At 52.5% G+C, this 121896-nt stretch overlaps 7 protein-coding genes across 17 annotated transcripts in view; 5 read left to right on the forward strand and 2 right to left on the reverse strand.

The window, feature by feature from the left end:
* The window catches only part of FBRS (fibrosin), an 11676-nt gene extending 8896 nt beyond the window's left edge, over positions 1 to 2780 (forward strand). The window contains exons 17-19 of one of the 2 annotated variants that reach the window (XM_058680246.1): positions 559 to 642; positions 803 to 1010; positions 1099 to 2450. In XM_058680246.1, coding sequence (XP_058536229.1) covers positions 559 to 642; positions 803 to 1010; positions 1099 to 1681 — 875 coding nt within the window. In that variant the 3' untranslated portion in view covers positions 1682 to 2450. Of the gene's footprint in view, positions 1 to 558; positions 643 to 802; positions 1011 to 1098 lie in introns of both variants that reach the window. The other variant, XM_004586888.4, reaches the window with a different exon arrangement.
* A 28566-nt stretch (positions 2781 to 31346) lies between these two features.
* SRCAP (Snf2 related CREBBP activator protein) lies at positions 31347 to 73632 on the forward strand. 4 transcript variants are annotated; one of them, XM_058681006.1, is made up of 34 exons: positions 31347 to 31711; positions 33088 to 33161; positions 33713 to 33975; positions 35999 to 36250; positions 38015 to 38200; positions 38431 to 38571; positions 40579 to 40801; positions 40917 to 41194; positions 43551 to 43644; positions 43789 to 43878; positions 44328 to 44507; positions 44589 to 44932; positions 45028 to 45205; positions 46574 to 46710; positions 46902 to 47071; positions 47209 to 47401; positions 48818 to 48954; positions 49037 to 49223; positions 52038 to 52207; positions 52566 to 52831; positions 53022 to 53309; positions 53773 to 53937; positions 54215 to 54400; positions 54602 to 54868; positions 55218 to 56689; positions 62282 to 62547; positions 62683 to 62885; positions 65942 to 66111; positions 66247 to 66443; positions 66529 to 66643; positions 66836 to 66952; positions 70045 to 70239; positions 70373 to 70456; positions 70560 to 73632. In XM_058681006.1, exons 3-34 carry the CDS (start codon positions 33922 to 33924, stop codon positions 73230 to 73232), a joined length of 9678 nt encoding a protein of 3225 aa, XP_058536989.1. In that variant the 5' UTR covers positions 31347 to 31711; positions 33088 to 33161; positions 33713 to 33921; the 3' UTR covers positions 73233 to 73632. The 4 variants fall into 4 exon arrangements, with proteins under 4 accessions (XP_058536989.1, XP_004586946.2, XP_058536990.1 ...); XM_004586889.2 differs by having other exon boundaries at positions 31348 to 31711; positions 44328 to 44516; XM_058681005.1 differs by lacking the exon at positions 31347 to 31711 and adding an exon at positions 31785 to 32008 and having other exon boundaries at positions 44328 to 44516.
* A 147-nt stretch (positions 73633 to 73779) lies between these two features.
* On the forward strand, positions 73780 to 79114 carry TMEM265 (transmembrane protein 265). The gene is made up of 3 exons (XM_012927570.2): positions 73780 to 74176; positions 75043 to 75213; positions 78635 to 79114. Exons 2-3 carry the CDS (start codon positions 75046 to 75048, stop codon positions 78794 to 78796), a joined length of 330 nt encoding a protein of 109 aa, XP_012783024.1. The 5' UTR covers positions 73780 to 74176; positions 75043 to 75045; the 3' UTR covers positions 78797 to 79114.
* Positions 79115 to 81984: 2870 nt separating this feature from the next.
* On the forward strand, positions 81985 to 94616 carry PHKG2 (phosphorylase kinase catalytic subunit gamma 2). Of its 5 annotated transcripts, none has more exons than XM_058680784.1 (10): positions 81985 to 82003; positions 82573 to 82685; positions 90144 to 90319; positions 90572 to 90626; positions 91559 to 91624; positions 91715 to 91878; positions 93528 to 93618; positions 93707 to 93860; positions 93934 to 94059; positions 94158 to 94615. In XM_058680784.1, the coding sequence occupies exons 2-10, from the start codon at positions 82591 to 82593 to the stop codon at positions 94449 to 94451; spliced, it is 1221 nt and encodes a 406-aa protein (XP_058536767.1). In that variant the 5' UTR covers positions 81985 to 82003; positions 82573 to 82590; the 3' UTR covers positions 94452 to 94615. The 5 variants fall into 5 exon arrangements, with proteins under 5 accessions (XP_058536767.1, XP_004586947.1, XP_058536768.1 ...); XM_004586890.2 differs by lacking the exon at positions 81985 to 82003 and adding an exon at positions 82103 to 82246; XM_058680785.1 differs by lacking the exon at positions 81985 to 82003 and having other exon boundaries at positions 82316 to 82685; positions 91715 to 91863; positions 94158 to 94616.
* A 72-nt stretch (positions 94617 to 94688) lies between these two features.
* CFAP119 (cilia and flagella associated protein 119) lies at positions 94689 to 98034 on the reverse strand. 2 transcript variants are annotated; one of them, XM_058680542.1, is made up of 9 exons: positions 97665 to 98034; positions 97435 to 97466; positions 96943 to 97008; positions 96673 to 96842; positions 96242 to 96312; positions 95936 to 96052; positions 95770 to 95830; positions 95605 to 95688; positions 94689 to 95021 (listed from the first exon to the last, which is right to left on the reverse strand). In XM_058680542.1, exons 1-9 carry the CDS (start codon positions 97740 to 97742, stop codon positions 94843 to 94845), a joined length of 858 nt encoding a protein of 285 aa, XP_058536525.1. In that variant the 5' UTR covers positions 97743 to 98034; the 3' UTR covers positions 94689 to 94842. The 2 variants fall into 2 exon arrangements, with proteins under 2 accessions (XP_058536525.1, XP_004587202.2); XM_004587145.2 differs by having other exon boundaries at positions 95605 to 95694.
* Positions 98035 to 98250: 216 nt separating this feature from the next.
* Positions 98251 to 109433, forward strand: RNF40 (ring finger protein 40). 2 transcript variants are annotated; one of them, XM_058680540.1, is made up of 20 exons: positions 98251 to 98386; positions 98501 to 98707; positions 98985 to 99152; positions 99236 to 99377; positions 99923 to 100129; positions 100865 to 100986; positions 101078 to 101224; positions 101312 to 101386; positions 101885 to 102004; positions 102084 to 102263; positions 102391 to 102526; positions 103336 to 103457; positions 103544 to 103971; positions 104059 to 104176; positions 104294 to 104443; positions 104547 to 104759; positions 104837 to 104962; positions 105735 to 105875; positions 105959 to 106060; positions 108274 to 109433. In XM_058680540.1, the coding sequence occupies exons 2-20, from the start codon at positions 98576 to 98578 to the stop codon at positions 108448 to 108450; spliced, it is 3006 nt and encodes a 1001-aa protein (XP_058536523.1). In that variant the 5' UTR covers positions 98251 to 98386; positions 98501 to 98575; the 3' UTR covers positions 108451 to 109433. The 2 variants fall into 2 exon arrangements, with proteins under 2 accessions (XP_058536523.1, XP_058536524.1); XM_058680541.1 differs by having other exon boundaries at positions 98294 to 98382.
* A 3532-nt stretch (positions 109434 to 112965) lies between these two features.
* On the reverse strand, positions 112966 to 119746 carry ZNF629 (zinc finger protein 629). The gene is made up of 3 exons (XM_058680664.1): positions 119570 to 119746; positions 117444 to 117536; positions 112966 to 117301 (listed from the first exon to the last, which is right to left on the reverse strand). Exons 2-3 carry the CDS (start codon positions 117514 to 117516, stop codon positions 114759 to 114761), a joined length of 2616 nt encoding a protein of 871 aa, XP_058536647.1. The 5' UTR covers positions 117517 to 117536; positions 119570 to 119746; the 3' UTR covers positions 112966 to 114758.
* Between the last annotated feature and the right edge of the window lie 2150 nt (positions 119747 to 121896).

The following is a 121896-nucleotide window of genomic DNA, read 5'->3' on the forward strand; positions in this document are numbered from 1 at the left end:
GGAGAGGGAGATGGAAGGAGGTCAAGTGCACCCAAGGGTGCATAGACAAGGTGGGGATTCAGCTGGTAGTCTAGGAAAAGGTGTATGGCGACATGTGTTGTTCCATCGGCCTATGTGACCTATGCCTGAGGTGAGGGTAGTCAGGCTGGAGAGGGCCTGCATGGGGTGGCAGGCAGCAATAGAGGGGTTCAGGAGAGTGCTTCCTGGGGGCAGGGATCCAGCAAGGTGGGACAGAGGAGGCCCAGGGTGAGTAGTGCTGACAGAGGCCCTGGGTGGAAGGTTCACCCCCAGCTAGCTGACTCTTGGCAAGTCATTTCACCTCTCTGAGCCTGTGTCGTCATTTCCGAGTGGAAATGGTCTTTTCCACCTGGGGGGCTTGTGGTGTGGTTACACAGCTGATGCTTGGTGCCTCGCCTGGCCCTGGGAGTGGCCAGCACAAGTGGTCAGAAGTGGGGGCTCCAGGCATGGCTACCGGGCAGCTGCCCCATGGCAGGCAGTTGGTGCCTGCTCTGGGCTGTGGCCTGGAGCTCTGATTGTCTGCTTTTCCCCCCATCACAGATCCCTTTGGGCGTCCCACAAGCTTCGCCTCCTTGGCTGCCCTCTCCAATGGGGCCTTTGGAGGCCTGGGCAGCCCCACATTCAGTGAGTGCTGAGGGAGGGCCAGCGGGCAGGCTGGCCAGCGGGTGTGGGGCTTGGTGGAGTGGGAGTGTGTGGTGGAAGGGGCTCACCTGCTGTGTGAAGGAGGGGAGGAGTTTTGGGGGGGGTAGCTGTCCCCTGGCACTGTCTTTTGCTCTCTGCCCAGACTCCGGCGCCGTCTTTGCCCAGAAAGAAAGCCCAGGGGCCCCTCCAGCCTTCGCCTCCCCGCCAGACCCATGGGGCCGCCTGCACCGCAGTCCTCTGGCCTTTCCTGCCTGGGTCCGGCCCCCTGAGGCCGCCCGGACACCAGGCTCGGACAAGGAGCGGTCTGTGGAGCGGAGGGAGCCCACACTCACCAAGGAGGAGAAGGACAGGTAGGGCCCTGCACCCCCGCACCCGCCAGTCGCCGCTGCCCTGCCCTATGGTCTCTGAGCACCCAATTCTCTCCCTGCACCTGCCCAGGGACCTCCCCTTCTCCCGGCCGCAGCTCCGTGTCTCTCCTGCCACTCCCAAGACCCGGGCAGGTGAGGAAGGGGCCCGGCCTGCCAAGGAGTCCGTGCGGGTAAAAGAGGAGCGGAAGGAGGAGGCTGCTGCTGCCGCCGCTGCCGCTGCCGCTGCTGCTGCTGCTGCTGCTGCCGCCGCAGCCGCGGCTGCACCCCAAGGCCTACACCTGCTGCTGGAAAGGCCACGGCCGCCGCCCTACCTGGGCCCTAGCCCTTCCGAGCGCTGCCCTGGCTTTCTGGAGCCCACCTGGCTGGCAGGGCCTCCGCGCCTCGCCCGGCCACCCCGCTTCTATGAGGCGGGGGAGGAGCTGACCGGCCCAGGGGCTGTGGCTGCTGCCCGTCTCTATGGCCTGGAGCCAGCCCACCCCCTGCTCTATAGCCGCTTGGCACCACCACCGCCCCCTGCAGCCGCCCCGGGAACCCCTCACCTTCTCAGCAAGACCCCGCCAGGAGCTCTGCTGGGGGCACCACCTCCCCTTGTGCCAGCACCCCGGCCTGGTTCCCCACCCAGGGCACCAGGCCCAACACGGGCTGACAGGTGAGGCAGGGGATAGCCAGGGGCCAAGCCCCATCCCCCCTCCCTTTGGACAAGGTCCTAGGGCTGAGGTTTGAAGCCAGGGCTGGAGAGCAAAGGTCGTGACCTCACCAGCCACCCATGAGGTTAAAGAGCCCCAGGAGAAGAGGCGCCAGGGCCATGGGGGTCCCTGGGTGGGCAGCGGGGGGCAGCCTCACCAGAAAGGGGCATATACATGAGAATGGGGTTCTGACAGAGGCCAGAGGCAGGGCTGTGAGGTGCATCATCACCCAAAGGGCCTCCAGGCCCTTGGCCTGCCTCCCAAGGGCTCATTAAGCCAGAGGCCAAAGTGCCCCTCCCTTCGCCTGGCACCCCAGTCCCCATGCCCGCCCAAGGCCATGGGCAGTAGGGCTAGAGGAAGGGGGTCCCATGTATATATTTATCACCCCTTCTCAGAGCCCCCCAGACCTTTTGTACATTTTTACAGGGGTGCCCCTCCCAACAGCCCCCTTCCTGGTTAATTAAATCCTCAGACTGGTGCTGTGTCCTTAGCCTCTAGCCTCTGTGGGGGAGAGGGACTGCAGGGGCAAGAGCCAGGTGGGGACAGGCAGGAACCCAGGACTTCTCCGTGGGACTGTGGGGTCCAAGCGGAGGTGGACCAATAGGGGAAGGGACCTAGGTTGGGAAACAGGGCAGATACTTCCCGCTGGGCCGACAGCCTGGGTGCCCCCTGACTTGTTCCTGTTAACTGTGTGCCCCCACTCCCACCCCCCAAAAAAGGCTCAACCTCTAAGCCTCAGACTGGCTCATTGCCCCCTTTCCAAGTGCCCCCAGGACTCCTGGGCCCTGCAGAACCCTGTCCACAGAACCCTGCCCCAGGCCATGGTGGGGGCCCCGAGAAGGTCACCACATACCATACACCAAAGAAGGGGGTTGGCCCAGGGCAGTAGGGGGCGAGGCCCACAGCAGCCCAGCCTTCCCAAAGCAGCAGGCACCTCCAGGCCGGGGCCGACCTAACAGGCAGGGCTCCGTTTCACAAAGCTGTCACGTTGACTTTTTTCCCCGGTGGGGCTTTATTCTGTAACATGACTTGCGGATATTTATATAAAAATGAGTGTTACAATGAGGCCCCCTGGCTCCTTCAGTGTGTTCAGTTGCCAAGTGGTGCTGGGTCGAGTTCCAGGGGACAGGAGGGAGAACAACAAGATGGCCCGTGTCCTCTCTGCACCTTGGGATGTGGGCATGGGGCGATGGGCAGGGCCCTCCTGTGATTCCCACGGGTCTTCAGCCGCCCAAGAACAGGTTACTGTGCAAGGGTATACAGTGTCAAGAGACGCTGAGGGAAGCCACTCTTCTCTACCCGCTGAATTCCCCAAACTCCTGGCACCTCCCAGAAGGAACCACTCAGTCATTGGGGAGCTTCTTGAGGTCAGTGGACGAGGCCTCCAGGTTTTACCTAGGTTAGTTTTTGGTAGTCCGTGGTTACCCTGAAACAGAAGTAACAGAGGGAAAGTACTCAGTGGCCCCACCCCAGCCATGGCAGGGGAAGTTCCTGCACTTAGCCTAACTGTATCCTCAGTAGGGGCTAGTAAAATGTGCTGTTGTGTAACTTGCTTTTCATACTTACTACTATTCTTTTAATTTTTATTTTTATTGGAAAGGCAGATATACAGATAGGAGGAGAGACAGAGAGGAAGATCTTCCATCCGATGATTCACTGCCCAAGTGACCGCAATGGCCAGTGCTGCGCTGATCGGGAGCTAGGAGCCTCTTCCAGGCTTCCCACACAGGTACAGGGTCCCAAGACTTTGGGCCATCCTTGACTGCTTTCCCAGGCCACAAGCAGGGAGCTGGATGGGAAGTGGAGCTCTCGGGATTAGAACCGGCGACTATATGGGATCATGGCGCATTCAAGGCAAAGACTTTAACTGCTAAGCTATTGTGCTGGGCCCACTTACTATTCTTCAACAATCTTTTTCAAAATATGTATTTATTCTGCCTGAGAGAATTACAGAGAGAGGAAGAGAGACTGATTTTCCATCCACTGGTTCACTCCCCAAATGGCCACAATGGCCAGAGCTGAGCTAATCCAGAGCTAAAAACCTGGGGCTTCTTCCTTGTCAACGCCTAGAGTTTTCCTGGTTTTTTTCATTTGTTGTTTTTTAGGAATTTTCTTTTCTGTTGCAAAGTCAGATACGTATAGAGAGGAAGATCTGTCTCATGATTCACTCCTCAAGTGACCACAACAACCAGTGCTGTGCTCATCTAAAGCCAGGGGCCAGGAACCTCCTCCAGGTCTCCCAGGCAGGTGCAGGGTCCCAAGGCTTTTGGGCATCCTCAACTGCTTTCCCAGGCCACAAGCAGGGAGCTGGGTGGGAAATGGGACCGGCGGGATTAGAACTGGTGCCCATATGGGATCCTGGTGTGTTCAAAGCAAGGATTTTAGCCACTAGGTCATCACGCTGGGCCCTTTCTGTTTGTTTTGTTAAGCCTCCTAATCTGGACTCCCAGGGCCTGCCCTTGCCTTGGCCTCCAGGCTGACCTGGGCCGATGTCCTACTACCCCAGCTGCTATAGGGAGGAAGCATTCAGTTTGTGCCTCTGAGGTGTCCAGGGAAGATTTAAGCCTCAGCTGCTACAGTGGAAAAAAGAGACAAATACCCAGAGTGGGTACTTGGATGTGGGAGACCCTGTGTGCCGCTGCTCCAACACCAGGAATCCTCAAAGCTGTACCTGTTCTCCCTGGCTGGCCTCGGAGATGGGGCACAAGCTCATCAGATTGCTATGTGTCTGTGTTCTCGTCTTGACGTCGGGGCTGCCTCCCTGGCCTGTGCAGGCATCAGCAGTGCACATTCAGTGGAATCTTTTCTAGATGTGAGGCCAGCCTCTCCTTGGTCTGCCCCTGCCCCCAGGCACCCCCAGGCTCTCCTGACTGGATCCCCTGCATCCAGTGGCTGAATCTGCATCTGAGTCACTGGACCCCTTTGCTCACTTGACGCAGGGTGTGAGCTGCCTTCTATTCTCGGAGGCACTGCTGACTTCATCCATTGTGCCAGGCACTGAGCCGGCAGCCATGGTGCCAAGGCAACCAGGGGAAGCCTTAGACTTCCTGGAGCTCACTGCTGTTGGCAGAGAGAAGCGGGCAGTCATGAATGTTGGGGGATGCCTTCTCAGCACCTGGACCCTTAACCTCTATGCCCCTCACCAACCCCCCCGGGGGGGCCGCTTGCGTGTCTCTTCCTAGCTCAGAGCTGGTTCTCCCTGAGAAAGCCACCACTGGGCAGGGAAGATGACACCATTCACTATTGTAAGTCTGTTCTTAAGAAACACAGTGGATAAGCTCACTGTGGTAGCTGTGGTAGATTCCTAATTTTCTGACCTTCCATTGACTTGAATAGCAGAGACAGATCTGCCACCCACTGGTTCACTCTCCAAATGTCAACAATGGCAAGAGCTGCATGGCCAAAGGTGGGGACCTGGAGCACAACCCAGGTATCCCATGTGGGTGGCAGGGATCCAGTTACTTGAACTATCACTTGTTTTATGGGGGAAGTGACCTTTGGGACCCACAGGTTCTCCCTGGTGGTTACATGACATAACACATGTGAAGAGTGCTTAGCGCAGCACTGAGTGCAAACAAGCATCTGCTAAATGAGACTCCCATTGATGGAGAATTTTCCAGGGTGTTTACCATGGAGGTTGAAGTTGCTACTTAGGACATTTGCAGCCCATAGCTGAGTGCCTGGCTCAAGTCAGAGCTCCTCCGCTTTTTTTTTTTTTTTTAAGATTTATTCATTTTTTTATTACAGCCAGATATATACAGAGGAGGAGAGACAGAGAGGAAGATCTTCCGTCCGATGATTCACTCCCCAAGTGAGCCGCAACGGGCCGATGCGTGTCGATCCGATGGCGGGAACCTGGAACCTCTTCCGGGTCTCCCACGCGGGTGCAGTGTCCCAATGCATTGGGCTGTCCTCAACTGCTTTCCCAGGCAACAAGCAGGGAGCTGAATGGGAAGTGGAACTGCCGGGATTAGAACCGGCGCCCATATGGGATCCCGGGGCTTTCAAGACGAGGACTTTAGCCGCTAGGCCACGCTGCCGGGCCCTCCTCCACTTTTTTTTAAGATTTATTTTAATTTGAAAGATTTACAGAGAAAAGACAGGACCTCAACCACTAGGCTATTGCGCTGGGCCCAGCCGCTCCACTTTTAATCCAGCTTCGTGCTAAGGCACACTTGGGGAGAAAGAATTCCCATGTTAGTGGAAGGAAATTCTTAAGGGTCAGAAAAGTTAATGGGACACACGGTGTCCTGACAAGTGAGATTTGCCTATTCAGAGGGTGTTGAAAAATGAATTTTTATTTCATTTTATTTTTAAAGATTTATTTATTTTTATTGCAAAGTCAGAGATACAGAGAGGAGGAGAGACAGAGAGGAAGATCTCCCATCCAATGATTCACTCCCCAAGTGACCACAACAGCCACAGCTGAGACAATCAGGAGCTAGAAACTTCCTCCAGGTCTCCCACATGGGTGCAGGGTCCCAAGGCTTTGGGCCGTCCTCGACTGCTTTCCCAGGCCACAAGCAGAGAGCTGGATGGGAAGTGGAGCTCTTGGGATTAGTAACGGTGCCCATATGGGATCCCGACGCATTCTAGGTGAGGACTTTAGCCTCTAGGCCACCGTGCCGGGCCCAAATTTTTATTTTAAAGACATACATTAATTTATGTATTTGAAAGGCAGCGTGACAGAGAAAGAACGAGCTTCCATCTGCTAGTTTACTCCCCAGATGGTCACTACAGGCAGGTCTGGGCCAGGACAAAGCTAGGAGCCTGAAACTCCGTCTGTTTCACCCATGTGGGTGGCAGGAGCCCAAGCCCTTAGGCCGTCCTGCCCTGCTTTCCCAGATGCGTTGGCAGGCAGCTGAGTTGCAAATGGAGCAGCAAGGACCCCAGTGGGCAAGCCAATCCTTTATGGGTGCTGGCAATCACTGGTTTAAATGCAGTGTGCCAAAACACCCCTAAATTTTATTTTTCTTAGGAGTGTTTTGTACTTGAGGAAAGTTACAGAGGTAGTACAGAGAGTTCCCCCGGGATCTGGACCCATGGCTATTGCTCACAAAAAAAGTTACAAAGCTAGTACAGGGAGTTCCTGGCAGTTGTTCTCCCAGAGGTAGCAGGTAGGGTAGACCTACAGCAAGCCAGCATGATACAATGTGCTTAGTCCGTGGTCTTCTCATGTCTCGCCCCACACTATCTTACTGTGGATTGCAGAGGTGAGATGTGATGGTCCTCATTTCAAGTCCAGGTTCCATGCATGACCTCCAGCGGGTCTGCCAGTGTGGACAGTGGACATTGACCACCACGGACATTGACACTGAGTCTGTGGAGGTTGACTGAGCCCCTGACGGAAGGTGCCAGGCTGTGCTGGTTAAGACCATTGCAGGGTAGCGCAGCAGCCCCCAATTCTCCTTCTGCACTTGGGGAGGACAATAGCAGGGACTGACCACAGTCCACAGCACAGGGAAGGAGCATGCAGAGTATCTGCAAAGAGTATTTGGGATTTTTCCATAGGAGAGATTTGAGTCTTCTTCCCTCTTTATCTATGCAAAGCTGGTCATACAGATAATTATTTCCTACATAAGTGTATAGCTTGGTAGTCTATCACAATGTTCTGGTTAATTAGTTCTGTGTACTCAACATACAACTCACTGTTATAGGTTTCACTTTTTTTCAATTTTAGCCCTGAAATGTAGTTTTTGGTCTTCCCCCACACCTGTTTTTTTTTTTTTTTTAAGTTATTTGAAAGGCCAAGTGACAGGCAGATCTTCCATCCACTGGTTCACTCCCCAGATGCCTTGCAATAGCAAGGTTGGGCGAAACTACAGCCAGGAGCAAGGCACTGCATCCTCGTCTCACCCATGAGTGGCAGGGATCTGACTATGAAGGTCACCATCTGTGGCCTCCCGAGGTGCACGTGACCAGGAAACTGGATCGGAAGCAGCCAGGCCTGGCACCGAGCTCAGATCTGAACTGTGGGCATCACTGCAGCACCTTAGCCTGTGGAGCCACCGCTGCAGCTCTCCTGTTTGTGTTTCTGTTACTTGGGAATGTTGTCTCACGAGCACATGTCGTCTGCTTTTAACAAGTGAGACACCGCAGCGAGTGTCATCCTCATGAAGACAGTCCAAAACTTCAGTGTCTGAGAACAGGGCTGTCAAAACCCACTCCCTCGCAGCTGAGCGCTGTGCCGGGCTCAGGGCCTGCTGCTTAGACACGATTCAAATTCTTGTTTCTTCATGACAACTGGAAAAGAATTTCTGAAATTCTTTTAGACAAATGAGTTCATAAAGGATAGTGCCGTGAGATGCTTCTGTCTGAAGTCACTGTTTCCTGGGGGTTGTATCTTAGGATGGAGACATCTACCTCCTTCTTAATGCTTTGCCTGATATTCTGGGATGACACACTAGAACCAACATTCACATTGTTTCCAGTTTGCTAGAACACAGAGTTCTAGCATGTATGTCACTTGTTTTGAAACATGAAGCTTAAGAGAAATGTTGTTTGTCTTTCATACACTCTCTGTGAGCCAAGCAGGAACTCACTGTCTCAGACAGAACACAGCTCAGCACTGGGCCCAGGAAAGCAGGGGCCAGTGAGGTGGGTAGAGCCCGGGTCTTCTTCAAAGCTGGAGGCCTGAAGGGGCCACCCCTCTCTTCCATCTCTCTCCCTGCGATCCAGAGAGGAGAGCAGATGGGTTCAAAAGCCTGGGCTGCTTTTTCACACCCCTTCCCCCTTCCCCTGGTTGGAGAGTGGCTAAGGGATGCCGATACTGAGATAAAGGTCCAACCCACTCACCATGCACCTTGCACCCACATTGGAGACCCGGAAGAAGCTCCTGGCTCCTTGCTTTGGATCGGCTCAGCTCCAGCCATTGCAGCCTCTTGGGGAGTGAGCCAGTGGATGGAAGATATTTTTCTGTCTCTCCTTTTCTCTGTAAATCTGACCTTCCAATAAAAATAAATTTAGAGAAAAATAAAAAAGATTGCTTTTTAAAAATTAGTTGAAAGGTAGAGTGACAGAAAGGGAGAGACATAATTTTCGTCACTTTTTTTGTTGCAAGATTTATTTATTTATGGTCCTCACTCAATGGCTCAGTTGGCTAATGCTTCTCCTTAAAGCACTGAGATCCTATATAGGCGCTGATTCGCATCCAGGCTGCTCCTCTTCCCACCCAGCTCCCTGCTTATGGCCTGAGAAAGCAGCAGAGGATGGCTCAAAGCCTTGGGACCCTGTACCCGTGTGGGAGATCTGAAAAGAAACTCCTGGCTCCTGGCTTTGGATTAACTCAGCTCTGGCCATTGCAACCATTTGGGGGAAGTAAAGCAACAGATGGAAGATCTTTCTATCTGTCCTTTGTATAAATTTGCCTTTCCAGGCCTGGCGCGATAGCCTAGCATTTAAAATCCTTGCCTCGCGTGCACATAACAGGATCCCATATAGGCACTGACTCTAATCCCAGCGGCCCCACTTCCCATCCAGCTCTCTGCTTGTGGCCTGGGAGGACGGCCCAAAGTTTTGGGACCCTGCACCCATGTGGGAGACCGAAAAGAGGCTCCTGGCTCCTGGCTTCAGATCAGCTCAGCTGCAGCCGTTACAACTGCATGCGAAGTGAATCAGTGGACAGAAGAGCTTCCTCTCTGTCTCCCCTCCTCTCTGTATATCTGACTGTCCAATGAGAGTAAATCTTTTAAAAAATCAGCCTTTCCAATAAAAATTTGGAAGTCAGAATTAGAAAGAAATCTTCTGTCGGCTGGATCACTCCGAAAATGGCCTCAACAGCCAGGGTTGGGCTAGGGAAAAGCCAGGCACCAGAAACTGCATCCAGGTCTCTAACACGGGGGTCAAGGATTCAAGTACTTAGGTCATTGCCTGCTATTTTCCTTGGTGCATCAGCAGTGGGATTTGAACCTGCATCCTGAAATGGTACACTAGCATTGCAAGCAGCAATTTCACTTGCTGAGCAAACAGACCTATGAAATAAATGCCGAGGGGATTTTCAAAGTTTGGGTTGCTGCTACCCCAGGGTCAGTTGTCGCTCTCCCAGCGGTGCGGAAGGGTTGTTTGGCACGCCCTTGCCAGCACACAGCGGTGATGAGTTTGTCGGTCTTTGCCAATGTGATATGTAGGTGTTTGAACTTGTGTTTGTTGTAAGTGCAATCACGCATTTTGCCATACATCTTAAAACCCTGTGAGTCTTTCTCTTCAGACCCTCTGTCTGGTTCCCTCCTCCATCCCGTCCTCTTGGTGGCATGGGTCCAGCCATTGTTTTGCACCTCAGGATCAGCTGTTTATTCATTTATTCTGACAAGTAGAAGATACTCCAAAAATGGTTACTTCTTTTTCTTTTGTGATTTGAAAGCCACAGTGGCATCTGCTGTTCAAAACTGGAGACTAAAACCAGAAACTATCCAGATCTCCCACAGAAAGGTGTCAGGGGACTCAACCACACAGTGCCTCCCAGGTGCACCTTAGCAGGAAGCTGGAATGAGCAGATCGGAGAGAGAATGCAGGCTTCCCCAGCAGCATTGGAGCAGCTACCACCTCCCCCACCCCCGACCCCACCATGTCACTTTCGAAAGGATCACACAAGGGGCTTGTATTGTGGTGCAACAAGTTAAACCAGGGCTTGCAGCACCAGCATCCCTGATCAGAATGGTGGCTGAGTCCCCAGCTGCTCCATTTCCCATCCAGCTCCCTGCTTGTGGCCTGGAAAAGCAGCAGAACATGATCCAAGTCCTTGAGCATGTGCACCCACGTGGGAAACCTGGAGGAAATTCCTGGCTCCTGGTTTTGGATCAGTTCAGCTCCAGCCCTTGAGGCCATTTGAGAATTGAACCAGCTTTGTGTGTGTCTCTGCCTTTCAAGCAAGCAAACAAATATTTTTAAAGAAAAATAATTAAAAACAGTACAAGACAAGTAAGTGAGACCTTCCTATCTCCCCTCCCTCGACTTTCCTGTTACAAAATCCTCAAGTATTTTTCTGGAAGTATTCTTTTTCAACCAAAGATGTGTTTATTTAAAAGGCAGAATGACAGAGTGTATTTCAAATAAATGTATTTTTTTAAAGATTTATTTATTTTATTACAGTCAGATATACAGAGAGGAGGAGAGACAGAGAGGAAGATCTTCCGTCCGATGATTCACTCCCCAAGTGAGCCGCAACGGGCTGGTGTGCACTGATCCGAAGCCGGGAACCAGGAACCTCTTCCGGGTCTCCCACGTGGGTGCAGGGTCCCAAAGCTTTGGGCCGTCCTCGACTGCTTTCCCAGGCCACAAGCAGGGAGCTGGATGGGAAGTAGAACTGCCGGGATTAGAACCGGCGTCCATATGGGATCCCAGGGCGTTCAAGGCGAGGACTTTAGCCGCTAGGCCACGCTGCTGGGTCCAAATAAATGTATTTTTAAAGATTTATTTTTTTTTATTGGAAAGGCGAATATACAGAAAGGAGGAAAGACAGAGAGGAAGCTCTTTTGTCCGGTGATTCACTCCCCAAGAGGTCGCAACAGCTAGAGCTGAGCCAATATAAAGCGAGGAGCCAGAAACTTCCTCCGGGTCTCCCACATGGATGCAGGGTCCCAAGGTTTTGGGCCATCTTCGACTGCTTTCCCAGTACACAAGCAGGGAGCTGGATGGGAAGCAGGGCCGCCAGGATGAGAACCTGCGCCTGTATGGGATCCTGCCGCGTTCAAGGTGAGGACTTCAACCACTACGCTATCACGCTGGGCCCAAATAAACATTTTTAAAGATTCAAGAAGTGTTAAGAGGTGGACAAAATGAAATTTGTACTTGGCTTTGTTAGCCACTTACTTCATAATTTGGAGCTGGTTACCTCTCTCTGAGCTCTGGATAACCACACACACAAAAAAAGAAAAGGATCGTGAGGCTTGAACATAGCTACCAATGGAAAGGCCCCGCACAGCACCAGGGATGTGGTGGGAGCTCGGGGTAATAGCAGCTAGGCAAGTTGTGAAGGGCATCATTAGATAAATGTTGTGAATATAGTGCCCACTAAGACTGTGGGACCCACTGTGGGATCCACGAGTTGGTGCCCTGTGGGTCTCTAACTCCTTCCCTAAGTCGGACTCCTGTTGGCGCGCGCTCCACAGGCGAAGCAGCAAGGCTCTCAGTAATGCAAATGGCGTTGATGGTTTCATTAACAGCACAAGGGGACAATGCAGCCATTTAGCACTTCGAAAAGGGAGAAAGCAATTAACGAATGTTTGTGGAGGTGTGAACACTTCGCTCCTCTTGTAAGTAAACATTTTCCCCAAACCTGCTGGGATTGGAATTCAGGCCAGGTCCCTCAAGTGGTGAGTGGGCAGGGACAGTAACTTAAGCTCCCAACATTTTAGATTAACACAAGAATTACAAGCAAGGAAGCCTGGCCTGATAATCTCTTTTGAGGCTGTGGTGAAATCTGCATAGAAGGGTTTGGCACTAAGTCGCAACAGCACTGTTCTCCTTTTTCTTTTTCTTTTTTTTTTTTTTTAAGATTTATTTATTTTATTGGAAAGTCAGATATACACAGAGGAGGAGAGACAGAGAGAAAGATCCTCCATCCAATGATTCACTCCCCAAGTGACCACAATAGCCGGTGCTGCGCCGATCTGAAGCCGGGAACCAGGAACCTCTTCTGGGTCTCCCACATGGGTGCAGGGTCCCAAAGCTTTGGGTCGTCCTCAACTGCTTTCCCAGGTCACAAGCAGGGAGCTGGATGGGAAGTGGAGCTGTTGGGATTAGAACCAGCACCCATATGGGATCCCGGCGCGTTCAAGGCAAAGACTTTAGCCGCTAGGCCACGCTGCCGGGCTCTACTTTTTTTTTTTTTTAATTATTTATTTGAAAGAATTACAGAGAGAAAGAGAGAGTAAGCTCTTCTATCCGTTGCTTCACTTTCCAAATGGCTGCACTGACCCTGGCTGGACTGGTCTGAAGCTGAGAGTCAGGAGTTTCTTCCAGGTCTCCCACAGAGGTGCAGGGGCCCAAGCACTTGGGCCATCCTCCACTGTTTTCCCAGGTCATAAGCAGAGAGCCGGATGGCAGAGCATCCAGGACTCCACCCATATGAAATTGCAGCGTTGCAGGCAGTGGCTTGATTGCTGCCCTGCAGCCCCAGCCCCAGTAATGTTTCTTATCTAAGGAATAATTGTATCTCATCCCAAACCTCCCAGCTTGGATTTACTTCAGGTGATGAAGTAGACTTCCCTAGATTCTGAGCCCTAAAATGGAGATGGTGCACCTCCCCCAGTTCCTGGGGGATGTGGGAGGAAAGAGGGGATGTGGATGAGTCCGGAGGGCAGAGAGCCATCCTGCTAGCATAGAACACGCAAAGGAGGACAGCAATACTTGGAGCCAGCACTCACACACACATACCCCTCACAACACTACCTACACTCACACACACCACACTCACACACTGCCACACACACCACACTCATACACACCACCACACACTTACACTGCAACATACACACATACCACACATACTATACACATACACAGGCCTTCATATGAACTGGTGGGTGTTACAGTCCAAGCTGGCCTGGGCTGTGTCCCGTCCTAGGTCTCATATCAACGTGTGCTGTGGACTGACCCTGCCCAACCAGCCCCCCTCTCCACACGCAGACCTGGCTCACATGTATGGCAACCGGAACTGCAGCCCAGCCTGATCTGTCCTGCCTCCAGCCCAGACTCTTGCACTCACCAGCAGGAGCTGTGGCCTAGCAGGGAAGTTCCCCAAGTTCCGTCACCAGGCCTGCTCCCAGCTTTGATCTCACATGTGCTGGCAGGTGCTGTTGCCCAGACGGACATGGCCAGCCCCCAGTCCTGGCATTCACCAGTGAGTACTGTGGCTTAGTCTAACTTTCACCAATGGGTGCTATAACCTTGCCTAGCCTGGCCCACTCCCAGACCAAGTTCTCAGATGAACTATGGCTGTGGTGGCTTAGCCTGGCCTATCCCACATCTATTCTGGCTCTCACAAGCATCAGCAGGTACTGGAGCCTAGCTCAGTTTGGCCTGTCTCCAGACCTAGCACATATGCGTGCTGATGGGTGTTGTGGGCAGGCTTAGCCCGGCTCAGCCTGGTCCACCCCCAGTCTTGCACTCACATTCACCAGTAAGTGCTGCAGCCCAGCAGGGGAGTCCCGAGAGTTCCCCTACCAAGCCTGCTTCCAGCCCTGGATTCCACGCATGCCCTTTGCATGAACCATCGGTTGTTAAGTCTGGCCAGATCTGGCCTCCTCCCAGCCCCAGCTCCTGCAAATTTCAGCTGAGTTGCACACACACTATCTCTCACACATATGTATTCATACACTTACCCTCACCACACACAGACACCCCACAGATCTATGTGCATGAAAGACTCATCACAAGGCTTGGCCATTTAAACAGTGTTCTCTAATGCAAGTGTCCAAGATAGGGGGTTGATTCAGTGAATCCTTCCAAATTTCTGACAATATACTAGAATGGCCTTTTTTTTGATAAATTGGAATTATGAATCTTATTATTTTTATATTAGAGAGTTCATTCATCTGCTGGTTCATTCCCTCAATGGCTGCGACAGCTGGAGTTGAGCCAGGCAGAAACCAGGAGCAAGGTCCCCCAGGTCTCCCATGCCATTGCTTGAGGCGTCATCTGCTGCCTTTTTGGGTGTGCACTGGTATGAAGTTGGATCAGAAGCTGGGACTCAGTCTCAGGCAGTTGTATACAGGATACAGGTATCTCGTGTGGCAGGAGAATGCGCTGAGCATCAACACCTGACTTGGTTGTTTATGTATTTACTTGTTTCAGAGTGACCTTTAAACATGTGAAGTAGGTATCAGTGTGTAGATCTGGGATAATCTTCAATATGTATCATTAGTGAACAAATGGTGATCCCGCACGTTTATAGGCAGGAAGGTTCAGTATTGTAAAGTGAGTTCTCTCACACTGGTCTGTAAGAGCCAGTGCAGGATGTGCTGTTGTGGTGCACTGCAGTCGAGCACCTACATGCCATAAGAGCGCCAGTTCGAGTCTCAACTGCCTACTTTCAATCCAGCTCCCTGATAATATGCCTGGGAAAGCAGCAGAGGATGGCCCAAGTGCTTGGCTCTCTGCACCCACACAGCAGGCTTGGGAGAAGCTCCTGGTCACTGGCTTCGGCTTGACTCAGCCGCAGTGATAGTCATCTGGGGAATGAACCAGTGAACACAAGATCTCTCTCTCTCTCTCTTTTTCCACGATTCTATAATTTCGTCTTTCAACTAACTAAATATATTTACATATAAAAGATTTATTTATTTTTATTAGGCAGATATACAGAGGAGGTAAGACAGAGGAAGATCTTCCATCTGCTGATTCACTGCCCAAGTGGCCACAATGGCCAGAGCTGTGCCAATCCGAAGCCAGGAGTGGTGGGTGCTCCCAAAGCTTTGGGCCGTCCTTGATTGCTTTCCCAGGACACAAGCAGGGAGCTGGGTGGGAAGTGGGGCTGCCGGGATTAGAACTGGCACTCATATGGGATCCCAGCGCATTCAAGGTGAGGACTTTAGCGGCTAAGCTACTGCACTGGGCCCAATAAATATGTTGTTTTTTTTTCTTTAAAGGATCAATGCAGGCCTGGTGAGGTGAGCAGCTAAAATCCTCACCTTGAACGTGCCAGGATCCCGTCTGGGCACTGGCTCTAATCCCGGCAGCTCTACTTCCCATCCAGCTCCCTGCTTGTGGCCTGGGAAAGTAGTTGAGGATGGCCCAAAGCCTTGGGAACCTGCATCCGTGTGGGAGACCCAGGAGCAAGTTGCTGGTTCCTGGCTTTGGATCTGTGCAGCAACCAGTTGTTGCAGTCACTTGGGGAGTGAATCATTGGACGGAAGATCTTCCTCTCTGTCTCTCCTCCTCTCTGTATATCTGACTTTACAATGAAAATAAATAAATCTTTTTAAAAAAAAAAAAGGATCAATGCAACATTAATAAAAAATCCCAGTAGGTTTTTTGTTTTTTTTTTTTTAAGAAATGTTGGCTTTTTTTTTCTTTCTTTTTTTTTTTTTTCATTCAAGGCGAGGACCTTAAGCATTACGCTATCATGCCGGGCCCCCCAGTGGTGTTTTTTTTTCTTTTAAAGATTTATTCATTTTATTACAGCCAGATATACACAGAGGAGGAGAGACAGAGAGGAAGATCCTGCGTCTGATGATTCACTCCCCAAGTGAGCCGCAGCGTGCCGATGCGCGCCGATCCGATGGCGGGAACCTGGAACCTCTTCCGGGTCTCCCACGCGGGTGTAGTGTCCCAATGCATTGGGCCGTCCTCGACTGCTTTCCCAGGCCACAAGCAGGGATCTGGATGGGAAGTGGAGCCGCCGGGACCAGAACCGGCGCCCATATGGGATCCCGGGGCTTTCAAGGCGAGGACTTTAGCCACTAGGCCATGCCGCCGGGCCCCCCCCCCCCAGTGGTGTTTTATATGGAACACTCCAGGCTAGCTAAAGTATACATAAGGAAGGGGCTGGTCACAGCAGCTTAAGCTACTGTTTGCAAAAGCAACATCCTATGTCAGGGTATTGGTTCTTGTCCTGGTTGCTCTGCTTCTGATCTACCTTCCTGCTTGTGCACCGGGTAAGATAGTGGAAGTCAGCCCAAATACCTGGGTCTCTGCCACCCTGTGAGAGACCTAGACTCAATTCCTGGCTCCTGACTTCAGTCTGGCCTGGCCCTGGCTGTCACAACCATTCAGGGAGTGAGCCAGCACATGAAAGAGCTCTCCTCACTCTCTGCCTTTCTAATAAATAAATAATGCACATCTAAAAACTATATTATCAGTGTGGCAAAATATATAAAGCTGCCTCCTACAATAACACCATCAGGTCCAGCTGCTCTACTTCGTAAAGATTGAAGTAGCGAAGAGCCAGAAATTGGGGTGGATGTGGCTGAACACAGCTGCGACATCCATTGGTATATGTGTGGGCTGGGTCGGGGATGTGCCAGACTGGGCTAGGCTCCAGTACCTGCTGGTACTCACAAGAACCAAAGTGGGTGTGGAATGGTTTGGGCTAGGTCACAGTATCTGCTGGTCCACGTGAGAGCCAGGTCTGGGGGTGGGCCAGGCAGGGCTAGGCTGTAGCTAGCCTGGCAGGGCTAGGCTGTAGCTAGAATGTGTGTGGGATGGTTGGGCAAGGCTGCAGTGCCTGCCGGCGAAGGCTGTGACTGGAGGTGGGCCAAGTCAGGCTGAGCTAGACGCCCACCAGTATATGCAAGATCTGCTACTAGGAGCTGGTCTGACAGGAGAGTTTGGAGAATTCCCCTATGAAGATGCAGCCCTGGGTAGGGAGCCAAGAACCAAGGCTGGGGGGATATACCCCAAGAACCAAGGCTGCAGCCCTGGGTAGGGAGCCAAGAACCAAGGCTGGAGAGATATACCCCAAGAACCAAGGCTGTGGGGCAGGTCTGGGGTGGGCATGGCTGGGTCAGTCTGTAACACCTGCTGGCAGGTGTGAGAGTCAAGATGGGTGCAGGACAGATCAGCTAGGACACAACACTCTCCAGTTCATATTAAGGCCGGCACTAGGGGCTGGCTGGACGGAAGCACCCTTAAGCATAAGCTGGGACTGGGGGCAGGCTGGGTGGAGCCAGTCTTCAGCACATGCCAGTGAATGCTGAAGTAAGATGGGCCATGCCAGACTGGGCCACAGCATCCATCAGCATATGCAAGACCCCAAGCCAGGAGTGAACCTGGTTGAGGGGGGTTGCTAAGGGAGTGCCTCTGCTAGGCCACTGCTCCCACTAGTGAACATGAAAGCTGGGACTGGGGACAGACCAGGCTGCAACAGACTCTGGTCAGGGCTGCAGTAACTGTCAGCAACTGTCAGCCTGCTTGTGAGCTGGATTTGGGGGAGGGTCAGGCTAAGCCAGGAGCCAGGAGCTTCTGGGTCTTGCATGCAGATGCAGGGTCCGAAGGCTTTGGCCATCATCTACAGCTTTGTTTTTTTTAAAGATTTATTTATTTTTATTAGAAAGTCAGATTTACAGAGTGAAAGACAGAAGGATCTTCCATCCGCTGGTTCACTCCCCAAGTAGCCACAATGGCTGGAGCTGAGTCAAACTGAAACCAGGAGCCAAACTGAAACCAGGAGCTTCTTCCAAGTCTCCCACATGGGTGCAAGGTCCCAAGGCTTTGGCCCATCCTCCACTGCTTTCCTAGGCCACAGGCAGGGAACTGGAAGGGAAGTGGAGCAGCCAGGACACGAACGGGCGCCCATTTGGGATCCTGGTGCATGCAACGTGAGGACTTTGGGCATTAGGCTACCATACCAGGCCCCCTCTACTGCTTTCCTAGGCCACAAATCGGAAGCTGGATGGGAAGTGGAGCAGTTGAGACACAAACTGGTACTCATAATGGGATGTGGGTGCTTTAAGGAGGATTAGTCTACTGAACTACTGTGCTATGCTCAATTACATATGTCTTTCAAAGTAAACAAACAAATAAATAAATAACTGAAGACAGAAGTTGGAAAGGCCAATGTGTAGAATAGTGGGTTAAGACTCTGCTTGTGACACCAGAGCTCTATGTAGGAGAACTGGTTTGTCCTGGCTTCTTGCTTCTAATTTAACTTCCTTCTAGTGCATCTGGGTAGGGAGCTGAAAATGGCCCAAGTACTGGGGCCCTTGCCACTCTTGTGGGGCACCAGGATGGAGGTCCTGGCTCCTGATTTCATAATGAAACTTCCCTAGCTGTTGCAGACATTTGGGAAGAGAATCAGTGCATGAAAGATCTTTTTCTCTTTGCCTTTCAACTAAATTAAAAGAAGTAAGCTTTAAAAAAATTGAATAATACCAAGTACTGGAGAAGATCACTAGGTTTCCTGTTTATTGCTGGTATGAGAGTACACCTAAGAATCCTTGACCCAGGAGAGTGAACATTCCCAGACACACCTTAAAGCCCAGCAGTTCTCCTATGGGCAAATATCCAGAGGCAAGTGTTGTCCAAATGCTCCAAGGGACATATCCAAAATATTCATGGCTGCACTGAACATGAGTCAAGCAATCCCTTCGGAAGAACCGGAAGTGCCCTTCAACAGGAAGAGGGACGGATATGTTGGGATCCTTTGACAAAACAACATAGTATACATGAGTGGATTGGAATAAGGCTCGGCCATGGTGAACTGTGTGCTTGGTTTTTATGGAGTGTAAAAAAAGAAACACGACCCTGCAGATTGCATGTAGTGTGATGTTCTAGTTCTACATTCCAGACACCACTAGAACCTAAAGTGCATTGCTTAGTCATCCTACAGAGGACAAAAGTACAAAACTGAAGGCAAGGAAATCATAAACACAAAGTTCAAGATAGTGGCTTCCTGGCTCGCTGGGGAGGGAGCCCTGTGGACAGACTAAGGTAGAGTCCATCTGATGTGAATTATCAAAATTACTGTATTATTTTATTATTAATATACATAAACTGAACTCTAAAATATAAAAAGGTATAAGAAAACCACGAATAGGGAATAAGTGTTTTCGTTAAAAATTTATCTACTTAGTACTTTAATCTCTGGTTTTATTCATTATGATTTTTAAATTATTATTTTTAATTTTGATGATTTTTATGTAGTTGATTAGGGTGATAAGGGTCAAGGGCTACAGGAAGGTGGGTAAGATCACCATTTCCACATTCTCTTTTTTTCCTTCCTGTATCTGGGGGGAGAGGGAGGATAAGGACAGAAGTCACACTCAGCCTCCCAAATGCCTCTGCACCCTGGGATGGAGGACAGCCACCCCACGCCACCCCATGTCCCCGACGTTGGGCATCCTCTGAGGGTCCTGCTCATGAGGTTTCAATAATTCAACAATTCCAAATTACTACTGATCTCGCCACTCCAAGCAAGATGAAATCTCTCCAGAACGCACTGGCTGACATAGTCCACCTTAGAGTTTCCATTTGCCCAGTTATTCACTGCCAACACATGGCTGGAGTAGTTGATTGACTATTCAGTCCTCCGTCCTCTGTTATTGTACAAGGTATCCTCGTTAAACTTCAGTGTACTGCTATATTCTCCATGTGCACCTGGATATGTTGTCCACTGCTCCATTTAAGCCACTGAGGAGGCCCAGCTCTGACACATGCACTCCACGGTCAGACCATGAAGCCTGCAATTCTCTCCATTCTGGGGTTCTGAGTCCCAGTGATTCAGTTGGGAGGCTCCCCAAAGAAACTTCATCTGAGGTGATTCCAGACCTGATTCTTGTGTGCACCCACCAATACAGGGTTCGACAAAACCTGTCACCCCAATCAGCTTATGCACATGCTGGTGGTTGCAATTGCTGGGTCAGTTTTGCCTCCAGCCCTGTCTTCTACACAAACCAATAGGTGTTGCAGTCAAGCCTGATTCTGCCCAGCACACACTCAGCCTTCATGTGTACCAGTGAGTGCAGACACCTAGTTGGAGCGACCTGCACTAACCCCCACCAGGCCTGCCTCCTTCACTGGTTCCTGTGCTTGCCAGTGTGTATAGCATACTGATCCAGTCTGTCCCACATCCCATCCAGCTCTCATACATGTCAATGGGCATTGAAGCTTAGTTCAACCCAACCAACTCCACTACCCAGCCTACACACGTGCTAGCGGATGCCACTCTGTCTAGCCATGCCTGCCCTGGTTCTGGTTCTCATGCTCACCAGTTGGAGTGGCAACCCAAGAGGGAGATGCCCACTGTTTCCCTACTGGGCCACTCCCATTCCTGGACCCTGCATTCTCCAGGTGGTTATGCAGTTTACCTTGACAGAATTTGCCCTCCATGTCCTGGCTTTGGATCGGCTCAGCTCTGGCCATTAGCCACTTGGGAACTGATCCAGTGGATGGAAGATCTTTCTCTCTACTTTCTCTTTCTCTCTGTAAATCTGCCTTTTCAATAAATAGATAAATATTTTAAAAATCAAGGAAGAAACCAGAGTTCAATATGGCTGCTTTACAAATTTGAAAGAATTATTTATTTGAGAAGTCAAGTACACGCAGAGAGAAGAATTTTCTATCAGCTGGTTTACCTCTAATATAGCTGCAATGGCTGGGATTGGGCCAGGTTGAACTTTGGAGCCAGCCCCTCACAGCAGGTATTTTGAGAGGTTGCTAATTACTGACTTTGATGAGGGGGAGGCATTAGAGACAGGCACCGGGCCCCTGGAGGCATTCAGTGGTGTCTGAGTCTATCTAAAGCAGAGAGGCTCTGACCGCGCTATTCTCTTTCATATTCAGAACCTACCTTGGAGGTTCAGTTGTACAACTCCAGATATGAATGTACCAGGCTGTTTCTCACAGCATGGTGCAAAGTTAGCCATGCATCATGGTACCTCTTCTCAACTGACAGAGCGACAGTCATTCCGAGTCTAAGATAAATCTCCCAGATGTGTTGACCTCGAGAGACATGATACATATATTTAAGGTAAAAAAGACTCATAGAAACTATGACTGGTGAGATGACTCGTTGGCAAATCCTCTGCCCTGTGGTGCTGGGATTCTATATGAATCCTGGTTTGTTTGTTTTGAAAGATTTATTTTATTTTTATTACAAAGTCAGATATACAGAGAGGAGGAGAGACAGAGAGGAAGATCTTCCGTCTGATGATTCACTCCCCAAGTGACTGCAACGGCCGGTGCTGTGCCAATCCAAAGCCAGGAGCCAGGAACTTCCTCCAGGTCTCCCATGCGGGTGCAGGATCCCAAAGCAGGATCCCATTGGGCCGTCCTCGACTGCTTTCCCAGGCCACAAGCAGGGAACTGGATGGGAAGTGGAGCTGCCGGGATTAGAACCAGCACCCATATGGGATCCCGGCGTGTTCAAGGCGAGGACTTTAGCCACTAGGCCACGCCGCCGGACCCATGAGTCCTGGTTTGAGTCCTGGCTGTTGCTCCATTTCCCACCCAGCTGCCTGCCAATGGGCCTGTGAAAGCAACAGAGGATGGCTAAAGTCTTTGGGACCCTGTACCTATGTGGAAAACCCGGAAGAAGCTCCTGGCTCCTAGCTTTGGATCGACTCAGCCCTAACTGTTGCGGCCACTTGGGAGAGTGAACCAGTGGATGGAAGATCTTTCTCTCCGTCACTCCTTCTCTCAGTAAATCTGCTTTTCCCATATGAATAAATAAATCTTTTATATATAAAAAGGAATATGTCAGGATAAAAGACACAAGTGGAAAATCTCTTGGATGAAATGCAAGTAACTTTTAACAATGGGTATTTCTGAGGAGTGGAATTCAACACTTATTTCTATTTCTTTGAATGTCAGGGCAACACACACACAGATATCTCATCCCCTGGTTAATTCCTCAAAGGCTCTAACACCTGGGACTGGGTCAGACTGAAGCCAGTAGCCTGGAATATGTTGCCCCAGGTCTCTCTCCCATGTGGGTGGCAGAAGCCCTAGTACTTGAACCAACTTCTGCTGTCTTCCCGGGCACATTAGCAGGAAGCTGGAACCAGTGCCCATATGGGATGCCAGCACTGCAGTCAGAGGTCCAACCACTGTGCCACATCAGTCCATGCATCTTTTGTTGTTTGTTTTTACAAAATGGAATCAGATTATACACAGTAGTAATCTTTTCTTACATTTTGCTCCTATATCTACAAAGTCTGTTTGTCTCCTAACCTAGAAACCCATTTTACTTAGTTTTCTGATTATACAAGTCTGATTCACAAAGAAAAAGCGTACTATAACTGTGCTGCTAAGAAAGAAGCACAGGGGACTAGTGATATGAAGCTGGACCGTAGTACCCCCTGGCAAGCTGGGTCAGTCCACAGCACACACTGGCATGAGAAGAGCAAGGATAGGATGCAGCCCAGGCCAGGTTGGACCATAATACCCACCAGTTCACATGAGGGTTAGGGCTGGAACAGGCTGGGACAAACAACAGCACACATCGATAAGAGCTAGGATTGACAGTGAGCTGAGCGGAACCAGGCTATAGCACCTGCTTCCAATACTAAGACCTGGGGCAGGACATTTCAGACTAAGCCACAGCACCCAATGTCATGTACAAGATCAGGACACAGCACCCAATGTCATGTACAAGATCAGGAGCTGGGAGTGTGCTGGAAGGGGAACTTTGGGGACTCCCTTGGTGGTGAGCATGAGAGCTGGGAATGGAGGCAGTTTGGTCTGGTGCTGGACGAGGCTGGACTAGGCTGCTACACCCGCTGACATGGGAGAGAGCCAGAATGAGTGTAAGCTAGCTGGGCTAGGTCACAGCACCCATTGGCAAGTGTTATAACTGCTGGTTGCAAGTCACATTAGACTGAACCACAGCACCCCTCTGGCAGGCAAGATCCAGAGCTGGAGCAGGCCTGGTAGGGGAACTATGGGCAATGCCCTGCTAGGCTGCAGTTTCTGCTGGTGAACATGAGAGCCAGGGCTGGAGGCAGGCCAGGCTGATCAAGGCAACAGCACCTTTTGGCACGTGTGTAGGCTAGCACCAGGAGCCTCTTCTAGGTCTCCCACAGGAGTGCAGGACCCCAAGGCTTTAGGCCATCTCTGCTGTTTTCCTAGCCATAAGCAGGAGCCAAATCAGCTGGAACTTGAACCAGGGATGTTGGAACCTGAAGGTGGGGGAATAGCCTATTGAAACGCGCTGACCTCAGAAATCTTTTTTAAAGGTTTATTGATTTTTTTATTATAAAGTCAGATATACAGAGAGGAGGAGAGAGGAAGATCCTCCGTCCAATGATTCACTCTCTGACCGCAATGGCCAGTGCTGTGCCGATCCGAAGCCGGGAACCAGGACCCTCTTTTGGGTCTCCCACACGGGTGCAGGGTCCCAAGGCTTTGGGCCGTCCACCACTGCTTTCCCAGGCCACAAGCAGGGAGCTGGATGGGAAGTGGAGCTGCTAGGATTAGAACCAGTGCCCATATGGGATCCCAGCTTGTTCAAGGTGAGGACTTTAGCTGCTAGGCCACGCCGCCGGGCCCAAAAATTTTTTAAGATTTATTATTTCGTCTCTCTCTCTCCCTCCTCTTTCAAGAGGCACCCCGCCTCCTGGCTTTGTCTCTGGAGGTGCTTTCCTTTCCCTCTCCCTTCCCTGCTCACTTGGTCCCTTCGCAAACAAACTTTTCTGTCTGCAGCAACAACAAAAAAATGTATTATTCATTTATTGGAAAGTCAGATTTACAGGAAAAAGGAGATACAGAGAGATCTTCCATCTGCTGGCTCACTCCCCAAGTGGATGCTATGGCCGGAGCTGAGCCAATCCAAAGCCAGGAGCCAGGAGCTTCTTCCGGGTCTCCCACATGAGTGCAGGATCCCAAGGCTTTGGGCCCTCCTCGACTGCTTTCCCAAGCCACAAGCAGGGAGCTGGATGGGAAGTGGAGCAGTGGGACACAAACTGGCGACCATATGGGATCCCGGTATGTGCAAGGTGAGGACTTTAGTCACTAGGCTCTTGTGCTGAGCCCTAGATAAATCTTTTTAAATAAATAAGGGTGCAGTCCTTTTTGCTCTGGGCATTTTCAAATTTCCTTCATTGTTCAGCGAGGTAAACAGTTTCATTTCCATGTGTGTTTCCTTATCTCCCAACTAGTCTTCCTATTCCCTACGCAGGTGAGTTTTTGTTGTTTGTTTGTTATCAACTTCCAAATACTTGGATTTTACAAACGGTACTGTGATGAATAGCTTTCCAGAGGAACACTCATCTGATTCATTTCTTGGGATAATTCCCTAAGTTAAATTGGTAGGACAGAGAGTATCCTTAAGATTTTTTCAATTTAGGATTCTCTTTTTACAGCAAGGAGCATTTATTATTTTAAAAATATGAATTTATTTGAAAGGTGCAGTTACAAAGAGAGAGAGAGAGGCAGAATGTTCCTCCATTGGCTGCAAGGGCCCGGGAGCTGGGCCAAACTGAAGCCAGTAACTCCATCCAGGTCTCCCAACTAAATGTCAGGGGTGCGAGTACTCGGACCTTCATTACAATGAGTTGGATTGGAAGTGGAACAGCCATGACTTGAACCAGTGCTGCAATATGGGATGTTGCCAGTCCAGGTGGTGGTTTAACCTACTGTACCACAATGTTGGACCCTAAGATTCAGCATTTTGAGTGAGATTTTTTTAAAAAAAGATTTACTTTTTATTATAAAGCTAGAATCACAGAAAAAGAAGGAAACACAGAGAGAAAGAGAGAGAGAGAGAGAGAAAGTGTGATTCCATCTATTGGTTCTCTCCTCAAACAGTACCAATGGCCAGAGCTGGGCTGATCCAAAGCTGGAAGCTAAGAATTTCCTCCAGGTCAGTCACATGGGCACAAGGACCCAAGCACCTGAACCATCCTCTGCTGCTTTCCCAGGCTCATTAGCAAGAAGTTGGCTGAAAAATGGAGCAGTGGGGGCCCAGTTGTGATAGCATAGTGGTTAAAGTTCTCGCTTTGAATGCACTGGGATTCCATATGGGTGCCAGTTCTAATAAAGACGACTCCACTTCCCATCCAACTCACTGCTTGTGGCCTGGGAAAGCAGTCGAGGACGGCCCAAAGCCTTGGGCCCCTGAACTCATGTGGGAGACCTGGAGGAAGTTCCTGGCTCCTGGCTTTGGATCAGTACAGCACCAGCCGTTGCGGTCACTTGGGGAGTGAATCATCAGACATAAGAGCTTCCTTTCTGTGTGTCATCCTCTCTGTATATCTGACTTTGCAACAAAAATAAAATAAATCTTAAAAAAGAGATTTAGTTTTATTTGAAAGACAGAGTTATAAAATATGAAGGATACAGAGATCTTTCATCTACTAGTTCCCCAAATGGCCACAACAGCAGAGCTGAGCTGATCCAAAGCCAGGAGCCAGGAGCTTCTTCCAGGTCTCCCATGTGGGCACCGGAGCCCAAGCACTCGGACCGTCCTCTCCTGCTTTCCCAGGCCATAAGCAAGGTGCCAGATCAGCAGTGGAGGAGTTGGGGACCACCGCCCATGTGGGGTGCTACATTGCAGGTAGAGGCTCAACCTGGAATGCAATGGCGCCACCCCCTCTGAGTGAAGATAATACAGACGGGTTGGCTGTGACGCGCAGAGGCAGGGAACAGGCACAGGCATGGATGTGAGCAAGATAGATGAACTCAAGGAAATGATTTCTAGTGTAGAAATGTGAAAACAACAAAAGCACAGAATGTTGTAAGACATTAAATGCAGTCTGGCACTGTGTGTATATTCGAGATGGAACCACCACACAAAGCTTGCCATTCTATTGTCCTTTGCGACCAGCTGTTTGAACCTAGAGGACTTTGTGCTGGGTGAAATAAACCATGCACAGAAAGAGAAAGCTACATGACATCACTCATATGTAAATGTGGGGCGGGGGAGTACAGTGGGGTGTCCAGTCCTTGCCCTGAGCATGTTTATGTTGGAGGACAGAGGTTGGATACCTTGCTCCAGCTCCTACTGCAGCTTCCTGCTAATGCACACCCAGGGAGGCAGCAGGTGATTGCTCAAGAACTTGGCTGCCTGCCAGACCTGTGGGAGGCCAGCTGCCTGGGAGGCCAACTGCTTTTCCAGCTTGAGGGTTGGGCCTGGCCAAGCCCCACCCATGGTGGGCATTTGGGGAGTGAAACATTGGATGGGAACTCAGTAAGCCTGTCTCTGTCTCTAAAAAAAACAAAAAAACCAAACAAGCAACAATAACAACAACAAAAACAGAAGCTGAGCCTGAGAGGGTGGGGAATGGAGGGTGTTGGGAGGTTAGTCCAACACTGTTTGCTAGGTAAAAGGACAAGCTCTGGTGTCGTAAGACACTGGAGTAGTACTTCACAGCCACGGTGTGCACAGTTCAGAACAGCACAGGGAGGAGACTGCATCTCCTCACCACAAAGGAATGACAAATGTGTGAGATGGATATGCTAATTACCCTAATTTGATGATTACACAACGTATACCTGTATGGGACCATCACGGTGCAGTCCACAAACACATAGGTGCAATTACGTGTCAATCAAAAAAAAAAAAAACTTAAGTCTGTAGTCTCAGGGCAGGGCAGGCTGCCAGACTCAAACACCAAGACTGAGGGTCCCCGGGTTGCAACCAGGTAGAAGGCGAGAAGCACAAATGAAACTGGGAGTGGCGGAGCAGGTGGAGACGCTGGGAGGAGTTGCCAGGGGTGCAGGGCCCAAGCAGGGCCTCAGGGACCACAGAGAGGTCCCATAGGAGCCAGGAAAGGACTAGAAAGGCCAAGTGACTAGGGGTGATTTGTAGTTAGGAGGGTTGGGCACAGCTACTATGCGCAGACTGCTTTGGCCACAGTGGCCTGTGCCCTGACCCTGGGGTGCTCTTCATCTTCATTGGTCCCTGGCATCAGGCGACTCTGTCCTATGCTAGTTCCTTATCCCTTCCTGGGAGAGAAGACCCTCAGAAGACTTTGGGTGGGGTGGGCAAGATGGGCCCCAGGGAGAACAATCAGGGGACTGGTGTGGACCACCGAGGGTCTAGAACTTTACCTTGCCAGGAAGGCTAGGAGCAACTTTGTGGATGGAGGAACTGCAAGGAGGGCCAGAAGACTCAATTCATCCCGAAACTTCATTTGCATAGCACTCTGCAGAAGGCTGCAAAAACAGCCATCGTCCAGATCACAGGAAGGGGTGCAGAAGCAGGCTACAGCCCCCCTCAGCTGGTTCTGGGGACTCACTGAACACAGGTCATCAAGGGTTACGGCAGCTGGGGGGGGTGGAATGTGGGGAGCCTTTGCTTGTGTTTCTAGCCTGAGCAAGTGGGTGGGGGACAGTAAACCCTGCAGTGCTGCTGACGAGTGCACTTCTGGCTGGATAGACTGGAGGTGCCCAGGCAGAGGGCAGTGGGGCAGCGGGGTCCCTGCAGTTGAGAATCCAGGAAGCGGACTGGCAGGAATCCAAGTTCCACACTAGGGTTACCTCTTGGCCAAAGTGGAAGGCACCACAGAGCTCAGCAACGAAAGCCCTTCCAAGTTTGCTGTAGGCAAATCACCAGACATGCTGACATGCAAATGCTTTCTGCGTAAACTGGCTTTCTCCTCTCACCTAGAATGTTCTAACTTATCCTCTCCCCTTCAGCCATGGAATTTTTTCAGATTACTAAAGGTTTATTTTATTATTTTTGCTGGAAAGGCACATTTACAGAGAAAAGGAGAAACAAAGATATTCCATCTGCTGGTTCACTCCCCAAATGACCGTCAGGAGCCTCTGCCGGGTCTCCCATGTGGTTACAGGGTCCCAAGGCTTTGGGCTCTCCTCCGCTGCTTTCCCAGATCAGAAGTAGGGATCTGGATGAAAAGTAGAGCAGCCAGGACATGAACCAGTGCCCATGTGGCATGTTGGTACTTGAAGGCAGAGGATTAGTCAACTGAGCCATTGCACTGGCCCCTGGCCATGCACTTCTAGTTCACTCCAGGGAGATTCACGGTAGCTGTCTCTGTCTTGAGAAGATGATGGATGAGAAGGCAGCTTGAGGGAAGGAAGGAGCCCAACAATCTATGGTAGGGGAAAGGCAAAAGTGTCATTCAAGGGAGACTCACAGAGGGCATGGCAGGGAGGAGGGAGGGGTCTGGGAAGGCTGGTGTCCCACAAGGTCACACAAATGGCTGTTCAGAGGCTGCTCATTGTTCTGGCTGTCCTCTGCCCAGCTCTAGCGATTTGCCCTGTCCTGGAAACCCCCATTACACGTGGGTGCTTACTCTTGTCTTTCCAGTCTCCAGCCTCACAGTTCTCCTTGTCACCCCAGGGGCCCTGTTAGCTCATCCTCTGCACCCTCATCATGCCCATCCCCTGTCCAACAACTTCCCGTGGCTTCCTGTTATTGCTACAGACCAGGTGGCCACTTGGAATGCTCCCTGCCTAGAGGGGACAAGCTGAGCTTGCCTCCACACAACCAGGGCTCAGCCTTGTGGAGACTGTGACGTCTTCTGGGAGCTCCTATGAGCATCTCCTGATCCACAGCTGGTGCACAGCATCCTGACACACTGGCGTCATTGCAGAGCTGGGCAGGAAGGCCCCCAGGGTGAACTTCTTTGGCCACATCACCCTTTCTTTAAACCGGCGCAAACTCTTGAATGAGGCTTGTGGAACTTCCAGACCTTGTTCTAGGCTCTGGCTGTTGAGATCTATTGCTTGGGTTGGGGGGGTGGGGAGTGTATGTGGCATAAGAGAGCAGAACAAAATCTAGCTAAAGGAGTCACAAACATTGTATGCCATATTTATCTGTTTTCTAACCCCTCTTTGTCATTCCTAACCTTCATGTGAGAAGTTTTTTTGTTAGTTAAAAATTAATTTATTTGAAAGAAAGAATTACTAATGGAGTGGTATAGGAAAAGAGAGAGAGATCTGCCACCTGCTGGTTGACTCTCCAAATGACCACAGGAGCTGAGACTGGGCCAGGGTGAAGCCAGGAGCCTGGAACTCCTCTCTGGCCTCCTACACAGTGGCAGGAGCCCAAGTTTTTGAACTATTTGCTGCTGCCTTCTGAGATGCATCAGCAGGAAGCTGGATGAGAAGTGGAAAAGTGGGTATGTTGCTATCACAAGCAGAGGTTTATCAATTCTGCCTCCTAAATTCTTTAAAGTTTCTTGGAAAAGAGAGATCTCCAACAGCTATTTCACTTTCCAAAAGCCCCAACAGGGCCTGGCGCAGTAGCCTAGTGGCTAGTTCTCACCTTGCAAGCACCGGGATCCCATATGGGTGCTGGTTCTAATCCTGGCAGTCCCGCTTCTCATTCAGCTCTCTGCTTGTGGCCTGGGAAAGCAGTCGAAGACGGCCCAAAGCCTTGGGACTCTGCACCCGTGTGGGAGACCCAGAAGAGGCTCTAGGCTCTTAGCTTTGGATCAGCACAGCTCTGGCCATTGCAACTGTTTGGGGAGTGAATGAATGGACAGATCTTCCTCTCTATCTTTCCTCCTTTCTGTATATCTGACCTTCCAATAAAAATAAATCTTAAAAAAAAAAAAAAAGCCCACAAATGCTGGAGTTAGGTGGGGCTGAAGAGGCTATGAGTCCAGAACTCCATCTGGGTCTCCCACATGGTGACAGGGACCCGAGTACGTTAGTCGTTACCTGTTGCTTCCCAGGGTGTGCAGCACTAGCAACCTGGAATTGGAAGTGGAGTTGAGACTCAAACCAAAGACTCTGCCATGAAATGTGGGCACCCCACCTGGTATCTTAACTGCTGTGCCAAATGCCTGCCTTGAGACTAGATTCCCCAGAGCAGGGAGTGTGCTGTCTCCCCTTCTGTCTCTTCCACTGCATGCAGCTCAGGGCCTGACAAGACCAAGAAGAGGTCATGCTGGGCAGGAGTGTGTGCTTGCTGCTACACATGTGTGTAACAGGACGTCGTATGTTCAAAGTGCTGGACGGTCAAAGTGTTGGAAATGGACAGCTGGGAACGGCAGAGACTGTGGCAAGCTGGAGACCTTTACTTTCCTGCTTTTAAGGACTGATGCTACCCAGAACATGAAGACATTGTGTAAAACATATCCTGAAGCTAAACTTGACTTCAAGATCCTGAGTTTCAGAACCGGAAATACAGGTCCTAAATACACGGTGCATCTAATGGCTCCTGAGAGCTTTCAAAGCAATTTCACAATATTTTCATTATTATTAGGGCAAATGGGGAGGATGGAGAGCTCTCTCCCACCCACTGGTTTACTTCTCAAATACCTGCAATAGCCAGGGCTCAGCCACACTTGAAGTCAGCAGCCAGGAATCCCATCTGGATCTCCCACCTGCATGGCCGGGACCACCCTACCTGAATCAATGCTTGCTGTTTTCTGTGGCGCAGGAAGCTGGACTGGAGAGTGGGAGCTTGATCCCAGGCACAAGAAGGGATGTTCAATATCCCAAGTGGCTGGTCCCAGCTCTATCCTCTACCCCTATCTCTGCGTAACAGGAACCATCAACAGCCCAAGGTCACCTCCCAAGAAACTGTGCGACTCAGCCCCAAGCTACTCAAGCTGGCCTGGCTTCATCTCTTCTGAGAAGAGTTGAGAAAAGGAGCATCTCAAAGAAAGTGGATAAAAATAACCGTTTCTCATTCAACCAAAGCTTCACATGTAAACTGAGACCCACCAAGCCTTCTTCACCTTGAAGTTAACTGGGGTGGGGTTGAGCCGAATGAGAGTTTAAGGAGCCTTCTTAATCTGGTCCCCTGGGGTGGACACCCTGAGGTGACGTTTCTCCAGGGCTTGGCTGTGAATGCTGGCTTTGGACTCACTGTGGTTCAACTGAGCCTTCGTTTTTAAAACGGAGGAGGCAGAGCTAAAAGGAATTAATGCCCAAAGCGACCTCAGTGAAGGTAGCTGTCACTGTTTTTCACTTTGGGGGTAAGGGCAGGGTTTCTCAAGTTGTCTTAACCTAGAAAAGCGCGTGGAAACAAGGCACAGGCGTTTGGAACCTATCGGGACACCGCTGCAAAAACGGACTGTAAGGCCATGACGCGGCCCAGGCTTCAATGGCAACTTATATCAGCTCGCTGGGCCATTTGCTTAAAAAGATTAAAAAAACCAAAACCCAAAGCAAAAACCGGGGTGGCAGGGAGGGGGTTTAAGTTGGCAGCCGCGAGGTTACCGAAGGCGGTTTCAGTGGCGGAGAGTTCAGACGCTCCACCTGAGGGCAAGCGCGGAGACGCCAGAGGACTACATGTCCCGGCGTGCTTCGCGCTGCGCGACAGCGCACTACGCTAGCACGCGAAGCTCCCCCCCACCCCAACCTTCCAGTTACTGTCTCTCGCGAGAAGACGGGCCGCGCCGGCGGTAGCGATAGCGAGCTGGGGTGGTTGTGGTGGTGGTGGTGGCGGCCGAGACGGCGGCGGCCATTTTGGTGAGGCCTCGGAAGCGGCGGCGGCGGTTCGCTGGGAGTAGCGTCTCCCCACCCCTTTGGCTCACTCACCGCCTGCACCGCTAATGCCGTGAGAGGAGGCAGTGCCAGCAAAGCGGTGGCGCTGGCTTCGGTCCCCAGGGGAATTGAAAGGCCGTGAAGGCGGCTGCCAGGAGGGGGCCCTCCCCCCTCCTCGGCGGGAGGGGGGTGGTGCGCACGCCCCCGAGGACGCAGGTAAGGAGCGGGAAACAAGATGGCGGCCGCCCCGGCGCTCCCCCTCCCCTGACGGGTGCCTGCGCGCGCAGCTCGCCCGCCGCCGCCGCCTCCCCTCCCACCTTCCCGGGGTGCTGCGCGCGCACCTTCAGCCGGGGCCCCGGGGCCGGTGCGCGAGGCAGTCGGCGCGCGCCCATAGAGACAGGCTGAGCGGGCCAGGCCGGCCAGCAGTGGGGCCCGGCGCGTCTCCGCTCCCCTCCCGCCCTTCTGCGCACGCGTGCCTGAGCGAGCGAGCGAGCCCTGAGAGGACGGACCCAGGTGCGCTCCTGCCCGCCCACCGAGCCCAGTCACCCTTCAAGGGGCGCGCGGGAAGAGCCGGGGGGGCGTGGGGCGAGCAGTTGGGGCGCGCGCCCCCCGCCCCTTCCTCCGCCCCCGTGTTCAAGTCTTGCGGGTGGGGGGGGCGCCAGGACCTGGTGGCACGAACCCTCCCTTCGCTAAGCCTTTTCGCGGTCTGGTGATGATGGGGGCTTCCTGGTGGGCTCGGGTTGTGGCGGGATCCCCCGGGCCGTGCGCGCAGCCGGTGCTCTCCGCCCGCCGGGCGCGCACGCGCCGGCCCCTCCCCCCGCCGGGCGCGCGGTGGGTGGGGTGGGCGCCGGGGCGGGGCCAGCGCGGGGCGGGCGGCCCCTTGGGCAGAGGTCAGGGGTCACGCCGGGTCACCCGGCTGGGAGGAAGGCGGGGTCAGGAGTTCACGCTCTGGGGGCTTCTGGCGAGCTCGGGTCCCTTGGTGCCGTCGGGGAGGGACGCGGCCCCGCGGTGAAGGAATTTCCTTAAACACTGGGGAACCACTTCCGGGACTTGGGTGGGCGAGCCCTGCTTGTTTCCGGCACATGGTTTTGGGCCGTGTGAGGCCTTCCTCCCTCCTGATTGTGTCCTTTGCCAGAGTTTTCGTGTGTGTCTGGGGAAAGTGATGGCGTGCGATTCCCCAGGTCCTGCCCTGGGTCGCGGGTGACTCCTGCTGTGGCCTGGGGTGTGTGGACTCCGGGAGATTCCGCTCTCCCTCCCTGGACAGATCCTAGGCAGCCAGCACCCCCTCCTGCCTCTGCACAGGACCCCCTCTTGGCTTTGTTGCTGGCACCTGTGTTCTCTGACTGCAGCCTTTTACACTTCAGCTGGCTTTTGCTTCATTCTATCACTCTGCCTAGCTAGAATTGTCTGCAGAATTGTTTTATTTCCTCCGTCTTTTTGTTGTTATGTGAGGTTTTCACGTTACCGTAGCTTTTCTCTTTGCACATCTTGAGCTGGTACTTAGAAATGTCAGACTACTGAAGTGTCATGGCAGTTGCTGGATGCTGGCCATGTGGGTAGCTCCTCAGCCTTCTCCCCTGGGTTCATTTCAGGCGAGCTACTCCTCAGTACGGCGGCACCGTGGAAGTGCAGACTTTCACAGGGGGTGTGGTCTCGGCTCACACAGGTAAGAGTGCCCACGTCTGCTAGTGTACTGATGCTACTGGGAGGGAACGTGTCAGGATGAGAAAAGTTGAGTGCCAGTGCTTGTGGAAGTGTCGTGGTGCTACCATGGGATGGCTCTATGCTGGGTTTGGTGATGCTGGTGACCGTCCCAGGGAGAGCAGTGGTTCTCCATAGCTTGCACATCAGATCACATGTGTGTCACTGTGTGGTGGTGTGTGTGCAGACTGCTTGGTGGTGTTGGATCTCCTTTGCCTAACTGACAAAGCAGAAATCATGCCAGCACAGAAGTCACATAAGTCAGGGATCTGTTCGTCTGCTTTATTCTCTGTGAAGGAACCCTATGGAAACATTTGTTAATGGTAGGAAAAGTACCTGATCCACAAGGTAGGTGTGAGGTTGTAAGCACAGCAAACATGTACTTACTGAGATATCTGACATATCATGTGCTCGAAACATGTAGCCTATGGTTAACTGCTTGCTTTTTAAGATGTTTAGTTTCCAAAAAATACTTTCTTCTCTGAGCCTCATTTCTACCCTCTGACTCTGCCTCAGGTACTCCAGAGGCTGGTGGACCTGAGCGGAGGCTGGGCCGCCCTGGTGGGCCCCGGGCCCTGGACAGTGGGTCCGGGTGGCCAGCGGCCCAGAATGAGGCCAGCTCCCAGCATGCCCTGCAGCCGGACGCCAGCCCCTCGGCCAGCAGCAGTGGTGATAACAACCCAGTCGTTCTTCAGGCATCCAGCACGGAGCCCGGGAGTGGGACCATGCAGAGCAGCCCCTCCCCTGCTCACCCTCAGCTCCCAGTTCTACAGACACAGGTAAGTTGGCGGGGACAGCTGCTGCTTCTGCTGTCGCCTTGTGTGGCGGGTCTCAACCAGCTGAGTCACTGGGTCTGTGGAGTCTGATGCTTAGGCGGATCATGCTGTATCATACCAGGCCTGCTGGATGTTCATGTTCTGTCGGATAGTACTGTAATGTTATCTCCAGCAGTGCGGAAGGATCCATGTTAAAGGTTGCACTGGGCCACATTGGAAGTGGGAGGTGGTCAGAATGCTTGTATGGGGCTCAGTGCAATGGATCAGTGGCTAAATCTGCACATTGCATGTGCCAGGATCCCAAATGGGCACCGGTTCTTGTCCTGGCTGCTCTACTTCCCTATCCAGCTCCCTGCTTGTGGCCTGGGACAGCAGTAGAGGACAGCCCAAGGTCTTGGGACCCTGCACAGGAGACCTGGAACAAGCTTTGGATCATTTCAGCTCTGGCTGTTGTGGCCTCTTGGGGAGTGAACCAGCAGAAGTAAGATTTGTTTCTCTGTCTCTCCTTCTCTGTGTAAATCTGACTTTCCAAGAAAAAAAATTTCTTTTTTAAGATTTATTTATTTTCATTGCTAAGTCAGATATACAGAGAGGAGGAAAGACAGGAAGATCATCCGTCTGATGATTCACTCCCCAAGTGACCGCACGGCCAGTGCTGCGCTGATCCAAAGCCAGGTGCCAGGAACTTCCTCTAGGTCTCCCATGCGGGTGCAGGGTCCCAAGGCTTTGGGCCATCCTTCACTGCTTTCCCAGGCCACAAGCAGTGTGGTGCCCATATGGGATCCCGGCGCTTTCAAGGCAAGGGCTTTAGCTGTTAGGCTACCACGGTGGACCCAGGAAAATAAATCTTAACAACAATTTTGAAGATAGTGCAACATGTTTTAGAACTGGAACAGGCTAAGCCTTAAGGACGGAGTGCAGCATTCCTTTTCTTTTTTTTTTTTTTTTTTTAAAGATTTATTCATTTTATAACACCCAGATATACACAGAGGAGGAGAGACAGAGAGGAAGATCTTCCGTCCGATGATTCACTCCCCAAGTGAGCCGCAACGGGCCGATGCGTGCCGATCCGAAGCCGGGAACCTGGAACCTCTTCCGGGTCTCCCACGCGGGTGCAGTGTCCCAATGCATTGGGCCGTCCTCAGCTGCTTTCCCAGGCCACAAGCAGGGAGCTGGATGGGAAGTGGAGCTGCCGGGGCTAGAACCGGCGCCCATATGGGATCCCGGGGCTTTCAAGGCGAGGACTTTAGCCACTAGGCCACGCCGCCTGGCCCACTCTCAGTCCTTTTAAGATTTTATTTGAAGGGCAAGGTTACAGAGAGAAGGAGAAACAGATGTTCCATCTGCTGGTTCACTCCCCAAATGGCTGGATTGGCCAAAGCTGGGATCCAGGAGCTTCTGAGTCTCTCATGTGGGGGCGGGTTCCCAAGGCTTTGGGCTGTTCTTGGCTGCTTTCTTAGGACATTAGCAGGGCTATCTGGATGGAAAGTGGAACAACCGCGACTTGAACAGTCGCCCATCTGGGGTGCTAGCGCTGCAGGCAGAGCCTTAGCTGACTAGGCCGCAATGTTAGTCTCTCATTCATTTCTCTTATTAAAATGTGTAGATGCCTTGGATTTTGTTTCTTTGGTGTCTGTTAAACTTGGTGTCAGCTGGATTTATTACATAAATATGCTGTGCTTGCTGTAAAGATGTAGGAGAAATGTGAATCTAATAGCTAAAGAATGAAGTTATTGAGGCTCTGAAAGGATCAGTGAAATTTGAAATTGCATATCCTGGTACTGTTACTAAGTCTGGGAGTCCAGTGGATGTCAGGCTGTTACTCTTTAGTGTCATACCTTATAAAGTTGACTATGCTGTTGTGAGCACCTTGTTAAAATGTTTCCTGATGTCTGTGTTCATAAAAATGGGATAGATACTTTATTGCATAGTTTTGTCTTCTGAAGATAGAACAAAATAGCATACTGAAAGCACTTTACACAGTGTTAAATGTTCATTTTTTCCGTTGCTTGACTCTCTATTCTAGATGGTGTCGGACGGCATGACAGGCAGTAATCCTGTGTCCCCTGCCTCATCCAGTTCCCCAGCCTCTAGTGGGGCAGGCGGCATCTCTCCCCAGCACATAGCTCAAGATTCTTCTCTGGACGGACCTCCAGGCCCCCCAGATGGTGCCACGGTGCCCCTGGAGGGGTTCAGCCTGTCCCAGGTTGCTGATCTGGCTAACAAGGGCCCAAAGTGGGAGAAAAGCCATGCTGAGATTGCAGAGCAGGCCAAGCACGTAAGTATGCAGGAGGCCTTCGAGGAGAGTCCCGGGGCCTGCCATGGGTGGTTCACGGTTCCTCCTTGTCTTGGATTTAGGGTTATAATACTCTGCCTTACTTGTGTGATCTTGAGCAGATTGTTGCAACTCAGAACCTCATTTTTCTTTTCCTTTAAAATCAGAATGGCTGTTACAAGCTTTAAATGAAAGGGATAAATAGACCTGTGGGGTTTTTAATGATTGACTGTTTATGTCCGTGGCTGCATCCCTGGTCAGTTGTCCCTGGGGACTTTTCAGAAATTCAAATTCTTGGTGCTCATTTCCCACTTAGTCATTTCAAACTTTGGAGTGTTACTTTTTTTTTTTATTTAAGATTTATTCTTCTTATTAATTTGGAAGCAAAGTTAAGAGGAAGAGAGAGCATGTACAAGTGAGAGCATATAACGTATCTGTATCACTAGTTCAGTCAGCAAGGCTACAGTGGCTGGAGCTGAACTAAGCTAAAGCAGGAAACCAAGAACTTTCTGGGTCTCATGTGGATGGTAAGGGCTCAAATATTTGGGCCATCTTCTGGTGCTTTCTCAGGTGTATCAGCAGAGAGCTGGATTGGAAATGGAGTAGCCGGGACCCAAACCAGTGCACATTGGGTTGTTGACTTTGCATACAGCAGCTTAGCTTGCCCCACAGCACCACCCCTTGATTCATTTTAAAACATCCTCTAGATGATTTTGATGCATGTTCAGAAACCCCTGTTCTGATATGACTTTTTTTTTTAAGCTATTTGAAAGGCAGAATTAAAGGAAGAGAGGTAGAGATCTAGCACTTCTGTTTGCTGTTTCACTCCCCAGATGGCCACAACATCGGGGCTGGGCCAGGCAGAAGCCAATTTATTACAGACGTCCTACGTGGGTGGCAGAGGCCCGTGTGGTTAGACTGTAGTCTTCTGTTTTTCCTGTTAACAGGGAACTTGATGAAAATGGAGTTGTCAGGACATGAGCTGATGCTCATGCGATCACTATGTTGCAAGTGGTGTCTTTACCCACTGTGCCACAATGCCAGCCCTTTTTTTATCTTATATAGTCTCTGTGGAAACAAAAAATGACCACCTTGCTATGTTTTTGTTATGTCTAACAACTGTTAATCTGTTAATGTATACCTGCAGTATTTTTGTAGAATTGTGCAAATGAACAGTGCTGCATGAGCTGAGTGGTAGTCCAAGTAAGTAGAGTTCTAGAGTGATGACGAGTCCTCCGATCTGCAGCAAAGGGCAAAATATGTGCTCCCTGCTTCTCTGGGAAGCTCCCTTTGCAGTCTGCAGACTTGCTTATGTTAATGAGATGTAGAGTTTACATGAAATAATGTAAAGTGCATGGAATCCAGTGTCTGAAGTATTTTCATTCCCAACTCTTAAAACTTTCTGACAAATCGGGCTCGGCGGTGTGGCCTAGTGGCTAAGGTCCTTGCCTTGATCCCATATGGCCGCTGGTTCTAGTCCCGGCAGCTCCACTTCCTCTCTATCTCTCCTCCTCTCAGTATATCTGACTTAGTAATAAAAAAAATAAAAAAATAAATAAATTAAAAAAAAAAACTTTCTGACAAATCACAAAATCGCCTTAATCTCTTCTTCATCTGAAGAGAGCACAGTACCTACTTGTAGGGCTAGTGTGTGGACTAGACACAAGCACCGGGCACGCAGTCTGGTCGGTGCCGAGGAGTCCAGCTTTGGCAGGGAGGCGGTGTGTGTGTCCAGAACTCTTGGATGACTTAGCTGTTCCTCATTAGGAAGCTGAGATTGAAACTCGGATTGCTGAGCTGCGGAAGGAGGGTTTCTGGTCACTGAAGAGGTTGCCTAAGGTTCCAGAGCCCCCCCGCCCCAAAGGCCACTGGGACTATCTGTGTGAAGAGATGCAGTGGCTGTCTGCTGACTTCGCTCAGGAGCGCCGGTGGAAGCGCGGTGTGGCCCGGAAGGTAGGTTCCCCACGTGACCCACCTTCTGTTTGTTTCCAGATGTGCTTTCCATGGAAGGGATTTTAGTTGTCAGGAAACTGAATAGAATAGTGCAGAGTGCTTTTTGTTGCCTGCAGTGTCAGGAGGCAAGCTGCAGTTTCCCACATTTTTTGACCTTGATTGTTAGTTTGGGATGAGTGGGCAGAAGGTTTGGCTCTGAGTGTTTCCTTGCTAGGTCTCTGTTCCAATAGGTGGTGCGCATGGTGATCCGGCACCACGAGGAGCAGCGGCAGAAAGAAGAACGGGCCCGGAGGGAGGAGCAGGCCAAGCTTCGACGAATCGCTTCAGCCATGGCCAAAGATGTCCGGCAGTTCTGGAGCAACGTTGAGAAAGTAAGCTGGGATGGGGGGAAGGGGAAAGGGACTTGGACTGGGTTGGTTGTTGGCATGGTAGCAGGAAGGATCACAACTCTTCAAGAGTGAATTTACAGTTTGAAGCAACTCGAATAATATTTCTGTTGTGCATCTGACCTTTCTAACATTAAATGCTGTGAAGAAGGATTTGTGGTTGGTGGATATGGGCCTTGTCTCGGGATAGGCAGAACTGCCTGACCCCCTTCTAGGCATCTGTCGTTTGTGGGACATTTAGTATACTTTTCCTAAAATGCATTTGTGTCATTTGGTGAAATCCCATCAGTTTCTATTGTCCCTGTTGGTACAGTTGTCTCAGTGTCCACAGTGAACAGGTCCAGGGACCTTCCTTGTGTTCCCCCTTAAAGGGTATCAAAGGGCAAGGAGTCTCAGGTCCGTTAGATAAAGTGGCATCTTATCTACATAAAGCCCACTATTATCTCCTGCTTGTTTTAGATTATGTGTGGTTTATTTGTAATGTAAATGTCACATAAATAGGTATTCTGTATTGTGTAACAAATGACAGAAAACTGTTAAGTACAGATTGGCTTTTTTTTTTCCCAAGTCAGTAAAACTTTTTCCTCTTTAAAGAGCTCTCAATTGCCAGTTGCCCTGCCAGCTGTCTGCAAGAAGCAGGGCTGGACCAGGCTGAAGCCAGGAATTTCCATCTGGGTCGCCCACCAGGTGGTGGGGTCTTAAGTACTTAGGTCATCTGCTGCTTCCTGTTCTTGTACTCTAGCAGGTCGCTGCATCAGAAATGGAGTGTATAGGACTCTCATCAGTGCTCTGATAAGGAAGGGTGCAGGTGTTTCAGACTGTGGCTCAAGGCCAGCCCTCAATTTTCTTCTGCACATCCCTGACATGCTTTTTTTTTTTTGCTTCTGGGATCACTTCTGTCCTGATGGACACTTAGGGAACTCCTACTTATTTTGTCATTCAACTCCAAACGCATTTGCAGACCTTTCCCAGCTGCTTGAGGCTAAGTTGGCTCTTTGCTCTCCATGCTTGCTTCTGCTTTCTATAGAATCATGCTGTTAAACCACAAGCACGTTGAGGTTGTATAACTCTTCTCCATACTCCAGCCCAGGGAGCCTGGCAAAGGAGGCAACTATGCGAAAGCATATATACATACACACATGAATATATACATATACACAGACACGTATATATTAAAGATTCATTTATTTTTATTGCAAAGTCAGATATACAGAGAGGAGAGACAGAAATATCTTCCGTCTGAAGATTCACTCCCCAAGTGACCGCAACGGCTCGTGTTGCGCCAATTCGAAGTCAGGAACCAGGAGCTCTTCCGGGTCTCTCACATGGGTACAGGGTCCCAAGGCTTTGGGCTGTCTTTGACTGCTTTCCCAGGCCACAAGGAGGGAGCTGGATGGGAAGCAGAGCTGCAGGGGTTAGAACTGACATCCATATGGGATCCCAGTGTGTTCAAGGTGAGGACTTTAACTGCTTGGCCACCACGCTGGGCCCACACACATATATATATATATATTGAAAATTTCATTTTATTGGGAAGCTAGATTTACAGAGAGAAGGGGAGAGACAAAGATGTTCCATTCCCTGGTTACCTCTCACGCCCCAGATAGCTGGAGCTGATCTAATCTGGAGCCAGGAGTTTCTGATTCTCCCAAAGCAGATACAGGTTCCCAGTGCTTTGGGCCATTTTCTACTGCTTTCTCAGGCTACAAGCAGCTACAGAGAAATTTTTTTCTTTCACTTGATTATATGTCCCCTGATGGCTGCAGGGCTGGGTCAAGCCAAAGCCTGGAGTGAGTTCCATCTTGGTCTCTCGTGTTGGGGCTTAGGTACTTGGGCCATCTTCCCACTGCTCTGCCAGGCACATTAGCAGAGACCTGGACCAGAAATGTATCTGCTGGGGTCCTACAGGGTGCTGATAGTACAGGGCGGCAGCTTCTGTGCTACAGTGCAGAGAATTGTCTTCATGACCAATCCATTTTAAAACTGTGACAGGTGGTACAGTTCAAGCAACAGTCTCGGCTTGAGGAAAAGCGCAAAAAGGCCTTGGATCTGCACTTGGACTTCATTGTTGGACAAACTGAAAAATACTCCGACCTTCTGTCTCAGAGCCTCAACCAGCCTTTAACCTCCAGCAAAGCTTGTTCTTCCCCTTGCCTCGGCTCTTCCTCAGCGGCCTCCAGTCCTCCACCCCCTGCCTCCCGGATAGATGAGGAAGGTGTGTGCTCTCTTTATTCCTGTTGCTTGTCTCCGTCTACCCTTTCCAGAGCTGAAAAACCCACCCTGTGGCTTGCAGGGCCCGTGGACTTTGTGACCTTGTTCTCCTGCTATAGATGGGGACTTCCAACCCCAAGAGGAGGAGGAAGAGGATGATGAGGAGACGATTGAGGTTGAAGAACAGCAGGAAGGCAATGATGCAGAGACCCAGAGGCGTGAGATTGAGCTGCTTCGGCGTGAGGGAGAACTGCCGCTGGAAGAGCTGCTGCGTTCCCTGCCCCCTCAGCTGCTGGGTGGGCCTTCCAGCCCCTCGCGGAGCCCCTCCTCTCATGACAGTGACCCCCGAGACGGACCTGGGGAAGGTGGTGAGGAAGAGCCTGTTCAGGAGTTAGAGGTACGGGCAGGGCAGTGGGAGCAGAGGACCAGGTGCATGGTTGGATGTCTGGGCTATGAGATGGGTCATGGTCTGCAGGAGTCCTCTGGGTGCAGACAGTAGGGTTCTCATTTGACAAGGGCTAGGAAATAATCTGGGCTTGGAGCAAGGTACAGCCTGAGGTTGGCAGTTTCTGATACGGTGGTGGCAGAGTTTGTTGTACTTTGTCTTTGAGGTTGTTGTGTGGTCCTGAGAAAGCACTTGCTGTGGCCCTTGCCGCTTGTATAAAACAGCCCTAATAACTTCCTCACTGCTTTCTAAGCTTAGGAGTTGGGATGGTAACTGCTAAAGACTTGTTGAGAATTAAGTGTTCTGCTTCTGAATTTTTGAAAGTTTTTATATCTTTATTTGAAAGGTAGAGTGACTGGAAGGATAAAACATTGTTCCAACTGCTAGTTCATTTCCTCTGAATGATCACAATGGCCAAGACTAGGCGTGGTAAAACCAGGAGCCAAGAACTCTAGGTTTCCCATTTGGAGACCCCATTTTGGATCATGCTCTGCTGCTTTCTCAGCAGTCAGGACTGGAATGGACTGCTCTGAAATAAGATCTGGGCATTGCGAGTGATAGCTTAACCCACTGCTTTGATTCCTATTCCTCTTCCTGATGTATGTTTGAATGGGGATTTTGTTTTTCATTTATTTATTTATTTTGTTGTTGGAAAGACAGATTTACAGAGAGAAGGAAAGAGATAGATCTTCCATCCTCTGTTTACTCCCCGTATGACCACAGTGGTTGGAGCTGAGCCAATTTGAAGCCAGGAGCGAAGAGCTGCTTCCTGCTCTCTCACAAGGTCCAGGGTCCCAAGGCTTTGGGCTCTTCTCTGCTGCTTCCCCAGGTCACAGCAGGGAGCTGGATGGGAAATGGAGCAGCCAAAACATGAGCAGCTGGTGCCTCTGGAATGCTGATGCCAACAGGCGGAGGATTAGCCAACTGGACCATCACAATGGCCCCTTCTCTTTTGTTTTTAACTTGTTTATTTATGTACTTGAAAAGTGGAGAGGCTGAGATCTTTGATCCACTGGTTCACTATGTGTAACTTGAGACAGCTGTTTCTGTGCCAGGTTATAGCCAGTAGTTTAGAACTTTGTTTGGGTCTTTTATGTGGCCGGCCCATGGATCTAACCCAAGTATGTGAACCATCAGCTGCTGCCTCCAGGGTGCATTAGCAGGATCAGAAGTAGAGCTGGGACTCTTAACACAAGCTCTGTGATAGAGAGGCAGGCATCCCAAGAAACAGCTTAATTGGTGTTTCACATGCCTGTAGGCTCTTGGAAACCCTGTGGTCATATAGTGGTTAGTATAACAATGTGACCACAGCCGCCTCAGTTCAAATCCAAATGCCTGCTCTTTGATCTTTTCATTATTTTTAAGGATTTTTTTTAAAGAGTTATTTATTGCAAAGTCAGATAAACAGAGAGGAGGAGAGACAGAGAGGAAGGTCTTCCTTCCACTGATTCACTCCCCAAGCGGTTGCAACAACTGGAGTTGAGCCAATCCAAAGCCAGGAACCCGGAGCCTCTTCTGGGTCTTGCACACAGATGCGGGGTCCCAAGGCTTTGTGCCGTCCTGCTTTCCCAGGCCACAAGCAGGGAGCTGGATGAGAGTGGGGCTGTCGGGATTATAACTGGCGCCCATATGGGATCCTGGTGTGTTCAAGGCGAGGACTGTAGCTGCTAGGCTAGCACGTCGGGCCCATGTACAAGCAACAGAAGTGAGCTGGATGGAATTTCTGGAACCCATTGCATCTGTTTTGGGAGAGAACCAGTGGATCGAAGATCTCTTGTCTGCTTCTCTGTCATGCCTTTCATTTCATTAATCTGTTTAGTTGAAATGCAAAGCAGCAGAGTGATGCAGAATGAGAACTCTTCCAACTATTGGTTCATTCCGCAAATGGCCGCAATGAGTGGGGCTAGGTAAGGCTGAATCCGGGAGCCTGGAGCTCTGTTCAGGTCTCTCAGTGGGTGGCAGGAGCCCACTAATTCCCCAGGTGTATTAGCTGCATGCTAGATTAGAAGTGAAGTAGCAGAAACTTGAACTGGTTCTTTGCTATGGAATGCCAGTGTCACAAGCTGTGACTGAACCTGCATGACACACTCGATCTTGGGCCTCTTTCTTGGTTAGCACTTTTACAGGTCCTCCCCAGGCAGTGGGGCTAGGATTAGGTAGCTGGTGCCAAGAGAAAACTGTTGATTATATCTTTGCCCTGGACTGTAGTAGTGGCAGTGGTACTCGACGGTACAGATGTTGTTCTATGTCTTATTCAAAATTATTTGCCCTGTTGTAAGACTCCTTTTTTTCATCATTGGCCGTACAGGTGAAACCTCCACCTTCATCTGTCACACAGCGCAGTAAACAACCTTGGCATCCAGATGAAGATGATGAAGAGTTTACTGCCAATGAGGATGAAGGTCAGCCCTGTTCTCTTTATTCGTTTGCCCCTTACCCCTTGAGTTAATTGGGTTTGATCTTTGAGGGTTTCTCCCCCATATTGGGCTGCGTACCTTATGTTTCTATCGAAGGAGACATTGATTCCATTTTATTCTCATCCTTAGCGGAGGATGAAGAGGACACCATAGCAGCCGAGGAGCAGTTGGAAGGGGACGTAGATCACGCAATGGAGCTGAGGGAGCTGGCTAGAGAAGGTGATGCTCGCCAGACATTGGACTGAACACCTGCTTGGTCTGCTCTGCATAGGGTGTCAGACACAGGGAGATGAATGTAATGCTTTGTTTACTCCCCCAGAGGAACTCCAGCTCTAAGTCAGATTAATAATTTGTTAGTTACCGGTAAGGAGTGATGAATGTTTATGGTGGCAGTTGAACAGTGATGTGGGAACACAGTGGAAGGAAGCGCTATTCAAAGAGGATGTTGGTGACAGTGGCCTGAACCTTGGAATGGGGTGCTCCAGGTTGATAATGCTCTTCCTTGTGGGAGTCTGCACCTCCTTGAGTCGTAGCCCACGTGGCTGGTCTAAGAGCCAATTCTGTGTCTTCTCAGGCCTGGACTTAGCAATGTCTTCAGAGACCATTAACCTTCCCTTTCTCCCCTTCCCTGGAAGAAACCAAACGTTCCTCCTTTGTTTCTCCTTCAGGTGAACTCTCTGTGGAGGAGCTGCTGCAGCAGTATGCAGGGGCCTATGCTTCTGATGCCTCTGCCCCCAGCTCAGAAAGCAGTGAGGAGGAAGAGGAAGATGAGGTTGAGGCCAACACCTCTGACGGTGAACCAGAGGGAGTTGTTGAGACTGAAGAAGCTCCTCAGGATGAGACCAGCAGTCAGTCAGGTGGGGGTGCGGTCAGGAGGCGGGGCTGGGCATGCAGGTCTGAGAGCCCTGACGATGGTCTTGTACTTTCAGACTCTGCAGAGAACCAGAGTGAGGAGGAGGAGGAAGATGAGCAGTCAGAGGAGGAAGAAACAAGTGGGAGTTCAGAATCTGAGGAGTCAGAGTCTACTGAGTCCGAAGATTCCCAGTCACAGAGCCAAGAAGATGAGGACGAAGAGGAGGAGGAGGAGGAGGAAGAAGATTTTGGGGTGGAGTACTTGCTTGCCCGGGATGAAGAACGGAGTGAGGCAGATGGGGGCAGTGGCCCTCCTACCCCAGGACCTGCCACCACTCTAGGCCCTAAGAAAGAAATTACTGACATCGCTGCAGCAGCTGAAAGTCTGCAGCCCAAGGGTTACACTCTGGCCACTACCCAGGTATCTCTGAAGCCTTCATTCTTTTTTTGCCTTTACCATGCCTGCATGACGAGTGTCCAAATTCCAGCATGAGACCTCTTTTTCTTGCTTGTCAGGTGAAGACACCCATCCCCCTGCTCCTTCGGGGCCAGCTCCGTGAGTATCAGCACATTGGGCTGGACTGGCTGGTGACTATGTATGAAAAGAAGCTTAACGGCATTCTTGCTGATGAGATGGGGCTGGGGAAGACCATTCAGACCATCTCCCTGCTTGCCCACTTGGCCTGTGAGAAAGGTAACTGCGCAGGACCCCCCTTGGACTTCTCTTGGTCAGTTTCCTGAGAACTTACTTAGTAGTAACTTCAACTGCAGAAAGGTGAAAAATTTTTATAAGATTTATTTCTTTGAAAGAATAGCAGTATGGCAGGAGGGGGGTGGAAAGAAAGGGGTAAAGGGAATCTTCATCTGCTGGTCTACTCCTAAGTGGCCGCAATGATTAGGGCTGATGCTGATCTCCCATTTGGGTGGCAGGGCCCAAGTATTGGGGCCATATTCCATTGCTTTCCTTGCATCAACAGGGAGCGGAATCTGCGTTGGAGCAATCAGGACTCCAGTTAATGCTCTGATTTGGGGTGTTGTTTAGTTAGTGGCTTAACCTGCTACAATACAGCAGTACATATACATATACCAAAACACATGCCTTTTTTCTCTTAAGATGTGTTTATCTGAATGGCAGAGTGAAAGGGTGGGGTGGGTAGAGATTCTCTGCTGATTTACTCCCAGAACAGGTACGAATGGACAGGGCAGTGTTATACACTGCTTCCCCCTCATTCATTTCAGCTTATTTGTAAAGATTACTTGTTTGATCTAAAAAAGTGACCGAGGGGCCAGTGCAGTGGCTCAACAGGCCTATCTTCCACCTAAAATGCCAGCATCGCACATGGGTGTTTGTTCGTGTACTGGCTGCTCCACTTCTGATCCAGCTCTCTGCTTATTACCTGGAAAAGCAGCTGAGGCTAGCCCAAGTCCTTAAGTCTCTGCACCCACATGGGAAACCTGGAAGAAGTTCTTGGCTTCTGGCTTCAGATCTGTTCAGCTCCACCAGTTGCAGCCATTTGGGAATAAACCAGCAGTTGGAAGAACTCTGTGTCTCTCCTTTTCTCTGGAAATCTGCCTTTAAAAAAATAAGTGAATAAAAATTTTCTTTAAAAAAAAGTGATAGGGAAGAGGGAAAGGCATGTTTTACGTTAACTGACTCAGTTCCCTAATGACTGCAACTACTGCAACAGCCAGGTCTGTGCCAAGGTGAAATCGGGAGTCGGGAACTCTGTTGTGGTCGTCCATGTGGGTGGCAGTGTCTCAGGTCCCTAGGCCATTTTCCTTGACTTTGTAGAAGCAGCAGCTAGGACTCAAAGCAGCACTCTGATAATGAGATGCTGATGTTGCAAGCAGTGATTTCATGTATTACACTACAGCACTGGCCCTAATATTTACTGTGTTGTTGTTTGAGTAGCTGCTTTGACTTTGCCCATCAGTTATATGGAGAAGATAGTATGAGTGCTAGGAATCTATGGCCTGACCATTAGGAGTACAGGCAGTCAGAGTTAGCTCTGAGGAATTAGAGCCGTGTTTCCTTACTGTCTTCTCATTCTTTGCTAAACAGGTAATTGGGGTCCACATTTAATAATTGTTCCCACCAGCGTGATGTTGAACTGGGAGATGGAGTTGAAACGCTGGTGCCCCAGCTTTAAAATCCTCACTTACTATGGAGCCCAGAAAGAGAGAAAGCTCAAACGACAGGTTTGATTTTCCATGTGATCATTTTTCCCTGCATTGATGCCACTTCTGTTTTTTTGACTCTTTTTCTTCTGCCTTCTGTTGCTCCTTTCTGCTGGGACTTTATTATTTCTTCCAACCAGATTTTGTGTTTTTGGGTCCTTGGCATTTATTTTCTTTACCCTCAACTTGCTGCTTTGTTTCTGATTCCTCAGGGCTGGACTAAGCCCAATGCCTTCCACGTGTGTATCACATCTTATAAGCTGGTGCTGCAGGACCACCAGGCCTTCCGCCGCAAGAACTGGCGCTATCTAATTCTGGATGAGGCTCAAAACATCAAGAACTTTAAGTCACAACGATGGCAGTCACTGTTGAACTTCAACAGGTAGAGATGGAGATGGGGGTGCATGGAATAATTGTGTTGACCCGAAGAATTGAGATGCCCTCACGAAGGACTGCATGAAGGGATGCATGAAGATTGGAGCTTGCTGACTGTTCTCCTGGTTTTCTCTGTCTCTGCAGCCAGAGGCGCCTGCTCCTGACAGGAACTCCCTTGCAGAATAGCCTGATGGAACTGTGGTCCTTGATGCACTTTCTGATGCCTCATGTCTTCCAGTCTCATCGCGAGTTCAAGGAATGGTTCTCCAACCCTCTGACGGGCATGATTGAGGGCAGCCAAGAGTACAATGAAGGTCTAGTCAAACGCCTCCACAAGGTAGGGCCTGCAGCAGTTGGTCAGGAATTAGGAGTGGCAGAGAATGAAGGGGATACCTAGGAGACACTTGGGTGGAGGAAAGTCAGGACTTCATCCAAGTATCTCAGGGCTCTAATATCGCACTAGTCCACAGTGAGAACCTCATTTTTATTCTTATTTTCTTGAATGATGGTACTTTTATCTATGTTTTCTGTGAGTGGAATTAAATGCTGATGAATTTATGCTTGCATTTCTGTTTATCTGGGTTTCCTCAATTTTTGGTTCACTTATGGTTCTCGCTTTGCACCTGGGGGTTGGGGTAAGTGGTCCTTTTTGGCTGCTCCTTTGCCTATCTTTCAAGCGACATTTTTTAGCATTCTGATCTGAACCTTTTATTTTTTCATTCTGTTTCACAGGTTTGGACTATTTTCTCTGTGATAATGACTCCACAACTTGTATTTTTAGTTCTTTGTTTTTTCTTTTTTCTTTTTCTTTTTAATTTATATATGTATTTTTTGAAAGATACAGAGAGGTGGGGATGGGGGAGGTATCTTCCGTCTGCTTGTTCATTCCCCAGAAGACTGCCACAGCCAGTGCTGAATCTGGCTGAAACCAGGAGCTTCTTCCAGGTCTCTCCCTTGGGTGGCAGGGCTGAAACACCTGGGCCATTTTTCACTGCTTTGCTAGGACCATTAGCAGGGAGCTGGATTAGAAATGGACCAGCAGGATTTGAGCTGGTGCCCACAAGGGATGCCAGTGGTCTCTTTACCTCCTGTGCCACAGTGCCAGCCCTCAAGTCATTTGATTTTCTAGATGACTTGACATGTGTTTAAATATATGACTTGATTTCTTTAGTTGAAAGTTCCTCTTGGCTGCAGTCTGTTGTATTTCCATCCCATCTTGGTCAGTGACACCATCATTTGGTAAACCAAGTGAAAAGGCAGGAAATGTTCCTTAGTTCTACTCTTCCTTCACTTACCCCATTTCTTTGATTTGTCTGTCTGTGTAGACATTGATAACTGTGTCCCTCGCATTTCATATTCTTAGATTACTCGTTTGTTTTTGGTTGTCTGTCTTGTCAAGACTGTGGTGTTTGTTTTCAGCTCTCTTCTGGGTTTCTTTTTGTAATCTTGAGAATTGACCCACCTCTCCAAAATGCAGTTGGAGTTATCTCCTTTGTGTATTAGTTGAAGGACTGTTTCTGTTGTTTGGAGTACAGTCTTGTGCCTATCTCCTTTAGCAGACAGCTTCTTTGCACGAGGGCTTGCATCAGACTTGTCTGTGGAGTTGGTATCTGGCACACTGCCTGACTCCATGAATGTTTGCTGATGGGCTAACCCAGTATTCCCTTGGTTAGTCATCAGGCCAAGACGCACCTAGAGGGGCAGGCTGGGGCCCAGTGCCTGCTGTTCTCAGCTCTCAGTTACTTGTTTTTAGGTTTTGCGACCTTTTTTGCTGCGCCGAGTCAAAGTGGATGTTGAGAAGCAGATGCCCAAAAAGTATGAGCACGTTATCCGCTGCCGGCTCTCTAAACGCCAGCGCTGTCTCTATGATGACTTCATGGCACAGACAACGTAAGACAGGAATGATGGACCCCTGGGACCCCAGGGAATGTACATGGCTATCAGAGTGGCTCATTTCTTCTTCTTTTCCCAGAACTAAGGAGACGCTAGCCACAGGCCATTTCATGAGTGTCATCAACATTTTAATGCAACTGCGGAAAGTTTGCAATCATCCAAATCTGTTTGATCCTCGACCTGTTACCTCCCCCTTCATCACCCCAGGCATCTGCTTCAGCACCGCCTCTCTAGTGCTAAGGGCTACTGATGTCCACCCTCTTCAGGTGAGTAGTTCCTCACAAGGTTGTCGACTCTTCCGTCAACCTTGTGTCTCTCTTCTTTAGGCTGGGATTTGACGTTTTTCATCCTTATTACTTCACTTGTTTCTTTCTTTTTTTTTTTTTTAAAGACTGACTTACTTTTATAACAAAGATATACAGAGAGGAGGAGAGACAGAGAGGAAGATCTTCTGTCCGATGATTCACTCCTCAAGTGAGCGCAACGGCTGGTGCTGCACTGATCCGAAGCCAGGAACCAGGAACCTCTTCCTGGGTGCAGAGTCCCAAGGCTTTGGGCCGTCCTCGACTGCTTTCCCAGGCCACAGGCAGGGAGCTGGATGGAAAGTGGAGCTGCCAGGATTAGAATCAGCGCCCATATGGGATCCTGGCGCGTCCAAGGCGAGGACTTCAGCCGTTAGGCCACGCCGCCGGGCCCACTTCCCTTGTTTCAGCCACTATTCCTGTTCCTCTAGTTTTATTATTTCCTAGCATTGTGGCTATTGATAAGTTTATTAATTAAGCATAACTCTTGTCTTCGTTGCCTGTCAAAACAGGGTGATAAGGCCTGTTCTGGGAGATCTTTGTGAATTAGATTAGTAGCTTTGGAAATGCTAGGCGTATTTATAGAGACTTTGTAGATAACTGTTTCTGAATATGATCTCTAGTTTTGTTTTTAATACACTTCTCATGTTTAACAATACATGAAGTGATGGAATCAACAAATGGCAAGTAGAATATAAAGAATATCTCTCTCTGTTATTACAAATTTGACATTTTAGCAATTATGAAGTGTCTAGTCCAGTAACATTCTTTACCTGTTACTACCGCCTGTCACCAGAATTTCCTTCATATTCCAAATGAAAGCTCAGTGCCCATTAAAAACTAAATACACAGGCCATTTTCATTTCAGCAGGCAGCTGGCACCCAGCATTCTTCCTATTTCTGAATTTGAAAACTCTCTGTGCTTTATATTCATGGGATTGTGAAGTCTTAACTTATGGAAAGTACATATTGTGGGAATATTACATTTCTTTTTTTTTTAAGATTTATTTATTTTTATTACAAAATTAGATAATATATAGAGAGGAAAGACAGAGAAGAAGATTACCCCTCCAATGATTCACTCCCCAAGTGACTGCAACGACCATCCCAAGCCAGGAGCCAGGAGCTCTTCCGGGTCTCCCACAAGGATGCAGGGTCCCAAGGCTTTGGGCCATCCTCGATTGCTTTCCTAGGCCACAAGCAGGGAGCTAGATGGGAAGCAGGGTTGCCGGGATTAGAACCAGTGCCCATATGGGAACCCAGCACATTTAAGGCGAGGACTTCAGCCGTTAGGCCACAGCATCGGACCCAGAATATTGTATTTGTTTCAAAAAAATTTTTCCCCCAAATGTTTTTGTACCTGCCAATTCATTTCCCAAATGGCTATGACCAGGAGCCAGGACTCCATCCATGTCCCCCATGGGCATGACAGGAGTCCAAGTACCAGGACACCTTCTGTTTCCCTAGGTGCTTTAGCACAGCTAGATGTAAGTTGAACAGTCTGGAGCAATCTGAACTCAAACCATTGCCCCACTTGTGGGCATTGCAGTTTAACCGGTTGTAACACAGCTCTAGTGTGTGTGTGTTTGATGGTTTGTTTTGCTCTGTGTTTTAAATTGAAGAACAAAGAGACACATCTTCCAATTCAGATGTCCACAGTAGTCTGGGTTGGGGAGCGAGCTCAATAATATGGGTCTTCTATGGTGGCAGGAAGCCGAGCCAGATCCCTGAGCTATCAGCTGCTGCCTTTTAGGGTAAATGTTATCAGGAAGCTGGAATTGGAAGCAGCTAGACCTCAACTCAGGCACTCCAGCGTGAGATGTGGAGCATGTCAGTCACACCAAACACCTGCTCCCAACTTCTAATTCCATTTTTCATGCTTCTTGAACTCTTATATATGGAAGGTTTTTTGAACCGTTTATTGTTGATGGACACTTGTTTTTACCTTTTGGATATTGTGAATAATCCTGCTGTGGATCTGTATATATAACTGTGTATATATCCATAGTCACAAAGTGATTATATTGCTAATGTTTTCCATAGTGGCTGTGCACTTTATATCCCCACCGACAGTACACCAAGGTGGGTCCAGGGGTGTTTTTTTGGTAGTTACCATGTCAGTGAGTATGCAGTGGTATTTCATCATGATTTTGATTTGCATTTCTTTGATAGTAATGTTGAGAATTCTTTCCTGTGTTTATTGGCCATTTGTCTATGTTCTTTGGAGATCTATTCAAGGTTTTAATGATTTTTGAAAATCAGGTACTTTCTTTTTTTGTATATAAAGGGAACAAATTTCACAGATTTAGTAGCATACCAGTACTTACACTTGAGCCCCCATTTGCCACTCACCCATCTCTTTATTTGTTTATTTATTTCGGATACTTTGTGTTGTTGGGTTGTAGGAGTTGAACTCTTAACATAGTTTGTAGGGGCTCGGCAGCGTGGCCTAGTGGCTAAGGTCCTCGCCTTGATCCCATATGGTCGCTGGTTCTAATCCCGGCGGCTCCACTTCCTCTCTATCTCTCCTCCTCTCAGTATATCTGACTTTGTAATAAAAATAAAATAAATCTTTAAAAAAAAAAAAAAAAAAAAAAAAAACATAGTTTGTAAATACCTCACCCATCCTGTGGATTGCTTTCTCACTCAGTTGATCATGTCCATCTTTGTGCATAAATTTCAGTTTTAATGTATTCCTGTTGATCTTTTTTCATAGCTGAAAAGTGGTTATTAAATTGGCCTCTGTGACACCTTACTTTGTGTTCCTTCTCATGGCAGCGGATAGACATGGGTCGGTTTGACCTTATTGGCCTGGAGGGTCGTGTCTCTCGATATGAGGCTGACACGTTTCTGCCCCGCTACCGCCTGTCTCGCCGAGTCCTGCTAGAGGTGGCTACTGCTCCTGATCCCCCACCCCGGCCCAAGCCTGTCAAGATGAAGGTCAACAGGTACCATGGTTAAGACATAGGGGTTGGAAAAAAAAAAAAAGAATAGGGGTTGGATTCCCAAGTGGCTCTAGCTGACTGGAGAGGTTGGAGTTGTGGGGTAAAGCGGGAAGCCAGACTAGAGTGTTGATAAGGGATCATTGCAAGGTGCTGTGAGGGCAATGGTAGAACAGTTGGGAGAAGCGCCTGAGTTTGCCATTGAGTGTTCCCATCCTCTTGCCTCCCACCACTCTCCATACTTGGTATTTTCTGATTATCTTTTTTTTGTATATATAATCTGTTTCTGATTTGTCTTTGTTTCTTTTCTTATTGCTATTTTTCTACCCTCTTAGTCTCTTGATTTTTTTTTTTCCCCTCATAGGATGTTGCAGCCTGTCCCCAAGCAAGAAGGCCGCACAGTGGTAGTGGTGAACAGTCCACGGACGCCTGTAGGCCCTGTGCCAGTCCGACCCCCTCCAGGCCCTGAGCTCACAGCTCAACCCATCCCTGGCCCAAGCCCCCCAGTGCTGCCAGCACCACTGATGGTATCAGCCTCATCTGCTGGATCCCCACTTCTTCCTGCGTCACGGCCCCCTGGTCCTGTTCTGTTGCCTCCACTGCAGCCAAACAGTGGTCCTCTCCCTCAGGGTGAGTTGAAAGGAATAATGCCACTCAAGAAAGTTGTTCAACCTGAGAATTGGTAATGAAATTAATAGTTTAAAGAGCTGTGCTGGGGACAGGGGCTTGGTGTGTGATGGACTAGAGGGAGCATGGAGGCTCTGGGACCAGCTTAGGTTAATCAGTGTGTATCTGACAGATGTTTGCTTTGTGTCTGCAGTGTTGCCATCTCCCCTGGGGGTCCTGAGTGGGACCTCACGACCTCCCACGCCAACTCTGTCTCTGAAGCCAGCCCCACCTGCCCCGGTTCGTCTAAGCCCAGCCCCACCCCCAGGCTCCTCTAGCCTGTTGAAGCCCCTGACTGTGCCACCAGGCTATACTTTCCCACCTGCTGCTGCCACCACCACCTCTGCCACTACAGTGACTGCTACCAGCACAGCAGTGCCAGCTCCAACGCCTGCCCCACAGCGCCTCTTTCTTTCTCCTGACATGCAGGCTCGTCTGCCTTGTAAGTTCCCAGGGCTCCATGGTGAGGGACTTGATAGGAAGGGGTATGCCAGGGAGCTAAAGAAGAAAAGCTTAGGAACCTGACAGGATCAAATTTAGGTACCCAACATATATCAAGTGTTTGGCCAGACACAGATAAGTCATGTTTAAAAGCCAAAAGGAAGCCACAGTTTAATTGGGGAGATGAATAAATAGGGGTCAACCTAAACCTCGCAACAGATAAATCAGTTACCTTGGGGTGAAGGAGCAGCATAGAGCAGGAGGTAGTGATTAGTCTGGTAGCAGGCCTTTGGGGGATGTTGTAAAGGTGACTGCGTAAACTGAAATAAGAAGGAGTATCTCTCGTGCATAAGAATCTAGGCGGCTAAGTTTGTGGGGAAGGCCTGGAAGAACTGGTAAGGGCATAGGCTGCAGATTGGGGGAATCTGTGAAGTGTTGTACAACAAAGCCTTCTCTGTTTGTAGCAGGTGAAGTGGTCAGCATCGGGCAGTTGGCCTCACTGGCACAACGTCCAGTGGCTAGTACAGGTGGAAGCAAACCTCTCACCTTCCAAATCCAGGGCAACAAGCTGACTTTGACTGGTGCCCAGGTGCGCCAGCTTGCTGTGGGGCAACCCCGCCCGCTGCAAAGTAGGTAAAACCCACCCCCTGTCCTGCCTTTTTCCTCCTCTCCCCCTGTCCCCTTGTTTTGTGGCTCTTTTTTGTTGTCAGCCTTTGTGTTTCTTCCTCTAGCTTTTGGTGAGTGGGGTGGAGGGGATTGGTTAGAGGGGGTTTCTTGGTGGAGAAGAGGTTATTTCAGAGTTTCAGAGTTAATACCTTCTCTCTTTCCCTGTCCTCTTGCCATTGCCTCTGCCCTCCCCCGGCTCATAGCTGCTTCTCTCTCTCTTTCTCTCTTCCCTTAACCCAGGGAATGTGGTGCATCTCGTGTCAGCAGGGGGGCAGCACCACCTCATCAGCCAGCCTGCCCACGTGGCCCTCATCCAGGCCGTGGCCCCGACCCCTGGCCCCACCCCTGTCTCTGTGCTGCCTTCTTCGACCCCCAGCACCACCCCTGCCCCCACAGGCCTCAGCCTTCCGCTTGCTGCTAACCAGGGTGAGGCACCTGGCCTTCCTACTTACTTACCCCTTGCTGGCCTTGGTCTTTCCAGGTGTGTCCTGGGCTCCTGTCTGTTCAGCCTTCCTTTGGTGTTGTTTTCCCTTGCCAGTATCTGTCTGCTGCCCTCTCCTACCCTTAGATTTCTTCCATTTTTGGGGTCTTTTTCTACCTTCACCTCAATGTAGCTTCCTCTTACAGTGCCACCAACCATGGTGAATAACACGGGTGTGGTGAAGATTGTAGTGAGACAGGCCCCTCGGGATGGATTGAGTCCTGTTCCTCCGTTGGCCCCGGTACCCCGGCCTCCGAGTTCTGGGCTTCCAGCTGTGTTGACTCCACGCCCCACGTTAGCCTCTGGCCGACTTCCCTCGCCTACTCTGGGTACTGCCCGCTCTCCCATTCCTACAACGGCACTGGTGAGGCCTCTTCTCAAGCTGGTTCATGGTTCTTCACCTGAAGTCAATGGTGAGTCTAAGTGTTTGAGGCCAAAGTTTTTTTGCTTGAGGAGGTGGAGACAAGAGGGGGCGGCTTTGAGGGTTTCTTAATGATACTGGATCCTTTAATTATTATCATTAACTGACTTGATTTGCAGTAGGCCCCAGAGTTGGGCTACCTAAGCTCTGACCTAACTCCAAGCATTTGTTGGTACCTTGGAGGAGAAGAAAATGTTGCCACTGTCCTTGGATTTTTTACTTTTATGTTGTGAGGGTTAAGGCTTTCTAGGGAACAGGTTGCCTGGGATTAAGGGTAGGGATGGGAGAGGGTAGTGAAAAAAAAAAAGAATTCTGGACTAACTTGTCCTCTATCTCCACAGCTTCAGCACCCGGAGCCGCTCCCTTGACAATGTCTTCTCCTCTGCATGTGCCATCCTCACTGCCTGGGTCAAACTCTTCTCCCATGCCGATTCCCAACCCCTCCCCCCTCGCTAGCTCTGTGCCCTCAACAGTCCCAGTGTCGTCTTCACTCCCCACCTCTGTCCCTACCACACTTCCTGCCTCAACTCCGCTAACCATCCCCATCTCGGCTCCCTTGCCTGTTTCGGCTTCGGGTCCAGCTCTTTTGACCAGTGTGACTCCGACACTGGCACCTGTTGTCTCAACGGCTCCTGGACCTCCCTCTTTGGCACCTGTTACAGCTTCTCCGTCAGCATCACCCTTGACACTAGGTTTGGCCACAGCTCCATCCCTGTCCCCATCTCAGACACCTAGTCACCCTCTGTTGTTGGCCCCCACCTCTTCACACGTTCCAGGGTTGAACTCAGCTGTGGCCCCAGCTTGCTCACCTGTTCTGGTGCCAGCTTCAGCCCTGGCCAGTCCTTTTCCAGCAGCGCCAAATCCAGCTCCAGCTCAGGCTTCCCTTCTGGCTCCAGCACCTTCTCCATCTCAGGCTTTGGCCACCTCTCTGGCTCCTATGGCGGCTACACAGACAGCAATCCTGGCTCCTCCAGCTGCTCCCCTGGCTCCTCTTCCAGTCGTGGCTCCATCACCAGGCCCTGCTCCTATCCTGGCTCCATCACAGACTCCGGTTCCAGTTGTGGCTCCGTCATCTACTCCAGGAACCCCTTTAGCCTCAGCATCTTCAGTGGTGCAAACCTCAACTCCTGTATTGACTCCATCATCAACACAGACCGTCGTATCAGCCCCAGTTCCATCACCGCTCCCAAGCCCAGCTTCTACACAGACACTGGCCCTAGCCCCAGCTTTAGCATCCACTCTTGGCAGCTCATCTCCATCTCAGACGCTTTCTTTGGGCATGGGAACCCCCCAGGGGCCATATCCAACTCAGACATTGTCATTGACTCCAGCGTCATCCTTGCTGCCAACTCCAGCCCAAGCACTGTCTTTGGCACCAGGACCAGCACTGGGCCCAACGCAAACGCTGTCTTTGGCTCCAGCCTCTCCAATCGGCCCAGCCCCAGGTCACACGCTGACTCTGGCTCCAGCATCGTCATCCACTTCACTCCTGGCCCCACCTTCAGTACAAACACTGACCTTGAGCCCTGCCCCGGTTCCAGTGCCCACCCTGGGCCCTCTTTCTGCTCAGACTCTGGCACTGGCTCCAGCCTCAACACAGGCCCCAGCTTCCCAGGCAGCTTCCCTTGTGTCGGCATCTGGCGCTGCTGCCTTGCCTGGCACCATGGTATCCCGACTGCCTGTTTCTAAGGATGAGCCTGAAACACTGACGTTGCGCTCTGGTCCCCCCAGCCCTCCCTCCACTGCTACCTCGTTCAGTGGCCCCAGGCCTCGACGCCAGCCCCCCCCACCACCTCGTTCCCCTTTCTATCTGGTAAGTTGCATTTCCTGCAAGAAGAGGGCACTGGGGCTTGAGTTACTCTGGAGTATTGGTGGATTGGCTAGAATGGAGTGTACCTGAGCATGTAGCAAAGCAGCAGTGCCATGAACTACGTATTTGAGTGGCCATCAGACAGGTTTTTCTTTAAGCCCGTATTGTCCCGTGTAAATTAGTAATAATTCATGTCCTTCCTGTCTAGTGTTAATTGAGGGCTGAATGTGATTTTAGAAATACTAATCACTAATTGGTGGTGGATTCAGGGCTTTTTTTTTTAGCTAGTAATGTGCTTGATTCTTATTCTTTGGATTGTTGACACCTAATTGCATCCTTACGTATTTTTTAACTTTTATTATTATTACTTATTTAAGGGGCAGAGTTACAGAAAGGGGAGATCTTCCATCCACTGCTCACTCCCAAAATGGCTGAGATGACCAGAGCTTGGTTATTCTGAAGCCAGGAGCCAGAAGCTTCATTCAGGTTTCCCAATTGGGCACAGGGGACCAAGCACTAGAACCATCCTTTTCTGCTTTTCCAGGCTGTTGGTGTGGAGCAGCCAAGACTTGAACTGGTGCACATATGGAATGCCGGGATTGCGGGTGGTGCCTTTACTTGCTGTATCACAGCGCTAGTACTTAATTGCCTCATTTTACAAAAGAGATAACTGGCCCACTGCATGTTCTGTTTTTTAAGATTTATTTTACTTTTTTATTGGAAAGTCAGGTATACAGAGAGGAAGAGAGACAGAAAGGAAGATCTGTCAGATGATTCACTTTCCAAGCAACCACAACTGTCGGAGCTGTGCCGATCTGAAGCCAGGATCCTGGAGCCTCTTCTGGGTCTCCCACATGGGTGCAGAGTCCTAAGGCTTTGGGCTGTCCTCTACTGCTTTCCCAGGCCACAAGCAGAGAGCTAGATGGAAAGCAGGGCCATTGAGATTAGAACCTGCACCCATATGGGATCCCAGTGCGTGCAGGGCAAGGACTTTAGCCACTAGGCTACCACTTCAGGCCCTACATGTTCTGGAAGTTACACAATTTATGAGAACATGTTTGCTCTTGTCCTCCGCAAGAGGTAGTTTTCAGATATGGGAAGACTTTTTCTCAATTGTAAAACCATTACCAGTGAGCTTTCAACAGATTAATGGACCCCATAGATAATACTTTTTTTTAAAGATTTATTTATTTTTTATTGGAAAGGCAGGTGTACAGAGAGAAGGAGATAGAGAAAGATCTTCTGTCCACTGGATCACTCCCCAAGTGGCTGCAGTGGCCAGAGCTGAGCCAATCTGAAGCCAGGAGCTTCTTCTGGGTCTCCCATTTGTGTGCAGGGTTCCAAAGCTTTTACTGTCCTCTACTGCTTTCCCAGGCCACAGGTAGGAATCTGGATGGGAAGTGGAGCAGCTGGGATATAAGTGTTCCCATATGGGATCCCAGCACATGTGAGGCAAGGATCTAGCCATTAGGCTATCACGTTGGGATCAATAATTCTTATTTACAATCCTGAGTTTCTGACAGTCAGCTCTTATTAATTTTTTGTATCCATACTGATAAGTGGGAGGAAAAAAGAACTTTGTTCCTGGTTCTTTCATTAGCTTTCTGATGGCCATTTTCCCTACATTATAAGTAGTTTGATACATGTAGGAATAAACTAATCTCTGTATTTAGGTTAAAATAAGTGGCAGATGAATTACTGAGAAGAAAGATCTATTGAGACCCTCCTGCCCTTCTGTTCTCTTGAGTTACCAAGACCACTGCTTCAGTTGTGAATCAGCCTGATGTCACCACCCTGCAACAGAGCCACTGGCTTTGTTGTTGATTTTTTCCTAACACTGCCAGGGTGGTCCTTGCTTATTAAAAATGGGGAAGAGAAGCCATGGTGGCTAAATTTTTGTTTCCTCTGCATTTTCTTACAGTTACAGAGTGAGGGACATTCAGAGAGGATAGCAGACTGATCTTCCATCTGCTGAGTCGCTAACCAAATGGCCACAATGGCTAGAGGCTGGAACTGCTTCTAGGTCTCACGTGTGTACATGGGCCCAAGCAGCTGTGTCATCTGCTGGTGCTGTCCCAGGCACTTTAGTGGGAAGCTGGATTGGAATTAGAGTAGCCAGGTCACAGGTGACAGCTTTTACCTGCCATGCCACAACGTTGGCCCAGTGTTAAACATCCTTAATCAAAAACTCCAAATGCTCTAAAATCAACTTTTTTAAATGCCACCATGATGCTCCAAAGGTTTCATAGCTTGTAATATTTTAGATTTCAGATTCCTGGATTAAAACTGCTCAGCAGGTAAAGTCTGCAGATATTTTAAATTGAAGAAAAAAAAGCAAATTTCTGATTCCAGGCCTTTTGGATGCATGTAGGATAGTCACCCAGTAGCAGCTATTTAAAGCTTTTTTCTTATATAATGATATGTAAATCACATGCTATACCACTACACTCACCCTGTTAAAAGTGTGCACTTTGAGCAACCTTGGAGTGCACTCATGGGGCGGGCATCCAGCCTGTGACAGATGCAGGTTCAGTTCCTCCCTGCAGCTCCTCATGCCAGCTTCCCAGGAGCTCCAAAGGCTGGACTCCTGGCATGCTTGTAGGAGATCTGGATTAAGTTTCCATTTCCTGGCTTCAGCCAAGCCTACCCTGGCTATAGTGGACCTTTGGATATGAGAACAGGAAATGGAGCTCCAAAAAGAAACCCTGCCACCCCTTTAGCAATCACCCCCCTTCCCTTCATCCCAACCACTGGTCTATTTTGTGTGTCTATAGATTTGCCAGTGGATTATGCAGCAAAATTAATGGAAAATATGTATTATGAGATAACTGTACATGAATTTCCATTTTTCCCTTTTTTGCAGTGAAAAAAGCTTACCATTTAATTCCATTTTCCATGACCGTTTTGAAGTACTCTGTGTTGTGCTTGGGCTGGATTGACTTGGGGTTCACATGTTTTTAAGGTTCATGTGTATTATGTGCATCAAGACTTGTTTTTTTTTATTGAATAATTTTCCATTGTATATTGATAGACTTTGTCCATCAGCTGAACAGTTGATGGAGATATTTGAGTTGTTTCTACTTTCTGTCTGTAATGAATAATGTTAACTGTATACATTGCCCATACAAGTTTGGGTATGAAAGCATTTTCAGATCCTAAACATACTGTGGCAAGTAGAATTGCTGGATAACTCGGTGACTATGTTTACCTGTTTGAAGAACCGCGAAACTCTTTGTTTTAATTTTCTTCAGTTGAAAGGAAAAGTTGTGCCCAGTGTGATAGCGTAGTGATTAAAGTCCTTGCCTTGCACGCATCGGGATCCCATAATGGGCACTGGTTCTAATCCTGGCAGCTCTACTTTTCATCCAGCTCCCTGCTTGTGGCCTGCAAAAGCAGTTAAGAACGGCCCAAAGCCTTGGGATCCTGCACCCGCGTGGGAGACCTGGAGGAAGTTCCTAGCCCCTGGCTTCGGATTGACTCAGCTCCAGTCATTGCAGCCACTTGGGGAGTGATCCAACGGATGGAAGATCTTCTTCTCTGTCTCGCCTCCTCTGTATATTGGACTTTCCAATAAAAATAAATAAATCTTTATTCAAAAAAGAAAAAAGGCAAAGTTATAGAAAGAGGGAGAAACAGAGATCCCATTTGCTAATTGACTTGCCAGATGGCTGTTCTGGAACAGTCTGAAACCAAGAGCCAGGATCTCCCATGTGGATACAGGGTTTCAAGGGTTTGGGCCATCCTTTTGTTGCTTTCCCAGAAGAGAAACAGTTGGGACAAGAACCGGCACCTATGTGGGATGTTGGCACTGCAGGCAGACAATTAGAGTGCAGTGCCACTGTGCCAGCCCCACCCAAACTTTTTTTTTTTAAGATTTATTTATTTTTATTGGAAAGTCAGATATACAGAGAGGAGGAGAGACAGAGAGGAAGTTCTTCTGTCCGATGGTTCATTCCCCAAGCGGCCGCAACGGCTGGAGCTGTGCCAGTCCAAAGCCAGCAGCTCTTCTGGGTCTCCCACGCGGGTGCAGGGTCCCAACACTTTGGGCCACCGTCAGCTGCTTTCCCAGACAAAAGCAGGGAGCTGGATGGGAAGTGGGGCAGCCGGGATTAGAACTGACACCCATGTGAAATCCCGGCGCGTGCAAGGTGAGGACTTTAAGCACTATGCTATCGTGCAGGGCCCACCCAAACTATTTTCTTTTCTTTTTTTTTTTTTTTTAAGATTTATTCATTTTATCACAGCCAGATATACAGAGAGGAGGAGAGACAGAGAGGAACATCTTCCGTCCGATGATTCACTCCCCAAGTGAGCCGCAACGGGCCGGTATGCGCCAATCCGAAGCCGGGAACCAGGAACCTCTTCCATGTCTCCCACACGGGTGCAGTGTCCCAATGCATTGAGCCGTCCTCAACTGCTTTCCCAGGCCACAGGCAGGGAGCTGGATGGGAAGTGGAGCTGCCGGGATTAGAACCGGCGCCCATATGGGATCCCGGGGCCTTCAAGGCGAGGACTTTAGCCACTAGGCCACGCCGCCGGGCCCCCAAACTATTTTCTAAAGTGATTATATTTTGAACATTTGACATCCAGGTGTCAGGCTGCCAATGCAGTAAGTGCCATGGAAGAGACTTTGGTGCTTTTACAGACTGAAACTTTTGAAGCACAAAGCAGGAAGAGTTCGGTCCAGGTCACCCAGGCTTCCTGCTTGCCATATTACCTTTGTTTCTTTAGGATCGAGATTATACTGGAAGGGTGGCAGGTTAATTGTCCTGCCATCCTGTCCCAGGCTGGCCCTGGGTGACACCTGCTGAGAATTTGATTAGCTCTCTGTATGCTGGTCAGCAGTTTGAGGGGAGAGTTCTTATGATATTTGTGGCCCACCACAAAAACATGAATTCAGTGTTGTGGAATTTCAGTGTTGTGGAATTTCAGTGTTGTTTTTTAGGACTGGTCCTGCACTTGCCATTCATTCTATAAACTTATTGGAATGTGGGTCTTATTTTGAATGTCCGGGAATTCTGCTTGGGTAGCACAGAAGATAAATTTATTTTTCGGAGAAAGTTTGATTTAGTATTGTAAGAGCAGTAGTTTTCATGGATAACCTGGGAAACTACATAAAATACAGTATAATTTTGGATATTCTATTTCTGTGTGGCCAGAACTGTGAGGTGTGTGGTGTTTTAAAGATGTATTTATTGGAAAGGCAGATAGAAGGAGAGAAAGAATGAGAAAGAAATGTTTTTCTGTCTGCCAGTTTGCTCTCCCAGTTGCCATTAACAGCTGGGACAAGCTGAAACCAGGAGCCAAGAGCTCTCTCTGGGTCTCCAGTGTGGGCGGCAGGGACATAGCACTTCAGCTGTCACCTGCTGCCTCCCAGCAGGTGAGCTACAGGAAGCAGGTGTCTACAGGAAGCTGGATTGGAGGCAGGACTAGACACCGGCACTTCAGTGTGCCATGTGGGCCATCATGAGCTGCAGCCTGAGCCCTGCAGCACAATGCCTGCCTCTGTCACTCTGTTTTGTTTTTGGATAATGACTTTAATGTGTGTTCTCAAGGACTGATTATTTTTTCTCTGTTTTGTTCTTCCATGCGTAGGACTCTCTGGAGGAAAAGCGGAAGCGACAACGAGCTGAACGCCTGGAACGGATTTTCCAACTTAGTGAGGCTCATGGGGCCCTGGCACCCGTGTATGGGACTGAAGTCCTGGATTTCTGTACCCTGCCCCAACCTGTTGCCAGCCCCATCGGCCCTCGTCCTCCTGGCCCCAGCCACCCCACCTTTTGGACTTATACCGAGGCTGCCCACCGGGCTGTACTGTTTCCCCAGCAACGACTAGACCAGCTGTCAGAAATCATTGAGAGGTTGGCAGGGCTAAGTGCTCATGGGGAGCGGGTCTTTGGGCCTCAAAGTGGATGTAGTGCTTAGGGCTGGTGAAGGTGTGAATTGCAGGGTGTTTCAGGATTCCATCTTTTACACTGCTTGCCTTTTCTACACAGGTTCATCTTTGTCATGCCTCCTGTGGAGGCACCTCCCCCATCCCTACATGCCTGCCACCCACCTCCTTGGCTGGCCCCCCGGCAGGCAGCTTTCCAGGAGCAGTTGGCCTGTGAACTCTGGCCGCGGGCTCGCCCTTTGCACCGTATTGTGTGTAACATGCGCACCCAGTTTCCTGACCTGAGGCTCATCCAGTATGATTGCGGTGAGTTCACTGGCCACTGTGGTATCCTTGACCTCTTTCTTGGTAGTAAGACTGCTATAACAGGGATGCTGCCTGTTGTGGGTAGAGGTTCCTTTAACTCGTCATTTAGGTTGTACGTCTGGGCAAAATAAAGAATTGTCTTTATGATGGATTCTTGTCATTTGTAATGTGCTTCTAATGCAGTTACTTGGTCAGTGGTTGATTTATAAACATCTGTCATATTTTGCTGTTCATTTGGAATAGAGTAATAAGTCAACATAGTTTTTAGATTTATGGGGAAGTGTATGCAATGGCATAAATAGTAAATTGTGGTTTGGAAAAAGGCAAGGACCCTTGTATTGATTAGAATGTCCATGGCTGCAAATAACAGAAACCAACCAAGATTAGTTTAAACCACGAGAGCATTTATTGCAGAATGCTGAGAATTGATAGTATGTGATTAGTTCCGAAGCTGAAAGACTTACTTTCTACCTTCTCCCATTTCTCTTATTTTTTATTTTTACACTTTTTCATGGTGTTGTGATGGCTGCCATAATTTTAGGGAGATACCACTTCTCTAAGCAGGAAACAAGGAGTTGAAGCGGACACCCTTTTGTATTTCCTTCCTCTTTTTTTCAATTAACTTATTTATTTTTATTAGAAAGTCACATATTCAAAGAAAAGGAGAGACAGAAAGATATTCCATTCACTCTCCAAGTGGCCGCAGTGGCCAGAGCTGAATTGATCTGAAACCGGGAACTTCCTCTGGTCTCCATGGAGGTGTAAGGTCCCAAGACTTTGGGCTGTCCTCGACTGTTTTCTCAGTCCATAAGCAGGGAGCTTGATGGAAATGGAGTAGCCAGGATAGGAACCAGCGCCCGTATGGAATCCTGGTGCATGCAAGGCAAGAACTTGAGCCACTAGGTTAGTACGCCAGGCCCTCTCCTCCTTTTTCATGTTAGGTTTGGGGAGAGAGGAGGAAGGCCTTACAGCTTAATGCTTCACATCTCATGGGCTTGAACTGGGACATACGCCCATCCCTAGAGTAACCACTGACGGAATAGTAAAATTGGACCAGTCATGATTTGCTTTGCGGAGTTGGGCATATCTTGGACACAAGTCATCTGCTTGGTGTCTGCAGTGTTACTCAGATTCTAGTTTCCATGAATGCCTATTGGACAGTGTTGCTAGTTTCTGCCAAACACCTCTGAACAGACATTCTCATAGTGACATGTTCGGTGGTCAGTGTTCTAGAACCATGCAAATCATTTTTTTTTTTTTTAAGATTTATTTTATTTTTATTACAAAGTCAGACACACTGAGAGGAGGAGAGACAGAGAGGAAGTGGAGCTGCCAGGATTAGAACCAGCAGCCACATGGGATCAAGGCGAGGACCTTAGCCACTAGGCCACGCTGCCGAGCCCGCAAATCATTTCTTACCACAAGTTAAGGTTCTTTTTAAATATATATTTAATATTAAAAATCATTCAGATGAAGTGAAAATCTTTATTGAAAGTATTCAGAGTAAGGACAGTTATTTGGGGCAGCAGATAAGCCATTCTGCCTTGGGCCCGGCACAGTAGCCTAGTGGCTAAAGTCCTCACCGTGCATCCACTTGGGATTCCAAATGGGCACCACTTTGTGTCCCAACAACTCCACTTCCCATCCAACTCCCTGCATGTGGCCTGGGAAAGCAGTGGAGGACGGCCCAAAGCCTTGGGACCCTGCACCCGCGTGGGAGACCTGGGGGAGACTCTGAGCTCCTGACTTCAGATCAGCTCAGCTCCGACTGTTCCAGCCACTCAGGGAGTGAATCAGTCGCCGGAGATTCTTCTCCTCTCTATATATCTGACTTTTTAATAAAAATAAAATAAATCTTATTTTTTAAAGCCATTCAGCTTGGAAAATAGCAGAGGATGTCCTGAATAATTGGGGCCCCATCCAGTCCTAGACAGGGTGCTTAAGTGCTGGCTCCAGCCTAACCCAGCCATTTGGGTTATGAACCAACATAGGTGATCTCTTTCTCTCCCTTCCCACCCCTAACTACTTTTCTAATGAATAGTAAAAAGACTTTTTAAAAGATACATTTATTATTGTTAGGCAGATTTACAGAGAAGAAGATCAGAGAGAAAGATGTTCGATCTGCCGGTTCACTCCCCCAAATGGCTACAACGGTCAAAGCTGAGCTGGTTGAAGCCAGGGGCCCCCTCCAAGTCTGCCACGTGGGTGTAGAGATCCCAAGGGCTTGGGCCATCTTCCATCACTTTCCCAGACTACAAGCCTTGGATCGGAAGTGAAGCAGCCAGGACACAAACCAGCACCCATATGGGATGCCAACACTTGAAGGCAGAGGGTTAACATGTTGAGCCACAGCACTGGCCCAAATGAATAATAAATGAATCCTAAAACATTTTCTAGAGAAGCTCCTTTAGATGCCTACAGTTGTTATAAGAGTGCTTGGGTTTGAGTCCTCTCTCCGCTCTCCATTCCAGCTTCTCACTAATGGGCACTGTGAGAGGCAGTAGAAGGTGCCTAGAGTCCATGGGGGACTCTTGGATTCAGTTCCTGGTTGCTAACTTTGGCCTGGCCCAGGAAGTGAAAGTCCGTGAATGGGAGTTCTGTCTCTGCCTTTCCAATAAACATTTAGAAGAAACAGTCAAAGTGGCTTAGCAGAAGATGCTGTTTCTATGTTTGATGGGAGGTTGAACTAGATAATCTCATGCAGTCTTATCTATATATAGCTCTGATCTGTGACTTTAAGTGCCTCTCTTTAAGCCATGATTTTGTGGAGATCTGTTCTGTGAGTCTTTCTGTGGCGGTTGTAGTACTTAAAAAGGTCTTACTAATCAACCATTGAAGATTCTGGTCATCACCCTGATGATCTGTATTAACCTACCCGTAAGTAGACTGAGAGAAGCTACATCCCGGCAGAAGTAGACTAAAGGGCAGCTAATGTTTGGAGGCAGGTATTTTTGCTCTAAACTTTTATTACTTTGCAGCCAGAGCCTTCCAGTGCTGAGTATTTCCCCGATTCCACCTTAAAGCCAGCTCCTCTGTACTCCTTCATATCTCTTCAGGAAAGTTGCAGACGTTGGCAGTGCTGTTGCGGCAACTCAAGACGGAGGGCCACCGGGTGCTTATCTTCACCCAGATGACCCGAATGCTTGATGTGTTGGAGCAGTTTCTCACCTATCATGGTCACCTCTATCTGCGCCTGGATGGGTCTACTAGAGTTGAACAAAGACAGGTAACCCAGACATCCTTATCCCTGAGAGGCTCACCTAGGCTGCTGTTGTTTTTTCCAGCCCTCAAGCTTCAGCACTAAGCTTTGGACCTGTTTTTAGGGATAAGATTCCAAATATATCTTTTCTTTTCCCTCTAGGCTTTGATGGAACGATTCAATGCAGACAAACGTATATTCTGCTTCATCCTTTCAACTCGGAGTGGGGGTGTGGGCGTGAACCTGACAGGAGCGGACACTGTTGTTTTTTATGACAGCGACTGGAATCCCACCATGGATGCCCAGGCCCAAGATCGCTGTCATCGGATTGGCCAGACCCGAGATGTTCACATCTATAGGTATTGCCTAGACTTTTCTCATCCCCTTTCTTGTAAGGGTTTCTTTGAGTTTTGATTGTTTACACTCAACCTGCATCACTCCTAGGCTTATCAGTGAACGGACAGTGGAGGAAAACATCCTAAAAAAGGCAAACCAGAAGAGAATGTTGGGAGACATGGCCATTGAGGGAGGGAACTTCACCACAGCCTACTTTAAACAGGTACTATGTAAAATCTTTTGTAATGCGCAGAAAACTATGTCTTGTTAAAGAGGAGCTGTTTGGGCTTTTTACAGATAGGCTTATTCAAACGTGGCTCCGCTAACACTTCCGATAGCTCGCAGCTTCAGAGCTGTGGACCCAGGACTGGCATTTCTTTTGGTTCTGAAACTTTGTCTCTATTCTGTCTAACAGCAGACCATCCGAGAATTGTTTGATATGCCTGTAGAGGAGCCTGGCTCCTCTGTGCCCTCTGCCCCTGAAGAAGAAGAAGAGACTGTGGCCAGCAAGCAGACCCATATTCTGGAGCAGGTGATAAAATAGTGGATAATCCCTAAAGTAGAACCAATACGTATTCTGTCAGTCTCTTTTAAAAATAATTCCATTTATTCAAAAGATTTACAGAAAGCAAGCAAGATCTTCTAATTGCTGTTTTACTCCTGAGATGGCCACAGTGGCCATGGCTGGACAAAACAAGAACAGAAGCTTGTCCTGAGTCTCCCACATGGGTGCAGGAGCCCAAACACTTGCGCCAACTTATACTGTTTTCCCAGGCATATTAGCAGGGAGCTGATCAGGAAGTGGAGCCGCCAGCACTTGAACCATATGGGATGATGGCATCGTAGGCAGTATGCCACAGCTCTGGCCGCTGTTTATTTTCTTGAGATTGTCCCTGGGGTAAAAACTACTGTGGCTGCTTCTCAGATTATAGCAAGGCTTTGATAGTTTTTAAGTATATTGCTTATTGATTCACATGCTTTGGTAAGAAAGAAAGAAAAACAAAGGTATCCTTACTTCTGTATTTGAATTCAAGCAGTGCTTTGGGATCTATTTTATTTGAAAGGTAAAGTTAGAATCATCTTTGGTTTATTCTTCAAATGTCTGATGGCCAGAGTTGGTCCAGGCCCAAACAAGGATCCTAGAAATCCTTCCAGGTCTCCCACATGGGTACAGCATCTCAGGTGTTGGGATCATCTTCTGTTACTTTTTCAGGCACATTAACAGATAGCTGGATAAGAAGTGGAGCAGCTGGGACTTAAACCAGAGCTTATGTGGGATAACGGCATCACAGCAGCTTAACTTGCTGTACCACATCTGGCCCGTAGTTGTGTTTGTAGAGGTCAACCTTGGGTAAAGCTGCTCCTGTGGTGTCAGAATCCCAATGGAGCACCAGTTTGAACCCTGGCTACTGTGCTTCCCATCCAGATCTCTGTTAATGGCCTGGGAAAAGCAGCAGAAGCTGGCACAAGTAGTTGGGCCCCTTACACCCACATAAGGGACCCAAAACAAGCTCCTAGCTTTTGGCTTCAGCCTTTGTGGCCATCTGGGAAGTAAACCAATGGATGGAAAAACTATCTCTAACTGACTTTCTTTCCTTTTTTTTTTTTTTAAGATTTATTTATTTTTATTACAAAGTCAGATATACAGAGAGGAGGAGAGACAGAGATGAAGATCTTCTGTCCGATGATTCACTCCCCAAGTGAGCACAATAGCCAGTACTGTGCCGATCCGAAGCCAGGAGCCAGGAACTTCCTCCAGGTCTCCCACATGGGTGCAGGGTCCCAAAGCATTGGGCCATCCTCGACTGCTTTCCCAGGCAACAAGCAGGGAGCTGGATGGGAAGCGGAGCCGCCAGGATTAGAACCGGCGGCCATATGGGATCCTAGCACGTTCAAGGCAAGGACTTTAGCCGCTAGGCCACGCCACCGGCCTGCTAACTGACTTTCAAATAAACAAATCTTTGAAACTGGTGCTGTGGCTCAATAGGCTAATCCTTCACCTTCAAGTGTTGGCATCAATTATAGGCAATGGGTGTAAGAAGTGTTTTGTACATATTGTCAATCACTGATTCCAAACATTCCTGGATCCTGTCTCAGTGTGCTTAATCAGTGTTGGCCCTGAGTGTTTTTGTTTTTGGTTTATTTAGTGTTGTTTTGTTTTTGTTTTAAGATTTATTTGTTTTATTGGGAAGTCAGATTTACAAAGAGAAGTAGAGATATTCCATCTGCTGCTTCACTCCCCAAATGGCCGCAGTAGCCAGAGCTGAGCTAATCTGAAGCTAGGAACCAGGAGCTTTCTCTGGGTCTCGCACGCAGTGCAGAGTCCCAAGGACTTGGGCCATCCTCTGCCGGTTTTCAGGCCGTAGGCAGGGAGCTGGATTGGAAATGGAGCAGCTGGGACATTAGGTGGCGCCGAAATGGGATGGTGGCACCGCATGTGGAGGATTCGTCTGTGGTGCCGTGGTGCTGGCCCCTAGTATTTATTTAGTTTTATTAGAAAGGCAGTGAGTTTCCATCTACCAGTTCAGTCCCCAAATGGCTACAGTGGCTAGAGCTGAGCCAGTCCAAAGCTAGTAGCCTCCTCCAAGTCTCCTGTGGGTGTAGGGTCCCAAAGTCTTGGGCTGTCCTCTGCTTTTCTCCCAGGCCACAAGCAGGAAGCTGAATCAAGAGTGGAACAGCAAACCTTTTTTTTTAAAAAAAAAAGGGCTTGGCGGCGTGGCCTAGTGGCTAAGGTCCTCGCCTTGATCTCATATGGCCGCTGGTTCTAATCCCGGCAGCTCCACTTCCTCTCTATCTCTCCTCCTCTCAGTATATCTGACTTTGTAATAAAAATAAAATAAATCTTTAAAAAAAAAAAAAAAAGAGTGGAACAGCCAGTACCCGAACCAGCACCCGTATGGGCTTCTGGTATTTCATGCAGAGGATTAGCCGTCTGCACCGCTGTGCTTGCCCCACATGTATACTTTGTCATAACACTCCCTATATTTACTGGTATTTAGGACCTACAGGTATCCTATGCATCATAGAGATGTTTTAATGAATTCTAAAATTTTCTAACACTTTTTAAACCCATTTTTCATGATCTTTGGGAAGGAACACTTCCACCCTGTGTGTGCCCTATGCTGCTTTGGTGTAAAACTCCCTGGATATTCACCTCAAGAAAAGCTCATATCAGTATCCCCCCCCCCCCCAAAATAATCTTTTAATTTTTTTTCAGAAATTTTAAGATTTATTGGTTGGTTTGTTTATTTGAAGGTCAGAGTTTGAGCCTGGGATAAGCAGAGATTTCTCGATTTGCTGGTTCACCTCCCAAATGGCTACAGGGACCTAAGGCTTTGGCCATCATCCACTGCTCTTCCAGGCCGTAGGTAGGGAGTTGGATGGCACGTAGAGCAGCCAGAACACAAACTGGCACCTGTATGGCTGGGATGCTGACGAGAGCTCTAAGTGTGACTCTGAAGGAAAGGAGGTAGAACTAGCAGTCTTAGGCATTTGTCCCTAGTACGAGTGCTGCTGAAGCCCACTTGCTGCTCTGGTTAGCTGTGTTGGGTTGATCAATAGGATGTTCAGTTCTTGCTGTCTCATATATGTTTTGCTTGTTTGTTTTCTTACATGCCCTCAAAGGCATTATGTCGGGCAGAGGATGAAGAGGATATCCGTGCTGCCACTCAGGCCAAGGCTGAGCAGGTGGCTGAGCTTGCAGAATTCAATGAGAGTGAGGGGTTTCCTGCTGGTGAGGGAGAGGAGGCCAGTCGGCCTGGAGCTGAGGATGAGGAGATGTCTCGGGCCGAACAGGAAATTGCTGCGCTTGTTGAACAGGTTAGTGTTGGACCCAGTAGTTTCCAACTTCCTCCTCTGTAACTCTTTCGCTTGGGCTCCTGGCCCTTTGTCAGGGGTGACGGGGCCCTGGGCGTCAGGCCCCTCTGCTGACCTCCACTGCTCTGTCCGGCAGCTAACTCCCATTGAACGCTACGCCATGAAGTTTCTGGAAGCCTCCCTGGAGGAGGTGAGCCGGGAGGAGCTCAAGCAGGCGGAAGTGAGTATGTTGGGGGTTGGGGCCTGCAGCAGAAAGCTACTGATTCCCCCACGGCCTGCTCTGCGTGCTGCCACTGACCACCCTTGGGCTCTGTTGTTGGTAGGAGCAAGTGGAAGCTGCCCGCAAAGACCTGGACCAAGCCAAGGAGGAAGTGTTCCGCCTACCCCAAGAGGAGGAGGAGGGGCCAGGGGCTGGGGATGATACTTCCTGTGGGACTGGTGGAGGCAGCCATCGGCGCAGTAAGAAGGCCAAGGCCCCTGAGAGGCCGGGGACGCGTGTCAGCGAACGTCTTCGTGGAGCCCGGGCTGAGACTCAAGGGGCCAACCACACTCCTGTCACATCTCCCCATCCTCCCCGCAGCACCTCCACGCCCCCCCGCTCCAGTCCAGCCAGGGAGCGAGTTCCCAGGCCAGCACCTAGGCCTCGACCCACTCCAGCTTCAGCCCCTGCTGCAATTCCTGCCCCAGTCCCTGTTCCAGTCTCTGTCCCGATACCTGTTTCAGCCCCAAATCCAGTAACTGTTCTTCCTGTTCATGTTCTCCCTTCTCCCCCACCACCTCCTCCACAGATTGCTCCTTCTTGTTCCTCACCTGCCTGTACCCCTCCTCCTGCCTGTACCCCTCCACCAGCTCATTCCCCCCCACCAGTCCAAACCTCTGTCTTGATTCCGTCTTCCCTCTTGCCTGCTCCACCTTCTAGACCCCTCTGTGCCCCAGCTGCTCACCTCCCCTTGGGTTTGGGGCCTGAAGCAGAACTGCGTGCACAGCCATTGGCATCTACAGAGTCCATGGAGCTGGCTGGCGTGAACACATCCGAGGCTTCGCAGCTGCCTCCTGGGCCACCTGCAGATCTGTTGCCAGTTGCTGTGGACAGCCTGCCTGCTTCAGAGAAGAGCCTCTCTCTCACCCCTTCTGCACCTAGCACAACCTTGGAGGCTGGCAGTGTCCCCAATGGTGAAGAGCAAGAGGTCCCAGATCCTCCAGAAGAGGATGTCCTCCCAGGCCTGCCTGACGGTCTGAGTGAAAGCAATGGACTTGAGCTCGCACCCTCAGCAGTGTCGGATGAGCCGCTTCAGGATCTGATGGATGTAGATAGGAACTCAGAAGAGCTGGTGGAGTCGCAAACCCCAACCTCCACCCCGGAGAAACCCCAGGAGCTTGTTAGAACTGATGTCACAGCCCCATCCACCTCATCTTCAGCCACCTCCTCACCTGAGAGTCCTTCACCTGCCCGACCCCCAAGGCGTCGCACCAGTGCTGATGTGGAAATTAGGGGTCAAGGGGCTGGTAGGCCAGGGCAACCTCCAGGCCCCAAAGTGCTTCGTAAACTGCCTGGACGACTAGTAACCGTGGTGGAGGAAAAGGAGCTAGTAAGGCGACGGCGGCAGCAGCGGGGAACTGCCAGCACCTTAGTGTCGGGTGTCTCTGAGACTAGTGCCAGCCCGGGAAGCCCATCAGCCCGCAGTGTTTCAGGACCCGAGTCATCCCCACCCACCAGTGGGCCCTGTGAAGCTGCTTCTTCGTCCTCACTGCCCACCCCTACCCAGCATCCCTTCATAGCTCGTCGTCGCATTGAGCTTGGGGTGACTGATGGGAGCAGTCCAGAGAATGGAGAAGGGGCACTGCTTGCCTTCACCCCACCTGCTGTGAAGCGTCGGCGTGGGAGGCCACCCAAGAACAGGTCTCCAGCAGATTCTGGGAGAGGAGTGGATGAGGCGCTCTCATCCACTCCTAAGGGAAAAGCTAATGGGGCCGATCCCAGCCCTGGGGCTGAGACCCTGACTGTTGCAGAACCTGTCTCGGGACCCCAGCTTATTTCTGGTTCCCAGCCTCTTGAACCCCAGCCAGTTCACAGACCTGAGCCCATCATCCTGTCACCTGTGGAGAAAAGGCGGCGTGGGCGGCCCCCTAAAGCACGAGATCTGCCCATCACTGGGACCATTTCTTCTCCAGGGGATGGCAGTTTAGAGAGCCGGACACAGCCATTCCCGCTGCCACCACCCCTGCCACCACTCCCACCACTTCTGGCCTGTTCCACTGCTCCTGTCACCAACACTGTCACCACTGTCACCATTTCAACATCCCCACCCAAGCGGAAACGGGGCCGACCTCCCAAGAACCCACCATCACCTCGACCCAGTCAGCTCCCCGTCTTGGACCGTGACAACTCTTCTGCTCTTGAGGGCTGTGGAATGGGGAGGCAACGGCAGCCACAGTGCCACGGGGAGAGTGAGGGTAGTTCGTCTGACGAGGATGGGAGCCGCCCCCTCACTCGCCTGGCCCGCCTACGGCTTGAAGCAGAGGGAGTACGGGGACGAAAAAGTGAAGGGTCCGTGGTGGTTGCCGTCATTCAAGATGACCTGGATTTAGCAGAGAGTGGGCCAGGCAGCGGGTTAGAATTGACACCTCCTGTGGTCTCAATAGCCCCAAAACTGCGTTCAACCCGGCTGCGTCCAGGGTCTCTAGTTCCCCCACTAGAGAGTGAGAAGGTGCCTCGCAAACGGGCTGGGGCTCCAATTGGTGGAAGCCCTGGGCTGGCAAAGCGGGGCCGCCTCCAGCCCCCAAGTCCCCTGGGGCCTGAGGGTTCAGTGGAGGAGTCTGAGGCTGAAGCCTCAGGTGAGGAGGAAGAAGGAGATGACACCCCCCGCCGCCGGCCTGGCCCCCGCAGGCTTGTTGGGACCACCAACCCAGGGGACCAGCGGATCTTGCGCAGCAGTGCACCTCCTGCCTTGGCTGGCCCTACTGTTAGTCACAGAGGCCGCAAAGCCAAGACGTGAGTTAGGTGCCCCTCCACTGAGGCTTTCTGCCGTGGCCACTTTCCCTCCGTGACCAGGCCTGACTCTTAACCACTACTTGAAGTCTTGAGGGGGAAAGCCTCCAAGGAGATATCAGGGCCTTCTTCCTTCTTTCCATCTGAGTAGGGAGTAGGCAACTGGTTGTCATGGAAATGGGGCTCCTCGCAATCCCCCTTCCCTCCCACCCCATCTGGCTGGGCAGTGTTAAGGGTGGCAAGATAGTCTGTCCCCACCCCCTGTACTTGATTCCCCAGCTGTCTTTCACAGCCCCCACCCTTAGAGGAAGGGAGAGGGGCTTCTCTACAATGAGTTTGTTTTTTTTCTTTTTTTTTTTTTTTTTTTTTAAGGAGAAAAAATAATAAACTTAGTTTCTGTATGAGCATCCGTGTAAGGAGGCTTCTGATTTTCTGATTCTCTGGTTTGGTGGGGGTTGGGTGGGAGCTTGGGCAGTGGTTCCACTCTCCACCATGACTGTCATGCCCGATCGAGCCCAGGATATAAGTCTTTGATGCACAAGTGAGCCATTATGAGGAAAGATTGCTAACCTGATATGGGAGGATGCCTTTTCCCTGAAGTTCAGATTTTAAGTCCTTCCGACGTCTGGTTCCTCCCCATCCCTTCAAGGCCCCTGGCTCCTAGGCTGTGCCCGCAACTTAGGAGCTGCTTTTCACTCCCCATTTCCTAAAAGCAGGCCTTCTACCTCTACTTGTACCAGTCCTTGGCTGTCCTAGTGTCTTCCATCTAGCCAAACTGGTTTGAGCCAGCCACACCCCTTTCCAGTTTCTGGGGCTCTTCAGGCAGTGGCTGGCTGCTTGGCCCCACCCCGTGGCTTGGCGGGGAGCCCTGAGTCAGCTCCCTCTCCACCCAGGCCAAATGAAACCTGAGGCAGGAGGCGAAACTCCAAGTCCCTCAAGACCTGTGGCCAGGTAAGAGCCCTGTTCTGTTTTTCTGACCTCGATTCCCTGGGCCATCTCGTGTTCCTGCCCCACCGAGTATACTTCAGCTGAATTCTGGACTCAGACCTCCCCGCAGCTTGGTGGCGTGTGTCACTCTGTTTAGTTTCCCTTGCCCCTTTTCCTTCTTCCCTTTGTCATGTTACTTGTGTACAGGGACCTCCACGTGGTACCATTTTGTCCCAGCTGAAAAGGATGGTTGAAGGGTGGGAAATTGGCCTGGTGCCAGCGTCAGAGGCTGTGAGAACTAGGCCGTGTTGCAGGTTTCTGTGAAGAATGAGGTCATTTGGAGCCAGGCGTCATCTGATGGTATTGTATGGCCGGGCTTGAAATGAGAGGAGAGGAGAGGGGCTGGGGAGGCAGCCTAGCAGGAGCAGCTCAACTTTGGGTCTTCAGTCATCAAGTAAGGCTTCTGTAGGGGATTTTCCTTTGCTCCTTCCCTGGGACTGTTGTATGTAATAGCTGCTTTGGTTGAAGTGGGGTACAGGGCCTAGGGGACTTCTCTGTCTACTCTGTGCATAGGGGCCACCTTTAGGGAATTTGAGGGTTCTTTGGGGAGTTATTGTCTCCCTTCTGGTGCCCAAGTGTGTCCTTGTCATTTTGTTTCTCCCTGCTTGTCAAAGCAATAGTACAGATGTGCTGTGTTCACAGGCTGGGAAACGGATTCTAGTTGAATTTCCTCTCCTAGTCTATGAGTCACTAGAGGACTTCCCCAGTGGGGCAGCATTCCAGGGAGTTGGGCAAGGCCATAAAGCATGCTTGGACAGGGGTGGTGTCTTAGCAAGCCATGCCAAGGGCTCTGTCCCTGGGCTCAAAAGTACCTTGGCTGTCGCCCACAGGTGATGGAGGACGAGGAAAAGGCAGTGGAATGCTTGGTGAGCAGCACGGAAGCTGCCCATTCTCCATCCCCCATCCGCTGCTGCTGGCTCCGCCTCCGCTACTTGGCAGCTGCTAGCATTATCTGTGGCTGCTCTTGCCTGGGAGTCATAGCTCTTGTGTTTGCCATCAAGGTGAGGAATGCTGTTCCTGTGGGAGCAAGGGGGACCTGGGTGTCAGGTGAAGGTTTAGTGTATTTGATTTGTCGGCTGACCATATAGCAACAAGTATCTATCAGTGAGAGCATGACTCTAGGCCTAGGGCCAGAGTAAAATACTGTCCTTGCCTGTCAGAGGACTCAGAGGAGTTAGCACCATACCAGACACGGCACCGGGCACTCTGAGCCAGGACAGGTCCAAGTGTGAGACTGTCTACAAGGCAACTTCACAGGTTCATGAAAAGTGGAATTAAAAATTTTCAGTAGGCATTGTGGCACAACAGTGAAATCATCTCCTACAGGAGTAAGAAGTTCAAGGTCTGACTGCTACACTTCCTGTCCATCCTGTTGCTGATATCTGTGCTGGAGATGTCAAATGATGAGTCACGTACTTGGAGCTGAGGCACTCAGAGTCAGATTCTAGGATTGTGGCTTCACCCTTGGTCCAGCCAACGTTGTCTGCAAGTGGGCAGTGGACCAGTAAAAGATATTTCCCCAACTCTTTGCTTTCAAATAAAATGAAAATAAATGTATGATATAGAAGAAGGTAACTTGTTTTGGTACAGAAAATCCCTGAAGTCATACGTAAAGAATCTTCAGAAAGTTATGGAAACTGTGGAAGTTAAAACTTTAAAATCATTTTGCACCATAATACATAATGTTTTTGCCTTTTCCTGTGTCTCTATTTTTTTATTATTATTATTTTTTAATTTTTGAAATGTATCATACCATTTTGTATAGTCTGGGATTCCCCTCCCCCATTTTCTACCCTCTGATTGATTTTTCCCATAATGTCACAATTCATAAGGAGTTACAATTCCATCAGTCTGCTATTTAAACGTGCTCCAACATTGCTGGTACAGACAATGTCAGTTCATCATCCTATTATATAGATATATCCAGCACTTTCCTTGGGAGTCCATCTTTTATTTAGAAATAGATGCATGTTGCATTGTGTCTTCACTTCTGGATATGGTAATTTTTTTAAAGATTTATTTTTATTGGAAAGTAAGATGTACAGAGAGGAGCATAGATAGATCTTGCATCTGAAGATTTACTCCCCAAGTGGTCGCATCAGCCAGAGCTGAACTGATCCAAAGCCAGGAACCAGAGACTTCTTCCAGGTCCACGTGGGCGCAGGGTCCCAAGGCTTTTGGCCGTGTTCGGCTGCTTTCCCAGACCACAAGCAGGGAGCTGGATGGAAAGCGGGGCTGCCAAGATTAGAACCAACACCCATATGGGATCCTGGTGGTGCAAGGCAAGGATTTTAGCTGCTAGGCTGCTGCTTTAGGCCCCAAAATATGTATATTTGAAAAAAAAATTTTTTTTTATTTGAAAGGTGAAATTAGAAGGGGAGGCAGAGAGAATTGATCTTCCATTTGCTGGTTCAGTTCACTGCCCAAATGGTCAGGGCACTCCCAGGCCAGAGCCAGAAGCTCTAACATGGGTGCAGGGACCCATGGATTTGGAGCATTCTCTGCTTGCTTCTTACGCCATTAGCAGGGAGCTGGGTTGGAAATGGAGACACCGGGAATCAAACTGGTTCCTGTATGGAGAGCTAGAACTGTAGGCTGAGGCTTAGCTCCCAAAATACACATCTTAATTATAAACTTTGAAGTGTTCTTGAAAGTGTGCATTGGAGTAGCTGACTGGAAAAGCATTACTGGGCAGGTGATGATGGAAGGGCACTAAAGGTAAAGGAGCAAAGTGGGGCCCGGCGGCATGGCCTAGCGGCTAAAGTCCTGGCCTTGAACGTCCCGGGATCCTATATGGGCGCCGGTTCTAATCCTGGCAGCTCCACTTCCCATCCAGCTTCCTGCTTGTGGCCTGGGAAAGCAGTCAAGGACGGCCCAAAGCTTTGGGACCCTGCACCCACGTGGGAGACCTGGAGGAAGTTCCTGGTTCCCGGCATAGGATCGGCGCGCATTGGCCCGTTGTGGTCACTTGGGGAGTGAACCGTCGGACGGAAGATCTTCCTCTCTGTCTCTCCTCCTCTCTGTATATCCGGCTTTCCAATAATAATAAATCTTTAAAAAAAAAAAAAAAAGCAAAGTGGCAGAGGCCTGACAAGTGAGGAAGAGAGAGGAAGCTGGAGCATCTAGGTTCTCAAGGATCTGCAGGTATATATATATATGTATTTTTTTTTTAATTGAAAAGTCAGAGCAGAGAGAGAGAGAGGAAGATCTTCCATCTGCTGGTTCACTCCCCAAGCAACCACAATGGCCGGAGCTGAGCTGATCAAAGCCAGGAGCTTCTTCCAGGTCTCCCATGCGGGTGCAGGGTCTCAAGACTTTGGGCTGTCCTTGCCTGCTTTCCCAGGTCACAGCAGGGAGCTGAGTGGGGAACGGGGCTGTTGGGACATGAACCAGTGCCCATATGGGATCCCACAGCATGCAAGGGGAGGAATTTAGCCACTAGACTACTGTGCAAGGCCCGGACCTGCAGTTTTGTTCCAAGAAGTTTTGACTGAAAGTACACTGGGGAGCCATGAGCAGGGCTTTGCAAGGGAGGCTGATGTGGTCAGATTTATTTCAAGAAGGTCCACTCTGGACATGTGGAGGATGAAGTGGAAAGGGCGGGTGAGACTAGAGGCAGCTAGGCTCTGCTGAGAGCATCTCTGATTTTCTTTCAAAGAAGCCAAGTGGCTGTTGAGAGGGCTATACCACCTTGAAACATGTAACAGAAGCTGCACACATGTCTTTTGAAAGAATACATAGGCTCATTCAGATTTAGTTTAATTTATTTGGAAGGCAGAGAGCAGCATCTCCCATCTACAACAGCGTATTTTGGGCCAGACAAGCCAGGAGCCCAGAATTCCACCTGGGCCTCCCACATAGGTAGCAGGGCCCTAAGTACTCAAGCCATCACCTGTGCCTGTGGATGGGTATTAGGAAGCTGGAGTCCAACGTGGAGAGTACTCCGACCTGGGGCTTGCAGGTATGCCCAGTGGCTTCACTACCATGCCAAATGCCCAACCCCACAGGCTGACCTAGACAGCATGTTAGGATTTCCTCTGCCCTAGGTGTATTTTCAGTTAGAAATTGGTTCCCAAATAGCATAACCATTCTGTGTTTTGTTAGGGAAAAGGGACCCTTGATGAAAGAACTAAGTTGATTGTGTTGAAAGAACAGGATGCTGATGGACTACATGAGTGAAATACACCAGTTTACTGAGAACTCCAACTTGCGAGTGAATCTGGGTTGGATAGAGAAGATTAGGGATTAAAGGTTTGGGAAGTACCTTCTTATGTTTGATCTTTTAAGTGCACTGTGGCCACCCTGACCGGTGAGGGGGAGGCAGAGGGTGTGTGTGTGAGGTTTTGAGCTATGGCAGGAATGGGGAAGTGGAGTGGGGCCATGGGGCAGGAGGAGAAGCTAACCATGAACCTGCCCCCACAGGCAGAAGAGCGGCATAAGGCAGCCCGGTGCGAGGAGGCAGTCTACTGGGGGGCTCGTGCCCGGAGGCTCATCGTGGCCAGCTTTGCTGTCTGGCTGGCTGTTCTCCTGCTGAGCCCTCTGCTGCTGTGGCTGCTCTCCTATGCCATCGCTCAGGCTGAGTGACCCTCAGCAGCCTTTGCTGAGAGTCCACCAAGACTACCTGGATCCTGTCATGTGGCCTTGCCAAGGTCCCGGGACAGCAGCGGGCCTTTCTGCCTGGAAAGATGGAGCCTCGCTCACTGGGTTTCTGAAGAGTCACCTTGTCATTGATACCAGGAGAGTGGCAGCCACTGAGCTGCCAACCCTGCTCTTCCGGTGCTCACCATCTTCTGTCTCTCTGACCCTTTTCCATCCTAGAGACATTCACCCAGAAAGGGGGTTGAGGACCAGGCCTAGTTTTATTAGAATTTGTTTTTAATAAAAGCCTTTTCTAGTGGTGAACTGCTCCGTCTAATTGTTCCTCCCTGGGCCCTCAGTGAGAGCCAGACTGCTCCTTATGACAGAAGCCTGCAGCTCCCCTCATGTGGGGCTGCAAGGGAAAGAAAGGGTTTTGGTTTTTCTGGAGATTTCCATTCTTTGAAACACCCTGATTTCTCCCGAACACAACAAGAGACCCTGAGGCCATAAAAGTGAGTAGTAGAAACAGCTGCTGAGTGCCTGCCACATCCAAGCTGTGCTGATCTTTATGCAGTCCAAGAAATGTTGCTGGTGCTTACCCATGTCCTCATCCTGTGGTGGAGGACACAGTTACAGGTTTGTGAAGGTCACCCAGCTAGTAAGTAAATTGCAGAGCTGGGACTGAACCCAGATCAGCTGAGTGAGGAGAGCAGGGATGAGGTAAAAGCAGCAACCACTCTGACCATGGGGATGTGTGTGATTATAATAATCTCATATATTTCATATTTGTATACTATTTTAAACATAGAAAATTTGTTGAATTACATGAAACAAAGTACCCAAAGCAGATGTACACTTAGGGGTAACTGAACACAAAGCAAACATTTCAATAACCATTTAGTCGAAACATTGAAAATTGTCAGTCATCCGAAGCCTGCATTATGCTCCTCCTGATCACCACTCCTCCCTCTCTCCCTCCCTCCCTCCATCCCTCCCTCCCTTCTTTTTTTTTTTATTATTAATTATTTTGCATTATGTTACAGTTTCATAGGCTCTGGGAATCCCCCCCCACGCCCCTCCCCCCATCCTCCCTTCCTTCTTTTAGGCAATTACAATGCTGACTTCCAACAATTTGCCTGTATTTGAACTTCATATATGTAGAATCATCTATTCTTTTTATGTATGACTTCTTAACATTTTAACATCCATTCATGTATAGCTGTAGTTTTCATTACTCTATAGTATTATAGCAATATAATAATTTATCTCTTTTCTGTCGATGGCCTTGGGGATATTTCCAGGTCGGGATAATGTGAACCATCCCTTCCTGCACATACCTCTTGAAGTCGATGTGCCCTGGAATGACGCTAATTCAGAGGCCAGCAGAGCACCTAAGAGCGATTGGAGATGTACCTGAAGGCAAGACTGGATGTGATCCGGAAAGGAAAAGGGGTGGTTATCCATTGGTGGGGGAGTTCCTGCAAGTTAGCATTCCAACAGTGTGGCACCAGCAGGCACCAGTGGACAATGCTCTTTAGCCAGCCCAGGTCTCCCAAGTGGATGGTTACTTTGGCCTACCTAGACAGGCCCTTCACTCCCCCCCCCCGCAACCCCGCCTCTGGAAAGGTAATACCCAAATACCTGCAATAGCTATCCTGGCCAGGCTGCAGCCAAGAGCCAGGAACTGCATTTGACTTTTTCATGTGTGTTAGGACCCAACTTTGGACCATCATTTACTGACTTGTACATTATTGGGAACCAGAACTCAAGCTGGCACCTCTGTATGGGATGTGACAGACAGCACCTACCCATGTTCGTTTAGAAGACATTTCAAAAACAATAATGGTTTAACAAAAATCATGCATACTCTCATCTAGACTTACAATTTTTTTAAAAAAAAGATTTCTTTTTTTATTGAAAAGTCAGATTTACAAAGAGGAGATAGAGAAAGATCTTCCATCCACTTGCTCACTCCCCAAATGGCTGCAGCTGAGCCAACCTGAAGCCAGGAGCTAGGAGCTTCTTCCAGGTCTACCATGTGGGTGCAGGGTCCCAAGGCTTTGGGCCAACCTCTACTGCTTTCCCAGGTCACAAGCAGGGAGCTGGATGGGAAGCGGGGCCACTGGGACAGGAGCTGATGCCCATATGGGATCCCGGGGGTGCAAAATGAGGACTTTAGTCAGTAGGCTACCATGCTGTGCCCCACTGTGACATTTCTAAGGTAGTTGTTGAGGTATAAATTGATTGTTTGCTTTCTGCTAAAACATAACCGTCATAGGTGCTTTTTTGTCTCCACTACCGTTAGTTAGCCACCCAAGGTCTTTGACACTCAACAAATATTTGTTGAGGGCTGAGTTGTCTACAAGTATCAAACGTGAGTCACGGGCCCGGCGGCGTGGTCTAGCGGCTAAAGTCCTCGCCTTGAAAGCCCCGGGATCCCATATGGGCGCCGGGTCTAATCCCGGCAGCTCCACTTCCCATCCAGCTCCCTGCTTGTGGCCTGGGAAAGCAGTTGAGGACGGCCCAATGCCTTGAGACCCTGCACACATGTGGGAGACCCGGAGGAGGTTCCAGGTTCCTGGCATCGGATCGGCGCGCATCGGCCCGTTGCGGCTCACTTGGGGAGTGAATCATCGGACGGAAGATGTTCCTCTCTGTCTCTCCTCCTCTCTGTATATCTGGCTGTAATAAAAATGAATAAATCTTTAAAAAAAAAAAAAACAAAAAAAAACGTGAGTCACTTCTGGGACAGTCTCAGAATTTGGTGGACCTAAGCAGGATACACCCCAAGGCTCTGGGCAACCCCACGTGGTCATCCGAGGTAGCCTGGTAGCCAAAAGAGGAGGCTCGCTCTGGCGATCTTGACCAAACAGGTGAGCGGGTCTTGAAGCTGCATGCATCCAGCTACTCAGAGCTGGAGTCCACCTTTCAAGAGAGTCGCTTTGGATCCAGCTGCTGCCACAAAAGCAGCTGAATTCCGACAGAGAACCTAAGAGTGGACTGAAGGCGCGCTACCCACGTGCAGGAACTGGAGGGACAACCGAGTCCACCCTCCCACTCGCCCCGGAGACACGCCTCCCGGCAAGCCTAACTTCCGGGCCTCAGGCCAAGCCTCCAAAGCCGCTTAACAACAAGCTCCACCCTCTGGTGCTTCCCGCAGATGCCACGCGCTGATTGGCTGTGCCTGGAGCCCTACCCCCTTCTAGTGTCGCGGTAAGGGATCTTCGCGCTCCAATCCCTGGTCCTACTCCGGAACTCTCGGCTTCCTATTGGACTAGCGACTTCCAATCGGAAGGGGTTCTGAAGCGCTGTCTCCAGAAGACACAGGCCATTGGCCAGTGGCGTGGAGGTGGAGCCCTAGCAGTCCCCGGCGCCTTCGTGGGTAAAGAACCCAGCGAACCGGGCGGCCGGACGGCCTCGCGTCGACCCCCTGGCCCGTCTGCCCGAGCCCCGCGGGTGAGCCTGGCCGGGACCCCGCGCCGGCTTCGAGCGCCCGCCGAGTGCGCCTGCGCAGCAACAGCCGCCTGCCCCAGTGCCACTTCCCCTTCTCCCCCAGCACCCTCCCTTCCCTTCCCCCGTCCCCTCTCCTGCCCTGCCACCCTTCCCGCCCCCTCGGCCCTTCTGCGGCCTCTCCCCGGTCCCTGTCCTCCCCCACCCCGCCCCCAGCTCCCAAGACCCTGGCGCCCCAGCCGCAAGGGTTGCGCCCCCGGGAGTCGCGATGTGCGTCGTCTCAGAGCCTGTGGGCCTCCCTGCCCTCAGTGCCCTCCGTGTCCTCCGCACAGGCCTCCGCCTCTTTCAGAATGACGCTGGATGTGGGGCCGGAGGATGAGCTGCCCGACTGGGCTGCCGCCAAGGAGTTTTACCAGAAGTATGACCCTAAGGACGTGATTGGCAGGTGAGGCCGCATCCCGGGCAACGGGAGGGGGGGTGATCTTAGTCCAGACAGCAGCGGTTCTGACCCAGGCCCGGATCGTGTGCGACTGGGTAGGGTAAGGGATCACTGCACGTTTGGTGACTCGCTTTTTCCAGGTCAATCCCCATGTTTCCCCAAGCACACACAGGTTCATTCATTTATGTGTTACGTAAATATAGGTGAGACAGGGTACTGTGTGCCAGGCAAAACTAACTATGGGGTTGGTAGAAAGAAATGTCAGACTATAGGGCTACAGGTCTGGGACCCCCATAACCTCTAGGCTGGGTTTTGACGTATGAATAGGAGTCCAGCATGCAGAGTCTAGGTCATTTTTCACTAGTTTCCAAAAGCACCTATGTTTAGCATTGGAAATACAAGACCCCTGAAATTTCCAACCTTGAAGTTCAGGCTCTAGTAATAGAAAAAGATGAGACAATGCAGACAAGTTGGAAAATGAATAGGGTGATGCGATGAAGTGATGAAAGAAGGTCATTGTTAATAGGAGGAGAAGAGGGTGTGGTGGGGGGGATTGGGCTGTAGAACTGAGCCCTGAGGGAGGAGAAGCAGGCTTAGGAAGGCTGGCATTCAAGCAACAGAGAGAAGAAGATCTGATTGGCTAGAATGTAGCAAGAATGGGTAAATGTGGAAGAAGTTGGGTTGGAGGCACTGCATTGTGGCACAGCATGTTAACCCACAGCCTAGGATGCCGGCATCCTGTATGGTAACACCGGTTCCAGTTGTGGCTGCTCTGCCTCTGATCCAGCTCCCTGCCGGTACACCTGGGAAAGCAGGGGATGATGGCGCACATACCTGGGCTCCCTGCACCCACGCGGGAGGGAGACCAGGGGGAGTTCCAGGCTCCAGACTTCAGCCTGACCCATGCCCAGCTGGAGATGTAACTGAAGGCTAGATTCTGTGGGGCCTTAGGTCATGATGAGAAATTGAAGCTACATTTTAATCCAGTAAAGGAAGATGCTTGCAGGCGGGGTAAATGCAATGTTGTGTCAAGTCTTCCTGTAATTCAGTAGCAAGGAACTTACTTAACGTCTCAGTGCCTTCTCCTTTCTCGGTGTAAACAGAATGAATGAACAGGGAGCCTCCTGACAGGCTGCAGTGCAGATGCACTGACTGTGATGCTTCTAGAACACATTGTGGCGCATACTGAGTGTACAGTCCACATGGATCATGTTTGTATCTGTGGCTGACTCACAGGCAGAGTTACACAGAAAGAGCTCCGCCATCTGCTGGTTCACTCCCCAAACGGCCTCTCCAGCCAGGGCTGGGCCAGTCCCAAGACAAGACTCAGAAGCTCCTCCTAGTCTCCCACAAGGGTGGCTGGGCCCAGGCACTCCAGCTGTCCTCCGCTGCTTTCCCAGGTGTCAGCGGGGAGCTGGACCGGAAGGGCAGCCACAGGGCCTTACACGGGTCTCTCCAGCTGAACTCGCTGTGGAACAATGCTGGGCCCGTGTGAGGCGCTTTGACATTTTTGTTTTTTTCCTAGGAATATTGAAGTCATTTCTTAACTACTTAATTTTTTAAAGTGTCTGTTTGTATTAATATTGGTTATATAGTTGAGAGGGATGCACACCCACATGGGTCTCTAATTAGGGAAGGGTGGGTCAAGGAAGACGGGTGGGACAAATGTTTCAATGTTATTTTTTGTTATTTTTTATTTATTTTTTTAAAGATTTATTCATTTTATTACAGCCAGATATACAGAGAGGAGGAGAGACAGAGAGGAAGATCTTCTGTCCGATGATTCACTCCCCAAGTGAGCGCAATGGCCGGAGCTGCGCCAATCCAAAGCTGGGAACCAGGAACCTCCTCTGGGTCTCCCATGTAGGTGTAGGATCTCAAGGCCTTGGGCCGTCCTCAACTGCTTTCCCAGGCCACAAGCAGGGAGCTGGATGGGAAGTGGAGCTGCCGGGATCAGAACCGGTATCCACATGGGATCCTGGCTCGCTCAAGGCAAGGACTCCAGCCGCTAGGCCACTGCGCCAGGCCCTGTTTCAGTTTTTTAAATCCTGTAAGCACAGGGGGGAGAAGGGAGCCATTCCTTGCTATCAAACTACCTTATCACTAGGAGGGTCCCTTGATGACACCTTAGAAACCCCAATCAATGTGGGTTTATTCCAAGGATGTTACTTGAGTGGTTTTGATAGTTCTGAGACATTGTTGGCTTTACTGCATCAGAGTTGAGAAAATCTTTCCAAGGTCTGTTGACTGACCAGGTCCACCTTAGTGCATCCACAGACCCAGGACCATGCTGCAAAGCTTGGCCAGGAGAGTGGTCCAACCTGTTCAGCTTTCCATTTTCCTAAGAGGCACTCAATATTCCTTGCTGGCCCAGATGAGCTGGCTGTCATACACCCTGTGTGCACCTAGGCATGCTGTCCACTGCACAGGCATCAGCAACCAAGGAGGCGCAGCCCTGATACATTCACTCCAAGGTCGAACCACACATCCTGTGGTTTTCCCTATGGCTGGGGTTTGAGTCCAGCCATCTAGTTTGGGGGTGACCTCAGACTTGAATTGCATGGGGTGACCTAGACTTGACTCTTGTTTGCACCAGCTAATGCAGGGTCAAGTTCAGTCTGTGATCTGCATTAGCCAGTGCATATACTAGCCCCATCTCTCACTCAAATAACAGATATTGTAGTCGAGCCCAGCCAGCCTTCCACACGCCCCCCCCCCTTTTTTAGACTTATTTTATTTTTTATTGGAAAGTCAGATATACAGAAAGGAAGAGAGACAGAGGAAGATCCTCCTTCCATTGAATCACTCCCCAAGTGGCTTCAATGGCTGGAGCCGACCCAATCCGAAGCTAGGAGCCAGGAGCCTCCTCTTTGTCTCCCATTTGGGTACTGGATCCCAAGGCTTTGGGCCATCCTCGACTGCTTTCCCAGATCATAGGCAGGGAGCTGGATGGGAAGTGGGACCACTGGGATTAGAATTGGCACCCACATGGGATCCTTGCATGTGTAAGGCAAGGACTTTAGCCACTAGGCCATGGAGCTGGACTCACCATAGATCTGGTATTCATGCAGGTACGGTGGCCTAGTTGTGGCAACCCCAGTAACCCATCCAGGTCCACTCCAGCTCTGGTTTTTGCATGTGCTGCAGCTTAGCTCAATTTTTCCCACTCCCAGATCCAGTCCACAAGTATGCTGCCAGGTGCTGCTGCCCTGACCAGTCCAGCCAGCCTGGTTCTCATACTCACCAGCGAGAGCTGCAGCCCAGCAGAGAAACACCCACAGCTCCCCTCTCAGGTCCCCTATCAGCACCAGATTTTGCGCCTGCCAGGGGCTACTGTGGTCCAGCCTGACATGACTTGCACCCACTCTTGGTACTTGCCAGCGGGTGTGGCTACATAACCCAGCCTGTCCTACCTCCATTCCCAGCTGTCACACTCACCATTGGAATTAACAGCCCAGCAAGGGAGTCCCCAAAGTTCCCGTACTAGGTTTGCTCCCAGCCCCTGCCCAGGTGAATTCTGCGGTTCAGCCTTGCTCACCTTGACACCACCCCCAGCTCTCTGTATCAACTGGAGGGTGCTGCAAACCCCCAGGGCCAAGCCCCCAATTCCCCTATAGAATTTTCCCCTAGATCTGGCTCTCTTGCATTCTGATGGGTGCTGTCGCCTAGCCCAACATAGTCTACCCCAAGCCCCAGCTTCTGCAGGTGCCAACGTGCAATGGCGGGTGATCTTGTTTAGCCTAGCCCAGGTTTCCCAGGTGGGTAGGTGCCTTGGTCTAACCCAGACATGCCCTCTACTTTCTCCCCTTTGAACTACTCTGTCTCAGCTCCCTCACCTACCTGCAAGTACAGTGGCCCAGTCTATGGAAGATTCCAGAAGTCACTCCTCTTCTGTCAAACATGCCCTCAGCTGCTGCCACTCCAGTATGTCCCCAGGTCCCTTCCCCCTTCCCTGAAGGCCGGGGCGGCATGTCCTGGCCCATTGTTTCCCCACATACTTTTAAAAGAAAAAACATAGAATAGGTAACTGTGCTGTCACACTGGTGTCGTTAGCACTAACCTAGAATGCCCGCCTTGAGCTGCTTTTCTCCATAACACTGTAACACTTGCCTAGGTACAAGGCAACCTAGGCACTTGCCTACAGCTGGCAGAGCTTTTACATTTTATTTTAGTAAGATCATTCTGGCCAAGACTGTTGCGGTAGCATTGTTACCACAGGAGGTTGGGTCAGAGGTCTGTGTCAAATGTGAGGGTAGTCCTCAGTGAAGCAGCAAAGTTGAAGGGAAAGAACAGGCAGACCAGGCAAGCATCTCAGCAGAGACTGGACTTCAATGGCTGTGGGCTCCCCACTGCTTCTTCCCACTCCCTCTCCTGGGGCTTTCCAGGCTTCCAGTGAACGGAATTCCTCTCAGAACTTTTAGCGGCATGATGTTATGGGGGGGTCTAATAGCGCCCCCTGGTGAACGGTGGAGAGGAGAGCCCTGAAATGCCCTTGGCTGCAGGTGAGGGGCCTGGGGCTTGGCACAGATTTGGATGTGCACACGCTGGTCAGCCTCTGAGCTGGTGTCTGTGCCTCTTCCCTTGGTCAGTCATACAGAACTCCTATTTTTGCTGTTCGGCTGCTCTCACACATACAGGCTAATATCCTGCCCATTGGCGTTGTCCGTTAATTTCCTGTATTGTTTCCTTTTGGTTATTATTTTTTTGAAAAGATTTATTTAGGAGTTAGCACTGTGGTACAACAGGTTAAGCTGCTGTGTGCAGTGGCTGCAACTCTTAATAGGCAGCAGTTCAAGTCCCAGCTGCTTTACTTCCGATCCAGATCCCTGCTGATGTTCCTGGGACAGAAGTGGATGATGGTGCAAATGCTCGGGCCTCTGAACCCACGTGATAGACCCAGAAGAAGCTCCTGGCTTTAGAGAGAATTTCACAAGGCACTTGCACATACCAGTGGGTGTTTGGCTCAGGCTGACTTGGCCCACCTCCAGTCTGGACCTTCACTGGTGGTCACTGCAGCTTTGCCAGACCAGTCCACACCTGTTCCAGCTCTCTCCAGTTTGATGTGGCCATTTTTCATTAGGTTCTGAAAGAGGTTCCCTGAAGGTGATAAATAGGAACTGGCACCATGACTCAACAGGTTAATCTTCCACCTGCAAGGGCCAGCATCGTATATGGGTGCCAGCTTATATCCCAACAATTTCACTTCCAATCCAGCTCCCTGCTTATAGTCTGGAAAAGCAGTGGAGAAGGGCTCAAGTCCTTGGGCTCCTGCACTGTGCAGGAAACCCAGAGGAAGCTTCTGGCTCCTGGCTTTGGATCAGCTAGGCTCTGGCTATTGCAACCATTTGAGGGATGAACCAGTGGATTGAAGATCATTCCCTCTCTGTCTCTCTTTTTGTCTGTCAATCTGTCTTTCCAATAAAAATAAGTCTTTAAAAAATAATAATAAATAATAAAAAGGTGATGGATATGGGCCAGCCCTGCTTCCAATCCAGCTCCCTGCTAGTACACCTGGGAAGGCAGCAGAGTGTTGGGCTCCTGTGTCCATATGGGCCTCAGCCTCCGGCCCAGTCCTGGCCATTGCGGCCATTTGAGGAAGGAACCAGTGGATAAAACATCTCCATGTCTCTCATGGGTCGCAAACTCAGGGGCCTTTAGTGGTTGGGTAGGAAATCAAAACTTGCACATAAGTCAGAGGAAATGGTATTTCAGGTGGCAGCTGGCAGGTTCTTATCCCATCTGCTGCGTGTCAGTTGGGACCTGTGACAAACTGCTCTGGCCAAAACGTGACACAGCTGTAGGCTGCCTGGGCCTGAAGGTGCATCAGAGTTGTGCACAACAAAATTCTAAACCCAGGGAAGGTGTGAGGCCAAGGAGGACCAGAAGAACATGGCATGCAGAACAAGCAGGAAAGCAGCGTAGCGGGTGTAGCTTGAGAGGCCCACGATGCAGGCCGCAGACAGTGGGATAAGCCCCTGTTTGCGATGCCAGCAGCTCACCCTAGAGTGCCAGTTTGAGTCCTTGCGTGAACCACTTTTGGTCCAGCTTCCTGTTAATGCAGCCTGGAAAGCACTGAAGATGCCCAAGTGCTTGGACTCCTGCCACCCATCTGGGAGACCTGGAAGAGTCCTGGCTTCCATGTAGCCCAGTCCTCGCTGTCTTCACTGTTTGGGGAGAGTGAACCAGTAGATGGAAGACTTCTTTCACTCTTTCTCCCTTACTTGCTGTCACTCTCCCCTTCCAATAAATAAATGTTTTAACATATTACTTGTGACATGTGTAACTTATTTTCGTTCTAGAGCTCATTTATTTAAAGACTTTAAAAAAAATTTTTATTAGAAAGGAAGATTGACAGAGAAAAGGAGACAGAGAGAAAGATCTTCCATCCGCTGGTTTACTCCCCAAATGGCTACAACTGCAGGAGCTGAGCTGATCCAAAGCCAGGAGCCAGAAACCTCAAACCTCTTCCGGGTCTCCCATGTAGGTGCAGGGTCCCAATGCTTTGGGCCATCCTCGACTGCTTTCCCAGGCCACAAGCAGGGAGCTGGATGGGAAGTGGGGCAGTTGGGACACAAACCAGTGCCCGTATCAGATCCTGGTGCATGCAATATGACGGCTTTAGCTGCTGGGCTACCACGCCGGGCCCAGAAATAATACTTTTTATAGATATATTTATTTATTTGAAAGGTAGAGTTATACAGAAAGAAAAGAGAGAGATCTTCCATCTACTGGTTCCCTCCCTAAATGGCTGCAACAACTGGGGCTATTCCTGGCCAAAGCCTGGGGCCAGGAGCTTTTTCTGGGTCTCCCACATGGGTACAGGGACCCAAGCACTTGGGCCATCTTCTGTTGCTTTCCCAGGTGGATTAACAGAGAGCTGCATTGAAAGCAAAGTAGCTGGGTCTCAAAAGCCAGTGACCATATAGAATGCTGGCACTGCAGACTGTGACTTAACCCAGTGTGCCACAGTGCTGTCCCACAGCGTTGAAATTTTTTGCCAGTGGGTCACTGGGAGTTTGGTGGCAAATTTGGGGTCCAAATCAGGTGTGATTCTCAACATTGGTCTTGCAGTGAATGACTGTATATTTATTCAAGACCTCCTACACTTGAATCACAGAGAACTCTGGCACTCAGCTAGGTACTACAGGAAATGTGAATGAAATGCGAAGGGAGATGTTGACACATCCTACTTACCTGGTTCTGGGCCTGGTGTGAAAGGACTTTCCACTCAGCCCTGGAGCGAGTAGCCGAGCCTCAGCCGCAGCCCGGGATCCCCGCCTTCCCTGTAAGCTTCGTGTTGAGCCCTGCTGGGCTCCAGCAGGACTACCATGAGGCCGCTAGAAGCTAGGGGGCTGGTCCTGCCGTCCAGATGGGTCTTCAGATTGGCACAGCAGCCTGGAGGGCGCTGACTCCGTCCCCCGTGTGTGGGAATGGCCCCGACTAACATTGTCCTGGTTGTGGCAGAGGCGTGAGCTCTGTGGTTCGCCGATGTGTTCATCGCGCCACCGGCAACGAGTTCGCTGTGAAGATCATGGAGGTGACAGCAGAGCGGCTGAGTCCTGAGCAGCTGGAGGAGGTGCGGGAAGCCACACGGCGAGAGACGCACATCCTTCGCCAGGTCGCCGGCCACCCCCACATCAGTGAGGCTGCCTTCCCTACTCCTGTTAGCTGGCCCTGCCCACAGCCCACTTCCCCTGACAGACACTGCCTCTGGGCCTCTCCTCCCTCCCTCCCTGCCGGCTCTGACCCACCTCACGCAGCGGCCACCCTCTGGGTGCCCCCTGCTTCTTTTAGTGCTCCCTCCCACCCAGTGTCAGTGCACTGCTGCCTCGGGGTGGAAGGTGGAAGCTGTCCGCTCCTTTCCATCTCCGTCTCTCTACCTCTTTCCCCAGTCACACTCATTGATTCCTACGAGTCTTCCAGCTTCATGTTCCTGGTGTTTGACCTGTGAGTATCCTCCCGCCCCAGCTGGAGTAGCCTCCTCCCTACCTCCATGTGTAACCCCTCCTTCCAGCGGCCCTGCTGACACCTCTGCCTCTGCTCGAGCCAGGCCTCTGTCCCCCTGGCCCACCCATCCTTCTCCCTAGGTGACTGAGACAAGAGTCATAGTTGTCACAAGCCCGGGGTCCCTCTCCTCCCTGTCCCCACTGCTGTCCCATGTTCATCTCCCACTAGAGGACAAACAGGGGCCAACACTGTTTTAAGAAGAGGCTGTTTGTCAGTGAACGGACCAGGTTTGAAACAGATCCTTACTCACCAACTGTCTTCTTACTCCTCAGTCCACTGCACTGTCCGACCCTACCCATCTCTTTCCGGTCAATCTGACTTGAGGTCACTGTTATGCAAGAGGAGGCAAGCCAGTGGCAAGGGTCTTTTGAAAGGGAATGACCTGAATGCCAAAGACTTGAAAGAGGTCCCTGAGAACCTTCTGGAAGTCTCCCATGCCTTTGCGGGGCCCAGCCCAGGGAGCAGTTTGAGGGGAGGTTGGGACTTGCAATTTTTAGAGACAAGTAAGGTTTCAAAGCAACGTCATTGATCAACCTTTTTGCCAATATCAACTGAAACTTCTGTCCATATTCTAAATAGAAGTCTTTTTCCGATATAGTTATTTTCAGAGCTAACAAGGACCTCCTAAAAATGATTGCCATGATGTAAGTCACTTTCTCTTGCCTGGCATGGTGCAAGACAGGTGTTTCGGTCACCAGGACAATGGGCCAAGTTGCCCCTGGCACCCAGATCACTCTTGCAGTGTCCTGCCTGAGACCTTTAGGTGTGTCTGCCAGGGAGGACTCTGATGTGAGGTTCTGAGCGAGCCCTGGCTGACTGCCTCAGCCCCTCCCGTGGCATGCAGCTGCCTCCTGTACCCCTGCCCTCCTTAGGATGCGCAAGGGAGAACTGTTTGACTACCTCACCGAGAAGGTGGCCCTCTCAGAAAAGGAAACCAGGTAATGGCCCAGGCTTCGGCTCCCCCTGGGGAGAGCGGGGCTCAAGGGGGGGACCGAGAGGAGCAGAGGAGGAGACTGCGCGTCCCCCAGGGTCATCATGAGGTCTCTGCTGGAAGCAGTGAGCTTTCTCCATGCCAACAACATTGTGCATCGAGACCTGAAGCCCGAGAACATCCTCCTGGATGACAACATGCAGATCCGACTCTCGGACTTTGGCTTCTCCTGCCACTTGGAACCTGGTGAGAAGCTTCGAGGTGAGGAGCCCTGAGCCCTGTGAGGCTAGGGAGGGCAGGGACGGGGAAGAGCCCCAGGCCTGAGGTTGCTTGGCTCACCCCATGTCAGCACGCCAGCTGTGATGGAAATACAGTGGGAGACTTTCATCTGTGGGCATCTTGAGAGTCTATTATGCTTCTTTCTGCCTTCGCTTTACCCTGGACTTGCTAATGTTTCCTGGTGTTCACTGCAAGGCATGCACTCTGTCAGACATTGGCACGGGTTCTGTTTGTAAATCCTCTCAACGACCCAGACAACTGATGCTGTATATTTATCTCCTTTCGTAGAGGGACCTAAGTGACTCCTCAACCTCCCAAGGAAAAAGTATGATGGTTTACCCCCGGCCATGTGCCAGGATGTGAACTTGAACTTGGACCAACTGAATGTTGTGATCTATTTCCCTCTTGACCTGTCCTCCTCTTTCAGGAATTCTCATCGCCTGCTCGTTCCCCCTCCCCCCATTGATTGGTCTGAGTAGTTGAGGTTTCACTTTAAACCTCCAGGTCAGGCTAGGCCCCAGCTTTCTGCCCTTGGTATCTTCTCCCTGCATGACATGCATCTTTTCTTGTTATTTTTCTTTTTTTTTTTAAGATTTATTGTTATTACAAAGTCAGATATACAGAGAGGAAGAGAGACAGAGAGGAAGATCTTCCATCCGATGATTCACTCCCCAAGTGAGCACAACAGCCGGTGCTGTGCCGGTCCAAAGCCAGGAGCCAGGAACTTCCTCCAGGTCTCCCACACGGGTGCCAGATCCCAAAGCATTGGGCCGTCCTCGACTGCTTTCCCAGGGCATAAACAGGGAGCTGGATGGGAAGTGGAACTGCCAGGATTAGAACCAGCGCCCATCTGGGATCCCAGAGCATTCAAGGCGAGGACTTTAGCCACTAGGCCACGCCGCCGGGCCCTCCTGTTATTTTTCATTTGCTTTCTTGGAAGGCTGCACTCAGTAAAGGCATGTCTAGTTCAGCACTGTGTCTAACACAGTGCTTGGTCCATACGGGGAACTCAGTAAATGCTTAGTAGGGGAAGAAATTTTCCAATAGTAATTTCTGATTTTAGCTGATTAAAAGTGTGCTGTGGAACACAGTTTGGAAATGGTGGGGATGGAAGAGTTGGTAGCAAGTCTTCAAGGGCCCTGTGTTGTATATGGGCTCTCGGCTCATCGTGCTGTCAGGGGAGGTTAGGGCAGGCTTGTCAACAAGGAATGGAGCCAGTAGTACATACCTTTAGAAATGCCATAATTCCCCAAGGTTCCCTGAAGTTATCGGGGTGGTGGCCCACTAGTGAGACATGGAATTCATCACAACAAGAGGAAAATGTTTAGGCAGAAAGAAGGGAAGATTGAAGTTTTGTTCTCCTTTCAGAAATGAGGCAGTGAGTTGTGTAAGGGGTAGGCAGGCTGGCTTGACCGGATGCCTGAGTTGGACTTGGAAGTCCGTCCCCCAAACTGAGTTTTCCTGGAAAGGCCCACAGGAGTGCTGGCGGATGTCTTAGTTGTTGAACTGGGACAGCATTAGGATGGAGAAGTGGAAGCCAGGCAGGAGGCGAAGGGGATGCTGAGGGCGCTGGAAGTGCTGAAAGCCTGGGAGGGGCTGGAACAGGCCCTCATTCTCCCTTCTCTCCCCAGAACTGTGTGGGACCCCAGGGTACCTAGCACCAGAGATTCTCAAATGCTCCATGGATGAAACCCACCCAGGTTATGGCAAGGAGGTCGACCTGTGAGTATGTGGTGCTCCATTCCTCCCCTGGAGACCCGAGCCTATCCCCTGGGCCAGCCCTGACTCTGCTCCGTGTCTGTCCACTCAGCTGGGCCTGTGGGGTGATCCTGTTCACACTCCTGGCGGGCTCCCCACCGTTCTGGCATCGGCGCCAGATCCTGATGCTGCGCATGATCATGGAGGGCCGGTACCAGTTCAGTTCTCCCGAGTGGGATGATCGGTCCAGCACCGTCAAAGACCTGGTGAGCTGGGGCTGGGAGAGGACAGTGGGCAAACCCCCCTGAACTGACCCTCACGAACCAGGCTTCCCCCTAGATTTCTAGGCTGCTAAAGGTAGATCCTGAAGAGCGCCTGACAGCAGAGCAGGCCCTGCAGCACCCCTTCTTTGAGCGCGGCCAAAGCAGCCAGCCTTGGAACCTCACCCCCCGCCAGCGGTTCCGGGTAAGTCCGCACTTGTGGCTGTGGCCCACGACCTTTCCCCGTGCTGGCTCCTCCACAGCAGCTCATGCTGCCTTACTGCCCCCTGCTCCGACCCCCAGGTGGCTGTGTGGACCGTGTTGGCTGCTGGGCGAGTGGCACTAAGCATGCAACGCCTCCGGCCACTGACCAAGAGCGCCCTGCTGAGGGACCCCTATGCCCTGCGGCCGGTGCGGCGCCTCATTGACAACTGTGCCTTTCGGCTGTATGGGCACTGGGTGAAGAAGGGCGAGCAGCAGAACCGGGCAGCCCTCTTCCAGCACCGGCCCCTGTCTCCGTTTCCTGTCGCAGGCCCTGAAGAGGAAGGGGACTCAGCTGCTGTCAACGAGGATGAGGCAGCACTGGGGCTGGGCTAAGTCCTTGGGCACCTGGTGAACCCGGGAAGCAGGACTCTGGAGGAGGGAGATTTTCTTTTTTCATTCCAGCCCTCAGGGCTTGGGCCTCAGGCCCCCCCCGCCAATCATGCCACTATCAGAGCCTCCTGCCCTGCACACACCTGCCTCGCCAGCCAGCCAGGGCTGAGGGAGCAGCGCTGGGGCAGGAGGGAGCCACTGCAGATGCCGCGCCTGGCCTTGTTCGCACTGCTCGTGCTGTGCATGAAATAAAATCATCTCCTTGCTGGGGAGAGCAGGCACCCTGTGTCTGGTGTTTGGCTGCCACAGAGATGCCTGGAAGGTGCCCGGAACAACTGGGCAGGGATTGGGGTAGCTCCAGCCTAGGTCTTTATTGGGGTCCCAGAGCTGGGACTCACTTGGCCTTGTTCTTCCCTTTGGCGGCAGTTGGCTGCAAGGGCCGTTCGAGCGTGCTCAGCTTGCTGTTGAGTCTGTCCTCGCTGGCCTTGAGCCGCTCCTCCACCAGCTGTTGGAGCTGCCCCAGCTCCTTGTTCAGCTGGGTCTTGATGTAGGTGCGGAGGGCGCAGACCTGGCCTGTGGGGTCGACAAGAGGGACCAGGTCAGGAATGCTACTGGGTAGGAGGGATCACCCCTAGCCGAGCACATGTGTACATATGTACACACACACACACACAGAGCCCTAGGCGAGCATGTGTATATGTATACACACACACACAAGGTGCCCCTGGGAATCACAAAGATGGGGATGTGGCTGTCACACAGGACATGTCGACTAGCCCCTCTGAGAGCTGGTGGGGCCAAGTGACTGAGCTGCACAGTAGCTGTGTGGTCTCAGGCAGGTCACTTCACCTCTCCACGCCTCCATTTCCCCAGGCCATGTGGATAAAAACAACTGTTGTTAGGCACACAGATGGAAGAGGTTGGATTAAACAAGCAGTGGCACAGAAAACACTCAACATGTGCCATCCTGGTTATTGGAAGTGCCAAGTATGTGCCAGCTCTCACTGAATTCCCAGTCACCCTCCTTGGGAAGGAGCCATTTAGGACAAGGACCCCAGGGCTGAGGAAGCCTGAGGGCTCAATGTGGCCCCAACCCCTTTGGTTTCCCACTGGGGTGAGGTCCCAGGCCAACACCCCAACCCCTCCAGGGCCTCACTTGGCTCTTGCTCTGGCTGGGCCTCTCCCTCAGGTGCCTCCTCCTCACGGGAGGTAGCCAGCTCCTCTGCTGAGTCCTCGCCTTCTTTCTCTGGAAGACAAAGGCAGGAAGAGCCTTGGGCCTGGCCCTGACCCCAGCCCCAGCCCTCTCCCTGACATAGCTTACGCTCCAGCAAGAGCTTGGGTGGCTGTAGCCCGACATAAGTCAAAGACAGATCCAGCCGCACCTGGCAAGAGAGGACGATAGGGCTGAGAGGGAGGCAGAGGGAGGCAGAGGGAGGCAGGGAGGCAGGGAGGCCTTGCACAGATGTCCCCACTCCCCAGTGCAGTACCTGGGGCGTGAAGACGTATTTGTAGAGTTTGAAGTGGCGGAAGTAGGTGTTGACTACATAGTCGGCCAAGGCCAGCAGCTGCTCCTCCTTAAAGAGGTCAATGCTGAAGGGGGGCCGCTGTGGCAAAGATGGGCAGAAAAAGCTGAGAGCGGGGCTCCCTCCCCAAGCCATGACCCTTTCCCCATGAGAGCCCAACAATCCTTCAAAGGATGGCTAGGAGGATGAAGCGAGAGAGGGTAGGAGACCCAGCTAGACCTCTTCTTGCAGAGGGGTCCCTGGAGTGCAGGCTCTATCCAAGGTACTGACCCGGATTCCATGGCAAAAAAGGATGCTGCTGAAGTAGCGGTAGCACTCCTCCACATTGCCCAGAGGCGTTGCTGGCAGGGACAGCAGGAGGCAGCAGTGAGTCCCCTTCCCAGAGAAATAACACCCCCCCCACCCCTGCTCATCATGCACTAGTCACAGAATTATCCTTCATGAGCTCAGAGAAACAAGACATAGGTGACTTCAGTGATTGCTAAAAATGCTAAAGGCTGGGGAGAACAGGAGGGGCAGCAGAGACAGCAGCTGGTTGACTGAGCACTCTGCATACATTTGCATACTTACTTCTGAAGTGAGCATCCTGGGTATCTCCCACAAAGGCAGTGAGTTTACGTGGGATAACAGCAATAACAACAGAACCCAGGGCTCTGGGGACAGTCCTCCCTCCTCCACATCCCACATCCCCTCGCTCTCACCGACGCAGGCCCTGTGGAGGTCCTGCAGCAGGGCACACGCTGTAGATGTCTGCTCAAGCGAGAAGCCCTGCTGGCGGCAGAAGACCAGGGCATGGGAGAAGAGGTCCAACAAGATGGCATCCCGTGGGCTCTGCGATGGGCAGCCAAGCCCCAGCAGCTCAGCCAGCAGCCTGGGCAGGGAAGAGGACCATAGGAGCCTCCTTCCACCAGCCACCCCTCCTGTCCTCCCATCCCAGTCTGCCGCCCCGCTTCCCCCACTACATCCCGTACTTCCTGGTCTCATCCATGGTGGTGGTCTTCTCCAGACGCTGCATGGCATGAATGTCCCAATACTTCCTGTCAGAAAGGGAACAGGTATTGATGGCTCTTGCATTAGCATCTTAGGGCAGGCTACAAATGGCCAGAGCATCAGGCCCCAGTGTAAGGTTTGACTCTGCCACTTAACGTGTTTGTAACCTTGCACACGCCACTTCCCTTCCCTGGCTTCCTCAAACCCTCAAAATCCTTCCCACTTGTAAAGCCCAGGACTTGGGCTGCCGTTTGCACTAAAATGAGGCTCCATGGCTGCCACGACGGTCGGTCTACATCCTCAATTCCTCGATCCATCAATCGCTTCCTTGGGACAGTGAGGTTCCAGAGCTGCCTTCTGGCTACCCTACCCAGGTATGCCTGGGTCTCGGCTGTAAAGCGGGAATGCCCTGGTCCCTGAGTGCGACTGTCAGAAGAGACCTAACACTGTTCGCTGAAGCTTTCCACACTCACCACATGCAAATCCGGGGCTGGGACAGCGGCGGCTGTGGAGAGAAAGCACATTGGGAAAGTAGAGCCGGGGTGTGGCTGCTCCTCAAGCACCGCTTGGTCGCCTCATTTGGAGGACTGTGGTCGGCCAGCCCCAGGAACACTGTTGAGTATATTGACCAGGAAAGGTCTGGGACGTTACTAAGCACCCTTTCAAACAAGCTCCTGAGCGCACCACCGCATCCCGTCCTCACCGGGAACAAGCTGGCTGCAGGGTCTTCAGGGGCCATCGCGGTGGCCGACTCTGTGGGCACATCCTGATCCATCTGCATGGTCCAGACACCTCTCGCCGAGCTCTTCCTCCAGTTTCCGCCGCAGCCTGCGGGGCGGTTCAAACTCCAACTAAACCCTCGTCACTCGTTGTGAATGGCGCCGCTCCTCCAGGCCGCCGGTGTTCCTCGCGACAGCGGAGCTCTCGTCACCTCCTCGAGCCTTCCAGCGACCCTAAAGCCATCTTTCCGACACAGCCAATCCGCCGCGGGAGGGAGGGGAGAAGCGTCTCTGCCGTTTCCATAGTGACCGTTGCTAAGGGGACTTGTGAAGAAAGTAAGGGAGGCACCCCAATCCTTGAGGGGGGCGTGCGCATGCATATGCGTCGGAAGTCCCCCCCCACTACCCCCAGGGGCTGCCCTCTTCAAAGCTGCCAGCAGAAAGGCTGTCCTCAGGGCTGGAAAGTGAGAGTGCGGTGTCGGTTACCATGGAAACTGTACGCCTGCCAATCGCCAAGCGAAACAGAGGGCGTCCAGGAAGGAATCCAACCACACGAGGGGCGGGGCCCAAGCACAACCAATAGGAACAGGAAATAGAGAAGTTTCGCGACATCCGCCTAGGCGTCTGGCGCCTGCGCAGTGTGCGGGGGAGGCCGGTGACGTCCGGTGGAGGCCAAGATGGCGGCGCTAGGCTGATCCTGCTGTGGGTGAGGGCATCGGGGCTGGAGCGGGCGGGATGCAGCAAGGCCATCTGCGAGAGGGCGTCTGCGGGCTGTGGAGCACCGACCGCTTCCACGTCTCTGCTTTTTTGCCTTCTGCAGGTGAAGTGCGGCCTCCACTCGCCCGCCGCTCCTCGGGGGACCGTGCGCCGCTCCTCCCCGCCGCTGCCAGCAGCCATGTCTGGGCCCGGCAACAAACGCGCCGCCGGCGACGGGGGTTCAGGGCCCCCAGAAAAGAAGCTGAACCGCGAGGAGAAAACCACCACCACCCTTATCGAGCCCATTCGTCTTGGAGGCATCTCCTCCACGGTGCGTGGGGGTTCCTGCCGTCACCCTCCGAGCTGCCCCGCTCGCGCCTCTCGTCCGCCCAAAGCATCCAGGACCCCACTCCCCCAGGTCCCCCTTTACAGACCAATCTTTGGGAAGGAAACCGAGAGCACCGCATTTGGCTTCCCTTGGCAGACAGGAAGTGGGTTTCCAGAGGGGGTATGACCGCAGAGTTGGAAAGGGACAGGGGACAGAAGTGGCACCGTGGCCGTCCGAGGGCTCTCGTCCTCCTCGGTGACTGTCTGTCGCCGGCCGACAGGAGGAGATGGACCTGAAGGTGCTGCAGTTCAAGAACAAGAAGCTGGCCGAGCGTCTGGAGCAGCGGCAGGCCTGTGAGGACGAGCTCCGCGAGCGCATCGAGAAGCTGGAGAAGCGCCAGGCCACCGACGACGCCACACTGCTCATCGTCAACCGCTACTGGGCGCAGGTGCGCAGCCCCTGTCCCCTCGGATCCCACTGCCCCTCTGCACTGGGCACTCCCTAACTTGTCCATGCTTCTCTTCCCTTCAGCTGGATGAGACTGTGGAAGCCCTCCTCCGCTGTCACGAGAGCCAAGGGGAGCTGTCCTCAGCGGCAGAGGCGCCTGGGACTCAGGAGGGGCTGGTGCGGGTCGGCACCCCGCTCCTAGAGCCGGGGACCTCGGAGCTGAGGGGTAGGTAGGGCGCAGTCCTGGGATCTGGTGGGGAGGAGATGGCTTCAGTTCAGGGAAGGGTGCGGACGAGGAGGAGGGAGTTTGATAACCAGCTACTGAGTCGTCCTCGTCACCCCATATGCCTAGGCAGCAAAAAGCTTTAGCATCTGACCTGCTTGGTTGGCAGTCTTTTGTGTTTTGATACCTGTTCTAGTTCTAAATATTGGCTGCGTGGTTAATATTGTAGTGGTGTAGCATATGCCACACTAAGGAAAGAGTGTTGGAGCCTTGCAAGGGACGGGTGTGTGGCAGGTGTGTGTACGCATGTGCGTGTGTGTGTGTGTGTGACTCTGGGTTGCAGAGGTCTGTGAGGAACTGATGCGGCAACTCCTGAAGAAGTTACGTGGCCTTCCTGAGGCCAGATTTGTCCGGCATTCAAGACAGCCCAGTGCGTGCTGTAGCTATGTAGAAGAAGCGGTGAAGGGCTGCAGAGCGCAGTAGGAATGTGGTACAAGTGGTGGTGCCCGCCACAGCTGTCCTCAGAGGCGTCCATCCCTCCCTCTCAGAGTCCCTGCCAATGCAGCTGCGGCCTCCACTCAGCGAGCCGGCCCTGGCCTTTGTGGTGGCCCTGGGGGCCAGCAGCAGTGAGGAGGTGGAGCTGCAGCTGCAGGGCCGGATGGAGTTCTCCAAGGCAGCTGTGTCACGGGTGGTGGAGGTCTCAGACCGGCTGCAGCGCCGAGTGGAGGAGCTCTGTCAGCGAGTGTACAGCCGAGGTAAGCTGTGGGGCCCCACCCCCTGAGCCGGTCATCCCCGCCGCCCATTGCCTGAGCCCACCAGCAACCAGAATTCCAGAAGGAATAGCTGAGGATTAGCTTGGACTGGCAGTGGGGAGGGGAGTTTCAGGTCAATTCTTTTTTTTTTTTTTTTAAGATTTATTTGTTTTTATTGGAAAGGCAGATATAGAGAGGAGGAGAGACAGAGAGGAAGAGCTTCCATTCACTGGTTCACTCCCCAAGTGGCTGCAATGGCCGGAGCTGAGCCAGTCTGAAGTCAGGAGCCTGGAGCTTCTTCTGGATCTCCTATTTGGGTGCAGAGTCCCAAAGCTTTGGGCCATCCTTGACTGCTTTCCCAGGCCACAAGCAGGGAGCTGGATGGGAAGCAGGGCTACCAGGACACGAACCAGGGCTCAGATTAATTCTTGGAATTAAAGTCTAGAGCAATGAGCCAGCAAAGTGGGTACTTGGGAGTGCCCCTTTCAGCTGGAGATGGTTCTGGGGCATTTGGCAGATCCTGCAAGGCGTAGCAGGAGCAGTTGTCCAGGCCCCAGCCCCACCTGGGTGCCCTAAGCCAGTGACTTCCCTGTTTGTAGAGTGGAGGTAAAGGGTTCCTCTTGGCTTTTTCACAAAATATTGGCAAGTCAGCTGGCGGGCACAGGTCACACCAGACATGTAGCAGACCTTGTTCCCTGGTCCCAAGACTTATCTCTTACCTGGGCCCTGCCTTCCCAGGGGACAATGAACCCCCAAGCGAAATGGCTCGGGCTCGCACTCGGGAACTGGGTCGTGAGAACCGGAGGCTGCAGGACTTGGCCACGCAGCTGCAGGAGAAGCACCACCGCATCTCGTTGGAGGTGGGGGTCGAAGGGATTGTTGGGTTGGGATGAGGGCACCCAAGGATCTGAGGGAAGCAAGGTGGCCTGCGTTTTCCCTCCGCCCTGCTAGTACTCTGAGCTCCAGGATAAAGTGACGTCGGCGGAGACCAAGGTGCTAGAGATGGAGACGACGGTGGAGGACCTGCAGTGGGACATCGAGAAGCTCCGCAAGCGTGAGCAGAAGCTCAACAAGCACCTGGCAGAGGCCCTGGAGCAGGTGAGCCTGCCCCGGTACCCTGTCGTCACAGCTGGGGGCGGCAGGCACTAGGCCCCTACTCATGCCTGTCATTTCTGCTCCCCACAGCTCAACTCCGGCTACTATGTGTCTGGGAGCTCTGCAGGCTTTCAGGGGGGCCAGATCACGCTCAGTATGCAGAAGGTGAGCCGGGCCACGCTCCCCCGCACCCAGCCCCACCAAGGCCTTGCTCTCTCCTTGTGTGTCTGCCTCATGCATTCATGCATTTGCTCAGTGGAGGATCCCTGAACACCATGTGCTAGGGACTGGGCAGATTAGTGAGAGTAAGACAGCAGAGTGCCGTGACTGGGCCTTTTAGCCTCTCACTGGAGAGAAAGGCGGAGGAAGCGGGCAGGTGGCAGAGTCAGGTGACCTTCTGGTAGCTTTCATGCCCCATTTTTCCTTTCCTTTTGGCTCCTCTGCCCTTCAGGAATGCCTGCCTGGCTTCATGTCGGTTAAGAGCGTTAGTTCTCAGTGTTCCGAGCTCCCTTGCGGAATTGAACTGTCTCCTCCCCCCTTAGGAGCCCAGAGAAAGACCCTACTCAGGGGCCTCGGAGCCTGTCAGAGCAGCTTGGGTGCAGTGTTGGAGGGGAAGCTGCTGCCGGGCTTGGCTCCACCTGCCATGCCCTTTCCTCCCCTTAGTTTGAGATGCTGAATGCGGAGCTGGAGGAAAACCAGGAATTGGCCAACAGTCGAATGGCGGAGCTGGAGAAGCTGCAGGCTGAACTCCAGGGAGCTGTGCGGACCAACGAGCGCCTCAAGGTGCACTACGGTCGGGGCTGAGGTGGGGCTGATCTCCTAGGTCAATCTGCTGATGTCTTCTGGGTGTCCCCGCCTCTAGGTAGCCCTGCGGAGCCTGCCCGAGGAGGTGGTGCGGGAGACGGGGGAGTACCGCTTGCTGCAGGCCCAGTTCTCACTGCTCTACAACGAGTCCCTGCAAGTGAAGACACAGCTGGACGAGGCACGGGGGCTGCTGCTGGCTACCAAGAACTCCCACCTGCGGCACATCGAGCACATGGAGGTGGGCCCAGAGCAGGGCTGGGGGCCTCGGCTGCACCCCGAGGACGGAGGAGTTTCTGAGCTTCCCAGACCCCTCGGGCACAGATTTTTCAGTTGTGCTATTGGGTCCTTGCCACCTCACTCCACAGAGCGATGAGCTGGGACTGCAGAAGAAGCTGCGCACGGAGGTCATCCAGCTGGAGGATACGCTAGCCCAGGTCCGCAAGGAATATGAGATGCTGCGCATCGAGTTCGAGCAGAACCTGGCAGCCAACGAACAGGCAGGTATGTGGGTGCCTGAGGGGAGGGGCAGCCAACGAACAGGCAGGTATGTGGGTGCCTGAGGGGAGGGGCAGCCAACGAACAGGCAGGCATGTGGGGTGCCTGAGGGGAGGGGCCTTATCCGGAGCACTGGGCCTCCTGGTACGTGGCCACTGTGTGTGAGGCTGAGTCCCTTCAAAAAGCCCTGGCTGCATGAAAGACAGGGAGTGTACTGCCTGGCACGGAGGCACAGCCAGGGCCACAGCAGCAGGATGCCGCAGGTGCACCCCCGACAGGAGCCGTGGGCCCGGCTGCACTCCTTAGCTGACAGTGTCCCACTCACATACTCACTTTGTAGAGTCCTTGAATGCCATCTGAGAGCAGGCTTCGTTCCAGCCTCTGGGTTGTGCCAGTGAACAAAACGAAGTCCCGTTGTTGGGGGTGCACTGCTCTAGGAGGGGAAGACGGCTGGCAAGGCAGGATCAGAGCCGTGGCTGTTAGTGTGGGACCACGAAAACCGGGAGGAAGATTGCCTCAGGAGATGGCAGGGGAGGCATGTGCAGGTGTGGCTGGAGAAGCTGGGCAGTGTCCTCGAGGGTCATCCCTTCCTGTGATGAAAAGGCAGGCATGAAGGGACTACCTCCTGTAAATGTGCACCAAAGCACATTGGGAGCTATTTTAAAATCTGTTAGCACAAGTAGCACCAGTGGGTGGTGTCAGGTTACTCTTGGGCGAGCATCCCTCAAGTCTGTCACTTGGACGGATAAGGCCACGTGCTGGATAGTCCCCCTCCCACACAGTGGCATTGACGGCTCCGACCCAACCCTCCCCAGGGCCCATCAACCGGGAGATGCGCCACCTGATTAGCAGTCTCCAGAACCACAACCACCAGCTAAAGGGGGATGCCCAGCGGTATAAGCGGAAGCTTCGAGAGGTGCAGGCCGAGATTGGCAAGGTGAGATGGGGCTGCCTGCAGAAGGCTCTGGCTAGAGCCCGCCGAACCCAGGCTCACCTCATTCTGTTCGTCTCCCATCTTTGCAGCTCCGGGCTCAGGCCAGTGGCTCCACTCACTCCATTTCCAGCTTGGGCCACCCAGAGGACGCTGGTCTTAGTGCCCCAGTTCCTGGGAAAGAAGAGGGTGCCCCAGGCCCCGTTGGGACCCCCACCAGCAGGAAGGAGATGGCTTCAGCTCCCAGTGCCACTACTGCCACCACTTCGTTGAAGAAAGAGGAGCTGGTTCCCTCTGAGGAGGACGCCCAGGCTGTCACTCCTGGGGCTCAGGGACCCTCCTCGCGGAGCCGAGAACCGGAGGCCAGACCCAAGCGGGAGCTTCGGGAACGAGAAGGGCCCGCTCTGGGGCCCGCACCTGTAGCTTCAGCTCTCTCCAGGGCGGATCGGGAGAAGGCCAAGGTGGAGGAGGCCAAGAGGAAGGAGTCAGAACTGCTCAAGGGTCTCCGTGCTGAGCTCAAGTGAGGCCCTCTTCCCACCTTCTCCCTACCCTTGCCAGGTGGCCTGCAGCCTGGCTCACCATGCCCTCCTCCCGTGTCCTCCCCCAGGAAGGCCCAGGAAAGCCAGAAGGAGATGAAGCTGCTGCTGGACATGTACAAGTCAGCCCCAAAGGAGCAGCGGGACAAGGTGCAGCTCATGGCCGCCGAGCGCAAGGCCAAGGCTGAGGTGAGGGCAGGTAGGGCTTGGGGGCAGGGTGTGGGGCGGGGTGCGAGGGGGTGTGCTGACCAGCACCCAGCCCGGCATCAGCAGGAAGCTGTGACAGGAGCTCCCCTGCGGCCATAGGTTGATGAGCTGCGGGGCCGCATCCGGGAGCTGGAGGAACGGGATCGGAGGGAGAGCAAGAAGATTGCCGATGAGGATGCCCTGCGGCGCATCCGGCAGGCTGAGGAGCAGATTGAACATCTGCAGCGCAAGCTGGGTGCCACCAAGCAGGTGCGAGCCCTGCCGGGACTCCTCGGTGGGCCTCTGTCGCGGTCCCCGGTGGGCACACTGCCCATTCACACAGGTAAATTGTGACGATGTTCACTCGCTGCAGGAGGAGGAGGCTCTCCTGTCTGAGATGGACGTGACGGGTCAGGCCTTTGAAGACATGCAGGAGCAGAACGGGCGGCTGCTGCAGCAGCTGCGGGAAAAAGATGACGCCAACTTCAAGCTGATGTCCGAGCGCATCAAGGCCAACCAGATCCACAAGCTGCTGCGCGAGGAGAAGGACGAGCTGGGCGAGCAGGTCCTGGGCCTCAAGTCCCAGGTAGGCCCCTGCCCAGCCTGCAGGGAGAACGAGGGAGCTGTGGCAGCCGCCCACACTGAAGCCTCACCTGCCTCCAGGTGGATGCCCAGCTGCTGACCGTGCAGAAGCTGGAGGAGAAGGAACGGGCCTTGCAGGGCAGCCTCGGGGGTGTGGAGAAGGAGCTGACGCTGCGCAGCCAGGCACTGGAGCTCAACAAGCGGAAGGTGAGGCCAGGCCTGGGCTGCTGGCCCCCAGCCTCCTGGCCTCTGGGTCCACACAGAGAAGCTGACGGGGCCGGCCCCGGGAAGGCAGACCCTGCACCACCTGCTGTGCCGATCCCATTTTAGTCTCATTGTAAGAATCTTTCCAGGCTACTGTATGGTAGTGTCCACATTTTAGAGAGAAACAAGACAAGTCCACCGTGTTGCTCACAAACTGAAGCCAGGAGGCCTACATCCCCTGGGGCTCTGGCACCCATGTCCTAAGTACTCATTGATTGATTCTGAGATGAGGGTGGTCACGTAATTTGTATTAAACGTGAGAGCCCTAGTCTGTGGTCAAGTCTGAAGATGAGTACTTGTTTGCATCTTTGCCTGTTGAGCTGTTGCCTTCTTAGGGAACTGGTGCGCTGAGCAGTGTCTCTTAGCCCCCTCTGAGAGGGGCAGCAGGGTGACCATCCAGTCAGGGCTGGAACCACCAGTCTTGAGGGACACACAGCAAAACGGGAGCCACAGATAAATGATGATGCAACAGATCACAGTTGATCATAGGAGGGAAATGGGGGTGTGGTATTGGCACCGAGACCTGAGGGAGTAAGTGCCCCGTGCGTATGGGAGTAAGGGGAGCAGAGGGCAGCGCCCAGTGAAGCGACCGACACGCTGGTGAGGAAGAGGAGGCAGGACTCTGCAGGTATTGATGTCGCTGGACTGTGCGACCCATGCACAGGGTAGAGTCGTGGCTCCACGTGCCTTCCCCCCCTTGTCCCACCCGCCTCAGGCTGTGGAAGCCGCCCAGCTGGCTGAGGACCTGAAGGTGCAGCTGGAACACGTGCAGACGCGGCTGCGCGAGATTCAGCCCTGCCTGGCTGAGAGCCGGGCTGCCCGTGAGAAGGAGAGCTTCAACCTCAAGAGGGCGCAGGTGAGTGCTGGGAGGCGCGCCCCCGAGGGTGGATACACAGGCGTGGGGATCCCAGCCCTTAGCCTGGCCTCATCCTGCCCCAGGAGGACATCTCGCGGCTGCGGCGCAAGCTGGAAAAGCAACGGAAGGTGGAGGTCTATGCCGACGCTGATGAGATCCTCCAGGAGGAGATCAAGGAGTACAAGGTGGGGCCCAGGGTGCGGGGCGGCTTCTTGACCCAGCAGTCTCAGATGAGGGGCTGATGGAAATTGTCCTGTGTGTTCTGGGGGACCTGGGATTGGGCTCAGATGGCAAAGCATGGTGGCTCTGAGTGCCCGAGACAGAGAGTTGTGAACGTGCCGTGCCTGCTGCAGTGGGCCCTCCTGAGACTCGCAACCAGAGGGCGTGCCCCAATCCACCCTGATGCCCTGGCAGAGACCCGAGGGCCTCTGGGAAGCACAGACCCTTCAGGAGTCCCAGGCAGTCCATGAGCTTCCCAGAAAGGACGTGCCCCAAGGTGACCAGAATGAAGAGTGGGTCAGGGTTGGTAGGAAGAGTGAGTGTGAGAGGAAGGCTGGCTAGGGGAGGCATGTGCAGCACGGGTGGAGGAACGTGCGCCCAGGGCTCGGGGCGGCAGGGCCAGGTCACGCAGGATTCAGTGAAGTCACATGCACTGTGGGTTGGGGCTGGAGGAAGTCAAGACCAGAGGCGGAGTCAGTGTCCGACAGGTGCAGTCAGCCAAGCAAAAATCTGTTGGCTTTAGGTATTAGGGATGAGCAGTAGGAGCCTCAGAAGGCTAATGAGGGACCAGTGTTGTGGCTTAGCATGCAAAGCTACCCCCTCAGCCACCACTTGCCAAATGGGCTCCAGTTCATGACCTGGTTGTTGCACTTCAATCCTGTATCCTACAAATGGCCCAAGGAAACGCAGCAGAGGATTGCCTAAGTGTTCGGGCCCCTGCCGCTCACTTGGGAGACTCAGATGAAGCCCCTGGCTCCTGGCTTCAGCTGGGTTCGGCCCTGACCATTGCAGTCACCTGGGGAGTGGACCAGTGGATGGAGGGTCTCTCTGTGTCACTGTCTCTCCCTCTCTCTGTAACTTTGACTTGCAAAATAAATTTTTTTAATGTTAATGGAAAATGGAATTCAAAGATAACATTTATTTTGGTATAAAAATTTTTGAAATCCACACATACCATTTTCCATTTCATGCAAAGTATATGTTAACAAAACACCTTATGGGTTTCAACAATTTTTGTTCTGAGATAATCTTTTAATTCCATTTTGCCACAAAAGAAAGATGTTTAAGCCTTACTGTCATTATGCTTTATGTAAAAGGCAGACAGCACAAGCAGGTTCCTGTTCACTGGTTCACTCCCAAGTACCAACCCGCAGCCAGCACTGGTCTGGCCCAGAGCTGGGGGCGCAAGCGTGGTCTCCCACGGGGGTGGCAGGATCCCAGTTACTTGCACCATTGCTCCTGCAGACTCCCACGGTGTGCGTCATTGGAAGCTGGGGTCAGGAGCTGAGCTGAGGGTCAAACAGGCACCACTAGGACTCGAAGCTGTGTGGAGGCAGGTCCCTAGGGCTTGGGGATGGGTCACATGTATGGAAAGCACAAGGAAAGCCCTGAGGAAGGGTGCAGGTTGACCAAGAGCAGGCAGTTCCAAGAGATGCTGCGAAGGCAGAGGGCTGAGGTGGACCACACGTGACAGTGGTCCCGAAAGGTGGGGTAGGGGTCGAGGAAGATCAAGGGTGATGTGGTATCCTACAGCCAGGATGAAAGCAGTGGTCACCCCTGAAGTGGAGGTGCTGAGTCCAGGGCCAGACTCCCCTATGACGCTTCCTGGAAGGGATGGCAGCAGCGGGAGGCAGCGAGCAGAGCAGGTACACTGGTGGGTGGTGGAGCTGTCCGGGGCTGCCAGCCGCAGCCCCAGAGCTGGAAGAGACATATCGGGGATCTTGCAGAGGCAGTGGGCTGGGTTTCAGGAAGGCCCCAGGCCCAAGTGTCAGGGAAGGCAAGACCCTGCTGGTGGCAGATGGGAGAGCTTGGGCTGGAAGGACCCAGCAGGACCTGTGGGCAGCCCTGGAGGGGTAGAGATGGCAGACGTCAGTGGCACTGCTGTGTTTACCTGTGGCTCAGGCAGGGCTGGGGTAGGCCAAGGAATGCCAGTGGGCGTGTCCAGCCTCACCTGAAAGGGTACCACGCATACCACCATTGCCACCCCGTGGGAATCTGGCTACTTTGTGGTTGGGAAAGCTTTGTTTCTGGGCCTCCATTTCCTCATTCAAAGAGGATTCTGGTAAGGATCTGGTGTGGCCACCACATGGTGGGCTGAACTGGGATCCCCTCCTGCTCTCGGCGTGGGGCTGGGCACTGTCAAGAGTTGTTCCCAAGCTGATGCCTCTGCCCGGCCCAGGCGCGGTTGACCTGCCCCTGCTGCAACACCCGCAAGAAGGATGCGGTCCTTACCAAGTGCTTCCACGTGTTCTGCTTCGAGTGTGTGCGGGGCCGCTATGAGGCCCGCCAGAGGAAGTGCCCCAAGTGCAACGCCGCCTTTGGTGCCCACGACTTCCATCGCGTCTACATCAGCTGAACCTGGCATTCGGGACTTGGTGACACCTGCAGCCCTGGGGGCTGTGCCCCCAGGCCCTCCACTTCAGTTCCAGCGGCCCCACCCTCTATTTTGGACCCCATGGGCCCAACCTGTATCCACCTAGTTGGCTTGGGGTCCTGGAAGCATGCTCATGGGAGTGGGGTCAGTCAGGTTGGTTCCGTCTACCTGAGGATGGGACCCACAGCCCAGGGAGTCCCCTCTACTGGAAGGATCTGCCCAGAGGGGCCTCACAGGCCCAGCCTTCTCAGCTGCGCTTCCTGGGAGCTGGTCCTGATGTCTCCAAGGACCCGTCCCCATGGGACAGTTCCCTGGTCCGTGACCACAACCCCCGCCTGCACACCACAGACCAGAGGCAAGCAGGCCAGTCCTCATACCCCCTGCCTGACGCTGGCCAAGGGCACAGGGCTGCTCAAGGCTTCTGTATGCCTTGTGAAGTTGGCAGGACACTGGCCCTTGGGGTAAGGACTAGAGGAGATAGGGGGAGTGGGCGCCACCTGCAGCCTCTGGGATGCTGGGTCATAACCTCATGCTGTGGCTATACACTTGATTTTGGGAAACTTGGAACAGGTTCCTTCCCAGTGTCTACTATCTAATGCTCACCCCCCCCCCCCCCAGCTCGTGCATCTGAGTGCCCATTGGGGCCCTGGCCCTAACCCTGCTTTCATGCCAGTGGCCTTAACCGCTGTGGAGTTCCCCAGGAAGGGAACCGACCAGCTCCAGCTGCTGGGCCAACTTGGAGTCATTCCAGGTAGATCTTCCAACACCTTGAGACTGAGCCTATGCCCCAACGTATGCTGTGCTGGCTGCCCAAGCAGTTCTTTGGCAAGGCTGCCTGCCTCTTGAAGAGCTTGGGGATGGCGCTGTGGACAGGTCCTGGGCCTTTGGAGACCCTGAGCCTCTTCCCTGGACATGTCTTGTATAAGCCAGTTGTTAAGAAATAAATGGCTAGCCTTCAGCCTCGAGTCAGAGCGGCCAGGCCTCTGTCCTCAGCAGCCCTCAGTTTTAGATGCTCCAGGGGTCCCGCACATCGGTGGCTTGGAGTGAACGAACACGATACCCCTGCCCACCCCTATTATGCTTAGAACAAATCCAAGCCAGAGACCCATACCGGACGCGTTCTCGGTCGAACCTGTCGCGGCCCCTGGAGCCCACTGGGCCCTTCAGGCGCCCCTCCGGCCAAGCAGGCCACACCCCAGCGGTCATTGGCCGTTGGGGACCCCGAGGTGCACCCCGGGAAATGTAGTCCTTCATTAGCACGTGGCGAGGTTACTCGGCTGTATTCTGAAGCGAGGCGGTTGGTTCTGCACAGCAGCGCCCCTCCCATCTCGGACGCACAGACCAGTACATCTCTGCGGAGTGACTTCCTTCATTGCAGCCTGCCCCGGCCACTGGCCGGCTTTTCGGGAATCATGGGCCGCGTGCCGGGCAGCACCTGTGTGTACTCAACGTGCTGCCGGCTGCACGGACGGAGCCTTCTCCCTGTCGGCACCGCGGCTGGCGCTGACCGGGATTGGGGTCGGTGCCGGAGTGGGAGTCAGGATCATAGCAGACGCGGGTTTGTCGGCAGCTGCGCCCTCCCGGAGACCCGTAGCCTTGTCCGTGTTTGCGCCTTCGCGGGGACTCGCGGCCTTGTCGGCTTTCGGACCCCACCTGGCGTCCAGGGTTTCGGCAGGGCAGCAGCGGCTGGACCAAGTTGGACTGGAGACGGAGACGCGGGCGACGTTGACCTCGGGTGCCGGACTGGTGGTGGTGGGCACGCTCGCCGAGCCGCGGGCCGCTGCCGGGGATGACATCGGGCCGCCGCGGAAGTGTCCGCGGCCGAGGCCAGCGGCGGCAAGGCTGGGAAGAGCGCAGGATGTTGCATCATAGAGGCGCAGCTACCGTTGGCGGGGGTGGGGTGGCGGTCCTGAGTATGTCACCTCCACACAGCGTTCCTTAATGAGGTACAGCGGGAGAGCCACATCTCCCCTCCCTAAAGGCCAGTCTGGTGGCCGCGCGGGTGGGTCCTCATGCCCAATAGTAAGTTATGCCTCAAAGACGCTTTCCCAGGCCCCCCAGTCAAGGGGACAGGATGGAAATCCCGATGGCGCGTCGCGCACTGAAGCGGTTGTTGGACTAGATAAGCACTCAGTAAACTCGGTTTACCACGAAGCGCTCTGATGGCGGCTGGATGCCCCTCCACCTGGCCGACTGGATCCTCACACACATCCAGTGACTGGAAGCCTGGGCCAGTCTGAGCAGGCGCAGCCCCTCCCCCACACTCCCCATCGCGAGGCCATCCTCAGGGCGGGTGTCTGTTTCAACCAGGACTCCGCTGGGATTGGCCTTCAGGGAGCGTTTGATACTGATCACTTCTCAACCCCCTACTAGGGTTTTGGGGTGCTACATTCCTGGTTTTTCCTAATACCCCTAAACCAAGACCATACTTAAGCTGCCAAGACTGGACTCCCTTAGGCCCCTTCTCTGCTGAACTTCAGATGTCGGAATCACTCTTCATGATGGGGGTGGGGGGCAGGGGAGTGAAAACACACCACCCCCAACAGCCCTGGGTGGCTCCCCGACAAAATGCCACCCCCTACAGCCTCTGCTCACCAGCTTTGCCTCCCTCAACAGGCTCGGGTCACTTCCTCCAGCAAGTTTCCCAGGACCGCTCTCTGGGTCCACAGCCCCTCCTTGCTAAGTCTCTGACCCCCCACTCTTTAACTGAGGACTCCTGCCATGCAGGTGCCCCACCCCTGCCTTCATCTCTCTGCTTCTGCTTGCCCCCTCCTGATGTAGAGAGCCTTGGCTCTGGGGCCAAGAGGCGTTGGAAAGGTGCCTGGGTCGGGAGTCCCCTGGCAGGCTGGAGCAGGCAATGACCTCTGGCTGCCACTCAGGGACCGTGGTCAAGCTCAGGAGACAAAGTGCTAGAGCCACGAGCAGACCCAGCTGTGGGGAGGAGGAGGAAGGGCTTGCCGGGAGTAGAGCCGGCCTCGGCTCCCAGGACTCTGGTTTCCCTCAACCTTCCTAGTGCATCTCTGGCAAAGCTGCCCTTCTCTGACCCTCAGGCCTGTCCACAGGCTGACATCCTGAGTGAGGTGACTAACCAGGCTCCATCCACCTCCCCAGGGGCTGGGCGGCAATGCCTAAGACAAATGCCGGACTCCAAGTAAACAGGGTGCCAGACACAGCAGCCTGGGCCCAGAGTTGGGGAACTCCCAGGGAAGAGGTGGCAGGAAGTATGACGGCCAGAGCGATGCCTCTCTGGGATGCAGATGCTGGGTGGGAGCTGGCTGGGCTGTCACCGTGACCTACAAGCTCTGCAGAGAAGCCTCTGCCCTTCTCCAAGGGCACAGATGTGCAGCTCTTGGACCCCTTAGCCTCCTGCAAGCCCCAGTAGGGGTTTTAGGGCCTGGGGTGGCCTCTGGGTGGAAAACCAGCTCCAGACTGAGACGAAACAGAATACACCTGGGCTGTCTTCTTCCCTTTATTCTCTTTAACTAATCAACATAACCACTGGTGACACGACACTCTGACTGACACACAACACTCAAAGGTGGGGCCTCTCTACCCTCCCCCTGGGACAGTGGGGTTTCCCTTCTAGGGGCAAGGGGCCTGGGCGTGGCTCACCTCTTTGGGGATCCTGGAACCCCGCCTCTTGGCTGTGTTGGTTTTCGGGCCCCTCTTATTCAGGATTCAGGGCCTGTTCTTCTCAGTTCCCATCTGACCTCCAGGGGCACAGCAGTTTCAAGTTCCAGCCTCAGCTTCAATCAGCTTCCCCTCTGCCCTGGGCAGGGCGGTGGGCTCTGGCACCAAGCTGGCCGGCGCTGTGCCTTCCAGACCCAGTCACCTCCCTGCAGGGTCCCTCCCAAGGCGCAGCTGGCTCAGGTTTGGGGTGGAGGATGAGGACAAAGGCTGCAGCCAGAGGCTTCAGATGCTTCCCCCTTTCCAGTAAAAACCAAACCCCACCTGTCAAGTGCACTCCACCTACTCAGAACCAGAGCCAAGCCCTCAGCCCTCACCCATCCCCCACAGCATGCGAGCACCCTACTACGTATGTATGCTACACCTTAGTTCTCCATTGGCTACACTGACCTCCCCCCTCCCAGGCCCCTCTCAGACCTGTGCCTGAGGAAATGCTTTGGCGGTGAGGGGAGTTGTCTCTACAACTTGAATTTGTTTCTGTTCAGGAGCACTTGCTGGGAGATCTCCTCGCCTGTCCTCAGCCCTCGAGGGACGACGTCCCCTGGTCACCATGTTGCCATTTCTCCGTGGCATCCGGATGCTCTCCTGCCTGGCACTTGGGTTGACGAGGTCCTGTCTGCCTACCCTCCTCCCTCCCCGGCAGGACTGGGCTGTTCTCTCCCACAATGTTCTCGGAAAGGAGACGAAAGGTGACTTTCACCTGCTGAACTCCCACTGACTGGAATGTGAGGTGTTGTCCACAGCTCGGCAGAAATCCACACCGCTGCCCTCTTACCTGGGCATCTCAGTCCCCTAACTCGGGAATAGGCATCAGTGCGTGGGGTTCATGACACTTCTTCATGACCCAGTATAGGGTCAGAGTCGCCAGCCACAAGGGTCCCCAGGGTTGGGACTCAGGGCCCTTGTCACACAGTTCCCCCAAGCTTCTCTCTTCGACCAGTTTCCAGGGATGCCCCCAGTCCCATGGGTGGGACGGGCTGGGTTTATGACTGTGTGTGGTCAGCGACAAGGGGAGATGGGCATGGGAGGGGACTGAAGCTCACACTTTCCTCCGGAGGTTTCTGGATAAGGAAGCCGAAGCCAGCTGGGTGGCAAACTGTCCCTTCCCGAGCCACGATCGGGCTGGGTCACTGCCACCCCAGAGGGCTTCAACACCACGGCGATGAGGGTGGCGGGCATCTGTGGATTCTCCAGGGACCTGGAGTCCAGTCTGTAGGGTGTTGGGTGCCTCCCCAGCATATGGGCTGGCTCGTGCTGAGGGCGGCCTGGCCACCAGCTCCCAGTGAACAGCTGAGGTTGCAAAGCGGGCTGCTGGCGAATCCAGGCACTCTCTGTCCACCCTTCGTCCCTGGGTGGCCCCAGAGAAGGCTGGTGTGGGGTGCTATGGCCGACCTGGAAGAGAGGTGAGGGCGGGGAGGGACCTCCCCACACGTGACTAGCAGGTGCCTGCGAGGGGGCTTGATTCTTTGGAGGTTGTCTTAGCAGCAGCTCCCCTCTCCACTGAGGACACAGTGCGAGGCAACAGGCTGCCACAGCAGCGGGACGTGGCGGCAGTTAAGAGTCCAGGAGAAACCTCCTGACCTGAGAAAGTGGCCGGAGCGGCCTCCATCCCTGGGAGGCGCCTCGGGGTAGACCTGTATGGATGGGCAGGGCCAAGGGCAGTGCAGCCTGGCTTGGGGAGGACCTGCATCTTCCCAAGTTCCCTGGCCATGGGACAGACTGGCCTGCAGCTGGCTGGGTGGCTCCCCCGGCCCCAGCAGCCACATTTTGGTGGTGCTTTCTTAGTATTCTCACTCCGCCCCCAAATTTCAGCCTGCATTAGGGCCTAACACTTTTCTTCTTCCCTTCGCCACATTGGGAGTTCTTCCTGCTAAGGGATCAGATCTGACCCCCTCAAACGCACAGGACTGGCCTTGGACCCAAAGGCATTCCCAATGCAAAGAGCTGGGCGTTCTCCTGCACCTGTCTCAAGGCCTCATCACTTCTCCCCTCTGACCTGTTGTCTCCCAGGTTGGCGCAGTCCCACCCTTCCCCCAGGGTCCCTCCCACACACCCCTGGCAGGGGAGGGGGAAATGCAGAACTCTGTGGAGCTAGGGTATTGAAGCGATTCTTCCACGGCTTCTTGGGGGGAGGGGGATGACAGCTCGCAAGCCAGCGTCATCGCTGTATTCCCTGTACTTCTCTGGCCCTATGGGCATTACATGAGGATTTAGATACAGTTTTATAGGGCTGCCTAGAGACATATTGAGGACTTCTGCCTACAATTAATAGGGCTTTTATCCACTATGATTTATAGGGGTTTTTCTGCTACAGACTCAAAGGGCTTGTTTGTTTTTCCTACATATTTATAGGGTTTCTAACCTGACAGTTTTTCTCTACTGCCTCATGGAGTGATTCCCACCAATGACTTCATTAGGATTTCTCACGGCAGATGTGACAGTATGGCCTCCCTCCCCCAGAGCTCGCTCTTCTCCACTGCTCTCCAGTCTATGGGGGGGTTGCCCTTCCTCTCCCCATACCCCTTTTGTAAGGGATGGGAATCCAGTGTCCCTCTCCTGGGGGTGGGGAAGAAGGAAAGAGAGGCCCCAGGGCTCAGGCAACATCACGGGGAGATGCCTGGGTGGCAGCTCCTGTGCAGGAGCAAGGCTGCAACTTCGTCAAAGCCATCGCCGCACTCTGGGCACAGGTAAGGCTTCTCTGCGGGGCGTGCACCCGGGCTGCTCCCTTCCCCTGGCCTGCTGCTCTCTGCGGTGGCGGAGGCCTCTCCCTCACCTTCACCTTCCTGGCCAGTGGGCGAGGCAGCTGGCTCACTCTCAGGCTCGGGCTGGGGCTCGGACGGGTCCTCGGCTGAGGGAGGCTTTTCTGGACTGTGGGTCTCCTGGTGCCGGCAGAGGGCCAGGCGGTCAGGGAAGGAGGCCCCGCACTGGGAGCAGCTGTAGGGCCTGGCCCCCAGGGGGCTCTTGAGGTGCTCCAGCAGCACGGAGGAAGCCTTGCTCCGCTCGGGGCTCCGTGCGGCCTTGGCCGCGGCCGCATGCACCTTCTGGTGCAGCAGCAGCTCGGAGCTGAGGCCAAAGCTTTTTTTGCACTCAGGGCATTTAAAGGGCTTGGCGCCCAGGAAGGGGCTGGGCCCCGGCCCGTCACCAAAGCCGGTCCTGTAGTCGGGGAACCGGAAAGGCTTCTCACTGCCGTGTGTGAGCTGGTGCTGCGCCAGAACGGCCCGATCCAGGAAGCTCTCCCCGCAGTGTGAGCAGATGTAAGACTTGGGGGACAGCCTCTGGCCAGGCCTCTCCTGCCCCTCGGGGGGCGTCTTCAAGGACTGTCCTGGGGGCTCAGCTCTGCCCTCCGCTGCCCCCTGGAAGGAATTACCTCCGAAGGGGAGCCTGGGTGAGCGGAACTGGGGGGGCTTGGGTGCTGGGGGTGCATTGAGACCATCGGCATTCTTGTAGGGGTTCTCCCCGATGTGGATCCTCTGGTGTTGCATGAAGATGCCCTCGTCGTTGAACCCCTTCCCGCAGACCAGACACTTGTGCGGCTTGGCCCCTGGCGGCGGCGTCAACAGTGCAGGGTCCCCAAGCCCCAGCAGACTATCGCCCTGCGCCCTCCGTGCCGGCGTCTTGCCCCGCTCATGGATGGCCCGGTGCTGCTCCAGCTCATGGGCCTCCAGGAAGGCCTTGCCGCAGTCAGAGCACACGAACAAGTTCTCGTCCATGTGTGTGCGCACATGCGTGATGAGGTTGGAGCTCTGGCTGAAGCTCTTGCCGCACTCGGGACACTTGTAGGGCTTCTCGCCTGTGTGTGTGCGCCGGTGCTGGATGAGGTGTGAGCTGCGGATGAAGCTCTTGCCACAGTCCGGGCACTTGTAGGGCTTCTCGCCGGTGTGGATACGCTGGTGGCGGATGAGCGTGGAGCTCATGATGAAGCTCTTGCCGCAGTCGGCGCAGATGTACGGCCGCTCGCCGCGGTGGATGCGCTGGTGGTTGATGAGGTTGGAGCTCACGCTGAAGCTCTTGCCGCACTCGGGGCACTTGTAGGGCCGCTCGCCCGTGTGCGTGCGCTGGTGCCGCAGCAGCGTGGCGCTCAGCGTGAAGGTCTTGCCGCACACGGGACACTTGAAGGGGTCCTCGCGCAGGTGCGTGCGCTGGTGCTTGATGAGTGTGGAGCTGTGGCCGAAGCTCTTGCCGCACTCGAGGCACTCGTAGGGCTTCTCGCCCGTGTGCGTGCGCTGGTGCTGAGTCAGCTCCGAGCTCTGGATGAAGCTCTTGCCGCACTCGGTGCAGCGGTAGGGCTTCTCGCCGGCGTGGATCTTCTGGTGCTTGAGGAGGTTGTGGTTCTGGCCAAAGCGCTTGCCGCACTCGGGGCACTTGTAGGGCTTCTCGCCCGTGTGCGTGGCCTGGTGCTGGATGAGATCGGAGCTGCGGTAGAAGGCGCGCCGGCACTCCCCGCACTTGTAGGGCTTCTCGCCGGTGTGTGAGCGCTGGTGCTTGATGAGGTTGGTGCTCTGCGTGAAGGCCTTCTCGCACTCGGTGCACTTGTAGGGCTTCTCGCCTGTGTGCGTGCGCTGGTGCTGCACCAGGTTGGAGCTCCAGCTGAAGCACTTGCCACAATCGGGGCACTTGTAGGGCTTCTCGCCGGTGTGCGTGCGCTGGTGCTGCACCAGGTGCGAGCTCTGCGTGAAGCTCTTGCCGCACTCGGAGCACGTGTTGGGCCGCTCGCCTGTGTGGATGCGCTGGTGCCGCAGCAGCTTGGACCACTGGCTGAAGCTCTTGCCACACTCATTGCAGATGTAGGGCTTCTCGGCCCCGGCCGGGCGGCCCTGCACCAGCTCCCGCAGGCTCGGCTCACTGGTGGTCACCACCGTCGGTGGGCTGTTCCACGTGGTCAGCGTCCCCCACTGCCAGCTGGCCTCACAGGCCTTGGTCCAGTCGGACGGCATGGGAACAACCTCGGGAGCTGAGGGGTCCGAAGGGGTGGAGTGACCCAGAGGGCTTGGGGTGTCCCGGGGGGCAGAGGGATCCTGGGAGGGGCTCTCCGGGGGCATCTCTGCGGTGTCCTTGAACTCTGGGCTCTGGTCTGGATCTTCCAGGATGGCCTCCTCTGCAGAGCTTTCCTGCTGGGCACTCTCCTCCTCGTTCCCACTCTCGGCACCTACAGACACACAGGACGTCTCCATCCGCCGGGTCTCCCTCAGACCTCTGAACGGGGGCTGGCCTTTCCCTCACTCTACCCTCCCCTGGCCTTCCCCGTGCCAAGCCCAGGGCCGCTGTCCTGCGGGGCAGTGCCCCCTCACCTCCATCAGTGTGGTTCGGGCTCTGGTCTGGCCCCTGCACGTCTGGGCCCCACAGCACTGTCTCTGGCTCCATCCCAGGGCTCACTGGGCACCCTGCAGTGGGGAGAGGGAGGGAGAGGGGGTACACAGGGGGCTCCTTGTTTTGTTTTGTTGCACCAGCGTCCTTCCTTTCCCCTGCACCAGGTTTATTCCCCCATATGCTGCCAGTCCTGCTCCAGTGAACAGGAGTGCTCTGGCCCTGCCTGTGCTCACACTGGCCCCTTCCCCCAGGCCCCATTCCTGCACCTGCTCTTGCAACTCAGGCACACCAGTGAACTTAAGAACATAATTAAAAACTCATCAGGCACGACCCCTTGACCCCAGACTGGGGGCTGGAGAAGTGTGTGTGACCCTGGCACTCACCCTGTAGCTCCTACACCCAGAGGCTGCAAAACCTGTCATTCAGGGGAAGCTCATTAGGACTCCAATTTTCCTCCTTAATGGGGCTGCTAATTGGGACCAATAAACTTTTCCCTGAGGAGCCCACAGAAAGAACGGGAGGCGGACTTTAAAGGGTTAAAAAAAGAGGAAAAACCACCCTAAGGAGGCCTCTCCAAGGCAGGGCCACCTTCCCACCAGCCAGGCTTCTGTAGGAACAAGGAGGAGGAGGCTGAGCAGGGGGCAGCCATGGGCTCTCCCCCCACGGGGAGGTCTCTAGGAAGCAGGCTGCCCCCACTTTACAGGTGAGTAAATCAGTGCTCCCTGCCGCCCCCCAGACACACACACTTCTCCCTGGTCTCAGGCTGGTCTCAGGCTGGGCCCAGGCAGAGGGACGACCACACAAAAGCACGATTCTGTGTGTGTGGGAGCGCCAGGTGACCTTGGGAATCATGTGAGACTCACACTGCTGGCAGCCACAAGTGCCGCTAGGACAGCTCGGCCCAGGCTGCTGGCCGCGACAAGGGGCTGCACCCAGCCTGGCCCTCTCCTCGATCTTTGGTCTGTTTGTCCCTGGCACATACTAGGTGCTCAGTAAAGTATGGGGGACTGGGAGGAAGGGGATGGAAGGTGCGAGCCCCTGGCGCTCGAAGAATTGACTGGGCTGGGTGGCTTTAAAGACAAGACTGCACAGGACTGGGGCACAGGGCCAGCGGCTCCCTGGGTGTGTGTGTGTGAGGTGCGGGGAGACAGCCAGCTGCCATTTCCACAAACTGAGATGATGAGGGGACAGGGTCCCAGCAACACAGAGTTAGGGAGGAGGGTTTCTCACATGCAGACCCCTAAGAGGGTCCCTGCACAGGCGCCTGTGGACTGTGTGACAGGGGCAGGGTGCAGAAGGGGCTCAGGTGCAGGCTGGTGGGGAGGTTAATTCATTTCTTCATCTCCACTCAGGCCGGAGACCCCTGCCCGCACTCATAGATGCCTTTGGGGAGTGGAAGCTGCACGAGTGAAGGGCTACCTGGCCGCTCGCAAGTGTCTCCCTGCCTTGGCAGAGCGCGGCGGAGCGTCCCCGTCCCTTGTCTGTAGAAACCCAAGCCCAGTGGTCCAGAGGAGGAGGGAAAGGGTTAACGCGCAGGCCGCCATGGAGCAGGCAAAGTGGGAAGACACCGGGGAGGGAGGCGAGGAGTGTCCGGCGCAGGCCCTGGCGCCCCCCAGCCCCACCGCGGACGGAGAGAGGAGACGACGGCTTGGGAGAGGTGTGGGCAGTGGCCCGGGGTGACCCTGACATGGAGGCAGCGGCAAAGCAGCCGCCCACCCCGCGCCCCGGCCCCGCCGCGCCGCGCCCGCGCCGGCCCAGACCCCGCAGCCCTGCCCTTCCCAAGTGGCGACCCCTCGCTCCGGCTTCCAGTCCGCGGGGCCGGTCTTCTCGCCAGCTGCCTCGGGCCCCCGGCTCTCCGGCCGCAGCGCCCCGCGCCGCCGGCCCCGCACCCCGGCCCCGGGCGGCGCGCGCCCGCCCCTCCCCCGCTGCCGGCCCCTCGCCCGCGCGCGCTTCCCACAATCCCCCGGCCCGCCGCGGCCCCCGGCCCGGCCCGACCCCGGCTCCTGGGCGGCGCGGGGGCCGCACGCCTGGCCGGCCCCATTGTTCCCGGGCGCCTGGCCCTGCGGGTCACCTCCCCCCTCCAGGAACCCAGGTGTCCCCAACTCACGGCTCTGGGGGGGTGAGGCCGAGTCCAGCCCCAGGGGACTTAACCCCTTCAATGCCCTGCCTCGGGGCAGGGGGGGTGACGGGTCGGAAGTCGAGGACTCCGGGGTCCTTCTCAAAGGGTGATTCCAGGCTGAGGACCCGGGGACCAGTTCAGGGTGACTGGGACGGAGCAGGAAGTGACCCCAGCTTCCCGGGCCCCTCTAGCCTGGAGTCAGAGCATCAGCTCTATGGGATTTAACCCTTTGTGTCCCACAGCCTGGGGAAAAAAACGGGGGAAAGCCGGGAAATGGCTGAAGTGACTCTCCTCTCTCCACGCCTCACTGGGGAGCGGACAGCCGAGGCCTCTGGGTGGGGAGGCCTAGACACCAGCCACGGTCTCCGAACCCCTGGCCGCGCCACCTCTCCGGCGATCCAGAGCCCAGAGCCCTCCGACTCGGCCGCTGTTCCACGCCCAACTCCCCAGTCCCCAACCGGCCTTTGTTTGGACTCCCCCCTGGGGCCTGGGTGCTGGAGGTGGGTGCTGGGACCCCCGCAAAGAGACCACATCCCGGGACTGAATGAAATAAGCCCTGGAGTGGAGCCTGGGAAACCTGGGGGTGGCCAGGCTCTGTCCCTCCTCAGCCCGCAGCTCCCCTCAGGGGAGGAAGCTGAGGGCCAGGCGAGAAGGGTGGGGGGCTGTTCCCCAGGCCGAGGGGGCTCAGCAGGGTTGGGGTGCAGACCACGGGGCGCCCAGCTCTTGGAGAAAGAAACCTTTAAAATCCGGGAAACACAAGTGGTCCCGGAATCTTCCTGCCCCCAGGCCCAGGATATCTGGACTAAATTTCCAAGATTTTGCCTCTTTTTTTTAATCTGCATTTGACAGGGGAGGAGCAGGGGGTGCACAGTGCGGTCCTAGCTTGAGGCCAGGTTGCTCTCCACACATGTGCGCATGGAAACCGCTCTGCCCACTCTGTGACCTCAGGGTCTGACCAAGTCAGCCTTTCTACCCTCAAGGAGTGTGGAGGTGACTGTGTGTGTCTTGCACCCAGGGAACCCACATGGGGACAGGGCAAGGTCTACTGGGCCACAGAGGTGAGAGAGGAAGGGGGAGGAATAGTCAAACAGAAACTTCTAGAAGCAGCTGCTGTGGGCCTCTATTAGCTGGAGTTCAGGGAGTATGGCCACAAGGAGACGGGGACCAGCCAGGCCCTGCTTCCCCAACCTGCCCCTGCAGGCACATTTCTGCCTCATCCCTGACTCCCATCACCTCCTGCTTTGGGGCTTTAGTCCCTCCGTGCCTCCCTGCCTTGCTGTGCACCTGCCCTGCACGTGCCTGTGTGAACACATACACAGACGCCTGGTCGGACTGCTGCCCGCTGGCCTGTATCAGCGACCCCAGCTCAGTGTGCGGAATGGGCTGTACTGGCCCCTGGGTACTGACTCCATGGGAAGCTTCACTCTGCAGGCTCCTGGAAGAGTTTTCCTTCGGTCTCTTCCATTTTTGTTTTGTTCTCTGTTTTACAGAAATTTGTCCCACGCATACATTTCTGCAGGTCCTAAGTGAAAGTCTCAGTTTCGTGCTTCTTTGGAAAAAAAACAAAGATGCGGCAATTGGACTCAAGTTTGTGTGCGTCCACGGTTGCTTTCAGGTGTGTCATGGTGGGTCCCTGTCACTCATTCTGTCCCAGCCTTAAACACTGAGGACAGTATCAGTGCCGACTGTTGTCAGCTGCAGGCATGGACTCTGTCCCATTTGGTGTGTGTCCTCCAGGTTCATAGTAAGAAATAGAAAGGTGGGGCCAGTGTGATGGCGCAGCAGGCTAATGCTCTGCCCTGTGGCGCTAGATCCCTTATCACCACTGGTTCCTGTCCTGGATGCTCCACTTCCCATCCAGTCCCTGCTATGGTCTGGGAAGGCAGAAGAGAATGGCCCAAAGCCAGGGGACCCTGCACCCGCGTGGGAAACCTGGAAGAAGCTCCTGGTTCCTGAGTTCAGATTGGCTCAGCTCCTGCTGTTGTGGCCATCTGGGGAGTGAACCAGTGGATGGAAGATCTGTCTCTCTGTCTCTCCTTCTCTCTCTGTGAAATATGCCTTTAAAATAAAAGTAAATGTTTTAAGAAAGAAATAGGAGGCTGGTGCGTCCCAGGACTGGTGCATTTACTGAGTTCTTTTTTTTTTCTTTCTGTTTGTTTTGTTTTGAGGGTTTTTTAAAGAAGTACATTTCCTTAAAAAACAAAAAAAACAAAAAAAATGTATTTTTATTGGAAAGGAAGATCTACAGAGAGAAGGGCAAACAGAAAGATCTGTCCACTGGTTCACTCCCCAAGTGGCTGCAACAGCCAGAGCTG

The sequence above is a fragment of the Ochotona princeps genome, chromosome 24, assembly GCF_030435755.1.
Source record: "Ochotona princeps isolate mOchPri1 chromosome 24, mOchPri1.hap1, whole genome shotgun sequence".
Classification (NCBI taxonomy): Eukaryota; Metazoa; Chordata; class Mammalia; order Lagomorpha; family Ochotonidae; genus Ochotona; species Ochotona princeps.

What these genes read in the sequence shown, in the direction of transcription:
- PHKG2 (XM_058680784.1), top strand. Translation starts at nt 82,591, where the DNA reads ATGACGCTGGATGTGGGGCCGGAGGATGAGCTGCCCGACTGGGCTGCC. An exon ending in ACCTGGTGAGAAGCTTCGAG is followed by an intron (nt 91,879 to 93,527) that starts GTGAGGAGCCCT and finishes TTCTCTCCCCAG; the next exon opens with AACTGTGTGGGACCCCAGGG. An exon ending in CCCCCCGCCAGCGGTTCCGG is followed by an intron (nt 94,060 to 94,157) that starts GTAAGTCCGCAC and finishes TCCGACCCCCAG; the next exon opens with GTGGCTGTGTGGACCGTGTT.
- CFAP119 (XM_004587145.2), bottom strand. Translation starts at nt 97,742, where the DNA reads ATGCAGATGGATCAGGATGTGCCCACAGAGTCGGCCACCGCGATGGCC. An exon ending in CCTCCACAGGGCCTGCGTCG is followed by an intron (nt 96,313 to 96,672) that starts GTGAGAGCGAGG and finishes TGTCCCTGCCAG; the next exon opens with CAACGCCTCTGGGCAATGTG. An exon ending in ACCCAAGCTCTTGCTGGAGC is followed by an intron (nt 95,695 to 95,769) that starts GTAAGCTATGTC and finishes TTTGTCTTCCAG; the next exon opens with AGAAAGAAGGCGAGGACTCA.
- ZNF629 (XM_058680664.1), bottom strand. Translation starts at nt 117,516, where the DNA reads ATGGAGCCAGAGACAGTGCTGTGGGGCCCAGACGTGCAGGGGCCAGAC. An exon ending in CCCGAACCACACTGATGGAG is followed by an intron (nt 117,302 to 117,443) that starts GTGAGGGGGCAC and finishes GTGTGTCTGTAG; the next exon opens with GTGCCGAGAGTGGGAACGAG.
- RNF40 (XM_058680540.1), top strand. Translation starts at nt 98,576, where the DNA reads ATGTCTGGGCCCGGCAACAAACGCGCCGCCGGCGACGGGGGTTCAGGG. An exon ending in TTGGAGGCATCTCCTCCACG is followed by an intron (nt 98,708 to 98,984) that starts GTGCGTGGGGGT and finishes GCCGGCCGACAG; the next exon opens with GAGGAGATGGACCTGAAGGT. An exon ending in GGTCTCCGTGCTGAGCTCAA is followed by an intron (nt 103,972 to 104,058) that starts GTGAGGCCCTCT and finishes GTCCTCCCCCAG; the next exon opens with GAAGGCCCAGGAAAGCCAGA.
- TMEM265 (XM_012927570.2), top strand. Translation starts at nt 75,046, where the DNA reads ATGGAGGACGAGGAAAAGGCAGTGGAATGCTTGGTGAGCAGCACGGAA. An exon ending in CTCTTGTGTTTGCCATCAAG is followed by an intron (nt 75,214 to 78,634) that starts GTGAGGAATGCT and finishes CTGCCCCCACAG; the next exon opens with GCAGAAGAGCGGCATAAGGC.
- SRCAP (XM_004586889.2), top strand. Translation starts at nt 33,922, where the DNA reads ATGCAGAGCAGCCCCTCCCCTGCTCACCCTCAGCTCCCAGTTCTACAG. An exon ending in AGCGCGGTGTGGCCCGGAAG is followed by an intron (nt 38,201 to 38,430) that starts GTAGGTTCCCCA and finishes CTGTTCCAATAG; the next exon opens with GTGGTGCGCATGGTGATCCG. An exon ending in CATGCAGGCTCGTCTGCCTT is followed by an intron (nt 53,310 to 53,772) that starts GTAAGTTCCCAG and finishes CTCTGTTTGTAG; the next exon opens with CAGGTGAAGTGGTCAGCATC.